Genomic DNA, 144,179 nt, shown 5'->3' with positions numbered 1-144,179 from the left:
AAACATTGATGAAATGGTTGCATACTTTTATGAATAAAATTGAATCATTTTTATTTTAATCATAAAAGAATAAATACTTGAAATTATACTAGTAATCAGATTTTTAAAATGCAAGAATAATTAACCTTTATTGCCGAAATTGTTGTTGTAATATGCAATGAAAACCACATTAACTTTTCACTTCACTTTATAAACAGTCGAGTGGAAGAGAGATAGATGCGGCCAAGCGACAATGAGCGTAACGGGACACAGCGTAACGGGACAATGTGCGTAACGGGACACTTTTTCTTGCGTGCAGCCGGCGTTCATCGATTTATTAGACGTCACGTCAAAAGGTTCCTTTTTTAGAAACCAGCTGCCAAGAAATAATTAGTTAAAACAAGAGATATTTTTTATTTCTGCAACACATGGTTATAATTATTTGTGCCTCTATAAATAAGTTTTTTTTTCGGGATAGTACTTAATATTTCTTACTTAAAACCATTGAAAAGATTACGAAAATATTAAATAATTGAACTTTATTTGGTTTTATCGTGTGCTACTGGGACAGAAAAAAGTTTAAATGCCCGGGTAAGAATCCGAACCCAATATTAATTCGAAACAATTTTGTAGTGATACAGTTGTTTTCATGGAAGTTTACAAATTTACAAATGTCCGTTATATTTATGTTACACTTAAAAAACTATTTACAGTATATCGTATTAAAATTCCTGAAATAGACCTTAAATATTATAAATGACGAGAAAATTTGAGAACTTTTTTTTGGGGTGGGGGGGGGGGGGGAGAGAGAAATCAACCTTTAGTGTGAGACGTAGCCACAAGGCGACGGGACTCCATGTTTAGAGTCGGCTCCGGTACACTTGGTGAATGAATCAGTGCTAAATTAGTTCTGAGTCGCGCCGGAGCGTTGGATTTGAACCCGTGACCCTCGTCACATGGACCCGAGGATCCTCGTTGATTCGAGGGTTCTTATTTCTGCAATCCGCGATTTCTTGCAGTTGTCGCTCTCTTATTCCACTCCCCATAACTAAACATCCAGAAATCTTGCGTGTTCGATGTCCAGGTTAGATTTAATGATAGGTATATATTCTTTAAACCTTTATCATTTGTTCATTGGTTGCTGCTGTCGTGAGAAGACATTTTAGTAGCGGCATCCAAAATTTGCAGACAGACTAGAAAGAATACATACGGTTATACATTCGATTAAAAATTTCTTTGGTTCATTGGTAGGGACCGGAAAAATTCGCGGATTCATTTCGTGATAGGTTGAAATTCAAACATGTGTATAATTCTGCTGGTTCTGCTATTGGCTCGCAGTTTAACTGGAGCTCTCTGGGCCAATGAGAGACTATCGACCAAAGAAGCGTCGAATAACATGCTACCCAGTGGAGACGCCTCACAATTTTGTACCCAATGAACACGCGTGTTTACTTGAGAAATGCAGAGGATAATGGAGGCTATCCTAGAGGTCATTGAATCCGCGAATTTTTCCGGTCCCTATTCATTGGATATTGTAGCAACCAATGACTTGTTATGTATAAGTTTGTGGAGTCCAACCTATAACCTGAATATAACATGAAATTGTCAAGTCTCTAAATTTTTGTCTTGAATGACTTGAATGTGATTAGTTCATTCAGTTGCGAATCGTTTGTAATGGTTTAGACTAATACAGAATGTTTCATTACTGTGGCCCAATTGCAGATGTCACAAAATCCTACAAGCGTTCGAAGTATACGTTTTTAAATTAATCGGCAAAATTTCTTGGTCTCGATGCATGCATGTCGTTTCGATCATCATGTAATAATTTCCAGGTATTGCTATAAAAAAAACGGAAAAAAAACGGAAGAAGGTAAAAGGTTTTTTCACTAAACTATGACTATAAATTGTACTTGCAAATTTTTCTCTTGTCTGAAATAATGACACAGAAACAATTCTCTTCGTCTTGGTTATCATACAAAACCAATTGCATAAATGGGACATATCAACTTTTTCCAATAACCCAACAAACCTTCTTCCTTACCGGTTTTAATTTCAACCATAATTTTCTTTCTTTTCTTTAAATCTCTCTTTAAATTTTATCTGTTGTACCGTTCTGCACAAGACAGTTTCCAGTCCAGCTTATCATTTTTATTTTATAAATTGTTGAGTGATATTTAGAGGTGTTTAAATAGTCAGCTTCGTTCTTATCGAAATGAATGTCGAATAATGAGCTGGAGGAAGTTGTTTAGGCGTTGCATAGTGATTAGAATGGGCATGCATTTATAGCGATAAGATTTCGAGACTAGCTGTGCGGCAAAACATTGTTGCATTGTCTGTGTTTCGTGGTTGGCTGAGTTTCACTCAATTACAGGGCTACAACACGCACACCAATTACAGCCATTCAGTGCGAAAGCAAACGCGTTATTTAATGGTCCGGCCAAATAGGGCAAAAGGCCAAATAGCCCGACTTGCAGACGGCCGCCAATCACAAAGCTGTAACTGCTCGCGCAGATCTACTATTTTGCAGTCTAATGAGTGATCAGATCTTTTCGCGAAAAATACATTCCTTCAGTAGGGACCGGAAAAATTCGGGGTTTCGATAGCCTTCAGGATAGACTACACATTCTCCTGTACACAGGAAAATAACGAAAGTTCATTGGCTACCGACTTGTAAGTCGTCTCAGCAGGTTTGTCTGTGATTCGATACTTCTTTGGTTAAGGGTTTATAATTGGTTGAGATTATTCAAGATGAACAGTAAGCCAATAGCCAAATCATCTAAAAGGCATATGTGTTTGAATTCTAGTCTATCGCCGAATTAATCTGCGAATTTTTCCTGTCTCTATCCTTCAGGGATTAGTCACCCAACATTCATCAGTTTCAAATATCGACTACTGCCGAGTTGTTCATATGAAATCTAATGTCTTACACGCAAGCTTTCCTGGGGTTTTTGAAGCCGCTCGAGCACCGTACTACGTTATCGCTATAAATAGGGGCATGCATTTTTCGCGAAAAAAATCTGACCTCCTATTAGACTGCAACACGATATACCCGTACCAGCGGTTTCTTCCCTGTGACTGGCAGGCCTCTATGAGAGACGTAGTTGCCTTGTTTGACCGAGCCACTCAGGACACGTTTTCTTCCGCACTGAATCACTGTGATTGGTGTAGTAAAAATCGACATGTACCTGAAAGAAACACACCCAGTCATGAAACACAGACGATGCTACAATGCTTTAACTTTAACTAACTTTCATCTCGTCTTGGAATCTTTTCGCGAATAATGCATGCCCCTAATTATCAGAGATGAAGAACGCCTACGCAACCAGAATTATATCAACCAGAAGTGAGTTATAATTACGTTGCAGCTATGGATGAACTCTTGAAGCACATTTTATTTCTTCTTCGAGGTCTTTTAAAATTAATGGAATTTTTTTTTCTTCTTGATCTACTTTCGGCTATATCTAGAGTGGCTTTTTCCTTAGGGGTTTTTTTAGTTAATCTCCACCCGGACGTTTATATTTAAGTGGTAAATCACTTTGTTTATGGTATACTGCCTTGGACGCGGTCGACATGCATTGGCATTGAGCGAGCGAGAGGAAGTTACCCGACGTGTATGTATAAATAACCGAGTTGTCGTTCCTGACCTGACTCATGGATAGTTTGGACCGTCTTGTGAGAATCGGATCATTCGCATTCACATCTTAAGTTTGTAGTTTGTTTTCTTTGTATGAATAATATCCAGGGACTGATATCTTCCGTGTTTCGCGGGTGGTTGTATTCCTGTCCAGGAACACGTCAACTGTGGCACACAAACCACACAATGTCGCGCGGAAGCCAATGTGACCTGATTGGCCTGGCCAAATAAGGCAATAAGGCAATGGCTTCTTTTGAGAACGGCCGCCTATTACATAGAAACAAAAAGTTCTGAACCTTTAAAAGAGATCACTTTGGAAACCAGTTGCCAAGAAATAGTTTTTAATACTACAAGGAAGATATTGTAACTGTTTACAACTCACGGTTATGGTTATTTTTGGATATATGAAATACGTTTTTCTAGATTATAGTAAGTATTTCTCTTACGACAATTGGCCAATAATTTTAATTGATGTTACATTTAAGTATAATTTATTTTAAACCATGGAAAATATAATTGAAATTTTAATAATTCACTTTTAATTTGTTTTTTGTACTTATTAAAATGCGCATTTAATACTGGAAAGTTATTCAGGAAACGGTTTACAAATAAATTTTAGCTATTGGAGATAATTGAGCAAAACAAAACATAAATGGCGGGGTAAGATCCGAACACAGTATTACTGCGAACACTATTTTATAGAGAAATAGTTGTTTTCATGTAAATGTACAAATTTACAAATATCAGTAATTTTATATTAATGTTCCTGTTCCATTATTTGCAGTGCACAATGAAAACATTGCTGGAGCGGGAATAAATTATTGCAGTCCAAAGAGCGTTCAGATTTCTCTGCGGAAAGTTCCCACATTTAATAACTAAAACTCCTTCAAAGTAAACATTGTTTTCTTATCAAAATAATATTAATTATAAACATGAAAATGAAAATCAGATTAATGATGTGTAGGGAAATGCATATTTCGCGAAAAGATTTAGAGACTAGCTGGGAGTAAAACATTGTAGCATCGTCTTGTGTTTCGTTATTGGTCGAGTTTCTGTCAGTTACATGTTTACTGTCAGAACACCAATCACAGCATCCTGAATGGCTCGGTCGAATAAGGCAATGGCTTCTCTTGCAGACGGGTTCCAATTACAAGGAAGGTGTGTGCATACCTTGTTGCAGTCTAATCGGCAAACAGATTTTTCGCGAAACACAAATACCCCAAATGATGTGTTACAGTCTACAGGATAATTTGACTGAATTGAGAATCGGTTTTATGGGGGCAAAAGACTGTGTATTTGTAAATGACTGTTAAATAAAATTAAATCAGTTAGTGTAAAAAAATATAAAATTTGAAATGCACCAGGGATAATTTTTTTTCCCCGACGTATATTAGCGTGTTGTTAATTGTGTGTTCGTAATTCTATTTAATTTAGTTCGAAAGCGTGCGTCGGTGGCAATTCCTTTTATTGCAGTAATAATCAAAGTTTTGCTGAATTCTTAAAATTAAAATTACGGAATTTAAGTTACATCAACAACTTCTTGAAATTAATTTTAAAGTACAGGTAAAATAAGAAACAATCACGTAAAGTTCCGTCATCATAAATTAATTTCTTTGGAGAACTTATCTGCAACTCGTCCACTGTTAAAATTATTCACTTTAAATGTACGATATACGCTGGTTACAAAATTATCCAGGGATCTTCGTAAATTTATAGTTAACTTTGTAGCTTTACGGGTACACTTACTTTGAAAATAAATTCACAAGAATAATCTTAGTAGAGAGGCAAAGCATTCAAAAACTGGTTAAGACTACTGCAACAAGAAAATTATTTCTCCATTGTGAGGGGTGTGTTCAACCTTTTTATAACAAACAAAAAACGTAACTCGGTAGTCGAAATACTGCGTTTCTACGAAGACCGATATATCTGAAATTGCGAAGAACTCTTAGTTCATTTCAGATGAATTCTGAGTTTAGATGTCCGTAACTTTACTGTAATTTATTACAGCGTAAGGGTGCGAAATTATTCTCATGTGATGCGAAAACTGGAAGCAGTTCATGTCTTCACCGGCAGAGAATAGCTGATCACGACATATTACAGCTTCTCGCTGTTTAAAGTGGGTAGTGTTTTGTTTGAAATTCATGAGAATTGACGGTAAGTTGCAGGACAGGATTCGCTGTAAGACATCGTTTGAATGGAGATTAAAATAGAATACAATGAAAAGTCTGCTGTATTTTTTCCCCCTTGAAATTACACAAGGCAGTCTGTCTGGCCTGTTCTGTTTCAGTTGGTAGGGCGTTTCCCTTCTTTGTTTCTTTCTCCATCGGCCCTTTCCTTCCTTGTCCTAAGTAGTGTTCGTCGTAATGCGTGGCGAATCATTACCCAATCGGGAATTCCTCACCTAGCAATTTAAATGTAAATGAGGGGAGCTGCCTTTTAATTGCGAGGGCTAGTAAATCTTGCAGCTCTCATTATTCTCTCCAGTTAAAACTCCCCGCCTGTGCTGTAATGGGTTCGAGGTGAGGGGAGATAAGACCCCGCCGACTTCCGCTTCCTGGGCGCGCCCTCGCGGCGGAGGAAGGAACCTGCGTGCGGATTGTGATCGGTCTCCTGGCCTGACATTGTTAATTAAATATCAGGATAAGCCTGTGTTCATCCCCCTGATTGGCTTAATAGTTAAAAAAATAGTGTAGTGTAGTATTCTTAAAAAAATATTTATATATTTTTTGCAGTTCCGATTCAGCTTGGATAATTAATTAATAACTGCGTATTAATTTGTCTGTAAATATAGGTTTAGTGTTTATTGCACTCACATTAGTATCGGTGATTTAATGCCGTAGAAAGAGAATTGTAGCTAATAATTCGACTCCAAAGAAGCACTTTTATAAATCAGACGAAATTGGCTGTCCAGAGGCGAATTATTTCAAGATTGTGAGATGACGTGATGTTTTGAACGTCTGGTTCAAATGTTTTTAACAGAATAGTATTTACAAAACTGACAGTGTTTAATAATGCAGTTTAAAATAAAGTGATTTTGCGTATATATAGATTTATTCTTATCTGCAAGAATTTGTCACATTTATATATAAGTTGAAAATAAAATTAATGCGAAATTTAAATGAATAATAAATATCGCATTTTAGTTATTCTCAAAATAATATTGTTATGAGATTACTAGAAAGTTAAAAAATAATATTAAATTTTCTTTGATTTTAAGCACTAAGTTTCAGTGATTTGTAAACAAAATGCAATTTATGGTAGTTGAGAACTGAGTCCCGTTTATTTCATTATAATTACATATGTTCATGACGGGCATAGGTTGTAATGTAGGCCTTTTCATGACAGTTGTGCAGCCCTTACAGTTCTGCAACTTTCTCTCGCTAGCCACACAGCACGGCGATCCTTGGGATTTACCAGGTGTATGGTGTAATCAGTCCATTCGTCTTGTGGATTACCTTGATTTGAGTACCTAATTTCTCTCTCGTTTTGTTGCATTTCTTCTCAACTTGTGGAAAGGAGTGTAAGAAATGGGAAACCAAAAGCTCATTGGTGAGCAGTGGACGAGGAGGTATCCGGGCGTACAAGATCCATCCGGCGCACCAAACGCGATTGGTGGAGGCGCCGGGTAAACCGGTAATGATCCCATGGACTTGACGAGGACTTTTATTAAAATATCATGCTTCTGTGACCGTCGGAGGTTAGTACCGTTCACGATAAATTCTCATGCATCTCGAGAACTGGAGTCGAAGCGTGAAAAAAAAAAAAAAATTGTTGGGTTTCGACTTTACATTTCATAAGAAAATACAATTTTTAAATTATATAAACTCAGAAGAAATGTTTATTTATGCTAAAAACTGATTTAAAAAAATCCCTGAATAAAATTTACATTTTTTCATGTTCCTTATGCTGGGCCACAGATAGTCGGCATGATAAAAAAAAAACTATCATCTGTGTTGTGTGTGCAATATTTTCCATTTTGACAGTTGTTTTTATGTCTGTAATAAATAATTTTAAATAATTAGGCTTTTATTTTTATAAACACCTGCTATTTACTTATTTTAAGCCATGATTTTTTCTTACTCTATACATTTCAAACTAAGTCCTTGAGATTTATTTCTAGTGTAAAATTCACCTGCATTGTCTCCAGGTTCAAATTGACGCACGAAACCTTCTTCCCTTGTATTTTTATACATGCCATGTTTATATGATTATTATTAGCATTAGCCATCATTTATGATTTTGTTGGTAAAAATTAATATATTGTGATCTGTAAATTAATTTTTTTTGTTGGTCAACAGCATAGAATATTAGATTATTCGTTCACTGTTGTGAGCTAGAAGTAAGCGCAATAACTATTGTCGGGTGTTCGTTGCCTCTTCCAGTCTCCTGCGAGCAAGCATCGTGAAATAACATCAGCAACGAAGAACGGTTGGAGCCATTGTTATTTTAGGCGATAAAAGTGTGCCACTGAGTTTCCTCATCCAGTTGTTTCATTTTATGCACTCGTTATCAAACATGTTCCAGGCTGATATCAGCACGAAGTGGAAATATTCATGTATAGTCCCTGCACTGTGAAAAACTCCGGAAAATGTAGCTTCAAAGGCTAGCATTAACAGTGGTCTAAAATCTAGTCGTGATCTAAAAACTTTTAAATTAAAAATTGCGTCTTTCTATTTCCATATACCTTTAGTAGATAATATTTTAGTTTATATTGTTCACAACATCCATGCATATGTGTAACATTTAAATTTATTGTTAAAGTTCCGAACTGTGTTTTTTATGTTCGATTATGATCAAACTGAGTCCGTGTTTAGTATATTTTTAACCAAGCAGTCCAGTTTTGATACTTAGTGGAGCCGAAGTAAAGAAAATGTAGTGAGCATTCCCTGTGGTTGTTGAAGTTTTTTTTTCTATGTGCTTCAGTGCACCAAATACCTATATTTGGCCGTCTTATGATTACAGATTTTCATTCCATATCACGTTCAATGATGACGGGCATGGGCTAGATCCCCGGGGGAGGGGGGGCCAGGGCCCCCTGGAATAAAATAGATCCTCTAATGGAGCCCGATAACGCTTGGAAAATCGTAACTGTGAAATATAAATTATAAAATGCTATGCCACAGCCCCCCCCCCCCCCTCCCCTCCGGGAATCCTACAGATTTTCGCCCTTGACAACGGGCCATGTTGTATTTTTCAACATTATTTCCAGAATTAGGGAAAACGGGGAAAACATAGAATTGTCAGGGATTTTATAATTTCTGGAAAAAATCAGGGAATATTCAGGGAAACAAATGTTATATCTGGCATTTAAAATCAAATGGTATGGCTAAGGTATATACTAAAACGGCAATCCACTTGCTTTGTCTTTTGTATCGTATTTGTGTTCTGCCTTTCATGTTGCAAGTTGGTGTGTCAAGTATTTTTGAGCAGATATATATTTTATGGTACTTGAGGCTTAGTTCCTCCTGTTATTTTGTCTTGGAGTACGATGTAAGGAAAACCACTAGGTGTATAATTTCCGGCCTGATGTTTAATGAGGGAGGGGAGAGAGGAGTACCTGACCTTGAATGAGGGAGGGGACAGAGGAGTACCTAGCTTTGAATGATGGGGAGAAGAGAGGAGTGCTGACAGTGAAAGGGAGGGGAGAGATGAGTGCCTGACTTTGAATGATGGGGAGAAGAGAGGAGTGCCTGACAGCGAAAGGGAGGGGAGAGAGGAGTGCCTGACATTGAAAGGGAGGGGATAGATGAGTGCCTGACTTTGAATGCGGGAAGAGAGAGGAGTGCCCGACGTTGATTGAGGGGGAGGGGAGAGAAATGCCTGATTTGGTGAAGGAGGGGAAGGGGTTGTATGGGAAAGAGGGCAGGCACGTCTCGCATTGGGCAAAGTTTCCCCAGTTCGTTCGTCGAAATAAAAATGCGCGGAACTTGCCAGAATTAGTATGTGTGTTGGGGGAGAGTTTTTTTATATATTTTTTTTAAAAGCGATCTGAGTCTGAAGTGTTCTGATTTGCGAATTGTAGGACGTGGAAGCGGAAGGATGTTCAAACACGGTGCGAGAGGCGAGTGCGCGGTGGAAGCATTGACGATGACGTTAGTCGTAATGGAAGTGCATTACAACTGGGTCGGGTTAATTGGATCAAGTGAAAAGTGGTGCCGTTCGTCGCGCTTGCCGTATTTAATTATTTGCGCGGGGGGGGGGGGGGATGGAGGAAATAGAAAGGGATGATAACAGGAAGGTGGAGCGGACAGTAGAGGTGGGGTGGAATTGGAACAGAATGTTTTTTTGTATGCATTCGCCCATTTAGTTCCCTCTTTTTTTATACTTCTGAGAGGAGATGAATGTTTGCCAGGTTTATTCTATCTATACATCCCAATTTAAAACTGGTGTCCGTGAAAAAGGACCCAGGTCGTGTGCGCTTGTTGATTTCTAAGTGCTTACATTTTATTTAACTAGCGCTGCAAAAAAAATAAAAGAAGTACTCAAACATGCTGAGAGAATTTTTTTTCTAGTTTAAATGAGACATGTTCCTCTTTTATGTGCTTGAAGTTGCTTGTTTTACGCTAGTTGTATGAATAACCATGTTAGGTTATATTTCAGTTCTAGAAATATCTGCGTGAAATTTCTACGGTTGACTATGGAGATGGCAATACGCTTAGGGAACAGTTTGTTTTCCTCACCTAAATATTTCTTTGTCAACTGATAAATATCGTTGTTTTGAATAAATATTTGATTGAAAGTCGAATTCAACAATGCGGTGTTTTTCGGGTGGTGTGTGCATTTTTTGTTTGTTTTTGTTTTAACAAAATGGATTTTATTGCACAAATTGTTTGTATATGCAACAAAATAGTCCGTGCAACAACTATATAACCTATTTGGTATACTCTGTTAGCATACAAAAATTTAAAGACTAATAATATTGTTTTTTGACAAAAAGGCGCACAGAAACAAATACTCCCGCTGAAAAGGATATGATTTGTTAGCCCTCGAGTTTGTAGAACTGTACAATGAACACACAATGTCACCTATTTCATTTTCTGGTTATTATTATTTTTGTTATTATTATTTTTATAACTATTCCTGTAAATTCACCACGATAGCTCTTTTACTTTTTGATTTGCCACAAAATGTGTCACCAGATGTTTACTGAGTGTTATAGTGGTAAAAAAAAGTCACGCATTCGTTTATAATTACTATTACTTGCGTGACTTATGGCAACTCGTAAAAATTGTTTAGCAAATATTCGGTGGCAAAAATTTGCAACGATACAACAAATGGAAAAGAGTTGTCGTTATAAATTCTAACCTTTTCTGTAGCTGGGGGGTGGGGTTATATATCACGTAATTGTAAATGACAAATTAGTTATTCGACCTTCATATTTCAAATCACCCTCCCTTTTGGAAACGACTCTCTTGTGACATCGCAAACTATTTTTTTAATTACAAACTTTACTGAAACATTACTAAAATTGCCTTTAGAACTTGCAAATACAAACACAGTAGTATAAATGCAGCGTTTACAGTTATTTTACTGAGTAGGTTTATTTCACGCTATTAATGAAATTATTTAAGAATTTGACGAGAGTTATCGTACCATTACAAATATTAAAAAATGGGCCATATTAATTTGTAAAATATAATACAAGATTAAAGGTGTAATAAGTTGTTTTTATGAGGCATCAGTTGTTTTCATACTTTCGCGAATGAAGTATATTTATGACTAATATTTTTATTTGACTATTACAAGCATCTAAAAAACGTAATTCTTTATTGAACTGAACTTTATTAATGAAGTTACGAGAATTTACTCATTTTCGTAGATGTTAAGAATTTATTTAAGGTACGATCTGATATCATAAACATAGTTTGTACTCTGTGGGATAACGGCAAGGCTTTGTTTAATTTTATATGCTGGCAAAAGATCAAATAATTATTTATAGGGAGATACAAATTATAGGTTTTAGAGTGTAATTTCAATTCAGATTCATAAAAATAGAAACCAAGAAAATAGGTTAAATTTCTAAATTTATTTAGTAACATGGGCAACTTTATTGTCTCGTTAGTAGATTCCATTAATACTCAGAACGTTCCACACATATAACTTTATGTATCTTCGAATTTCTGGATACTACAGTATGAATTGAGCAAATATTCGCGTATTAAATACTTTTATTTCTGTTACGTCCCTCGATCTGGTCTACTCTTTGCTCAGGTTAGCCCGGCTAAGACAAGGTAGAATTACAGGACTTACGTTGCAAAATAAAAAAAATAAAATTTTAAAAAAATAGGATTTAAAAATGGCCTCTCATAAAACTTGGCTGCTGGAGTTCCAATTTATAACGAATATAACATAATATTTAGGTATTCATTTACTATAATGATTATATTGATAAATCACGCACGGGCTTATGATTCGGTAAATCAAACTGTCTAGTACCTTCCAAAGGCCGATACAATTCCCTGGGGTCGGCGTTTACCATTCAGGCCCCAGAACTGAATCAGATTCTAAACTGCGCCGTAACCTTTGGAAGGCCGGACGCGTCAGTGCGCCTTCGAGGCAGTACTGAGACTCCAGTTCACTCTCCGCAAATCGACTCTCGAGGAGGCGTGTTCACTAACCCAAAGCTCTCCTGGTCCACCAACCAACACCCCTCGAATATCCTAAGCTCCCCGCCCCGCCCCGGCTCCCAACTTTCATCTTTGTAGGCAGAGTTTTATTGTGTACTATTTTTTAATTTTTGTATTTGTTACATTTATATACCGGCACATGACACAACAAGTATCATTATACACTAGAAAATATGTTTTACACGTACACACACTGCACGATTATACAGACATTCTATGAGTAAATTTACATTTAAGTTAGTATAATTACTCATCCAAACTGTGTGAAATTTCGAATATAGTGTATATGTGTATTTTAATGGCACATGGCTAAGTTACTTGTCAGTGCTACCTAAATACACCTTTTTTTTACAGCGTGCTTGCGTAATGCTTCTGTTTTGGGCAGAAACGACAATTTGCGACCTTGCCCGAGAAAGCTTGAAACTCGTTTTCTCGACGACTGGTTACGGGAAAGAGTATTTCGCCATTCCTTACCTACGGCGTGAAATATACGTAACCAGTTTCGCTTCCAGCTGACCGACTTGCAAACGTGTCTTTACTCCCGGCGTTCGCGTTCTTACAACATCTTTGGCAAACCACGTCGAGGTGTGAGTAGGGGCGTGAATGCCACGGACAATTCTGCGAACTGGGACGCGCAGGAACACCGATCTGTCGAAACTCCGCTCCCGGCATTGCTCGAAATGTGTGCACAGTAATAATATACAGTCTAAATACTGTACCATAGAACCAAACCAGCCTATGTTACATTTAGGAAACTTTACAGGATAGTTGAAGAAACTAATTGTGTTTTCCATCAACCTTCATGTTGGTATGACGGATAACATTCACAGCCCTATGTAGTCCCTACCCACATATGCTTTTCCAGATAGCAACATAGGCTTGAATCAAGCTTAATTCAAACTAACTAGTTTACTAATGACAAGCTTGCAGCCAGCCTACGACGACACGCTTGAAACAAGCATGCCATGACGAGTGTGTCAAGCTAACTAGTTTACGCGTGACAAACTTTCAGCAAGCCTGCCACGACAAGCTTGCCATGAAAAGCCTTGCAAGCTTGCGGCGATGGTTCATGGTACAAAGAAAAGGTTTGATGTGTCAAGCTTCAATGGCAAGCTTGATTCAAGTCATGGCAAGATTCCGCAAGCTTACATGTTATGTGGGTTCCTATTGGCTGATTACTTACTGTTGAACCTCCCCGTCTGTGGAGTAGGTCTATGTGGTCCGGTCACTACTGCTGGATGGTAGTTATTTACTGTCCCTCTGTCGTGGAGGGGAGTGTCGAGAGAATTGTAATCCATTCATCAAAAAAAATTCAGTCTAACTCGAGACCAAAAAAGAATCCAGTTTATTTCCGGGTGCGCATGGGCCGTAAGAAGGAACTAGATTCATTTCTTCTTAATGGATGAAATTTTCCAACAGCCACAGGTATACATAACATCGTAAACGTTTCTCTGGCTCAACTAAAGCTTTGGATTTATACTCTTAAAATTCTCGTTTAAGGGCTTTAGAAAATATTTTGAGTGAGTTGCGGTGTTATGATTCGATAGAAATAGCCATAACAACGGGATAGTTAATATGGTGATGGGAGCTCCTGAAAGCTGCGCACAAACCAGTTTGTCTGTTACAACACTGAACAGCTTTTTTTTGCCAATAAAGCTGCCAAAACCACGCGGTGCAGAGTACACATTTGGCGAATCGTTTTGGTTGTAAAGTATCGCACCACTTTGACTGCCAGAGTTTTAGTGCGGAAAGAGATTAATGGTTCGTGAGATTAGACAATTCTACGCAATATTTCTGTCAAATTATAGATTTACATAAAAATTCGTAACCCAGTATTGAAAATTATAACCAGGAAAAATGTTTTGCGTGAATTGTTGCGAAAAAGAGACACCACAAATGCCAATACGCTAGCTTTTAAACACAGTTATTTTGTATATTACAAAAATGTAATTTAAGAAAACGCAATGACGTAAAAGCATGCATGCATGCATATTTATTTTAGCACATAAATAATGAGTATGGGCGTGAAAAATCGTCCTTTTATAAAATAAATGTAATCAGATTAAAAGAATATGGCTTTTACGACTCAAAATATAAGTACATTATACCCATCTTCTTTTGTAGGAATTATTGCGAAAAAGTTTTAAGGCACCGAAAGTTTATCTACAACCTACATTTACAACATAAAGCAGTTCTTTCAGCTGTCGTACACATGAAATTTTACCCCAGTCTCATCAACCCGCCACCCCGACGATATACGGGCTCCAAAAGAACTTTTTTTTTTTAACTTTTCGAAAAAAGTTGAGTTTAGTATAACATATATATATATAACATTGGATATTGGTATGTATATATGTATGTATGACGTCAATAAACTCCGACACCGTTTGACCGATCACCATGAAAGTTGGCACATCGAAGTGTTTTTTCATGGAGGTTTTATGATTTAACCATTTTTTTTTTGTAACTCGCCGCTAGATGGCGGTGCAGAGCATCAACTTCTAAACCGTTCAACCGATCGCCATGAAAATTGGCATACATACATGTTTGAACACAGAGAATATTTTTGCGATATCCATTTTGTTATAACTATTCACTATATGGCGCTGCAGTGCAAAAAATTCTAAACCGTTCAACCGATCGTCATGGATAAACATAAAATCATAGGCCAGAGACATACAAACGGTAATTGTGTATCATTTCTATATGTCCACCACACTGTCATATAGCGCTATCACCCTGTGTTCAGCTCGTGCAACGCCGTTTACTGCAGGTATTAATAACTATTATTCTTTTTTTGTTGGCAAATGACACTTGTATCACACGAAATTAAACTATATTTGGACATTTTATCTGTCAGTAAAAATTAAATACTGGCAATTATTTGAAAATAAATAAAAAAAACATACACAGGCAGGACAACGTCTACCGGGTTCTGCTCGTATTCAATTAAAAGCCAAAATCAGAAAATATAAGAAATTAATTGGCTCTAAACTAGTTCGAAATTTTTAGCGAGAAAATTAATTTTAAAAAATACATGAAAATAGCGTTCAAACAATTAAAATACTTCTGTACATCTACAAAATATACCTATGTTTAAAAAACTAGTTGAAAATAAAATTATTGTAAATCTATAACTAAATTGTATTATTTTACAAACAATATCTTAGTTACGTCGGGTATTTAAAATTTGGGATTTCATTCTGCAACGTTGCTTAACAAATAAAATTTTCCAAACTCATTTTGTCACACGATTTCCTCTGGGAATATGAAACTTAATAAATATTTACTAAGTTATTATTAGCTTGTGAGTCGAAGCCACATCTTTGAAAATGTTGATGTGTTCGAAGTTTCGGTATGTCATGTTGCAGTCATCTTCAAGGGTTCTTGACCATTTGAAGCCTGGTTCACCGCCGTAAGAACTAATAGGGCATTTAATGCGACGGGAGACCAGAAACAGAGTTATATCAGATGTGCCACAATACAAGTACTATTAGAAATTTAAGAACATCAGTAGATTTAGGATAACAATGTTTTGATTTTAAATTAACGTTAGAAGAAATTACTTCTTGAATTTTATAAAATAAAATAATTGCAAAATCTGGACCAACTTTGACATTCTTAGCTCATCATCTACTACTACAATTCATTGTTATTTACTTTTTAATGGCTATCAATATTAATACTTATTTAACCAATTTTAAATAAAAATAAGTGATACACATATTTTTCGGAAGTGATATTTTCTATCACCGCTTTCTTTACATATTGCTATGTTAAAAATAGATCTCATTCTTTAAAAGGTTATGTAACTATAAGGATATATATATATATTATATATACACACACATACACACACATTTATACAGTGGCGAAAGATATTTAGGATTCCCAACGAGGAATTCCCGTTTCACTATTACGATTTTGCAAACGCAAACGTGTCCCCACAGCGAGGTCTCTAACGCACATGTGCATATAAACTCTAAATTAATTCAAATACCTATTTTAAAATATTAACTGTAGTAAAGATTTTCTAAAACTGTAAACTTTTTGCATAAATTATTATGTAATGTTACAACTACTAGATTTTCTAAAACTGTAAACTTTTTGCATAAATTATTATGTAATGTTACAACTACTAATGTTAATAATTAATTCAAACACAAATTTAGAAACAAAACAATATATTACATTTACTAATGTTCATAAACTTTTGGTGGGATCTGTTCTTCTGCCAAATTGTATCTAGTAAGATGTGTGTCAAGTGGGATAAGTTTGGCACATGGGCTAAGTTTAATCTAATTTGCATGGTTTGTTATGCAAAGCCATGTTTATTCACGAATTGGGGTATCGGGTAACTGCCATGTGTTTCGTGTCGAGTTATCACTTCTCTTCGACTTTACTTCGTGTCGACTATACCTCAAGCATCACTTCATCATTCTGCACACTACTAGATCTCATCTGCTATTTCTGCCATGCGATAAAAAAAACTTACATACATTGCACCATGTAGTTAGAAATTGTCAGGAGATGGCATGATGTGACGTTGTTGAAATCATTTTTTTTTACCTTGTCATCGCTATATTTCAACACCTTAAACATTGCGGAGATGGTGATTGAGCACGCTAGATAATGGTTCATAAGTACGAATTATAATTTACATCGTTAAAAACAGTCAATACCGTAAAAAAAACAGTCCTCTTAAACTGTTTCCACAATGAAAACACTACTTTTTATCAAATATTGTGGGCGTCTAACATACATGGTGCAGAACATGAGCTGATAAAAAAAAGGCATCAACCGGTTACCATTTGATCATGCATATGTGGCCAACCCCTGAATTTAAACATATCTCATTCACCGCATTGTAATTTTTTTTTGTAAATGGAGCATACATATTCATTGTACAATTACAGATATTTGTAAATTTTTACAATTACTTGCCTGTTCCCTGCCTAGCTTTCCAGTATTAACTGCGCAGATTAATAAGCACGGTAAAACAAAATAAAGTCAAATTGTTGAATATTTCATTATCTTTTCCAAGGTTTAAAATAATTATGCTTGAATGAAACATCAGTTAAGGTGAAAATTTTGTGTCAATTTTTGTAAGAAATAATCAATATAACTCGAAAAACGTATTACATTAATGCAAAAATAACCATAGCTATGTTATCTACAAAGTTACAATATCTTTCTAGTACTATTACAAACTATTTCTTGGCAATTGGTTTCCATTGGAAACTTTTGTAAAGGTACACAATTTGTGTATGTTGGTTTTTTTTACGCTTATTTACGATTTTGACGGATAGAGGTGTGAAAGATTGTAAAATGCAGTTGTATTCATTACCCTGCTTTGTAAATGCAGAATGTGACACGGTTAGGCAATACTCATAGAATGAAACACCAGCAGTACTTGCGCTAAATCAAATAAACAACACCAACATGGCGGATGGAGTCGAGCCTTAAAGATGATCTAATGCGTTTTCTATTTTTAGTGTTGATGCAGGATTTTTTGTACAAACACTGCTCTCGAATATTTCACAAAAAAAAAATGCTAACGCTTGCTGAACGAATTAAGTCTAGATCCTTCACGCCATATTGATTTTTTTACGTTATTACTCTTATTCAAGGGCTCATTCTGAAAGTCTGAACGTGATACCTCCTTGACGTTTCTTGTTGTCACCAATATTTTCAACAGATATTCAATAAGTTTAATAATATAACGCATGTGAAAATTCTCGCAGGTGATAAAAATTACGAAAACAAGAGTGAATTTTTACATCCAAACATTGGTTACAGAATAACTACTGCATGGGATGTATCGTGTTAGAATTCCAGAGGGAAAAAAAGCTGTTAAATCATGCTAGCGTAATCACGTTAAAATGAAAAATTCAAAATGGTGTGTAAGACCGAGTTTTAATAGCTACGTATTAGATTGGTTGTTAATATTAGAGAGTTAACCGTGTTGTTATAGCTTGAACACATTCTATTACGCAAACAGCTGTCACGTTCGTTAGTGCGGGCAAACGGAGCTCGCCGGAACTGGTTTACCTTCCGTTCTGAGAAAGGTTCGTCGCAACCATCGTGTGTGCGAGGTAAACAGACGCACGAATGCGTGATTGTGTTAATTTCATTAATTAAAATGAGTGGCGCTTCTTTGTCCGATGTGTAGGAGTGTAATTTTGGAACCATAAGCAATTTGAACGTTAAAAGATACTTTTATTTTAGAAGTGAAACTTTTTTCTTTCATAGCCGGTAGAGTAATGTAAGAATCACAGGGTTACGGACCTGAGTAGGTACGGAATTAACGTGTTTAACGAATGTCACGTATGTAACGAATATTGCTCAGTGGCGCGGGGTTTAAAAAAATAAGTTTTCATTTGAAACATCTTTACAGCCGGTTACAGATGACAGCAGCAGCATTCGGATTGTGACAACTCGTATAGACATTTCCGATAGGGATGTATATATAATCATGATAAGCACATTAATTAATCCTTAGATTCCGTTGAATACATTGGCAGACACTAATAAATAAAAAAATTGTTCAACTCATGCTTACGCGTGTTTGAAGTATCAGAGTACGCTAAACATTTCCCATCTATCTCAGATTTATAAAAAAGAAAACAGCTAGTACATTAATTTTATTAGTTAAACCTTACCTTGCGGTCTATAATATAATTGTTGATCTGGTGGTCGGTTTAAAAGCCAGCTTGCGCCCCATCTAGCGCCACGATCATGCGTGAGTGAGGCGAACTAGACTTTAAGAATTGACCTTGACCTAGAATTATGACCGTTACCTTGACCTCTGAACTAAGTAGCCATCTTGAAATTTGCCAACTTGAAATTGAATGTCCCACTCCCCGAACGTTGCTATTTTCGTTACAGCCGTCATATTAGATGTGTGTGACATAATCATAGTACTTTTTGTTGCGGTCTCCATCTTGAATTATGTATCGTTCAAGGTCAAGGTCATCCAAGATAGCCACTGTGACGTCGCAATTAAAGATCGCGGACGGTAGGCTATCCCCGCTCGTCACTCCTACTTTTGTCCCCGGAGCCCCTTCCTATACTACTAGTGTTATCCATTTTTTTTTTTCACGTTTACACTGAATTTTATTACCTAATTGAGTAAAGTAATTTATCAACCTGCGTCATGTAACAAACGACAAAAATTCATTATTATGCACTCATATTTCTCAAACAGGTTAATTATCTATTATTTCTGTTTCATTCAGCACCTCAAAATATGATGCGTATGCAGTAAGTAGATGCTTGTAATAAAAAAATACTTGGTTCACGATCTAAAATACTACCTTTACAGTGTAAATTCAATAACTATATTTTCAACTGAAAAATTACCTTGCGGCAGTAGTTTATTGTACATTTGTGTGAAAGTCTAATTAATATTTGTTTGTTTATGTGTATATGTATACATAATTATTGATGTCAATGTAATGACACGACGCTTTATATTGTGTTACAGGTAAGAAACGTCTCCAAAATGAGCAGATTCCGGCTTCTACTCAAGAAGTGTATGCCACTCCTGGTCAGTAAAATTTCAGGGAGCGCGTCGTTTGGCCTAAAATATTTGGCCTAAAACTGTTTCAGAACATTCACTTGGCCTAAACTTGTTTTACCTAAAGTCATTAGGCCTAAAATTATTTGGCCTAAAGACGTTTGGCCTAAACATATTTGGCCTAAAACCATTTGACATAAATTTGTTTGGCCTAAAGTCATTTGACCTAAAATAGTTTTACCTAAATTCGTTTGGCATAAAGTTATTTGGCCTAAAGTCATTTGACCTAAAATTGTTTGACATAAAGTCACTTGGCCAAAATAATTTTTGACACTTATTTGACCTAAAATTATTTGGCCTAAAGATGTTTGTCCTAAACGTATTTGGCCTAAAGTCATTTGACCTAAATGTATTTGGCCTAAAGTCATTTGACCTTAAATTATTTCTTCTAAAGTCGTTTGGCATAAATAATTTAGCATGAAGGTATTTGGCCTAAAACTGTTTTTAAAATAATTAACGCTGATCTTTTATCAGGTACTTCTAGCAAATAGTAGAATGTTTTAGTTACTGCCAGCTATGCTATATGTTGAGCTGTAGCGTTTATAGAGCAATAATTTACAACCCTTTATTTAGACATACAAAAATTTATAAAATGCACACAGAATTGCAGTTTACAAGATTATTATAGCTGTAAATTGCAAATTTGCTCACTAATATAAAACTTGTTTTGCGATTGTAAAAAAAACAATGTAAGTGATAGCATATTGGTAGAGATGATGGAAAATAGCATTTCTAAATCAGACTCATACCATTATGTTTTGAATTAAAGAATATATGTAAACTACTATAATTTATTATACTAAACAATAAATTAAACAAAAAGCAATTTATTTAACAAACAGTTGAGTCAGTTTTTGGAAGGCCATTTTTTTGCATAAATTCTTTGTTATTTTTAAGTACTATCCTACCCTTTGTTTATATAGATTATTATTGTTTTGATTACAAGACAACACAAATTAATGTGAAATTACTAGTGCGTGAATAAAATACATTTCCAATAAATCTAAGAAATTATTTTCGAGATGCTTTGGGTTAAATTATAGCTGGTAATGATTGCAGTTAATTATCATACTTTCATTTAGATGGGACTTTTACTACGCTTATCTGTTGTCTTTTATTCTTCCAATTATCGCTGTTACAGTGTGTGCACAACAGAACATTTGGATTACCGACATAAAGTAACAAGATATATTTTCTGTGCCCTACAGTTGATAATGGCAACATGCATTTTAACAACCGCTACTGATGAAACCTATGTGTCGCTTAGAAAGTAGCGCCAGTTTGTTCTCCATGTCACAACTGGATCCCATTTAGGTGTTAAATAATTTGTCGAGTTAAGCAAATAGTGCATGCACTCGGTATGACGAAAAATTGAAATACACAAAAAAATACTGGATGAGTGAAAGTTTTTTTTTACAAGTTGGTGCATCTCACTTAGAAAAAAGTTGGCTACAATTACTGACTTTGTATTGGAAAATGTTTTTGATATCTACAAAAAATTTTTTTGCAGCAAGTCATTTTTGTGTGGCAATCAAATTTTTCTGCTTTAAAGCCTGATTGGAGCATTTTATAGTTAATTAGCAGAACCCGGTAATATGGTTCTGCCAGTGTAAGATAGAAGTTGATGCGCTGCAGCGCCATCTAGTTGATACGCTACTAAATTTGACAGGATCACCCGCTGGACCGAACCCGAGATCGCCAGATGGTAGACCAAAGATAGTTTCCGTGTTGTTTATTGATGTTATGTTTACAATTGGTTTTATGTATTAAGTTAGGTACTGGATACTGATACTGATACTGTTAGTTCTTTATTAGGGAAATTTACCTATCACCTAAGTAAAATATAGTTAAACAAGTCTTACTCATGTTATTTATTTATTTATTCTGGTTCATTCAACTCGAACCACACAATTGTGATAAGGACAGTATGACAAGACACTCACATAAAACATGTGGTGCACATTATTGGACTTTTCCAGGGACGGGAAGTGACGTAATCCAAGATGGCGGTCGGAAGTGACGTAATCCAAGATGGCGGTCGGAAGTGACGTAATCCAAGATGGCCGCTGCGGATCCCCGGATCCCCAGCCCCCAGCCCCTGTCCCCATACCGGCTATATTCACCTACTATCATTTGACCTAAAATAATTTTCGGAAACTTATTTGACCTAAAATAATTTGGCCTAAAGACGTTTGGCCTAAACATATTTGGCCTAAAGTCATTTGACATAAATTTGTTTGGCCTAAAGTCATTTGACCTAAAATTATTTCGCCTAAAGTCGTTTGGCGCACGGTGGTTGTTACGCATTTCCGTTCTTATGACTTGCGTCGCATTCGCGAAAATACTCCTTACCAAATGCCGTGTACCGAGAGCTAAGATGTTATAAATAAAAGAAAAATAGATTTTTTTTTTAATAAGTACGACAATTACAGCTTGCACTTTACATTAATGAGTTGTGAGTCTAAAGTGCGAGGGTGTAGCATCAACGACGTATTTCCTAACTGCACCTCTGCGGTGCAGTAGCCGTCTGTATCTGAGAAACGATGTTGACCCAGGCCTCGACCTCAGGCCAGTGTCGGATCCAAGGGGGGGGGGGGGGGGCACCAGGGGCAAGTTCCCCCCCCCCAAAAAAAAACAGTTGTCTGCTACATTAATATTGCCGACAAAAATGATTGTTTCTGAAACCAATAAAATATTTTAATTAAGGAATTTCTTCTAGAATCATAAAATCTGGTGGTTGGATGTTATGTGTAGTGTGAGTAGATTAAATACAAATTCAGTAATTTTAAGACATATTTTTTCTCTGGCTATTCTGAAATCTCTGGAGTGCCCCCCTCCGAGGTGAACCTCTGGATCCGCCGCTGCCCTCGGGCCGTCCTGGCAGGCCTCGCTGTCGCCGCCGCGGGGACGGAGGCGAAGACCTAGAGGAGGCTCGTGCCGCGTGTGTATCGACTTGGGCACGCGCAGAGGGTCGCCGGTCGTTTACCTGGCGGCGCGGCGACCAGGCCCGGGGCTCCGAGCGTTGCCCCGAGGACCTGCTGACCACGCGCGCCTTCCCCGGCAGCTTGCTCTGCACGCACACACACGCGCCATTTTGACGTGACGACGTCTGATAATCGATGAACGCCAGCTGCACGCACGAAAAAGTGTCCCGTTACGCTCATTGTACGCTTGCGCCGCATCTATCTCTCTTCCACTCGATTGGAACAACCATCGATTTGACTTTTTCGAGGCACATTGAACTTGAAACACTCCCATTCGTTTCCTACTTTTCCTATCATCGTCCTATCCTTAACAGAATAACACACATTGGAAGAAGTTAAATAGCAAACATGTATAAAAGTTATAGTTAAAATAATCTCTTCGTTAAAGTAATAAACATATTTGAATTAATGAGTGCAAATAAAAGTAAATTTATCAATTAAATTGTAGATTTCATTTCACTCCTTTGTATCCATACAAAATAGTGATAATACAATAAAAATGATTCAATTTTATTCATAAAAGTATACAATCGTTTCATCAATGTTTTGTTATGACTTGTCACGTTAAACTATCGTCCGTAAACCGACTTTACAGACAACCAATTTTTTTTTAAATTTAGTCAAGATCTTATTTGGAAACAAGTTGACAAAAATCATGCCGATAGTTCATATCCATTTTTAATGACGAGACTTGTTCTCTTCCCCAGTAAAAAAAACTCGGCTAGTCCGACACCACAGATTACATTTGTGGGCCCAAACATCGGCGTTATGCAAATTCTTGTAAGTTCTAACTCATACGAGGGTCATACAGATATAAACATTAATTTTTTTTATACAGATAAATAATGAAAATAACAAATGAAATGCCATATTTTCCAACATAATTTCCTTCGACAGAGATACATTTTCTCCGTTGCATAGGAAGCTTTTTGATCCCTTGGTGAAAGCCAGTTGCGCGCGCACTGTTCGATCGCAGCGTCGTCTTCAAATTATTCCCCCTCCTGACGCCTCCTTCAGTGGACCTTCCGCGAGATCACGCACGGCCTGGATATTGTCTTCATTGACGCTGGTCGCCGGACGCCACGACCATCTGGAAACTTCCGGGACCAATCGAACACTTGGTGTTTTACTCATAGCAGCACTGCCGAACTGTGCTTGGAGTCCTTTCGCAATTTCACTCGATCTCACACCTTCGTTGGCGGGAAAACGAATAATAACGCGTTGCGCAACTGACGTTGGTCCTATCAAAGCGACACTGACATGACGGACGTGTGAGGGTCGTATGCTGCCTATCCCCTTCCTGTTCTCCCGCCATCGATTCCCCGCTCACGTCACTACTTGAGTCTAATGAACCAAGTCCCGGTTTATATTTGAACGACCCTCGTGTTATGAAGAAAGAGAGAGAGAGTGTGTGTTTAAGTGAGTTTGTATTTGTGTTTGTGAAAATTAAACTTGAAAACTAAGGGAACGAATACAAAATGTATATCATTGTTATAAAGCTATATTTTTTTCAAGTTGGAGATAGGCTATGTTTGTTTTATATAGCCTACATACATATGGTTCCATAAGTTATAGCAATATTTGCAACTGAAACCTGAGAAAAACGAACAAATTGACTTCATCGGTTATTAAACCCTTACAGTTATAACCATGTGGTGCACACTGACGTTCGAAATAAGCTATCTTACATCTTTATCTCTCTCAAAATTGAACATAATTTTCGGATCTTAGTCCAGTCTTTCAGTAATTATTTTGTCATAATAATGACACAATATTAGTTAGATAAACTTTAGTTTGGAGACCCGATAAGAAAATAATATTTGGAACTTCGCGTTACTTTATACATCACATTTTACAGTGATTTTTAAAAAAATCTTGCTGTTAAAATTTTTTTCTACCAGTTGGTAGCTGGTTACCACAGCCTACTAATAAAACAGTGTAAATGGAACAGTTTATTCATGAAGAATATATAAAATAAAATGAATTCTGTATCTGAAACAAGCAAATTTAGTATAGGTAAATATGTTGTCACAACAAAAAAAATTGTATTCCGCACACAAGTGGTTGAAATATAATTTACCTTTTACGTACTTTTTTTAAACTTTGTTTGTGTCAGCATGAAAACAGCATTGTATTTTTTTTATTGTCCACGACTTTCCGGCCGGCTGACGGGTTTTCAATTTTCTCCCGCTGGTCTCCAGGTGTTTGCGCGCCGGGATTAGGTAAACAAAACTACGCCGGCCCCTTCGGTTTTCTCGGCCCATCCGTCTGTGTCTCCCTCCTTCCATCCCTCCCTATCTCTCTCTCTATCTTCCTTCCTATCTCCGTCTCTCTTCGCCCGGGTCAACATCTCCCATCACAGGAGAGCTCGGACTGAAAGTGGGGGTTGGACTGGACCGAACTTTGCGCCCGTCCTGCTCGACCCATTAATCATTTAGTTGAATTAATGAAGATTATTCACAGTCGTGACACGAAAGAAAATCCATTATTTCCTCTATTGTCTGTATGGTTTACATGGACTCGTATTTTATGATTTTTATTTTATTTTACAATAGAAGTTCGACGAACTCGAACCACAACTATAACTCAACTTTATTTTATTGCATGTATCGTGCTGATTTTTTTCCCCGCCGATAAACCTGTAAATACGTCTGCTGTTTAAGGGGCCCCGCCTAGTCAGGGGTGTGTGAGTGTTGGTGAGTCGGGATGATAGGTGCGACGCTCGCTGGTGCTTCTAACGCGGTATCGCCTCTAAGCGCAGGTCTGTGGGCTTGAGCGCAGTCTCTTCGTCGTGCACAGAACAGCTATGAGATTTGAGAGGTGACCATTACATTATATGTCGAAGAAATGAATATCAAGGCGTAATGCAAGTCCCTTAAGTCAAAAATCTGTACCGGTTTTTTTTTCGTGCCATTTTCACTCTTCTAAAAATATCGTTTAAAAACTTAATCCGGAAACAGAATCCTCGATGAATTCTTAGATTTTTTTTTTCGCAAACAGACCGCACTCGGATACCTTAAGCAACTGTCGATTCGCGTTGTTTATTTTTGAAGCTCTGTACACCGCATGATAGCCCAGGCAGGCGGGGGCCTTAAGTAGCGTTTGTATAAAATAAGGTTCATGAAACAGATTGCGGACTTTCGCGGCAATTGTCAAATAAACTGGTTTTTCCGAGGTTCAGCCGCGTCGGTGTGTAAGATTTTATCGGCTTTGGTCTCTGCATTGCAGCTGGCGTCTTCAGGGTCCAGAAATGATCTCAGGTGGCTCGTGGCTTATCACTAAAAGCCTCTTACTATGGGGCAAAAAAACACGAGGTCAAGGATAGGAAGGAGTCTGTTTACCTTTTTCAGTTTTTTTTTAATTTGTGAATACGACTATGATGGCTATAACTATAAGTAATTACGTATCATTATAGTGCATGGAGCTCTCGCTTGCAAAAATATGTAATACATTTAAAAAAATTTAAAAAATATTTTAAAAGAGGTATTTTCCGCCCTGGTCGACTAGTGGCATCAATTTTATTATTTATTTTGTGAAGAGTGTTTACTTATAATTTTATTGTGGTGTTTCGATTAATTAATTTTCACCCATCGTGACTACAACCGAAGTATATGTGACCTGGCCGAATTAGATATATGGTGGCAGAAAGTGGAAAATCTTAAGAGTTGCAGTGATCATACATAGAATAAAGAAAACTATTTAACACCATTAGTTTATAACTGAATTTTAAAAGGTTTACAAACTTTATACCTAAATACTGAGTTACATTTAACGACTGGAAAGTATTTTTTATTAGACATTATGCTAACTAAATAAATTACTACTCTGAGAAAATTGACCAACCGAAAATTTAACAAACAATTCTGTAGTACTTTTTGGGGGTAGCATCAACAAAACATCTGGTGATTAGCTTCGGTGTGTTTTGTAACCGCAAGAAATCATATTTTGTTCCATCTGCAGAATACTGCGTTCAGAAAACAATCTCCATTTAACCTTTGGTTGCTGGGATCACTATAGTGTTCAATAATGATAACTTAATGGCTATTGAGAACACCATGTTACAGCGCAGCCAGAAAAATGTTGTTCTGTAGAGACAGTACCACGTTGTTACGTTGGTATTACCATCTATTTACGTTACCACGTAGTTACGTTCAGGGGCGCAACAACAGGGGGGGCAAGGGTATTTTGCCCCCCCCCCCCTCTGAAACCTTGAAGTGGGGGCAAACGGGGGCAAAGAAAGTGCTGAGTAATAAATTTTTAGATAATAAAACTGCTTAAATAGCACCATTTTCCACCTTGAAATACAAATTTTCCCGGGGGAGGACCCCCCCCCCCCACCCACCGCTTCAATAGGGCGGATCGATGATTCTTTATAAAAAGGTATATTGCCCCCCCTTTGGAAATTTAGTTGTTGCGCCCCTGTTTACGTTGGTATTACCATCTATTTACGTGTTATCAACCACTCATCCGATAACTATGCATTTATTTATTTTATATGTATTAACGGCCAAATTCAGTAATTTGATGTAATTATTTATCGTGCTGTGATGGTGAAAAAACCAAAGCTGAAAAGCTTATTTCTCAAAATAATCTTGTAAAGATAAATTTTTTACCAGTTTACCGTGCAGAAGTATTTCAAAATGAAACATTTAAATACAGTTTATCTTAAGTCTTAGTTTTTGTAAAACGTTTCCTTTGCCGGTGCTTGGCATTACGACAAAGATGTCTAATGCAGCTTTAACATTGTTTTTTATCGTGTTTTTAATCACGCATGCATTTGGGTCTGTCTCCTTGGCTACGCTCGCTTGACGAAAATTGGCTTGAAATTGAGTTGGTTTGGATGGGACGACATTGTTCCCTGGCATCTCCCTACTCACGTGTTTAGTTAGAATTGATCGTAGTGTGTTTGAGCGCAGTGTAAACCTTACGGGAGAAATTCCTTCGCCAGTCCGCAACAACTGGGTTGGGGTCCCTGGAAAACTGCTCAGCCAATCACGCTACACTACGGGGGCCGATACGCAAGTATTGATTTCGAACTTTTACGTTTTTGTTTGGCGTCTGAGTCGTTGTTTGGAAAAGAGGAAACACGTGGATTTGTGTAATTTACGCATTTATCGTAAATGATTTGCGTTTTTTCTAATGTAGAAGTCTTGCAAATTTTCTTAATATTTTTCAAGATGCAATTCCTATACAAGATGACGTTTGATGTGAACTTCCCGTTTATAAAGTTTTCTGGAAAGCAATATAAAAAAAAAGTGCTTCATCGGTTGAGTTCCGAGAGCATATTATATGGTAACCAATGCTTGTCTATAGCCTTTTCTTCACGCTCAGATAGCAGCACAGAGTCAATGGCGACCACTTTTGTAAGATTAATACTGCCCGGCTTGTTACTAATAGAAATTGTATTTGGTATGTCATCTCTAATTGTTATGAATTTTAACGTATACATTTGTGATTTTTCTAAGCGTACAAATAGTGTATATTGACAGTAGCCTATTATTACAGTTTAAGTATTTCTGCCAAAAAATATTAATATTCAATTCTAAAAATCAATTATTTCAAAGGAGAAACTATTTGTAGCAGTCACTATTAATGACAAGGAATTCCCTAAAATTTTTCAAAAAAGCACAATAATTTAATATGAAATCAATTATTATTTTTTTTACAAATACAATCAAACCAAGATGGCGTCTATCAATTACGACTCCTTAGAAATAATATTTTAATATCATATGGTGATCTTGATGAAATACAGCATTTTAAGTTTTACTTTAAAAAATATATTGTTTCAGATTCATTTAAAAAATTTTTTTATAATATTATATTACATTGTGTGTAAAACTTTTGTGCTCGATGGTGTACATCTGGCAACAGAGCACGCCGAAACGAGGACCGCGCTTAAAGGAGGCAGAAATCGTGCATTGGAAAGAAAAAGTAAATGCCACATTAAAATGCACACAGAAAACTAAGGATGAGACGCGGTCTATCAACTTCTAGCGTTCGTACCACGTATTTGAGAACATTCTGTATAATACGTATATTAAGCGAAGTGAAATGCAGGGTGACTACGTATTTTGTTTCCAGCCACGTGATGGCAGGCTGCACAGACGTGTGGTCGGCGCGCCGCGAGACGTGGTCGTGACGGAGCCGGGGGCATTGTTGTTTTGACTTTGGCCGTGACCGGATGCGGCGCCGGTTGGAGACTCTCGAGTGCTTGCAGATAAGAGGCGTGTCGCCCGGCTCTGAGGTTGCCGGCCCGAGGCACGGGCAGCCGTCCCGAGGGTGTCGCGAGACTCCGTGCTGGCTGATTACACATTTCCATGAAGATTCCAGGATAAGACTTCATTAAGTCAATTTGTACGCATGTGTAGGCTTTTAAGATATCATTTTTTTTCTTCTCGTACGTAATTCGAATGTTAACCTGTTGGCACAGAAAGCAATTCTTCATTTTCATGAGGTCGTCGTCAGTTACATTCCCCCTACCCACCTCCAAAAAGGCGATGCGTGAAGTCCAGTCTGCTCCGCCTCCTTCCTACACGTCCCTTCCCCTCCCCCGGGACCCGCGGTACTTGGTCTGCGGGATAGACGTCTCCCGGGGGACAGGGAAGCCTCCGCGCACTCTTTATTGGCTCTCCCCGGCGACTCGACGCCATAAAAGCGGTCGGCGCTGCTGAGTCAGCGACGCTCCTACGCACTCATCCCCCCCCCTCCCTTCCCTCAATACCATCCCCTTCGCCGGTTTTTATTATACGCTCGTCGGGCACCAGGCCTATAATTTTTTATGTTAATCAGGGGAGATATCTCTTTTTATTGTTTCCTCTCCCCTCACTCATCGTCCTACCAAGCGCAAGGCAGCTCCGGGCAATGGTGTCTATGGTGATGATGTCGTTTACGCTCGGCGCCGAGCGTCCGTGACCCTCAGGCGAAGGTCGTCGGAAGGGGGTTCGTGAGGCAGAGGGAGTCCGCCTTGCAGTGCGTAGAGGTCGAGCGGACAAGTCCGGTGGATCGTCCACGCCCGACCACTGGTGGTCAAACCAGCGACTTTCAGTTCCTCTGTAAGGCTTTTTTTGTGTGTGTGTTGGAAGCTAAGATCTGTCCCCGCCTAGTAGCTGAGATACACGGCTGAGCTGAAGAACAGGATTGCAACAAAAGTCGGCTCGTGTTTTGTTTTTTTAACGACTCAAGGTATATGCTGTGTCGTGGACCAAGAGACACTTAAAAGTAGCATTGACGGATACATAAGGTAGAGGAAACGTTGATACTCAGGGAATAAAAAGCACCAACCTCTTGTAACGTCCGTTAAGTTTTCACGCAATGCGGGAATCCAAGCTTAACCCCGTCGCTAATGAGAACTACTTCCCACCTCCTTTTCTCTTCTAGGTGCCGAAATATATATTGGTTATAATGAAGTATAACGCAAATTCCTAATTAGTGTGTTGTTAAAAATAACCTTCTCATGATGGCTAATTTACGATTCTTATTAGCGAGTTCCTTTCGAACTATTATATAACTGTCTATCATTAGCCTTTATACAGCTACGGTTTGTTTTGCTAATCAGTTGCTAACTATACCTACTCACCTAAACTTTGGAACAGACACCCAGTCCATGTATTATCGTGTGAACTTTGTGTTATGTTAGTATAGCTACATTACAAATACTATAAAATAATAAGGGCAAACGGTTACTTAAAGTTAGATACATTTTAAATTGGTATTTCCTAACCAACAATCACAATTGTTTTACAGTATTTTTAGTGTAGCTAATGTAACCTAACTCTTTTAAACTATTTTAATGTAGATAACCTAACCTAACCATCCGTCCATAATATTAAAATTATTTTAATTTTGCTAACCTAATTACCAATCTGAAGATATCACAAAGTTTTAGTATTTACATCAAACCTTAAAATAGTAAACTACTAATATTTTGGAATTTATAGTTTTAATTTTCAGAAATGCTGCTTTCCTTCAGAATGTCCAGTGTTTTAACCAATCAACATAAAACTTCTAGCGAAATACCTTATACATGTTAAAATTCAAATCCAAGATGTGTTAAATACAGATAAACAGAGTGAGAGCGATAAACGTTAGAGAAACAAAACTCAACACGCACGAACGCGGCCTCCGAGTAGACTGGCGCGAATCTTAGGTTTCCCGTATTTCGTGTGTTCATGACTTAGCTTGGACTTTTCTGTCTCGCCGAAATCCTTGGAAACAACTACCAGAGGAGTCAGGTTAGAAATACCAGCAGCTCAGATTCCAATCAAGTTTACGCGAGTGGCTTACGGCCAGTTGCACCACAAGAGTTCAGGCGTGATCTCAGCTCATTGCACCATTTAGCTGTGAGCGCTGAGCAAACATTAGGGACTTCGATGTGATCCGACTCTCGGGTCGGTTCATAGCAGTGATCTCGGCTCGACCCTGTGCAAGCAGACATGGGCTATTTTTCACGGACTTTATCCAAATCCTTGAAGCTACGACGCATGCGACCCTTATATTCCGCAGACGCAAAACTATTGGAAAAGCCAAGTCCCGTATGAATGTAATTATCTTTACTAGGACAGTTAGAGTGTACAGAAACTTATAAATTAATCACAATAGTGTGTTACACTACGTAAAGTACATATTAACACAAGTTTCTTTTTCCTTGAAAATAGAGAAATTGTGGTTGTCCAACTGTGTGATGTTTTTTTTTTTCAATTTATATTATTTGTAATATCACTCATGTATTCAGTTTATGGAATAAACCCGACCAATTTGTACTTCAATATGAGAAATGTTAACACTAAAACCCTTAAATTCAGTGTTGAACTAGCCTCAAACTGACTTAACGAATATGTGTAAAATAACTATTCTGTAACCATGCGTTACGCAGGGGGAGGGGGGGAAGTGGTGATACATAACCCCTCCCTCCTAAATCCTAAAAAAAATCTATCATTCCCATCATCAAAAGAAAAGAATTTGAAAGAAAACAAGTGAGCAAAGGATCTATTCCCCCCTCCTCCAAAATATTATACTCTGCGTACATTCCTGGTAACCAGTGCATTATTTATCAGCATGAATTCAGATATAACTAAGGGATGCGCAGTTTCTAGAATAACAATTCCCACAGTTTATTTCTCGGGGCAGGTTTGATTATGACGTAATGATTTTAGACTAATATCCGCTAGATTTAGAAAAGCGTATAGCCAGTTTTAAATTCGTGTGATTTCGTTAACGGCTTAGTAATCTTTTGTGCAAACAGAACCTGTTCCGTTTGTTCGAGAAACTAATTAAGAGCGTTATATAAGCAGCGACCAACGGTAATGCAGCAGCCCGCACGCGAGAGTTGTGATTTAAAGCTCCCTAATGTACCCTGCTTCACAACACGCTTCCAAAATTTAATAATGTCTGAAGGAATTTTAAAACTGAATGCAAGAAATAAACTGGGTCGCTATCATCTTAATTAAGATACGCTCTATGATTGAAGATTTCCGCCTTTGTTAGCCACAGATTTTTTTTTTTTTTCAACCCGCTTGCTGTTCCGTGACATTTTCTTTCTTTCACGCCAGTTACCAAGGGCTTCCTACCCTACCTTCCTACCTTCTTCTCGCCTTTTTTCTTCTCGCACAACCAACGCTTTTGCGAGATATATCTCCACTGGTTCGCTATTGATTTACTCCTGGGAGCTGTACTGCGCTGCCCGAACTTTATTGCAATCTTTATTTCTCGTCTGGAGTAATGTGCTGCTTCGCTCTAGCTTTTAATTTTTTTTTTTACCCCCCTTCTCTGTCTTTCATTTCCTTTCCTTCTACGTCGCTTCTTCGCATCGACTTCCAGGAACCGTCTTACACCCTGTTCGTCGTTGCAGTACGTTGAGTCAAGTCATATATTGCGAGGGAAAAATTGTTTTAGTAAACTAAACATTTAGTTTTGACAAAGAAAAAAATAACAATGTTGGCATGCTCTCTCAGCTTACAATATTGATCATATAATAATACTAATTAATGCGTTAATTTTCCTTAAGTTTTTGTAGTAGCAATGTAACGTCCCACTTTATCGTACATCGCCCTCCATCTGCATTAATAAAGGCGAGAGTTTGTATGTTTGTCTGTAGTTCGCGTAAAGCAGAGACGGCGAGGCATAGAGCCTTAAATTTGGTACGTAGATTCTCCATTGACGGTTGGGTGAGAAGGGGGGGGGGAGGCTGTCCATTTACACCTGTTCTTAAACTTTTCAAATATAATTTTTATGTGTAACATCTTAACTCTTGATATGCGGCATTTGGTAGGAGTAATTTCGTGAATGGAACGGAAATTTTTAATAACGGTGCTGCCATTTGTGGCGGATGGTACGAACAAACGTTCACAGAGTCAATGGGAAACTTTATAGTATTAACTGTTTAAAATGAATTGTTAGAAGATGGCCAGGTCAAAAGCCGGGGTTCAGTTTTTTTTTTTTTTTAAGTTTTGCGCAGATCAGAGCCTTGCGCTTAGGGGCGATACCGCGCTAGAAGCACCAGCGAGCGTCACACTTATCATCCCGCCGCACAGTGTGCAATATGACCAATCTAGAGGGACAAAACTATTTTTTTCGACTTTTTAATTATGGGTTGTGGTTATTGAAATGTTATAGTAGAGACTTCAGACCATTCAGTAATGTGCTTGGTTGACCATTTTAAAAATGCCGTGTGCCTTCTGGAGAGCTGATAAGACAGCTGTATCGGAGGAGTGCTCCCGGCCGGGGCAGTATTGGTGCGGAGTGCGCTCTTTCAAGAGCTGTTACAATTAGTTTTATGATCAGAGAAGACGTTCATAAAGGTATGTTCTTTAATTTGTATGAGTAACGCATACTTAATTGTGAATATTTATCCATACATTTATAATTTATTAACTGACGAAAAATAACAATAAAATGTAAAGTTCATAATTTTCAATTAGAGTTATAAAAAAATGTCCGCAATATACCCTCACGAAACTTCTGCAGTGCAATGCTCCATATTTATATTAAATGTTTTCGCTTTAATATTCTGCGCATATTTGCGCGATTGATAGTTTTTAATTTTTTTCAGAGGTACTGCGCATGTCACGTGGCGATCTCTTTAACATTTGGTTGCGTAGTGAGAAAACAAAAAGGCACGAAGAAGTATGTAAATACGTAGTGAGTTTCTTTGTCTTGGAAGAAGTGCCAGAAAACATTCAAACTATCTTTAAAAAAAATAGAGTGAGGTTGTTTTTAATAAAACTGAATAAACTTTAGGCGCAAAGCGTAAGGCATTATGATAGATTTGTTCAGCAAAACACACAGTGGCTTCGGGGGGAATTTAAACTAGGAAATGAACTGTTGGCAATGTTTTAGTCTGCTGTTACGCAACCCTGCAATACACCTGGGCCAAGCACATCGCCTGCAACTGATGCTAGACGCCCTAAGAAGCGTTTCAAAGATTGTAGCAGAAAGAGTAAAAGGAGGAAAGTTCAACATTTGCTGCAGTCCCAGACTCATGAAGAGATCTCATTTGCCACTGAAGTAAGTTTACGAGCTGCTGGGAAAAGAGATGCAGCAGATATTGTTAAAGAATTATCTACAGCATCGCCACAAAGAGCGACAAAACTAAAGAAAGCAAGAATGTCCGATAAAGAACCTATATTTTACAAAAATGAAGAGGCATTGGCTTTTTTTTCTTGACGCACAACTTACAACCTACCAATACAAGCTTCTGCAGTCTCAAGCCAAAGAAAGAAACTGTAATATATATCCACCATATTACATGTTACAGGAAGCCAAACAAATGTGTTACCCACTTAAAGAAGCTATTTTGATCACTAAACTGAGCGCAGAAATAAATATACAAGCCCTTCTTAACCACACCATTGAACGCATTTTACTAGTGCAAAATGAAGTAGTAAACCAGATGCTGTCTGAATCTGATATCAATGACATGTCGTTAATATGCAAGTGGGGTTGCGATGGAAGTTCAGGCCACTATATTTAAACAGAGGTCTGAGAAAAAAACAGGCGAGGTTCCCTATGACGAATATCTTTTCGTTATATCATTTGTTCCTCTGCAGCTCCACACAAATGAAGATCATAAACGAATTATTTGGCAGAATCCAAGACCTTTCTCTACTAGATATTGGGACCAATAAAATTGCTCTTTAAAAAGTAAACAGAAGCATTAATCCATGATGAAAGTAAGAACATCAACAAACAAATAAATTAACTGTCACCAACCAGAGTGACAATTTGTGGCAATGAAAGAGATGTTCGTCAAACAATGTTGATGACTATGGTTGATGGAAAAATTTGCAACGCTTTGTCCAATAATCGGTCATCACAAAAATGTTATATATGTGGAGCATCTCCTAAACAAATGAACAAATACGAAATATCACATAAAACAAATGTAGATCCATCAACATATGCATTTGGTCTGTCTACACTCCATGCCTGGATTCGGAGCTTCGAATGCTTGCTGCATATATCTTACAGGTTGGATATACAAAAGTGGCAGGTCCGAGGAACAAGTGATAGATCAAAGTATGAAGCGAGAAAAAAATGAAATAAAGAAAATAATTAGAGATGAGTTGGGGTCTAGTGGTTGACACGCTAATACCCGGTAGTGGAAACACAAATTATGGAAATACTGCCAGGAGATTCTTCAAAAATGCACGTGAAGTCGCATCTATAACTGGAAATAACGAAGCCCTTATTAATCACTTCCGTGTTATCCTGGAATCCATATCAAGTGGTTACAGTATTAATGTTGAGGCGTTTGAAAAAACTGTTGTTTGCATACTTAAATATTGTATGTAAAAACCTTTTTAACTTCAAAGGATGGCAGAAAAACACTTCTATAGTAATAAATTTAATTTTATAAAAACTTAAAAACTTTGTACATATATAAAAACATTAACTAAAGAATTTTCACTAACAAGTAAAGTCTGGTTAAAAAAAAAACATTGTACATTGTTTTGCAAAGTAAACTAATTTCAGTAATGTAACCCTGTATGGTCTTCTATAAATACTATAAATTTTGCTGCCAAAGTTGTCATAAATCATTAAGTTAACTAAAAAATCATTAAAACAGCAAATAAAAGCAAAAGGAAACATCATTGGCTTGAGTTTCGAATTTTGTCCCTCCAGAATGCTCATATTGCACACTGTGTGCCGCCTTAGCACACACAACTCTGGCTAGGCGGCCCACTTAGTAAAATATGCTATACATTTAACCTATTAATTATTGAAGAATGTCCATTCGAACATATATATATATAAAATTTCTTGATGAGGGTGATGATTATTTTCAGAGCTTCTGATGTAGAGTTGAAGAAGATTAAACTTTTATGTTTCCTTTGCAGTAGAATCAGGAATCCACGGAACACGACGTAGATGCAATGGCAGCTCGCCTGTAGGGCCTGATTGAAATTAGTTGTATGAACACCTTCCGGGAGGTACACTGCACACAAAAGTAGTACTACGAAAGAGAAGACAACACAAAATCATAATTTAAGTCGTTTAAATTTAATGTGGTAGAGTTCAATATAAAATGATTGATTGCACTTGCCAATGATGTAGGTTTGTAATACGTCGTCATGGCATGTCGACGGTGACGATAAAAACATAAAGTCTCAGACATTTTGGCGCGTTGCACAAACACCCATGACAAGGAGAATTTAAGCTGAAGGCGAGAAATAATACTGCATATTGGTTTGAAAGACAGTTTTATTTTTTACTTTTCCCGATTCATGCGACTTCACCGCGTAACACTAGTTTTGTGCCACTAGTTCACGATAAAGGTCGGCAGAGAAGATTCCGATGCGTACGGCCAATAATGGCGGCTCGGCGAGCTACGCTGGCCTCGTAGGTCAGCTGAAGGATGTGCAAGTTTGTTAGCGAAATCGCCGCTGGATTGCGCGCTCGGCTTTGCTTTGGCAACCACGATTCTGCAAAGATGCAGAAAAAAAACTTGGGCTCCCGGCGGAGGTGGTTAGAAAGGGTGGAAAAGGGGGGGGGGGGGGGGGTAACCGGTTTAAAAGTTCATAGCAGATGTGGCGCGAAAGTGGTACGAAATTGGTGCGATGCCGCGGTCTTTGGACACATGATGTGCTATATCCATAGAACTGATGAAACACTAACATGAGCTAGCGTTGGCTAGCGACGGAAGCTGGCTGCTGACAGAAAACATGGCTAAATTATTCAGGGGAAAAGTTTTGTAGGGACAATATGTAAAACTTAAAATTATTAATATTACCATTAATATTATAAATCCATAAAAGGAAATTCCATAAAAAACAAAGATAATAGATGTGCGATAAAATTCGCTAAAAGTGGCACAGCTCTCATAATGTATAAATTATGGTGTAGGTATTAAATTATCATTGCCTCAATTACATTATTTATACTGCAAAATCACATTGTCAGCTGGCGAAAAATCATAACTTAAAACCATATCATACCATTGGGGCTACATAAAAAATTTTATCTTTTCAAATAAAAGCTTGCAGTATTTCAGTTTCAAAATTTTAAGAGATTAAATACTTACATTAAAATATGCCACAGCAAATGTTTTTGTATAAAAAAGTTTGGGTAAAAGATTAATTACTTGTATTTGTCGTAAAGAAACCAACGCATTTTGTGTTATTTTTCGGATCCACCATTTGTTTTTTACGAGTTGTTATTATTTTCCCCAAAAGTACTTATCGCAGAAGTAATAGAATTCCGGTAGTTCATTATGTAGAGAAATGACAGTAATATAATTTTAACTTGCTAGAGGAAATAACTACCATGCACCACATATTATATAATTAGTTTAAAATAAATAATTTTTTATACTGTTCAGGTTAAGACGACAAATGGTGGAATTAGCCGATTTCTTATCTGCGCGTCTTACTGAGTCACATCGAGGATAACATTTTCTTATAGTAACAAAAAAAAATCTTGTCGACAAAAAAAGTGTGTCTAAAATCGGTTTTATTGCCATACTGTAATGAGTTGGTTGATTCAGGTCAATATTTTCTGATTCAGATGAACGTTTTATCTCATTTCGTTTAGTCAACAATGGATGTATGCTACCAAGAAATTCGCAAAAAACGTGAGCGAGTCTTTCAGTATACACCAGTTATGTGTAACATTTAACCTCGGTAACGAGCAAATTCATGTGTTTACATGTTGCAAATACACTTATAATACGAAACTCGAACACGAAATATAACGAGTATTCTTTTAAATAATCTTAGCGTGATAAATATACGCAAATAACGTTTTCAGCTACACGTCTGGACGCAAATCACATGTTGTTTCCGTACCCACCGCTAGAATTCGCTGCCGGAGCAGACAGAAATTTTAAACTATTGTATAATGAAACCGGATTTGTACCTGATTTTGGACCAGGAATCCTATTAAAATACTGCCCATATTGTTTAAATTCACTAAACAGTTAATACTATAAAGATTCCCTTTGTAAACTTTGGTTCGCATTCGCACCATCCGCCACAGATGGAAGCACCTTGGTTTTTACACATTTCCGTTACTTGACTTTCGGTGCATTGAGAAATCACTTTCACCAAATGCCGTATAACGAGACCTAAGATATTACACATAAAAATTTGTATTTAGTTTGCGTTTGCGTAGCGCTACACGGCCTATCTAGCCGGGTTGGGCCACTCAACGTTTAAAATTGAGCGACTTGTCCCTTGCCTCATTTCCCACTAGCTCCTTCCCCTGCGGCCCTCATTTTTAAGCTTCACTTTCTTCGCCAAATTCGTCGCCCGCACTCCCAAACCCCTCCCCTCTCGCACTCCTTACACTTCCGCGTTTCGCGTGATTACAACCTACCCGGTTATAATGTAACGCGGCAAGAGAGAGAGATATGGAGAGTAGGTCCAGTGTGAAATAGCCCTTTTAACTATTCCGACATTCAAGATATAAGCCCAGAACTTAATTGCATCTCTTTTTTTTTTGAGCTTGTAATTATTTACGACTTCACCCCTATATCACGCTTTTGAACACGGTAGGCTCATACTTGGACTCAGGAATGCACTCTATGGTAAGAAAATCATATTCCGTAAAACTTCAACCAGGGAGGTTCGAAAACTGTAAACACCTGGAGAGGCCACGACATGAGTGGACGTGACGCCAGTTGCATGGCGAACTAGAGTGACGGTGACTTCGTTCCTCCATAACATAACCAGCGGTGAGTTATTAAACATTGAAATTTAACACGTGAATATTGTGTGCTACAGCATTTTTTAGACACGTAACATTGACTTGCTGGTAATAAAGGGTCAGATTTCTCTAGTTAAAGGGCGCTTAACTTAAAAAAAAAACTGTATATAATTTAGATTTGTGATTACAAAACTATTAACTGCCTTTGGAAATGACACCTTCATATTGATGAAACTAAAATCAGTATGAAAAAATTATTTGATTGATTTTATACAATATTTTTCCGCGTCAGATATTATCACGACTGCATTCATAAGAGTGACGGGGCAGCGAAAATCGATCCTGATTGCACGCTTTCTACAAAAAATCTGTAGGGAAAAATTTCAGCCATTAATTTTGTGACGTTCTTTCTCATTCATAATTCTTTCAGTGCTTGTTTTCCGTCGTCAGAAGGCCTTTTCTCGTGCCAGCTCGAGGCAATTACCGTCCGCAGAGTTCGAGACTCGACTGTCGGAACTCTGCGCGTTAATCAAGTCCATTGATCAATCCGATCTCAGTCGGACTTTATCCCCTTTTTTTTTTCCTCTGCAAGTTCGGAGACAGTTTGAAAGCGTAATTGATGAAGAGCTGTCAGTAAAAACCTATTCATTTTAAATGTAATTGTTTGCTATCGCAAATAAATATCAGTCTTCCCCCTCCCTCCCCCCATCTTACTGCTGGGGCATATGACAATAAACACTAAAACTAAAAAAAAGAAATCAGGATGAATATTGTGTTTTTTCATACTAAAGCAGTTAACTTATTCCTCAATTACATTTTCACTGATGAATTAAGTTACTTTTAGCTTATCCTAACTCATTTTTCACTTTTCCATGATGAATAACTGCTAAATTGCATAATATTCAATTTAAAAACATCCTGGACTTTTGAAAACATTATAGGTTTTAAAATATATATATTTTACTGTATTGGCCATTATGAAGTGCCTGCTCTTAAATATCTCCAGGCCAATAAAAAGTGTTAATTTTCAATATGTATTTACATAATTTTGAATAACCTAGTTTAAAATGCACTCAAATAAGTAAGATATAAGTTTCTGTCTGTGTGTTTTTATAATTATAACATAGCCTATAGAATTTTATTTTCTGTTGGAAAATTAGGTAATATACGTGAACCAAAACTGTAGCTTAAACAATCTTTGTCTCTCTTTATTAAATAATTTAACTCAAAACTGGTTATGCTCTCGACGTAAACTTCCACAGATTTAGATAGTAATGTAAATAATAAAACTGTAGATATATTACTGTGATAACTTAAACTGTTATTCCAATATTCGATTTCCACGAAGTATTACCACGCAGTGTTATAACATGACTGTGTTTTATATTCATATACACTGTGTATGTAAATAAACTCATTATTTAAAAAAATAATATTTATATTGTTACAAACACTCTAGATATAAAAATATTATATTATTTAATAATTATAGCTTTGTAGCAACAAATTATTAATATAAATTATAATAATTACTTCTGTTTTGACAATATGGTATAAACTAACAAAGGTTATATTGATTTGTAATTTATAAATATATCCCATTGTAATAAGTTAAAAAAAATTGTTTTGTCAGTTTATAAATACCCTTTAACAAGTTGGTCTAGTAACTATTAATTGTAGTGATTATATCAAAACTAGCCGTGTGCTCGATGGGAAAGTATTTTATCCTCATTTTTGATTAATTACAAAAAATGCTGATACAAATTACTTTTATTATTTATAAACAGATGCCTAAACACCAATTTCCATACATATAACTTTAAAAATGACAAACTGCCATACCATTTTCAACCCCTACAGGGCATGAATTTTCAAAAATCATTTCTTATTGCTCACTTACGTTATATAAGGAACACCTGGGCAAAATTTCATGCTTCTAGGCCCACTGCTTTAAGCTGTGCGTTGTCCGACAGTCAGTCAGTTTTAGAGTTTTATTAAGTAGATAAGTTGTGTGGATTGCTCTGTCCATGCGAACAAAGTCACTGGCTAAGAAAATCATATTAACTGTGAATATTCACCCGAGAAAGTTACACCATTTTAAATAACAGTGAATTCAAAGATCTCTCGACGAGAGTGAAACTAAAACAATTTTTTTTTTCGTGTTAGTTTTAGATAACTTGATCGTCATAGAAACTACGCAGTATCATATTCGCAGTTAATTATGACTGCCGGCCTCCGCAGCGTAGTTGACAACCCTATGGTGCGTGGGCTCTGGGTTCGAATTCCGGGTAAGACATGGATGTAATTTGTGTTGTAAAACACGTATTAAAAAAAAATTCCCGACTTCCGAATCATGAGTTCTTCTGTAAAGTAGGTAAACATGCACGTGGATGGAACCAGGGCATTTCTCTGAAGACTTAACAAGTTTTAAAAGATTTTCTTAACATACCTATATTTTTTTTGTGTTTATATTTGAAGAAATAAATCCCAGTGCCTGTATATTTACAAATATGTATATATATGTATATATATATATGTGTGTGTGTGTGTGTGTGTGTGTGTGTGTGTGTGTGTGTGTAGGTACATTTAGGAAATACCGGGATAATTTGAACCTACCTGTATGTTCTTTGTAATATTAAATGACTTGTAAATAGCATTAGAATTATATAGCGAACGAATTGTTCTCTTTGTTCAGACGTCTAAAATACAATATATCTGTTAGCTTAGAAAATTAATTCAAATAATGTAGAAGGATCTTTTAAAAAAATTTGCCGTATAAAGTTTTATGGCATAAGCATTTCAGACTTTCAAGTACATAATTCACGCTACCTTGTATACCTACATGTAATATATGTTTTCAATCTATAAATTCGGTTTTAATATTTATAGACAAAAAGTAAGAATTTGGATTAGTTATTAACTTAACGATAAACCATTGAAACCACCACTTTACGTATCTTAGCGTTTTTATAAAGAAATTTACAAGAAAACAGGTTTTTGCTCATTCTTTTTAGTTTATACTTTAAATGACAACTATTCCTTGCAGCTTAACGGCCTTTGGTATGTTATTGACTTCAAATACTTTAACTAAAATAATGCGGAGCTTACTAACTATATTTTACATAATTTACATAAATAGTAAGAAAATATGTATTTTTTGTAGTTGGTTTTTAAATCACAACATTTCTGGGACCAACCCACAAGAAGAAATCAATGGGATTCAGAAACAAGGTAATGCGTGACGTAAATATCAAATCATGAGTTCAAAAGTGGAGATTTGGTTTTTGGTTCTGTAGTTCTTATTATTATGGTATTTTTACTGTGATGAAATCACGGGTTTAAAAATGTCTTCGTTGCACGAGGACTTAACACGCACACAAACTCACACACACATGACGCAGATCGATCGATGCAACCCATTTCAGTTTACTGTTCTCTTCCGATACGTCCTGGTTGTTTCCTCTTTTTTTTCCCCCATAGGTGCTTAGTGGAATTTATTTACTTCAGTACTTGACCTACTTTTCAGGGTAATTTCACTCTTTTGAAAATTAAAAGAACTATCGTATCCGTAACACGTACTTGTAGTTTCGAAATGAACTCATTGATTTTGAAGGATGTAACGCGATATGCTATGAATTAATTGGAGTTGGGTGAGGGGGGATTAAAAACATAATTGCTTCTGTATTGCTGTATATTTACGTTCCAGTTGCTCACGGTTAATTATTAACAGATCAATATTCTTGCTTGTTACATTAAAGTTTTCAGGAAGAGTGAGGAGCTGATGATCGTCCCGATGGTTGATTTTTAAAAGATGTTGGGGGTGGGGGGAAGGAGGAGGAATGACAAGGATAAGTTCCCCAGCGTGATCCTGCGAGGGTTTTCCACTGCATTCCGATTCTGGAGTGCATGGGCAAAAAAACGCAAAACCCGCCTCCTTGACTCCAAGGCGGAGAACATTTTGAACTAGCGAATAAATCTCCGACTGTTCCGACAAGCGAACCTGGAACCCTGGAAACCGCTACCAGACGTCCTGGCCAGCGGAAGAGCTGGTCGGAGACGGTTAAAGTTGCATTTCAGCGTAAACCAATGCTACCCGCAGGTCTTACGGTTACCGACCGCTGCAAGATCAATCTGTGAAGGGCGTTGTACTCGTGTAGCTAGACTTCACAAGTTTTTTTTATTATTCCCCGCGGTCTTCAGTGGGGTGGGTTCGGTGAGTAGTTGAGAGGGAGGGGATACAACTTGGAAACAGAAATTGTAAAGGGGGAGAGAGGTGGAGCGGTGAGTAGCTTTTGATAACACCTGCCAAGTTTCCAGGAGAAGCGAGGTCGATTAGAACGGGAGCGGCTAGGGGCGGACTTGGAGCCATCCAAGTAGCACCAGTAGCTTCCCACCTCCCCACCCCCACCAACATCTCTACCAACCTACACTCCCTGCATCTCAGAGCCAGTTCTATAGACGGAAATGATGAAATTTTGTCTGTTGTTTACACCAAGTCATCTCGATCGTATGTTACAGTCCAACACTAACATTAGGCTTATCTAAATTTCTCAACTTAATGATTATGTTTATTATTTTTTAAGTTAATCAATCCCTAAGCTGGTTTTAATTGTCATCCTCATAGTATGGTGTCCATGGCGTGACTTTGTCAGCTTATCAAGTTAGTAGTATGTTTTGGGGGCGCCTGGGACTGGGTCCTGGGCGTGGATTGAGGATTGTCGGTCCGCCATGTTGAATTCTGACATCACGGCGGCCATCTTGGATAAGCGTAACGGGACACAGTGTAACGGGACACAACGTAACGGGACAAGGAGATCACGGCGGCCATCTTGGATCCGCCATCTTGGATGACGTCATTGTGTTCTCGAACATTCCGGCATTGTGTTCCGCCATTTTGAATGATGATATCGCCGTTGCAATTTCCGTTACGGTTGCCATCTTTAAAATCTTATTTATTATCCGATTTTAACGAATTTTTTTTTTAAATTTATAAAAAATTAAAATAATAAAAATTTAATAAAAAATATCGAAAAAACAAACATTTACGACACGGAGCTCGGAGTCCTCGGTTCGAACCCGACGAGGTCAAAAAAATTAAAAATGGCGACAGGCTCCTTCCCTCACAGTGGACGCAGGCAGACTGACTCCCACCACTTTTTTTCAAAGCATATATATCGTCACCTAGTATGATGTCATGTCCACCATCTTGTCTTCGATGCTGGAAACCACCATCTTGATTTGGTCGGCGAGAGTGCGCTGACGCCATGTTAGTTTAGTTCTTATCCGCTAGAGTGCAGTAATCATTTATTATTATTGCTGTGACACCCGCCATCTTGAAATTTGGACGCCATCTTGAAAATCCGTAATTATTTAGCTAGAAATTCGGGAATAGTTCCAAAATTCATTAAATAAATCACTCATTAATTTACATATTGATTCGATCCGCTCCTTTCCTCGGTTCGATACCCGATCGATGCAATAATGTTTAATTTTATGTAAAAAATAATAATCTCAATAAACCATGTTCATCATTCTTAAAGAGACTCTAAAACCTCTACTACCATCATCCTATCAGACATCAAGACCACCATATTGGAAATGCGTAATTTTAATGCTAGAGATTCGGGAAAAAGTTCATTAAATAAATTTGTAATCTATATACTGATTGATTAGATCGACTAAAGGTCCTTGGTTCGATCCCTGGCCGATAAAAAAAACAACTTTAATATTTTAAAAAAAGTACCACTAAAGTGTTAGGTTTGAGAAAATAAAAACACCGCAATTTTTATTAAAACAACCTTTATTACATACATACTACACTACTACAAGTACAAAAAACATACACAGACAAATTACTAAAGTTTTGTGGATTTCTCGATTTCCGCATCAGCCACCCACGAATTAAAGCGAGGTGGAAAGCCCCACCACTTGACGTAGGACAGTCCATTTCTTCGTTTTATAATCTTCTCCACCAAGTACGTATCGGGATACAACGTAGGCTGAATCTCTTCGGCATAGAAGCCGCCATGGATAGGTTTGTGTTCCAAATCTTCGAGGAAGTAGGTACTAGGCTCTGATTCACGAACATGTGTCACACGGAAAAGTTCAGGACTCCAGTTCGCAGTGAAACCTTTCTCGAAGATACCTTTCTGCTTGGGATTCGCACAATGTCACCGACGTTAGCTTTACACTTTCGTGGATCTTTCTTCTTCGTGTTGGAAAACACTGTTTGAAGCAGGCGATTGTCCGTTACGTCCTTTGGCTTCATTTTCGTGGTAGAATGCACCGTGGAATTATACTCGCTTATTAGTTTCGGCAAGATGTCAAGCCACTTGTAATTTCCATTAGCCGTGAACTGCAGCCACATCTTGGAACGCAAAGTTCTGTTAAACCTTTGGACAACGGAGGCTTTGACGTTACTAAATGTAGAGTAGTGTTTGATGCCATACTTCTTCATCAAAGCCTTGAAGGTTGCATTGTAGAATTCTTTCCCGAGGTCCGTTTGCAGGTGCGACGGTACACGTCCATCACGCAAAATATTGTTCATGGCTTTGGCTACGTCAGTTGCAGTCTTTGATTTTACAGGTCTCGCCCAAGCGAACTTGCTATAAACATCGATGACTGTCAACATGTACTTGAAACCTTTATTCAATCGGGAATACGGTATCATCTCAACAAGGTCCGCCTGGAATAAATCATCAATTCCACGAACTATGAGTTTGCGACGAAGGTATTTTCGTCTAGCAGGAGCATGAAGTTCGCGAGCGATTCCGGTTCGACTCATTGTATGTAGCCGGCTTCCCTCAGTTCTTCAAGTATGGAGACTATTTCGTTGATGTGTGAATAGTTTCCTACACTAAGCGAAGCATGTAGAATTCTAAGGCGATCAACTAATTCATTGGGGTCGTTCCAATACACATAGTCAAATATCTGACCACTTTCTAGCTTTTTTAAACCTTCGCCATGTATTGTTAGTTCACTGAAGAGATTAGCGAGAATGTCGATTTTTTCATGATCTTCGTCTTTATATACACCACTATCTGGATCGTTATCGCGAAAATGTGCATTGGTTAGTTCTAGCAGTTTTTTGTACTCTTGTAAGTCTTTGTGAGAATATCCTTTAGGCTCCCTGCGAAACAGCAATTCGTACAGACCCGGAGTCCCGCGCGCTTTGAACTCTGCTACGCGCGCGATATTTCCTGCTGGTAGAAAGTCTATTTCTTTAGCACCGAGGAACCATTTATTATGTTTTCTGTACACTCCGTAGGTCGTGTCATTATTCCGGCTCGTAAACGATATCAGGTATGGTCGTACCATTGCATTAACTTGATGTCCCTTTTTCGGTATTTTTTTCTTGTGCATGGACTCTGTACTTGTTAAGTCCTCTTCTTCTCGATCTGGTTCATACTTTCTCTTCTTTACAGTCGGCATTTCATCTTCAACTTCTGTCTTCACAATGATAGCTGGTTCTTCCTTGTTTTTAAGTTCGTCGAGACGACTAGTGATTGGTTTAAATATCTCCTCATTTGCCATCTCACGTGCAAGTCTGGTTCGTCTAGCAAGTAGATATTTTTCACGAACAGACTGTATAGCTCGATGAAGGTCACTGGCCAGGTCCGACATTGTACTGGCTGAAAACTTATTGCAAGACCTACTTTTATACTTTTTTATTCGTTCGCAGAAACTTCTTTCTTGTGTTTGGCTAAATCTGAATTTGTTGACAAGTGAGATAGTAATGCTTTCAGACTACTTTGAAAAGTCCTCAGATCGTCACGTCTTTGTGCATTCGATACTTCGATCATGTCGCGAATGCGAGAATCCGAGGCTTCCACACGCTGGTCGATGGCAACGAGATACTCTAGTAATTCCTTTTTCACACTGTCTACTTTTTGAGCCAGTAGCGAAATGTATTTGCGGATATCGCCGTCATGAGACTTGAGAGCAGTACGTAAGTCTCGACTGCTACGACCGAATTTCGAAATGCTATGACTCATGTTTGGCAATAAACTGATCGAAACCTCGTCTGTACCTGCCCTTATATAGAGGCCAGTCTTTGACTATGACTAGGAATCCGTGTTCTTCTTTCCAACACAAGGAACACATGTCTTTGAATTCCTGGAATGTCATGTCGGTGTTTACGTGATCGTCGTAAGCGTGGCGTAAATTAAGTTCATCCATGCGAAACCAAACTATCACATTCGCGTTGTCTCGTAGGAGATGTTTTGGAATACGACTGTACGTCTGACACAGGTATACGCAGTCTACCTTGGCGTGTCTGCCCATGGAAAAGTACTCTTGTATTATGCCTTGTTTCTCGCACATTACATCGTCGAAAACAAACACGGAATTGGCTTTTGCTTCGCTTGGAGGTACAACATCGGTATCATCGCTAAACGGAAAATACTCCAGACCATCCACCGAGCGTAGAACAGTTGCTAGGCGCTTGTACTTTGGCTGTTGCAACGACTTGGAATACAAGTAAACGTTCTCGAACCGAAGACCGTTTGGCTCCTCCAGTAAACTCAGTTAAAACACACGTCTTGCCGCAGTTTGACGGACCCGCCATTATGCAACGTACGGCAGAAGGCAACAGTAAGCCATGTCGTGATTCACGCGCACTAAATACATCGTCTTGCGTAATGCGCACGGGAAAACACACGTCTTGCTTGACGACCTGCATTGTACTAAAGTAATTGAATAAAATCAATTACATTTATACTTTCTGGTCAGTTGTGCATAATGACTCAAAGAGATAAGAACAAAAAACACATCGGTGCAGGACTCGTGAACTCGCTGATAAACAACCTACCATTCGAGCTACACATTCCGGGCTACAGATTCTGCGGCCCCGGCACTAAACTAGCGAAAAGGTTAGCTCGCGATGACGTGGGCATTAACTCACTCGACGAATAGTGCATGCAGCACGATATCGCATATTCATTAAGCAAGGATCTGGAATCCAGGCACAGAGCATATCAGATATTGGCACAGGAAGCCGAAGATTTAAGCAAATCGTCGAACGCGGGACTTGGAGAGAAAATCGTGGCCTGGGGCGTATCTAAAATCATGAAGGCAAAGACGAAATTAGGACTGGGTGCTCGTCGAACCAGCTCCATCAAGTCAAAGACTAACTCACGCAAGACCAAGAAGCGCAAGACTGGTGCAGGCGTGCAAAAAGCCAAGCAAAAATTACAGACTCTCGACAAGAAGATTATAGGAGGATTTCTTCCTTTGCTTTTGCCTGCATTGGGTGCTCTCGGCGGCCTGATCGGTGCAACGAGCGGTATAGTGCGGGCAGTCAACACTTCGAAGAATGAACGCAAGCAGTTAAAAGAAGCACAGCGACACAATGCCAACATGGAAACCATTGCCATGGGTAAAAAAAAAAACGGCGCAGGACTCTATTTGCAACCTCACAAGACAGGTCGTGGCATGAAAAAGAAACGAATGAAAAAATCATAAGTTTTTTGCCGAAACGACCGCTCACCAATATAGATTTAATAAAGTACGCACGCAAACTGAAAATACCACATTTCCACGGCGTGTTTATGCGAGACACTTTGCCCAGCAAGCCAAAGACACGTGAGCGCGCCATAATTAATTTAGACACGTCGGCGGGTCGAGGCACGCACTGGGTGGCCTATGTTAAGTCTGGAAAAAAAGCTACTTACTAGGACAGTTTTGGAAATTTACGGCCTCCGCCTGAACTGCGACAGTACCTGGGCCGGTCCACTTGGTTGTTTTACAATTACGAAACGGAACAGAGGCCTAATCAAACAAACTGCGGACACTTGTGTCTTCGCTTTTTAACAAACAAAAATTAGCTGACAAATATAAATTGCTACTTAATGGTTGTGCAGTGATGATAATTTATTAGTCATGTCGATAACACTTACCCTGACAGGTCACGCATCTGAACTGCGGGCGGTTCATTTCCCGCCTCTGGATTTAGACGGAGAATGGTGTATCGGACTCGTAGACTTTCAAACGTATAATGCCATACCTAATATCGACGAGGAAAACTGAAAGATTTGCTTCCTGAAAAGCGATGGGTCCGCTCATGAAATACAGTTTCCTGTTGGCTCTTACGAAATTGACGACATTGCAAATTACATCAGGGATATGTTACCACAGGATGTAGACTTTCAACTGCGTGGAAATCCAAACACTCATAAAAGTATTCTAACATGCAGTGAAAATGTCGACTTTACGAAACCTGGGACCATAGATACGATGCTCGGATTCGAATCATAGGTGTATGATACAGGAAGAACGTACGAATCTACGCGCGCAGTAAACATTTTACCTGTGAATGTCATAAGAATAAACTGTAATTTGGCAAGTGGAACGTACCTCAACGGAAGACTAAGCAACATGCCGCACGAGTTTTCGCCGATGGTCCCGCCAGGATATAAACTGGTAGAAGTACCGCAAAGTATCATTTACGTTCCAGTCGTCGTGAAGTGCGCACACGAAGTCGTCGTCAGAATCGTTGACCAGCGAGGACGATTGGTGAATTTTCAAGACGAAGAAATTACATTACGTATGCACTTGAAGCGATGGGCATAAAATTCGTAACACCGAACAGTTATAAAAGAAATCGTATTGCCGTGAATAAGAACAGTTCTCTACCAGACATCGGTGCATTAACACCTGACAACATAAAGTATCTTCTCAGTATTGGACAAGTGCCGAATAAATATGGAAGATGAAATCCTGAACGTGGAAGATCCGGTCATTTTTGATGACAGCATTACGGAAATGGAATTGCACGAGTACCAGCCTTTCCTGCTCGGACCGTACGCACTACCATCGGAAGTACGCATTGCAGTACAGCACCAAGATATTTGTACTTTACCTTCGCAGTCATTTCTACGTATAAGAGGCACGCTTACAAAAGCGGATGGTACGCATCCGACAACGACATCAATATCCTGCAATGGTATTCTACACCTAATCGTGCGCATTCCTTATGTACTCAATGGCGTCGAGGTAGACCAGACGAGAGATGTAGGCATAACATCTGCTATGAAAAATTACCTTTCGCTCACTCCAAATGAACTGTCTGCTGCAAAGATGGCCGGTTGGGCTCTCGAGGATGAATATAAGCTTCCGGTTTATGCCGAAGGGAAGTTCGAAGTTTGTGTTCGCTGTCCATGCTTCTCGGATTCGCTGAGGACTACAAGCATATAATCATTAATTCGAAACAAGAGCTCGTACTGCTTCTAGCCAACACGCACATTAATGCAATTGTCGCCGCTGCAGAAAACCCTCAAGATGTCTCGCTAACACTACAGTCTATCGAGTGGATGCTGCCCCACATCCAAGTGAGCACCGTTGAACGAGTCAAGATGTTGAAGAACATAGAAAATGGCAAGAACTTCGATGTGCCATTCCGATCCTGGAGCCTGGAAACTTATCCTGGCTTGCCTCATAGTCAGCGTATCAATTGGATAGTAAAGTCCAGCTTCGCTACGGAAAAACCAAGATACATCATCGTCGGGCTTCAGACCGGAAGACAGCTCAATGCAGGAGTAAGTCGCTCCGTATTCGATAACTGTCAAATACGCAATGTAAAAATATTTTTAAACAGCGAAAGTTATCCGTACGTTGACATGAACATGGATTTTGAAAGTGGAAGATTTCTTCTAGCATATCAAATGTATGCCAAGTTTCAGCAAGCTTACTACGGGCGGATACAGTCACCGATACTGAGTCCCGACAGTTTCAAGAACAAGGCACCGTTAATGGTGTTTGACGTTTCCAAACAGGATGATCGTATAAATTCAAACATCATCGACTGTAGGATCGAGATAACGACTAGCGGAAATATTTCACCAAACACCTATGCTTTTTGTCTGATACTTCACGATCGTCTTGCTTCGTACAATTGTCGAGACAAACTTATGAAAATTCTGACATAAATACTGTTTCGTTTTCGATAATAATTTAGTTACGACCGAGCATTGCTAGCGACATGATGTACTGCAACCTGCAAGGTTTCCAGAGTCAAAATGGATTCGTGCTCAAGGAAATTAGCGTCACCTCTGGAGACAAGACTCGAACCCGCAGCTTCCGACCTCCGTATCCGTGGAAACTACTAGACGAAAAAAGTAAACGGTCGAATGAATGGCTATGTAAATATTATCACGGACTAGAGTGGGACGAAGGAAAAATTCCGTACCACCAAGTGAAAAACACACTTCAAGATTTACTAGTTCAAAACGAAATAATCTACGTTGCCGGACCTGAACAGAAGAAATGGCTGAGCAAGTTGTGTGACGACGGAGCAGCTGAAATCGTAGATATACAGACCGACTACGGCTGTCCTTCCCTGCGCAAGCTTAGTGCAATATACGACGTGCAGCCATGTGACAAGTTTGAACGTGCCTGTGCCTGTACAAACTCGCAGTTAATGCAGAAATGGCACACACAGTGTTATTAGGAGCCTGCATATATAAATGTCGTACCTACGTACGTGCCTTCAGTTGTCGTTCGACCTGCAAGAAGATGTTTACGTTTCATCCTGCTAATGTGTACGTGAGCGCAAGACCTAGCTTCAGCAGTGTTGAGTACAGCTACTGGGATTCCGGGTATCTACGTACATATACAGAAACCTGTTATGGAGGCGCTCAGCATTGGCGGTTTGCGCACTTTCCCGTGTCCTACGAACCGACTCAGCAGCTAGTAGATTTTTGCGAACCTGTAAACTGTGCCGTCTATCACATGAGACCACACACAATCCTTCCTGCTAGCATCGCTGAGGTAGTCGCCTCGTCTTCACGTGCAACACCAAACATAGACGTGTTGCAACCTGTTGCGACCTGTGATGCTTCTACGCAGACGTCCAAACGGTGTGCGTCTCGTCGTCGGAGTTCAGGCAGTAAAACTGTCCCAACTGGCACTGAGCCAAAGCCCAGGCGTAGACGTGGTCACAGACGTCATCGATCATGTCTTGTCGGAGTTGTCGACGTCGCAGAAGATGACCAGCTGGAAACCTGTGTTCCTGATACCGTGGCCTGCGAACCAGTTGGAACCGGAGTCGATGTTACAGTGTGTGCGGCATTAAAGACTTTGCGTTTTGAAAATGCTTGATTCCTTAACCTAATGTGTATTTGTGTATGTTTTATAAATAAATGTGTAAAACTTGAACTTGTGTGTGTTTTTATTTCTATAATTTTTGGGTACGTAATAAAAAAATCATTTTAAATACAGACATTATTTTGACTCATGTAGCATACCAGTAGACCGCGGGTATATAAGCGAGGTTCAGACGACTGGACCCGCAGTTCACCTCTGACCACGGTGCAGTACGGACGTGCTCTCTCCAGTAAGTTTCGTGAGATTAGTTATGTCGACCGGAATAGAAAGTTTACCGACAGCAGCGGGGACCTCGATGGCAGCAACGATGATGGTGTCGGAGATCCTGATACCGACTGCAGAGGAGACCACGGCGGCGGTGGAGATCCCGATACCTGCTGCAGAGGAGACAACGATACATGCTGTTCCATCATCAGCTGAAGTTTCACCATCTGCATTCCAGACTTCGATTAATGAAGAGCGTACAGCGCATCAATGCAAATATTGTGACGCATCTTTTACAAAACCTACGAATGCGTGCAGACATGAAAGAGGCAGTTGGCCGAATAATTTACTGAAACGAATACAATTTCGGTGCAATAAGTGCGGTAAACTAATTTCACGTCTCGACAGATTACATCGTCATTATAAAAATTGCTCCGAGAAAGCTAATTGCGAGTATAATGAACATGGTTATTGTTTTGACTCATGTGTTGAACAAGCTAATGAGAATATATAAGTGAGACCCTGGTGATATGGACTTCAATCTGTCTCTGGCTGCGGTGATGAACGGATCGGATAGTTAGACTTGATTAATAGACCAGTATCTAGCTATTCTTGAGAACTCGATGGTATCATTACCACTATCTACACCAACCTGGATCGAACGTCTACCATCATCAGTGCAGAGCACGATGACAACGATGTCTACAGCTACACCAGCTCTCTCAGCACAGCAGGAGATTTCGACGCGTGCAACATCTTCTGCAGAGCAGACCTCAGCGGCTTCAGAAGTTAACATGTCAGCAGTGTTACAATGGTTGTCAACAGTTCCAGTGGCATTGATGAAGGAAGGAGCATCCAGCGGTGTTCCATCACCCGACTGCACATACTGTGAGAAGATCAAAAACTTGAAATTACGGCATTATGTAATACACAATTGTAGTAATAACTCTGAACGCATTAAATATCAGTGCAACAGGTGTTTAAGCAAGTTTGTACAATATGGAAGATTAAAACGACACCTCAGGAATTGTGATAGACTGGCTGTACATTCATCGGAATCAAGCTGTATATTTTGTAACAAAACATTGGTAAATATTCAAAGTGCACAACGACACGAAATATATCACTGTCCTTTTAATGAAGTCGATAATTCGGCTTTGTGTGAAAATTGTGGTGCAGAAGTATGTCGACCTGATAAACTGAATAGACATTTAAAGTCATGTAAAGGACTTAGTCCGTATAGAAAGAAGACTGTTTCAATCGAGAAATCCACAAAACTTTAGTAATTTGTCTGTGTATGTTTTTGTACTTGTAGTAGTGTAGTATGTATGTAATAAAGGTTTTTTTAATAGAACTTGCGGTGTTTTTATTTTCTCAAACCTAACACTTTAGTGGTAGGTACTTTTTTAAAATATTAAAGTTGTTTTTTTTTATCGGCCAGAGATCGAACCAAGGACCTTAGTCGATCTAATCAATCAGAATATAGATTACAAATTTATTTAATAAATTTTTTCCCGAATCTCTAGCATTAAAATTACGCATTTCCAATATGGTGGTCTTGATGTCTGATAGGATGATGGTAGTACAGGTTTTAAAGTCTCTTTAAGAATGATGAACATGGTTTATTGAGATTATTATTTTTTACATAAAATTAAACATTATTGCATCGATCGGGTATCGAACCGAGGAAAGGAGCGGATCGAATCAATATGTAAATTAATGAGTGATTTATTTAATGAATTTTGGAACTTTTCCCGAATTTCTAGCTAAATAATTACGGATTTTCAAGATGGCGTCCAAATTTCAAGATGGCGGGTGTCACAGCAATAATAATAAATGATTACTGCACTCTAGCGGATAAGAACTAAACTAACATGGCGTCAGCGCACTCTCGCCGACGAAAACAAGATGGTGGTCTCCAGCATCAAAGACAAGATGGTGGACATGACGTCATACTAGGTGACGATATATATGCTTTGAAAAAAAGTTGTGGGAGTCAGTCTGCCTGCGTCCACTGTGAGGGAAGGAGCCTGTCGCCATTTTTTATTTTTTTTGACCTCGTCGGGTTCGAACCGAGGACTCCGAGCTCCGTGTCGTAAATGTTTGTTTTTTCGATATTTTTTATTAAATTTTTATTATTTTAATTTTTTATAAATTTAAAAAAAATTCGTTAAAATCGGATAATAAATAAAGATTTTAAAGATGGCGACCGTAACGGAAATTGCAACAGTGACGTCATCATTCAAAATGGCGGAACACAATGCCGGAATGTTCGAGAACACAATGACGTCATCCAAGATGGCGGATCCAAGATGGCCACCGTGATCTCCTTGTCCCGTTACGTTATGTCCCGTTACGTTGTGTCCTGTTGCACTATGTCCCGTTACGCTTATCCAAGATGGCCGCCGTGACGTCAGAATTCAACATGGCGGACCGACAATCCTCAATCCACGCCCAGGACCCAGTCCCAGGCGCCCCCAAAACATACTACTCAAGTTAAAATAAATTTTTACCTTCAATTACATTATGTTACAATTATGTGTTTGATGAACTAAATTGAAGTTTTTCTATAGTCGATTTGAATTTTAAGTTAAAATGTTTACAGTCGGTAACACTATCTCAATTCTTCTATTTTATTTGAAAAGCCTCTCGTGAAACCAACTCTTAGGGCGTAATATAATTACTCGAGTTTTGAAGACGGGTCTTGGGATAGTTACATTATTTTGTGTTTTGACACATTGAAAATATTGTTAAGTTTTAATACATCTTAAGTTAAATTAAAATCAATGTATTACGTGTGTGTGTGTATATATATATATAAATATATATATATATAACATATTAAATCCAAAGTTAAAGAAAAAATTCACATGGTTCGTTTTATTAAATTTAGTATCCAAATGTAAGTTGAGTTCGGCGTTTATGAGGAAAGGTGGTCTTTCAAAGGAATCTTGGTAAGATTTTTTTGGGACTGTCTATTTCCGTGGACACAGGAAAAATACATCGGCAGTTAAAATACTTTTTTATGAATATAAAAATTTTCTCCGTTTCATACCGAACGGCGATCGGCTTACTAAACATATGCTATCACTCGTTAGTATTTTTTTATTCGACCTAGGAAACCCTACCCAGTTTTTTTTTTTGTGGTAACAGCATAGTAATTTTTAATAAGCCACCAAATCTTTAAAAATATAGCACAAACGAAATAGTTTTGTGAAAACCACAAAAATGATTTATTTTCAATTAAAAATATATATTGGGTATATTTGAATATTTGCAATACAATGTTTGTAGTGGCCCCATTTTTATATTTTCTCAATTCTTGGTCTTAAGACGTCGTCTTACAGACTTCTATAACGGAAGTCGCCGTTAGTATATGGTTTGGTTAGCGAAGAGAGGTATGGAGATAGACCGCATGGCTCTCTTGGTAGATGAAGTTTTACTACGCCCACCCCTTCAAGGCATATGCGAAGCATGTTATCTCTGACCCAGGGGAGCGCTGAATCGCCCAGATACACGACCTTTGAGGATTATCATAATTTATTTACCACCCAGAAGGCGTCGCGCAAGTCGCGCACTGCGTCGGGAGAGCGGTGGATAGTTGTTCCCGCGGGCACCCTGGAGTTTCGTCGAAACTGCAGCATGCACTTAAAGTCTGTCCCGCGTAACTTGCCTCGAATCTTCGGGAGCAGTATCAGTTGTGCACATATCCTTCTGCCACTGCGTCTGAGTTCGTAGACAAAACGTCACGTGATGCTTTGCGAGTGGGAAGTTCGTAAATGAGTCCTACCAGTGTGGCTGTTTTCGAGAACTGTCAAATTTGAGGCAAGTTAACGTGGCGCAGCGCTATGTGCGAATCGCATCATTGGATCTTGTCACTTTCGAGCGCTCGTTCAAGCAATTCTGAAGTGGAATTTTAACAAGTTTGCAACTCTGTCGCATTGAAACTACAGTCAGTGTGACCTTTACAATTTTTTTTTTTAATCTTGATGGCAAAGAATTCTTACTCAGACTTGTTGCTGCAGAACCGTAACTGCCATCTTTTGCTGTATCAGGCCCTTATGAGCCTCGCTCAGAATACCTGCGTAATGAAGCAGGAGCAGCAGATATTACTCGCTGCCGCTGAACTATAATAACAACTATTGGGGACCCCGGGGGCCGAATGCCAGCCAGCACAAGGGCATCGAACCTCGGCGACCTAGGAGGAGTGCCAGGCGACAGACCGTCGCCCCTGATATCCTGTGTTGAAGTATTAAAGCTTATGTATTGATGATTGGTTGGTAAAAAAACAGTATGTGTATAGCTTAGTAGTTGTTAATTTGTTTGCAAAGGTGCGGGTATTTTAGATTTGGTTTAGTTAAATTTGTAAAGTTTTTTTTTAAATTTTTTTTACTAGTTTAAAGATTGGATTATATTTTGAAAAAAGGAGGATAAAAAAGGGGGGGGGGTTTGTGGGCCAAAGAGGTAACAAGATGCTCAGCCATAAGAAACACTCACTCGCCTAGACGTTTCGTGCATCAGCCACGCCGTTTGTAAACGTCTTGATGCTGTGGGTGTGTAGGGCTAACGTCCGTGCCCTACCAACCCCCCGTCCTCTTCATTTTCTCTTCCCTCGCCGACGGACGGACGGACGGACGTACGGACGGACTGACGGACGTACGGACGGACTGACGGACGCGCGCATCAAAACTTGGCGCCACCGGAGCGGTAGGCTAATGGCGCCCCGGCTTCCTCCATTAGGCCTGGAGGTCTTGCTCGCTGCAGTTTCCGGAGATTACCCGTCTCTTGATGTCGGCTGGACCCTAATGGATGGACTTCCTCTCTCTCTCTCTTGCTCGCGGATGTGTAGCCACCGCGCGATACCATCTCCCGCGCCTGTTGGGGTTTGGGTTGGGACCCCGTCTCAGCTTCCCCCCAGGACTGTCCACCCGCCACGGTCGAGGGTGAAGAGAGACTCTGGAGGGGTGCAGGAGGAAATGGGGGGTTATTTATTAAGCGAAAAGGGCCAGGCAAGACAATGGCAAAGTCTCCTTCGGAGGAAGCGCAGAGGAACCCGAGACTTTCACTGGAAATTACCACTTTGTTATGCCGAACATGCGGGAGGGGTTGGGGCGGGGGAACCTTTGTGCCCGCTCGCTGCTGGGAACTGGCGAGTAAATGTACCTGACATTAGGAGGAGGGAGGGGGGAGGAGAATATATCACTATGAGTTGTGGAGTAAATTACTGTGGTGTGTATGTACTAAAGATTAATTATTGGAAGAAGCAAGTTTCATAGCTCTTCCCCCCTATTCACTAACTATAATCAATGCGGAGTTAACAGCATACATTTTGGAAGTCCCACAGAAATGTTTCGGCAAATGTACAATGTTTTTCTTTTTTTAATTTAATTAACTTGTTTTCCAAAGAATTTCCTTGTTGAACACACACACATAGCTATACATATACATATACATATTCATATTTACACACATTGTGCAGCCAGAGAAATTCTAAGGCTGGCAGACTACAGTTTTAAGTCATTATCAAAAAAATTAAAATTTCTGTACCACAGTGATTTCACAGACTATGCATTACATGTTAAATATGCTATATTTTAAATAATTGAAAATTTTATGAGATAAAAGCTTTTGAATTCGATATGATTTCCTATCTGTTGATTTTTCAGACAAATCCTGTCAACCTTCAATCGACAACTTCGAACCAATCCTTTGTTTCACAGCACGCATACTTCGATCTGCGATGCTAATGGCGCATCGGAAACACGAGAGTCGGGGGAAAAAAAACCTATGCCGCTGGGATAGTTTCTTTTTTTTTTTCATCCTCCAGTTTGATATTCAGTTACTATACGGCTCGTTGGTCCGTCGGGCGCTGATTGGATAGTGGTCGTTCCTTTGTCCGCTCGCTTGTTCTGATTGGGACTTCATCGCGAACCGAGCCTTGCCCGCGTCATTCGACGCGCTGTGGTCGCGCTGCAGATCCTGGTTAATGAATAATGCATTATTTCAATGAAAAAAAAAAAGAAAAAAAGATTCGATCAAAATTGGAGATCTGTATTAGCGCTAATTAGTTTTTGTGTCCATGAAATACGTGAAAATTTGTTTAGAAATGTATTTCTTGTTCAGTGAAAGCCTTTGGTCGCTTCCCTGCCAGTTTCATTTTCGAGTTGATTGATTTTCTCTTGTTATGTTTTGCACTCTGCTTCCACTGAATTCTTAAATTGGGCATCATTTTTTTTTTTAACTTTTTTTCTGTGTGGATACAGTTGGCATGCTTCTTTGTTGTTGTTGTTGTTGTTGTTTACCTTGCACTACTGATATCTGATATTCCTCGTGTAATTTCCAATATGAACGGTATTATTTAGTAATAATTAATTAATTGTTAGTACTATACTCAAAACTATATTTAATTAAAATACTGATCTCCCATAAAAGTTTATCGAACTATTTGACTGCGGGTCTGCAGTGTGAACTTACAAACTGATAATAGTCTGACAAGCTAGTGGTAACTTCTCTTCAAGACATTCGTGTGCATAAAGACACCATTTCTTTCTCCATTTTCCTGTAGGTACTTTTCTTTTAAAGATTTTAGTAGTTAACCTTTTACTAATTAACCTTTTTCTATGCGTTTTAAGGAATCATTACGTATATTTCGTAAAACTTACAGTCTTAAATTATGAAAGCCGGTAGCAAATTTGTTACATTTTTGAGTTTTTTAAGATATCTGAGTGTGTACTTATTGCTCGTAAGTCATTATTATTATTATCATAATTATTATTATTATGGTTATAAAATGTTTGATACATATCTCGTTGCATCCAAATAATTATGATAGTCAGTAAAGTATTCACAATAATGATTAGAATAAAGTGTAAGTCACGTCTTAATTCACCCTTTAAACTCTCCGGTTTCACAGTAACCAATTGGTGCATCCTTTTGTTTAAATTATTTTCACGTGTTCGAGTTGTGTTTTATTCCGCTACTTTTGGTGGTACAAATAATCACAATCAGAATTCAAGTTTAGGATTCGTGCCCTCATTCCCCGTCGGTGGCAGCCATAATATGTTCTGGTGGAATTTTTGGCGGTGTTGTTCAAAACGGTGGATCCATTGGCTGCTAAAGTAGTCTTTATTTAATAATAACGTAACTGAAAATGGTAGAATATTGTGAATTTACTCGTATTGTGGCTTTTGTTTCAACTGTTATTTTTCTCTCGTGGTTAAAACACATTTACAAAATTTATTTACATTCAGGGTAATTAATGTTTTATCCAACGTAATAATTTAATCTTTAGGTACTCAGTGCATGTACGTTTCTTTCTTTATTTTTAGGTCGATTTCAAATAAATACTACCTACTGTAGCCGTTACCATGGTGCGACTTCCGGAAAATTTTTATATGGTATTTCGTTTCATGGACTATAACTCCAAAACCATCGTCAACTCAAAAGTTTATATATACACATATATCACAATTTTGTGGACACGATAACTGTCCCAATTTTTCTGAAATCACTTCCAATTTGATACATAAAATCTAGTAGTGGAAAATCTCGGTCGAGTTCGTTAATGGGCAATATCCGAGGTTAGAAATAGGTTAAGTTTTTTGAAAACAGAAAAATCGCTGTAACTCCCATAATATGAAAATTATCACGTATATTAACTCTTAAGAGAAATACAAACAAAAATTTGACTGAATAAGTTTTTGATACGACCAACTATAACTGCAAGGGGTTTAAAAAAACAAGGGTTGGCGGAAAAAAATTATCATAACTCTGTTCGTATGCATAACATCGAAATTGTAAAAATAATGTATTAATCTTAAAATTTTGTGTCTAAAACTATTGTCTCAAACAATTTTTGTTTAGACGAAATTTTGCGGCAGCGGTTAATAAAATAGTGGATAGAATTTAAAAAAAAAAATCTTAACTCCCTCAGTAGATACACTATCAAATCCGTTCAAATTGTTTGTAAATCTTATAATTTTTATCTACAACTTTTGTTTGATAATACAAACCATTGTTGAAGGGGGTGAGAAAATAAAGGAGTAGAATTTTAAAAAATTCATAATTTTGTACCGAGCTTCTGAAGCGGTGTGCCCCCATGGCTCAGCTTGCAAGGAACCAGCAGTCCCTTGTTGCAGGGAAGGCAGAGAGGCCAGCTCCGTGCACGTGTTTTACTGTAAAAACTTAAATTATTATCTCTAACTATCGTCAAAATAATTTTTTATACGACCAACTAATACTGCAAGAGGTAAAATAAACAAGGATTGAAGGATAAAAGAAATCATAACGCCCTTCGAAGGCACAACATCATATTTGTACAGAATTTGTATTAATATTATAATTTTTATCAAAATTTTTTGTTTGAAACAATTTTTGATTAGACGAACTATTGCTGCAAGGCGTTGAAAAAATTAGGGGTAGAATTTAAAAAAAAATCATTACTCCCTTTGTAGATACGCTATCAAATCCGTTCAAATTGTTCTAAATTGTATAATTTTTACTTAAAACTTTTCTCTGGAACAAATTTTGATGATGCAAACCATTACTGCAAGTGGTGGAAGTAACTAGGGTAGAAAAACAAAATCACATTACTTTTTTTAGTGCATTTACTTTTATTTCCATTAAAATTTATTGTAAAACGCCTAAACTTTATCCAAAACCTTTGGCTGGAAAAAGTTTTGATGAAACGAACTTTTACCTTAAAAATTTAGCTTGAAATCAAAAACAAATAAACGAATTTAGTATCAAACTAGTCGGAATTTATTAATAACTATTTTAATATTACCTAAAACCTTTGTCTAAACAAATTCATACGACCACGTATTAGTGCAAGGGATGAAAAATAGTGTTTGAAGATCAAAAATAATGGCATGACTACCTTACTAGGCAAAATATGAAATTCTTTAAGACATTCAATGCTGGCTGCATCAAATTTAAAAACTTTCAAAGTATTTTCGCTGCATGGAATATGAGAAATTGTTAAATCGATTTTTTTTTTAAATATTGACGAAAGTAGTATAGGAATGGCGGAACTAGATCTGGCTTCTGGCTGTGGTGCCGGTGCCGGTGTCCGCCATCTTGGATTGTGACGTCACGGCGGCCATCTTGGATGGATGTGACCTTGACCTTTGACCTTGACCTTGACCTCGACGGCCATTTTGGATCCGCCATCTTGGATCCGCCATTTTGGATTACGTCATTGTGTTCTAGAAAATTCCGGTGATGTGTTTTCCGCCATATTGGATGATGACGTCACCGTTGCAATTTCCGTTACGGCCGCCATCTTTAACTTTTTTATTTATTATCCGATTTCAACGAAATTTTTTTTAAAAATTATAAAAAAATTAATTTAATAAAATTTTAATAAAATATTTATAAAAAATATACTTTTACGACACGGAGTTTGGAGTCCTCGGTTCGAACCCGGTGAGTGCAAAAAAAATTAAAAATGGCGACAGGCTCCTTCCTCAATGGTGGGTGCTAGCAGACTGACCCCCACCACTTCTTACCAACGCATATACGAACTTACACTCCCCCCCCCCTTCCTAAAAAAATTATTTTTCTCGCACATGACGACCAACCCCTCCCCTTTTTTAATTTATTATTATTTTTTCATCGTAATAGTCACCCTCCTCCACCACTCCCTCCCTCACCTTAACGTCATTCCCACCCCTACCCTCCTCCTCACCCCTATTCTACCTTTTAAAGTATAAATACCGGCTTCAGGACCCGGGAGCCGTCAGTTTTGCCGTCGCTCCCAGCCTGAAGGAAAGACGATGTTTGCTTGTTGCGCCAGCGGAGCAAAGATCTTGACGGCCATCTTAGCATATGGTAAAGTGCGCACGCTTGCGGCACTGGATAAGGAGACGGAGTTACCCTATCTACCAAAGGAGTTTCTCCTGGTATACGCCCCTCAAGAGATAAGATACGTCTACAAGTTCCTGCCGGTGTACCTGCAGCTAGACCCAGACATCCAAGACTGTCTACCATGCACCGAGTGCGACAAGAATATGTCGTCCGTCCCCGACACACCGCACATGAAATCATGGTGCAAGATGCGACGAGATGCGCGGCGGCGGCAGCAGCAGCCTAGATCCTGAGTGCCAGGGGTCACAGCTGCGAGCATCCAGACGTCCCCGTCTCCGTCAAGGCCAGCCTCACAGCCTTGTAGTGTCAGCTCTCCGGCCTCACAGCGCCATCCTCGCAGAGCCAGCATCTTAGTCACGTCACTCCAGCCTCGGCGTATGCGTAACTGTGAGTAATGACAATATGACGCTCTTTCTTGTCAACGTCCAGTGTCTTACGTCCCAAAAGGGACCTGTAGTGAAGCAACTGTCCGTGACGTCCGTCATTGGCGGTGACGAAGTCAAGACTAACGAATACATCTTTAAACCGCCGTGTGACTGGACTAAGCTAGACAGATTCTCTCAACGCGAGAACCGACGTCTGACCTATGAAGTGAACGGACTCTCGTGGAATGAAGGTGATGTGGACTATGAACAACTTACATCCGTGCTACGTGATCTCGTCGAGCCGGAAGACGACGCTGTTTACGTCCGTGGTAATGAACAGAAACGTATTGTGAGTGATTTGTGCAGTGGCAATGTAATTGACCTACGTAAACAAGGCAACTGTCCTGGCTTCAACAAACTGTTAAAAATGTACGGAAACCAAATTGAAAAGTGTGATAAATTATATAATGGTTTCCACTGTGCACATTGTAATAGCCAGTTACTGAAACTGTGGCTCTATGAGCATCCTTATTACTACAGTGATGTTTGATTTTTTTTATTCCTTATTGCAATTGTAAATATTGTTTCCAATGTTATCGACTGATGAAATTATGTAAATAAAAAAAATGATTACCAATGTATTTGTTTTATTCTTTTCACCTTTATATCATTGTATCTCTTTTTTGTAAAGACTATTTATTATACTCTTTCGAAAAAAAAATTAAAATATAATAATCATTTTACATTATTTTCAGCAATGTAATTTAAAGCATACATTATATAAAAAAACAAGGGTATTAGTATTATAGAAATAAAACTCAAAGTTCAAAAATTTTACAGATATATTTTCGTTAACATATACAATTAAATATATATCCATATTTTATTTGACATGTGTGAGAGTGTAGAATCGCAGGGCTCTCTCTCTTCCCAGCAGACAATTCTCGCCCCGCCGTCTCTCTCTCCATCTCACCAGCTGTCTCTCTCCTCCTCACGCAGAATCTCTCTCCATCCCAGCAACTGCTCACCTGCTAAATACTTAAACAGAATATTAGTCATTTAAACAAAAAGCTTGCATCGCAGCTCTCTGCGTTCGGAACGGGCTTGAGACCGACACCGCTAAACAGGCTGGTCACGCACAAGCCCCTTGCCTCCATATGCAATATACGTCACATATGTAGTCAAGTACTTATGAACAACGTCTCTATTTATCCGTGGCCCATTACAACGATGCAAGCCTACCAGAAAGATCTACCATATTGACACAAAGCACGTGCTTAAACTAGCATATGTCACATACAAACGCTGAAATTGACCAGTAACAACGATGTAACAACGCCGAAATCTTGCATGCCAACGACTGTGGAACCCAGCGGCGTAACAGTCCAGCGTTGACACACAACGCCGAAATCTTGCATGCCATCGACTGTGGAACCCAGCGGCGTAACAGTCCAGCGTTGACACACAACGCCGAAATCTTGCATGCCATCGACTGTGGAACCCAGCGACGTAACAGTCCAGCGTTGACACACAACGTCGAAATCTTGCATGCCAACGACTGAGGAACCCAGCGGCGTAACAGTCCAGCGTTGACACACAACGCCGAAATCTTGCATGCCAACGACTGTGGAACCCAGCGACGTAACAGTCCAGCGTTGACCCCATCATTAGGACACCATCGATGTTAGGAGCCCATCGATACATAAAAAAAAACGCATTGGTGTAAAAAAAACGCATCAGTGTAAAACGCATTGGTGTAAAAAAAACGCATCAGTGTAAAACGCATTGGTGTAAAAAAACGTATTGCACCAAAATCAACATAGGTGCATGAAACCACCACTTCCATCCCATCCAACCAACCAAAAAATGTAGCACCACAAAACAACGAGGATGCAAAACACCACCACTTCCATCCCAACCAACCAACCAAGAGAGCGCAGCATCGCAAAACAACGAGGATGCAAAACACCACCACTTCCATCCCAACCAACCAACCAAAAAACGTAGCACCACAAATCAACGTAGGTGCAAAACACCACCACTTCCATCCCAACCAGCCAACCAAGAAAAACGTAGCACCACAAAAACATCGTAGGTGCAGATAAAACCACCACTGCCATCCCAACCAACCAATCAAAAACGTAGCATCACAAACAACGAGGATGCAAAACACCACCACTGCCATCCCAACCAACCAACCAAGAAAATGCTTGCACCACCACTGCCATCCCAACCAACCAACCAAAAACGTAGCACCACAAATCAACGTAGGTGCATAAAACCACCACTGCCATCCCAACCAACCAACCAAAAAACGTAGCATCACAAACAACGAGGATGCAAAACACCACCACTGCCATCCCAACCAACCAACCAAAAAACGTAGCATCACAAACAACGAGGATGCAAAACACCACCACTTCCAACCCAACCAACCAACCAAAAAACGTAGCATCACAAACAACGAGGATGCAAAACACCACCACTTCCATCCCAACCAGCCAACCAAGAAAAACGTAGCATCACAAACAACGAGGATGCAAAACACCACCACTGCCATCCCAACCAACCAACCAAAAACGTAGCACCACAAATCAACGTAGGTGCATAAAACCACCACTGCCATCCCAAACAACCAACCAAAAAACGAAGCACCACAAATCAACGTAGGTGCATAAAACCACCACTGCCATCCCAACCAACCAACCAAGAAAATGCAGCATCGCAAACAACGAGGATGCAAAACACCACCACTGCCATCCCAACCAACCAACCAAAAACGTAGCACCACAAATCAACGTAGGTGCATAAAACCACCACTGCCATCCCAACCAACCAACCAAAAAACGTAACATCACAAACAACGAGGATGCAAAACACCACCACTGCCATCCCAACCAACCAACCAAAAAACGTAGCATCACAAACAACGAGGATGCAAAACACCACCACTTCCAACCCAACCAACCAACCAAAAAACGTAGCATCACAAACAACGAGGATGCAAAACACCACCACTGCCATCCCAACCAACCAACCAAAAACGTAGCACCACAAATCAACGTAGGTGCATAAAACCACCACTGCCATCCCAACCAACCAACCAAAAAACGTAACATCACAAACAACGAGGATGCAAAACACCACCACTGCCATCCCAACCAACCAACCAAAAAACGTAGCATCACAAACAACGAGGATGCAAAACACCACCACTTCCAACCCAACCAACCAACCAAAAAACGTAGCATCACAAACAACGAGGATGCAAAACACCACCACTTCCATTCCAACCAGCCAACCAAGAAAAACGTAGCATCACAAACAACGAGGATGCAAAACACCACCACTTCCATCCCAACCAGCCAACCAAGAAAAACGTAGCATCACAAACAACGAGGATGCAAAACACCACCACTGCCATCCCAACCAACCAAGAGAGCGCAGCACCACAAAAACATCGTAGGTGCACAAAACCACCACTTCCATCCCAACCAACCAACCAAGAAAATGCAGCACCACAAACAACGAGGATGCAAAACACCACCACGGCCAACCCAACCAACCAACCAAGAAAATGCAGCACCACAAACAACGAGGATGCAAAACACCACCACTTCCATCCCAACCAACCAACCAAGAAAATGCAGCACCACAAAACAACGAGGATGCAAAACACCACCACGGCCAACCCAACCAACCAACCAAGAAAATGCAGCACCACAAACAACGTAGGTGCATAAAACCATCACTTCCATCCCAACCAACCAACCAAGAAAATGCAGCACCACAAAACAACGTAGGCGCATAAAACCACCACTTCCAACCCAACCAACCAACCAAATAAGCACCACGAAACAGTGTGTAGGTGCATGAACAAAACGAATCGCACCACGAAACAGTGTGGAGTGCAAGAAATCAAGGAAAAAATAGCACCAGAAGACCAAAAATCTAGGTGTAAAAAAAACAAACAAAAAAAGCACCACGAAAGAGTGTGGGTGCAACATAATTACAACGAGCGGACTCAGGAAACCAACGATGAAAAATCCATCGACGAAGGCTATGTACACCAAATCAACAGAGACATGGGTGGCTACCAAGTGGCAAACACCAGTCCTATACTCGTACATCACGGTACAGATTCCCGTCAGGGTCTTCTTCTCGGCTACCACAACAGCCTGGGACACCGTCAGAGAACACTGCGCGAAACGTACGAGCACAGACACCAGTTTCAACATTTCATGTTATATGTTCAGTTCCTTTTTTCGTGGAAGGAAAAAAATACCTTTTTGCATAAATACTGCGGTATGGATAAAATAACATTATCCATTGTACCCATACGGTAACGTATGAATCCCGTCATCGCATATTATGCGTTTATCATCGTACCATGAGAGTGATATTTTATTCGAGCATTCTGTGTATAATGTCATTTGGTGCGACCGTATGGATCGGACTTGCGCGCGCTTTGTTGTGTGTTCCTCCAGGACCTCGAGGAAATCTTCAAATAATATTTTATTTTTTACAACGCACTTTTGTATTCCTTTTGCTCTCTTTGTAATCGTTTCCCCATATCTGTATGTATATAGCTTTGCTCGGAGGCCGACAAACTCCTCCATCGTCACCCCATTGCACTCGTCCTTGAATTTGCCCACCACTTTTTTATTGGTGGGTGAGTAGCAGGGGTGATCAATGGGATACGCGCTCGTGTCAAACACGCTCATGAGCGCAGAGTCGTCGGCCAGGTCCTGGTAGAAATTGCGCGTCTTGATTTCGTAGATGAAACTGTCCGTATCCATGTACGCCAGCGAAATGTTGTCCTTATATCTTGTCTTCATCACATCATAGTGGAAATTATACATGAGCGTTTTGGACAAGTCCAGGACCGAGAACCCCGCATATATAGGGCGGTCAAGATATATTTTCTCATGTTGGAGTTTTATTAGCGATAGGTCTTCGTCCAAAATGGTTCGGTCCTGGAACGCTGGCTTGGCAATAACCTTTCGGAGCCTCGCCTCGCTGCATACGAGCTCCATACGCTGCCGCTTGAATTTATTTTCCATGAGCTTGCCAAAGCAGGAGTTATTTGCCAGCTTGAAGAATTCCTTCTCGAAATCATTTGTAGCATGTTGTCTCATAATCGTATTTTTTTTCAATATAGGACTTCATCCACGCACGCTGCTCAAATTGAAGTACTCTATGAATTTTCTTTATTTGCAGTCCGTGCTGGAGAGCTTGCTTCAGGTTTCTATAATGAATGATGTAATTTTCCTTATGCTCGAGAGTTGTCATTAATTTAGTTTGTCTCGAGCCGGGCGGGCACTGGTTGACGGGCAGGAAAGGCAGGTCCTTATGTTCCTCGTGGAGGGCGGACGGATACTCTACATCAACTTCTAGGATGTACCCCATCCGCCCCTCGTCAGGTATCGTCATCACGTCGATATCAGCGCCCACCCACCTGAATCTTCTGACTGGCAGCGGCAGCGACATGGCCCATCCGTAGAGGTTGTTGGCGTCCAGATAGAGTATGTGCTTCGACGACTGGCTGGGATCGTAGGTTTGGGGCAGGCAGATGTTGTTGGCCTTGCAGTGGCGCTTGACCACTTGTGCCACCCCACCCCTGATCCCAGCCTCGATGAACATATACATGTCATAGTCGGTTATAAGCTCTAGTCGTACTTGCGTCTGTTTCAACATGGCGTCGAACGTGAACCCTGGGGAGCTGACGTAGTGGCTGCAGTCAAGCCCGTACGTGTCGAGACAGAGCTGACGAAAGTTTTCAAACACGTCTGCAAGAAGCAGCACGTCCGTCTTTAAATATACGTCGCTGTACTCGCCCAGGGTCACACAGCCGAACTTGGTCCACACTGCCTGCGCATGATGATAATCCTCTTCACTGATATGGCTGTCATTTAACATATTGTAAAAATCTTCCTTTGCAGGCAGTTGTGGCTCGTCCAGTTTCTCCCAGCTGGAAACATAATCATAGGGGAATATACCCTTTCTCGTGACGAGGGACATTTCTTCTGGTGTGAAATATTTCGAAGTCTCTTTGAATTTGTCGGCTGGCAGGTACGACGCGAGGGACGCCAAACTTCGTGCCATGAACCTGAATGTGTCGATAAACTGTACGGAGAATTTGTTGCCCAGACTTTTCGAAAATGTTATCATTTTTTCCTGCGTGTGGGGGATTATGAATATTTCCTTATTGTCGTAGCCCAGTTTCTTGATGATAAACTTCTCGTCGTAGCTGAGGTTGTGGAAGTACACAACAAGCTTCTTGGGTCGCCTGCGCAGAAGATTACAGCTGTTGCAGGCGGCACCAAGGTACTTTCCACTGAAGTGGTCGTGGTCCTTAACTTTATAGTTATCAGCCGTAAATACTGTATTACAATAGCAGCACTGATGGGCTGCAGCGAATCTGGCATTCTCTTGAGCCGTCAGCGGCGTCATGGGCAGGCTGGTCTGGTATATTTCCTTCACCTGATTCCCAATATCGACTATGTCCTCCACGAATTTTGCTTCAGCATCGGGCCCCCTGTATAGCATCGGCTCTTGTGGCAGCGAGGCGGTGAGCGTGGCTGGGATCACGCTATTGTCGACCTTTACATATATGCAATAACTGTATGCTTCATGTTTTTGATATGCATAGGTGCCTGATTGCTGGGGGTCCGGCTGGCATGATGAGATGGGTACTAGCAGGGCTTCAAAATCCGCATAAACGACGATGGGCATCTTGGTCATGTGGTGGTAATTTTTGAATTCCATGACAGGTGGCTTGCCGTTCTTGTCAGCTTTAGGCATCTCGACGCGCACGGGAGCATGGGTGTTGCAGAACTTTCTGTGCGCGTCGAGACACTGCTGCCCTGACAGTCCTGATTCACGTGGCAAATCATGATAATAGGTGAAGCACCTCTTACACACATGAATTTTATGATCGTGGGCGGTGATCTGGGACCTGACGAGTCTTGAGAAATTTGTTATGTAACAAAAGTGCGAGTTGTTTTCTTCGTTCGACAGAAGCAGGAGGTCGAAATGATGTTGCTTTTCTTCCTTCCCCACACGCACTGGCGCGATCTTGTCGTTCTCGTCAATGCTGTAGACGTTGACGGAAACATCGAGATTGTTCCGTTCGAATACTTTGATTTGGTGGAGGGGGGAGGGAACTCCAATCCTGAAAAATCAAATTTTCCCTCCAGGTCGTGGTAGCGCTTGTCCACACGTTGAGGACTCACCCCCTCCACGTACCGCGCCAGTATGGCCCACTTGAAGCATTCGTTATCTTCCAGGTTCATGGGATTTATTACTGCTTTCCTGTTCTTGATGGCGGCAGGCAGATCAATGTAGGAGGAGACTCGCAGTGGTACTAACTTGTTGAAACGGAGCTGAATTTTCTTTACTGCAGACAGAGTCCACCCGGATCCCTTGCTGACATATTCGTCTTCCTCCCTACATATTTTCTCAATGCATTCTGTTACTGCCTCTTCAATGTCGCTCTCTTCGTAGATGGGTACATTCTTCGTCTTGAACGCCCTCTTGTCTACACCTTCATCGAAGGGAGCGGGCTTGGCATAATCGCATTCAAGCCATACATTGAACTTAACTGGGCCATTTTCACGTACTTCCTGGGAAATGCGATTGATCAAATTATTTTTCATTTCGCCCAGGTACGTGCAAATGTCTTTGGTCGCACCATTGTTGACTGCCACTAAGGTCTTTAGGTTGCGACGGAATGCACTCTCCGCCTCAACGAACCCGGAACCGCCTGCCTCCAAGTCAACCTGAGCCTGGTCAGGCGCTTGCGCCTCCAAGTCTCGCTGTGCCTGGTCGGGCACACTCGCCACGTATTGCGGACGAGTGCTGGGGCCGGGCTGTTGCAGGCCGGAGGTCACGTCTACGCACCGTCTCTTGGGAGCCAGACCCTTGCACGTCTTGATGTGCACAAACAGCGTATCTTTACGTGTGAATTCGCCCTGGCATGTAGTGCATGTAAATGATATGCGCTCAGGGTTGAATGAGCACTGGCTCTTTTCGTGGCGTCTGGCATCATGGCTATATTTGAATTGCTGCCCGCAGTGAATGCACCTCGAGCCTGTGCTGTGCTCGACGGTGCCCTCACACGTTCTCATATGGCGGGCCAAACTGTCCTTGCGGCTTATTGTCATACCGCAAGTATGGCACTGGTTGTTAACAGTGCGGCCAGGATTAGCTGCGCAGATGCGCTCATGCCGTCTGGCACTACGGCTAGCGGAAAACAATTTGCCACAGTACGCACACCCATTCCCTGATGACGGTGCACATACCTGTGCTGGCCCCGATGTCGAGGGCTGGACGGCTCCCGATGTCGAGGGCTGGAGGGCTCCCGATGCTGAGGGCTGGCCGGCTGCCACGGGAACACCAGACGCGGTCCTCTTCATGATGAAGTCTGTAACACGGGCGGTAAATTATAGCAACAAGAACATCATAATTATCACACACAAACAAATAAACGAGCATAAATACAACCACGAGCGCACACACACACACACACACACAATTTCAAGCATGAATGCACACACAAACAAATACACGTGCATAACTACAACCACACCTACACACAAACAAAATACACTTGCATAAAGACAATTACACGCACGTACAAACACACACGCACACACAAAACGTCAGAAACAAGCACACATACATGTATACAAGTCAAAGTTGAAATTTAAAAAACAATCAACTCACCAGAAGAACACAGGAACGACTCTGTGTGTACTGCACGCACGCACAACGAGGAGGGCTGGAACGCCGTACAGCACACAGGAACCTGTAACACAGAAAAGAGACCACCTGGCTTAGCACTCGAATTTTTTTTTTTCAAGACAGCGCAAAGACACTGACGTCAAAATTACTATGTTTTATGTACTGACCGGAAACGTGGCAGAACCGCACGGAACTCCAGAGGGCAGACAGGCGTTCTCCAAGCGGATCACACTGGGAAGTAGCTCGACGCAAGGAGAAGCACTGAATACCTGCAACACATACAATATTTTTTACGTAAATGTACTCCTTTTTTTTTATTTATGTGAAAATATATTTATGTATTTAGTTGCGATTAGAAATTCTGTATTTTATTAAGTATAAAAAAATTCTATTTTTTTTATGAAACAAATTTATTTTTTCTATTTGATTATGATAGCGAGTGCGCGTGCATCTGTTATTTTTTTTTTGGGCCAGGCGAGGGGGCAGGCAGGACGACTTGAGCGCTCCATGCGACGGTGCGCGGTAACTAGCCAGACGTAAGCCGCACGGCACGGCGGAAACATCGCTCCGCGCACCACGGGTGAAGGGGTGAAGCAGGGAGGGGGGAGGGCACGCTCTGCGCGCGCTGCCCCCGTCGGTAGGACACGGGTGTGCACGACATCCATCTTGTTTCAAGCTAAGACGTTCATGCATGAATAATAACTAACATGTATGCCAGGAGAACAAAAATATTATTTCAAGATGTAATATACTGCAACTGATGGCTCTAATAATTTCGACTAGAAGAAAAAATTGTAATAATCGCGACTGTAAAATATTAATACTGAACCTAACGCAGACGTAACATCTAAAACAGTTCCACTCGCACACATCATCTAAACAGTACCAATCATGGACGTAAAAAAAAATAAACACACTCAAAAGTTCTTAAAAATTTTTGGAAAACAGATGATTACTACTCCTCGTGCGTACGTCTTGCTTCTTTATTATTATTATTTCTACTCTCTCTCTGCCGGCCGGCTGGCCGGGGAGCCGGCGGGTGTCGCGTCAGCCGTGCGCGCGCTCGCTCGGGTGTTATCACCACGTCACGTACTAGCTGGCTCAGCAGCGGCCTTCACCCAGTGGCCAGCTGTTAGGCTTGCTGACTGAGTGAAGGACGTAGCGAAGGCGTACACACACGCGAAACCGTAATGTTAAAATAAAAAAAATTTCAAAGATGAAAACGTTCGGAAAAATTTTCAAAGTTGGAAACGTTCGGAAAAAATTCAAAGTTGAAACGTTCGGAAAAATTTCAAAGTTGAAAACGTTCGGAAAAAAATTTTCAAAGTTGAAATTTACGGAAAAAATTTACAAAGTTAAAATTTACGAAAAAATTTCAAAGTTAAATTTTACGTCAAAATTTTCAAAGTTAAAATTTACGGAGAAGTTGTACTTACCAAGCTGCTGGAGTTGAAGAGGCGGAAGGAGTCGCAACGAAGCTCAAACGGGAACATACGGTGACGGCGGCAAGACCAAAAGTGAAGCCCCCGACATCTCACACGACAATTTATAGGTAAATTCCCCCCTTGGACACAGACTCTAGCCAATCAGGCCCTGCGAAAACTGCAGCATGGTCAGGACGATTTTTTGTAATCAGGGGAAGGGTGGAGGGAAAAGTGGGCGGAGCGAATGTTGCGGGAATCGGGAGGGCGGCTGACAATCCCCGCCTAGGGCCGACGGCACGGTGGGGATATCCACTGGCCAATCAGATTCACTCAGCTCCTGGCGGCTGGAAGATTCACCACGATACTCGGTTTGCTCCAAAGGAAAAAATTTATTAAGTTATTGAAAATTTATATATTATGAAACTTTATAGATTAGGTTATTTTCATCACTTTCATATTTACATAACTGACTGTAATATATATTTTTTTAATTTTACGATTATCTTTTCAATATCAATTTATTATTTTTTTAAACGGAAGGGGAAATAAATAAAAAGTCATTACAATAGTTTTTAATTTTTTTTTATTACTTCAAAACATCTAGCAAGGCAGAGAGTACAGAACACAGGGCGGTACGAATGGTTTTTACAGAATCAAATTCGTAAAAGTCCGTAGCATTATCACTGTAGATCTGCGGCGTATCGACGCTCAATCCACGTTTCTTGATGCTGCGGCGACGGGTTGTCGGTTCGAGTCTGGGAGAGGGTCGACGACGAGTCCTAGTCTTGAGTTCAGGTCTGGACATGACGCTGCGCTTCGAAGCGACGAGTTTGGACAGGTCGCTGCGCTTCGAAACCTCGGGTTTGGACTGCTCACTGCAGCCCGGGGTGCCGGGGTCGATACCGCTACAGTCTTCTGGCGTGCAGTCGGATGCGTGTAGAGTTGTACCGAGAATTTCTTCCTTGGTGCATGGAAGAACGGATGTTGGTCTGAGGTTAAACACGACGCACTTTTCCGCTCCGCAACAGTTTATTTGTTGTTGTGATGGCTCATGACTGCGTGGTGAATGAGCCATTAGGAAATGCAAGACTCCACCGTAACATATTTCCGTATATGTGCGTAAATTTTCTTCTTCATCCAGGAAACTGTATTCAATACAGCTGTAGTCTGGTTTAGCACTCAGGTACTCGGTTTCCGGGTTAAACGTCGTCATCGTGTCCGAACGTCAACTGATTGATAGAGCATGGTTTTCGAGCTATTTATAGTAAAAAAATAAAATTCAGGTGTGCCAATATTTGACAAAAAAAATCGGGTTTGCCAATATTTAAAAAAAAAAAGTTATTCGCACTGCTGCGCGTGCCATTTCTGCATTAGCTGCGAGTTTGAACAGGCACAGACACGTTCAAACTTGTCGTTTGGATGCTTGGCTTCGTACATTGCACAGAGTTTGCGCAGGGAAGGACAGCCGTAGTCGGTCTGTATATCCACGATTTCAGCTGCTCCGTCGTCACACAGTCCTCGTAGCCATTTCTTCTGTTCGGGTCCGGCAACGTAGATTATTTCGTTTTGCAGTAGTAAATCTTGAAGTGTGTTTTTCACTTGGTGGTACGGAATTTTTCCTTCGTCCCACTCTAGTCCGTGATAGTATTTACATAACCATTCGTTCGACCGTTTACTTTTTTCGTCTAGTAGTTTCCACGGATACGGAGGTCGGAAGCTGCGGGTTCGAGTCCGGCCGTCGTGAGTGACGGCAATTTCCTTGAGCACGAATCCATTTTGGCTCTGGAAACCTTGCAGGTTGCAGTACATTCTGAAACCGACTGATGATGGGATGATACATGCAGACGTATTTATATCTAGTTCAATATTTTCACGAGACCTGAAAACGCGTCGTAATTAATTACTCTGTCGTGTAGGATTAGACAGTACGCCGTTGTGAGTGGCGGTACGTCATCTTTCGTGGAAATTTCCAATCGACAATCAATCATAGAACTGCGAATCGATTCGTCTTGTTTGCTCACGTCAAATACGATTAGCGGAGCTAATGTTTTATAGGTGTCTGGACTCAGAATCGGGTGCGATTCTCGTCCGTGGTACGAAGATTGGAACTGCGTGTACATGTGATACGGCAAGGAAATACCACCATTTTCAAAATCAATGTTCATGTCCACATACGGGTAACTTTCGCTGTTTAAAAATAATTTTACATTTTCCATAAAACAGTGGTCAAACACCGACCTGTCGGCTTTCAAGTTCATTTGTCTGTCTGTCTGCAAAGCTAATATTATATATCTAGGTTTTTCCGTACTGCTCGACGTCTTGACGACCCAGTGATTGCGTCTATTCTGGGTCAGTAAGGGGCACGTTACGAGATTCCAGCTCCTGAACGCAATTTCGACCGTCTTGTCCTTTTTCACGTAACTTAAAAGTCTGACTCTTTCTTTCGTGCTGACGGTTATGTGCGGAACAAACCACTCGGTGCTCGTGACGGTGACTGCGACCGGCTGGGGGTCGTTTCCTGGTGCTCCCACGACGGCATTCAGGTGCGTTGTCGCTAGAATTAACACGAGTTCTTGGCGGGCTTGAATCAATATTTTCTTGTAATCCTCCGCGAAGCCGAGAAGCATCGAAAGCGGTATGCTAACTTCGAATTTTCCAGATTCGAAGATGGGAATTTTGAAATCGGGTTCCATTCCAAACCCTGCGATTTTGGTCGCGCTCAGGTCGTTCGGTGTTAGAGACAGGTAATTTTTCATCGTGGCGGTAATGCCCAAGTCCCACGATTCATCGATCGCAATATTATTCAATTCGAAAATAACTCGTTCGAATAAATGTATTATTCCGTTTCGACCGAAATATGCAGTTGTGGGATGTGTTCCGTGCGCCTTTGTCAGCGTGCCTCTTATACGAATAAACGATTGGCAGGGTAGAGTATAAACGTCTTGTTTCTGTACCGGGATGCGTATTTCCCTACCGGGCATGTACGGCCCTTGGAGGTAGGGAGCGTAGCAGTGATATTCAAATTTATTTACATCGTCGCTAAACTGAGCTTTTTCTGACACGTTTAAATAATCTTCCATGCTTGTGAACTTTGTAGCCTAAACTGCGGAGATACTTAACGTTAAGAGGTGTTAACGCGCCGCGGCCTCGCAACAGACTGGTCCTGGGTTCGTGTCGCTTATTTGATTTATAGGTCTTGAAAATCAGTCCCATCGCTTCAAGTGCAGACGTAGTGTAATTTCTTCGTTTCTAAAATTTACTAGTTTATCGTTTTGATCGACAATGTCCACTACCACTTCGTGTACTGTTTTGGCGAGCACAGGGGCGTAAATGATACTTTGCGGTACTTCGACCAGTTTATATCCGGGCGAAACCGTCGGCGAAAACTCGTGTACCATGTTGTTTAGTTTTCCGTCGAGGTACGTTCCACTTGCCAAATTACAGTTTATGCGTATTACATTTGTCGACATGATATTTACAGGTCGCGTGGAGACGTGCAAGGTCTTGGCTGCGTATATTTTCGGTTCGAATCCGAGCATGGTACATATGGTGCCAGGTTTCGTAAAGTCGACATTTTCACTGCAGTAAAGTTCGCACTGTAGCGTGTTTGGATTATCTCGCAATTCGAATATTGTGTTTGGAGACAGGGCTTGCTTGATGTAATTTGTAATATCGCTCAACTCGTATGCACCGGTAGGTATGACAACTTCCCGAGCTGTTGTTCCATCACTTTTCAAGAAGCACATTTTGCAGTTTTCCTCGTCGATATTAGGTATGGCATTATAAGTTTGAAAATCTACGAGTCCGATACACCATTCCCCGACTAAATCCAGAGGCGGGTAGAATGTGGCTCGTAGCTGCGAGCTACGACCTGTCAATATGAGTGTTACGGACATGACTGATTGTTTTTCGCTACTGTTCATTTATTTTATACTTAGGAATCTCAAGCACAAGTGACCACAGTTTGTTTGATTAGGCCTCTGTTCCGTTTCGTAATTGTAAAACATCGTAGTGGTCCGACCCAGGTACCGCCTAAGTTCGGGCGGAGGGCGTAGATTACCGAAACTGTCGTAGTAAGTTGCTTTTTTTCCCGTCTTTACATAAGCCACCCAGTGCGTGCCGCGACCCGCCGACGTGTCTAAATTAATTATGGCGCACTCACGTGTCTTTGGCTTGCTGGGCAAAGTGTCTCGCATAAACACGCCACGGAAATTTGGTATTTTAAGTTTTCGAGCGTACTTTATTAAATCTACGTTGGTGAGCGGTCGTTTCGGTAGGGAACTTAGGATTTTCTCTTTACACGTTTCTTTTTCATGCCTCGGCCTGCCTTGTGAGGTCGTAGGTACAGTCCTGCGCCGTTTTTTTTTACCGATGGCAATGGCTTCCATGCTTGAATTATGTCTACGTGCTTCCTCCAACTGCTTTCGCTGGTTCTTGCTAGTGTTGACTGCTCTAGCGATATTTGCCGCGGCTGCTGCGATCCCGCCTAGTGCACCTATCGCAGGCACCAGCAGCGGTAAAAACCCGCCCTTTTTCTTATTGGATCTTTGTATCTTGCGCTTCTTGGTCTTGCGAGACCTGGTCCGGCGACGAGCACCCATTCCTAATTTCGTCTTTGCCTTCATGATTTTAGATACGCCCCACGCTGCGATTTTCTCTCCTAGTCCCGCGGCAGGCGATTTGCTTATTACCTCGGCTTCCTGTGCCAATATCTGATCTGCTCTGTGCCTAGATTCTAGATCCTTGCTTAATGAATATGCGATATCGTGCTGCTTGCACTTTTCGTCGAGAGAATTAATGCCCACGTCACCGCGAGCTAACCTTTTCGCTAGTTTCGTGCCGGGGCCGCAAAATCTGTAGCCGGGAATGTGTAGCTCGAATGGTAGGTTGTTTATCAGCGAGTTTACGAGTCCCGCGCCAATGTGTTGTTTGTTCCTGCCTCTTCGAGACATTACATGCAACTGACCTAAAATCAATATATACGATTGCTCTTATAGGATTTACGTCAGTACGATGGAGGTGGTCAAGCAAGATGTTTGTTTGCCAGTGTGCATTACGCAGGACGATGAAACTGTCGGTCGTGAATCACGACATGGTATATTATTACCGTCCACCGTACGTTGCATCATAGCGGGGCCGTCAAACTGCGGTAAAACATGCGTTTTACTGAGTTTACTGGAGGAGCCAAACGGTCTTCGGTTCGAGAACGTTTACTTGTATTCCAAGTCGTTGCAACAGCCAAAGTACCAGCGCTTGGCCGCTGTTCTACGCTCGGTGGATGGTCTGGAGTATTTTCCGTTTAGCGATAATACCGATGTGGTGTCTACCGACGAAGCAAAGCCTAATTCCGTGTTTGTGTTCGATGATGTGGCTTGTGAGAAACAAGGCGTAATACAAGAGTACTTTTCCATGGGCAGACACGCCAAGGTAGACTGCGTATACCTGTGTCAGACGTACGGTAGAATACCCAAACATTTGCTGCGAGATAATGCGAATGTCATAGTTTTGTTTCGCATGGACGAACTTAATTTACGCCACGCTTACGACGATCATGTAAACACCGACATGTCGTTTCAGGAATTTAAAGACATGTGTTCCTTGTGTTGGAAAGACGATCACGGATTTCTAGTCATCGTAAAGGACTGGCCTCTATATAAGGGCAGGTACAGACAGGGTTTCGATCAGTTTATCATCAAACATGAATCATAGCATTTCGAAATTTGGACGTAGCAGTCGAGCTCCGCGTACCGAACTATGCACCGTGAAACACGATGATGAAATACGTAAATACATTTCGCTACTCGGCCAAGAAATAAAACGAGCAAAAGACGAAATAATAGTGTACCTCGTAGCCATAGACCAGCGCGTGGAAGCTTCGGATTCTCGAATTCGCGACATGATCGAAGTTTCGAATGCACAAAGACGCGACGACCTAAAGTCGCTTCTGTCAAAACTTAATTCACGTCTGGTGTCTAAAGGTGCTTCGAGATAAACAGTATGGATGTTAACACCGATTTGGCTAAGCAACTGCACGATGTCATCGAGGCCATACGAACAAAGTACTTGCTCGCAAAGCAACACAGACTAAGCGACGAGGTTCGAAGAGAGGAAAAATTGAAGCCCTTGAGTGCGCGTCTGGATAGTTTCATAGCCAGGCGAGGGGTTGTCGAAAACGAGAAACCGACTAAAATCGAAATAAAAGAAGAGCCGTCAACTACGTCCGCGGGCAAACGAAAGCGAAGTCCACAATTAACAGATACTTCCATCGTTTCTACTAGCGAAGACGACGTTCATTCCGGTCGAATTCTTAGGAAGAAACCTCGAAACAAAAAAAGTTTCGAAGTCGGTCCTCTCGCCAGCGAGTACCTGGCCTCCTCTGTGCCACGAAACAACGACGCAACGTATGGCGTGCATAAACGAGGTAGTAAATGGGTCCTTGGTTCGAAGGAAGTACATTTCGTGTCCGGCGATAATATTGAATGTGGCAAAGAGGTGATAAAACTTACTCGTGGATTATGCGAACTTTTGTTTCGTAAAAAACCGCGGCGATATTCAGAGGTGGATTTGCGAAAATATAGAAGATTGCTAGATGCTTCCAACGCCGTTTACGCGAAAAATGACCCGTAAACAGGTCGATTCAAAGATTATGAACATGAGAAATATCCTTTGATAGCTAGTCTTTTCTTAGACATCGAAGGGGCCGGAATTTATAAACTCGACACTGGTAGAAAATTGGACTATGTATATTATGACGACCCCAATGAAATAGTTGATCGTCTTAGACTGCTGCAGGCATCTCAGAGCGTGGGAAATAATTCGCACAGCAACGAAATCACTTCCATACTTGAAGAATTACGGGAAGCGGGATATATTGAATAGTGATCATGTCAAAGTTTGCCATTGCGGGCGAGTTGCATAAACCCGCAAGACGTAATTATCCGCGACGAAAAATAAAAATCAAAGGATTAGACGACAATTGGCAGTCTGACCTGATCGAGATGATTGAGTATTCGCGTGTGAACAAGGGCTACAGGTACATTCTCATAGTCATAGACACTTATTCAAAGTTCCTGTGGGCTAGACCCTTAAAACGGAAAACAGCCGTGGAAGTTACGAATGCCATGGCGAATATTTTGAAACATAAACGAAGACCTTCGATACTGCAGACTGACGACGGGAAAGAATTCTACAATCCATCATTCAAGACATTGATGAAAAAGTTTGGCATTACGCATTATTCTACGTTTAGCGGTGTCAAAGCGTCAATGGCAGAACGAGTGATTCGTACGATGAAGAATAAACTGTATAGGAATTTTACAGCGAACGGTAATTATAAGTGGCTGAGTTTACTTCCTAAACTCGTGCGAGAATACAATTCTACTGTGCATTCTACAACGAAACTCAAGCCGAAGGACGTAAAGGACAATCGACTGCTTCGAACTGTGTACTCCAAGACGAATATACTAGATTCGCGAAAGAAGAAAGCGAATATCGGCGACGTTGTGCGGATTTCGAAAAATCGCGGAATTTTTCACAGACCTTACAAGGGGAATTGGACTGGTGAACTATTTAGTGTATGTAGAATAAAAAATACGTATCCGCGTACTTATTTTCTCGAGGATCTGAAAGGAAAACGTATAACAGGGGCGTTTTATGGAGAAGAGATTATGAAAACTAAATATCCAGATACTTTTCTCGTTGAAAAAGTGTTACGACGTAAGAAGGGTAAGGCCTTAATACGATGGTTGCATCATGGACCAGAGTTTGACTCGTGGATTGATGAAAAGGATATTTTAAAACAATGATTTTTTTTAAAAAATGAAAACTTGTGTGTGTAAAACATATTTTGTGTGTAAATAAATCTTTGTATGTAATAAAATGTATTTTTTTTTTAAATTTCTGTACGTGTATATATGCGTCATGCGGGGAGCGTGCGAGAAGCGCGGCTGCTCCGTTACGCGGTCGGCCGGACAGTGAGGCGACTTTTACCCCCTCCACAGCGCCTGTGGCATGTGGTGGGGGCCTAGCGTCCCCTGGCCGCGGCGGTGGAGGCGGGGTGGAGGTGGTGGGAATCTTACTTTGCAAAAATTTCCCTCCTCTCCCCTGGACCAGGAAGGTGCATCTTCCCCCTCCATGTGGCTCGCCGGAGCGTGGGACCCGGCGCTGGGGGCAGAGACCTAACGTCCTCTTCAAGGACACGTGTGCTGGTCGCCACGTGCTAACAATATATTACAAAATTATTTTATAAAGAATAACTTTTAATATTTATTCCAAGTATAAAGAATTTTATTTTTCTTTTACACGTATAAAGATGAAAAGTATTAATTTTTTTTACAAGTATAAAGATGTATAATTTTTTTTACAAGTATAAATATGTATAATTTTTTTTTCCAAGTATAAAGATGAATAATTTTTTTTTTCCAAGTATAGAGCTGAAAAGAATTAATTTTTTTCCAAGTATAACGATGTATAATTTTTTTTTAAGTATTTTTTTTTCAAGTATAGACATGAAGATATATTTTTTTTGTTTTTAAAAACAATGTGTGTATAGTGACTTGGGGGATGTATTATTACGATAAAACACAAACATTAAAAATTTTTTTTTCCATTTTATTTTCTCTGCGTTTCATACATACACATATATACATCGCTCACACATTAGTTTTTGCCCCAATTCCCCCTCCCCCCTACCAAGTACCTTCTTCGTGCCGTTTAGACGTAGATTTTTTTTTATATTCATTTGTTTAACAAGTTTTTTTTGTACATACTTTAACATCAAAAACATTATAAGAATTTTAAATTTAGTTTTGTAGATATACATTTTTTAAAAAAATATTTCTTGATTACAAAGTTTTTTTACAGAGATGCAAAAAACAAACTAATTGTAAGAACATGGCTATTTTTTCTTCGTTCACGTTTTGATTAAAAAGTTACAACATTAAAATAATAATATTTATAAAATATATGACGGTTGAATTTTGCATTGCCTATAAATATGCATTGCTGCGTTAAAGTTAGCGTCGCACAATAGTTTTGATCTGGCCACGGGACACAGTTCACGACAGCAAGGTGTCTCATACTTTGAACAATAACCTAAATCATCGTGGTACATGTACGTACAATGTTTTAGTCCAGCGCACTGTTCACTGTAGTGATATTTACGATTACCGATTTTCGATGTCTTTAGTTCATCAATCGAACACGGAAAATACGCTTGCGGATGGCATAGTTTGATTACACAATTTGGGTTCGTACAGTCATATGCAATTATAGGTTTCACGGTACCGAAGGGATCCTTGGAATCCCATTTAAGCCTAAAGTGCGTGTCGTCACGACAAGATTCAAAATACGTAATTTCAGTGGTGAACACGTCGGTAGTGGAACCGTAATAAAACACTTGATATTGAACACACTGCTGTCCTGATCGTACGAAAGAATAGTTTTCTTGGCTGCTGTCGAACAAGGCACACTTTTCAGTCTCGTGAGGGCGTGGGTCCGGACAGAGGTCCCAGCACCACGTGATGACATCTTCGTCATCGTCGTCGTCGTCGTCGTCGACGTGGTCGACGTGGTCGACAAAGTCTGGGTACCTGATAGAAGATGTCCTCTGAGCGAACCACGTTGACGATCTCCGGGGCAGCTGTCGCGTCACGACGGCTGAGACGTCCTCGTTTGGGACGTGCGGCTGCCACGGCCCCTCTGCGAAAGATGTCCAAAACGTGTCGGACGATGGCGACATCGATGGGCTTCGGCGATGGCCCTCGTCGACGCGGTCACCCGACGTCGACATGTTGTTACGAGGATGCCGCGACGATGGCGCCTCACTCTTCGATGCCGGAGTCTTGTGCGTCTTGCTGCTGCTGCTGCTGTAGCTCTATGGCCGCCTCCACCGTACACAGGATGCGGTGGTGTAGGTACAGGATGAATTCCTCGCATCCGGGAAATGCTTCGAGGGTACTTATGATGGTTGCAGTTAGTGACTGGCGAATTTGATCGAACGACATCCCTTCATAACCTGCGATTAGTTCACCGATGAAATCATGCATTTCAGCAAGCGAAACCATGATTATATTTATTACGTGAAAAAAAATAAACATCAGTCTCCGCGACACGAAGTAAGTACTCGGCGTCTCCGCGGCACGAAGTAAGTACTCGGTAGCGGAGGAGGAACTGAGGCAAAAACTGAAGGCTCCCGGGTCCTGCGGCCGGTATTTATACTTTAAAAGGTAGAATAGGGGTGAGGAGGAGGGTAGGGGTGGGAATGACGTTAAGGTGAGGGAGGGAGTGGTGGAGGAGGGTGACTATTACGATGAAAAAATAATAATAAATTAAAAAAGGGGAGGGGTTGGTCGTCATGTGCGAGAAAAATAATTTTTTTAGGAAGGGGGGGGGGGGGGAGTGTAAGTTCGTATATGCGTTGGTAAGAAGTGGTGGGGGTCAGTCTGCTAGCACCCACCATTGAGGAAGGAGCCTGTCGCCATTTTTATTTTTTTGCCCTCACCGGGTTCGAACCGAGGACTCCAAACTCCGTGTCGTAAAAGTATATTTTTTATAAATATTTTATTAAAATTTTATTAAATTAATTTTTTTATAATTTTTAAAAAAAATTTCGTTGAAATCGGATAATAAATAAAAAAGTTAAAGATGGCGGCCGTAACGGAAATTGCAACGGTGACGTCATCATCCAATATGGCGGAAAACACATCACCGGAATTTTCTAGAACACAATGACGTAATCCAAAATGGCGGATCCAAGATGGCGGATCCAAAATGGCCGTCGAGGTCAAGGTCAAGGTCAAAGGTCAAGGTCACATCCATCCAAGATGGCCGCCGTGACGTCACAATCCAAGATGGCGGACACCGGCACCGGCACCACAGCCAGAAGCCAGATCTAGTTCCGCCATTCCTATACTACTGACGAATATATATGATGTTAAGTCGGCTTCAATAGTTTTTTTAAATGTTCCTGGTGTTTATAGAAGTTTCCAAAATAATTCTAAAGAAATAGGTACTTCGAAATCTATCTATGCCTGTAGGCTGTGCCGAAAGAAATATTTTTTCTTTGTTCCGTTCCTCGATACGCTCAAAAATCTCTGCATCCCCCCCCCCCCTCCTTTACAGCCAAGAAATTCTCTTTTTATTTTTCCCACCCCTGTTGACCAAGCGTCGCTGCTACCAATACCTGATAGTGCCTTTGAAGAACTCGATAGGAGGGAGAATATATATATATATATATATATATATATATATATATATATATATATATATATATTCAGCCCGGATTTGGACTAGTCGTCGGCCATATTGGAGAGGATCGGTGGAATGAGGGGAGAGTGGAAGTGATTTCCGAAATAGCCCCGCGTCAGAAATAAATTTCCACGGCAGGGGGTGTGGGTAGCATCGCACTTTGCGGTAGTTACGCGAAAGAGGGAGTGAGTAGGTCGTATATATTCGCGTATCCTACTTCTCTCCCTCTCCCCTCCCCATCCTTACTTACCCCTGTTTTTTCCTCTACCCCTGTTTTTTCTCTTCCCCCCCCCCCCTTGGGAGGGAGGTGGTGCACCATACAAGCCGATAGGAGTATTGTCGGAACGGCAGATTACGTCCGAGCTTATAACAGCTCATCTGACTTGCATCACAGACGATATTTTGGGAACACCAATACTCTCGGAGCTATGAACTTTAGCCACGCATTCTAAATGACCAAAGCAGTGATGCAAAAATAAATATTGCAGGGTTGGAAATAGGCTAGTTGCTGTTCTCGCCCGAACTGATCGGCATATCCGACTACCTGTCCTGTTTTCGCGACGGAATGAATTTGTCACGGTACCTGTCGTCCAACATTAGAAGCTCTGACTTGATGTAAGCTTTTGGACATACGCCATTGCTTAGCACATGTATGTCTGTAGAAGAAAACTACAAAAAAAAACACAAATTAAGCAAAATATTCCTGTTGTCAGGATTTAACACCCTACAATATCCTGACAATCCTGACAACAGCAATTTTTTGCTTAATTTGTGTTTTTTTTCCTTCTACAGACATACGTGTGCTAAGCAATGGCGTATGTCCAAAAGCTTACATCAAGTCATGCACTCCCATTGCACAAATCTTTCAAAGATAATATTAGAAGCTCTCTCTAAATATAAAAGTTAAAAATTTATGTGAGTTGATTTGCGACAGACGGTGGCTCTGTACCGTAACGTAACGTAAATTGTCAATTATTCCCCCTCATTCTAAATTATTGTTTTCGGCCGCCACATTTAAATTAACGTTTTGGTTTAATTCTTTTTTGACGTGACAACGTCTAATAAATCAATGAACGCCGGCTGCACGCACGAAAAAGTGTCCCGTTACGCACATTGTTCCCTTACGCTGTGTCCCGTTACGCTCATTGTTCCGTTACGCTGTGTCCCGTTACGCTCATTGTTCCGTTCCGCTGTGTTCTGTTACGCTGTCGGCGAGTGCCGTAGTAATAGGTTATGTTACAATTGACTAAAAAATTATGGTGATTCATATAATTGATGATAGATATTTGATTACAGTTTATTTATATGAAAACTTGTTCATAATTATATTTAAACTTTATAGCTAAACGCCAGTTTTTAAAATTAATTACAAATCATCTACACGTAAACTGTTTCGTCGACTGTTTATAAAGTGAAGTGAAAAGTTAATGTGGTTTTCATTGCTTATTACAACAACAATTTCGGAAATAAAGGTTAATTATTCTTGCATTTTAAAAATCTGATTACTCGTACATATAGCCTAATTTAAAGTATTTATTCTTTTATTATTAAAACAAAATGATTCAATTTTACTCATAAAAGTATGCAATCATTTCATCAATGTTTTGTTATGACGTCACGTTAAACTATCGTCCGTAAACCGACTTTACAGACAAACAATCTTTTTTCATTGTTAATCATTGAGGGGTATAATGCATTTACGGCCTCTACCCTTATGTTCGCACTTAATGAATTTATTGTGATAATCATTGTACTCTTTTTTTGTATACGTTGATAATTTTTCTCAGGTGTATGGTAATATGGTACCTGTAAATGTTGTTTGATGTACGGCTATTTTTTTCAGACAGCCCCTATGAATACGTACCTGGATACTTTAATCCATATTAAATATTGATATTTTGTAAAAGGGCGGTTCTGGTTAAAATGGAATTTAGTCTGAGTAATCTCGGCTTTTGTGGACCTGTTGATCACTTTGGCTGTTATGTTTTTCTTGGTTTATATGTTTAAAGATAATTTATGTATCTGATATACGCACAAATATTTTGAGAGAAAAGAAAAGAAATTTCCATTGTATTACTATACAAATTTGTTGATGCTATTATTTATTTTAAAAACACTTAACGATTCTGTCTCTATTACAGCATAGAGGTTACTGCGTCAGTATAAATAGTTTAATTGGGTGCTTGACCGTTGAAATGGAGGTTGCTTGCTCTGATTCGAACCCGGCACCCTCCAGGATCACATTGCACCGTCGTATGGATGGAAGTATACTGCTAAAAGACTGCACGCCAGTTCAGTACAATCCGTGTCAAGGCGAGGAGGCATTTGGAGCACACGAAGTAGAGTCGCCCGTGACGCCTTAAGTGTTTCTTGACCTCGAACACGCAAAGAATACATCCAGCCGAACAGTGCCCTTAATATGTTGGTTATTGCTTCTTCGTGTGTCCGTCTATGTTATATCATTCATGCGGCCTGCTTCGAGACAGAACATTGCCCTACTCTCTTTGATTAGTCACATATTTTTTTATTGGTGTGTATAAATCTTAGCTCTCGGTATACGGCATTTGGCAGGAGTAATTTCGTGAAAATGGAACGGAAGTCGAAGAACGGAAATGTGTCACAAAGATGGCGGACCTACGTGTAGCAACACAAACCCGTATGCCACTTTCGTGAACATTAGGGAACATACCAAACGCATTGGTGTGCCAAATGAAACTTTATGATAGTGAAACTACCCTGAAATATATAAACTGAAATAGTCATTGTAAAACGTAATCACAATTTTTAACATAACTAAGGAAACTGGCATGCAATCATTAAAATACATATGTATTCTCATTATAAATTCCCAAGAGGCTTACGAGCACAGTGGTGGGTTCAGATATCGTCAATGAAAAAAAGATTTTTCGACATTTTAATAACATTATAGTATAATAATGTTTAATAGCCTCAGTAAGGATAAGGTTTGAATGTAGGAAGTATTCACAGACCTATTTCAGTCGTTTGAGTAAAAACAAATATAACTTAGGGTTATACTATGTGTTTTAACATGTTCCAGGTTAATATTTTAATAATGCCATGGAACTATAACTTTTAATTTGTGCGGAAACTGTATAGTATCAACTGTGTATTGATATATTTAACGAGCTCGGTGGTATTTTAATTAAATCCCTCGTCGAAAATAAGGTACAAAGCCGGGGTTTTATCGGAGCCGTTTCGAATAGAATAAAATTTTCTGTTGTTTCGTACTGATAATTGCTATCTGCGTTTGATGGTGGCTAGCAACGTTTACGATTCAGGCATCGAATTCTATCGGCAGGTGCAGAAAGTGTGGATGATTCGCATCCAGAAATTTTGGTATTTTAAAAGCGATTATTTTATTTATCAGTTTATTTATCATGTTTTGCATTATTTTAAAGAATTATACGTTAAATTTCGTGTCCGGATTTCTTATTAAAAGTTTATTTTCTACGTGAGCAACATAAGAACTCATGATTTGGCTCGTTACCGATGTTAGATATTTACACATCATTGGCGAGTACTTAGAGACACGGCTACACACACACACACACACACACACACACACACACACACACACACACCTACATACATACACACACACCTACATACACACACACACACACACACACACACATATATATATATATATATATATTGCTGGGATTTAATTTTTGTCGGCAGGTCATTAGAAATGGGAACACTCAACACAGCTAAACAGATTTGGGGAAGAAATTGGCAATGGCTTGTGAGAAGGTATTGTTCCAGTATTTGTCTGGAGTGATTTTGGGAAATCTTGAGAAACTGGACTCAAGATGGATTTGAATCCCGTTCTGTTTCGGAGTGCGAGTGCAGTCTCTTTTATCACTGTGCCTCTTTGCTCCGAATCCTTAAAGCTTTGTATGCCTACTTCTGTTCTCTCAGTGTTCTCGCAGACAGGGAAAATCTGTAAAACAGGGAACACTCAGAGAATTTAATAGGCATATTCAAAACTGAGATATGCAAATAATTCAACTCACGAGCCTGTACATTGCAGTAATGTATGGAACATCTTTCCTTGTCGTAATTTTTTGATAGTAAAATTAAACTAACGTATTTGAGAATTGTCTCAACTATCCTTATCTTTTTATTTTTTTTGTAACTGTGCTAAAATATTTTTTTTTGCTTTGGGTTAGTAAAATTATCTGCACCCTTGTCAGATTGAGAGAAAGTTCGTGTATTTAGTGAATAACATAATTATTTATTCGTGTTTCTGCCATGTTCATTAGAAGCAGCCCCCAATGGGATGCAGGAATTTTGAACACTCACCCTAGGTAAGGGGAGTTCCCATAAAGTGCGCCACTCTGCTTCCAGATTGACCAGTAATTCAACTTTACACAACTTACAGATCTAACTCACGGCCATTATAAGAAAAACCAAAAGAAACCTACTCTGAAACTGCTACTCCAAGCTGAGCAAACATAGGTAAATTTACAAAATGTTAATTACCAAACTGGATTAGTATTTTTTTAATGGTAGTTTGTTTCTTTATTGTTTTACAAACAGTCTTTACTTCAATAACAAACACATTTGTAGCTTAAAACCCATCCTTTATCGTAATTTATGAAACATAAAAACAACAACTAATTAATCAACTCTGTATTGATTTAATGATTTGAAGCACGATCAACTGTTGATAGTCAATCACCTGGTCACTATAAATAATGTATTGTTACAAAGTTTGATCAAATTATTGTGGTTTTATATTATAGATTGTTAGCATTGGTTGTGAAGCATTGGCGGAAGTAAAGACAGTGTAAACTGTGTATGACAAAAAAATGTTATGGTCGTTTGACATGTAATGTGTGGTCGAAACATGTTTCAATGCGTATTTTTAGTTCATTTATGTATGTTAACTTGCCATACTGATTAGTGAGAGATAAAAATGCTTAGTTGGACAGGGAAAATAAGGAAATGGTCCTTAGCAAGATATGGGAACCCTGAAACTTACCACTCGAATAAGACACACTTTTTCCGTGATCGCATTCACTGCTGATTCACTATTTCTACTCCCGTAATTATAAAAGTGTGTCCTAATTGAGTTGTTGGTCTAGATCGCATATTCAGGCATTTAAATCTTCATTAATCTTTATGCATTTTCCCGTGAAGGGTGGTTTTCCTAATTCTCGCAACATCTCTACCAACCACGCTATGTTCGACCTCGCAATTTTTTTTGTATTGCGGAGTTTTCCAGCGATTTTTCTTTCCTTGCGGCGGCTCTTTGTCAGTCTGCCGTGGAGTGTCCCACGTGAAAAGAGAGAGACAGCTCGATCGAATCTCGGAACACTCCAATACTCTAATGGGGCGCATGTTTCACAGCCGTCAGCTTCCCCTGCCCCCCGCCGACGCCCCTCGGGCTGTCATCGAACATAAATCCGCCAACCAGACCTTACCTACACTCTCTCGAGCATTCTGAATGGGCCGCAGGGATAACAGCGCGACACTCTTGGCCGAAGATTGATGTGCTCGGCGCCGCGGGAGGGGTTCATCGCAAACTGTCATCCCCGATATATATTTTTTTTCCTGAAGGAAACGAGCGATGCAAAAAAAAATTGCCCAGTCTACTCTCTTTAACTTAACTGTAAAAAAAAATTGAAACTTTCCTTGAATTAAACTGAAAATATTGATACATTTCTTATGCATTTTACTTTTTCCACAAGAACATTGAAGGAGAGACACCACACATTCACGTTGTGTGTGTATATATATATAGATCAGTGGATAGGTTAATAACAACCATTATATATTAAAGCAGGTTTCTGATAAAAAAATGCACGTGTTTATCTTTACTTCGCCCTTAGCATAAGTAAAAAAAAAAAGACTCGGTTATCCTCAGAGGTGCAGTTTCATGTAGTGCCAAGTTCGTACCTAGGTTAGAATTCCGGGTAAAACCTAGATTAGTTTGAGTTCAGTTTGTAAGCCGCCCTTTGATTAGCCTACTTGGGCCCAAATAAAAAAAAACACTGTTTTCTATGACACGCACTAGGAGATAGTGTGTTGTTTGGCGTGATTGGGCCCAGCAGAGTGATTGCTTGGGCAGTGCTGAACTAACATTACCAGTTTACACCCGCCACATGATGTAACTTTGTTCGATTAGCGCGGTTTGAAGTAACGACGCCAATAAATTACTGCATGATTTGAAGTAGCGCGGTCATAAATTCGAAGTAACGCTGTTTTCTTTGGTGTGAATTTTAGGTAAATTTCAAAGAAAAACAACCTATTGTAACCATTACCATGGTGCAAATTTTGGAAACTTTTTATATAGTTTTGCGCGTCATGGTCCATAGCCCCAAAACCATCGTCAACTCAAAAGTTTTTAATAATATATTTATACATCTATATATATATATATATCACTTTATTGTGGACACGAGGACTGTCGAAATTTTTCACAAATCACTTCCGAACTGATACATAAAATCTAGTAGTGGAAAATCGTTAATGGGCAATATCCGACCAAAGGAGTAGAAATGTGGAAGGTTTTTTGAAAAACAGAAAAATCTCTATAACTCTCATAATATGGAAAATATCACATCCTTTTGAACGTATAATAACTCGTAGGCGCAGGTATTTCGATCCGGCCACAACCAAGACGATCCGGTATCCATGATCGGTGGTAGGTACCTGGATTCTCGCCAACGGGTACGCTAGGAGACGTCGCAGGGAGGTGGGTTTCGGAAGGTTCACTACCGTTTCTCCAACCAGTAGCGCCATCGCTTCATGCGAGTGCTTCAGTGCTTCGAGGACATCTCTGATCCGGGGTGGGGGAAAAGTTCCAGACTGGAAAAATACGTGTATGGTACTGTTTCGAGGAGGCCAGGGGTAAAAGTGGCATTATGTTAGTTTTCCATTATAGTACTTCCCCCCCGTTCCAAGGAGGCCTGGAGAATAAGTATCATTATAGTAGTTTTCCAGTATGGTAATTCTTCCCATCCCTACTCCCCCCCTCCCACCTCGAGCCGGGACCCTGGGTAGAAAAATACTTATGGTGGATTAGACCTCACCAGCCAAGTTTTTTTCTATGTGTAGTTTTATAAAGGAATGTATTATATATGAGACGATAGAAACAATTTTGTACGTGTTGCCCAGCTGCGAAAAACCAGAAAATGAACTTGTAATGAGTGATCATGATTTAAGTAAGCAAAAATTTTAATTATGAATTTTTAACTTACTTTTTTTACAAATAACAGATAACGCACATCATAAACATATAAACAAAAGTTAAAGACCATATAAATAAATTCTTACGTAGTGGAATATACGAAGAAATTTTTCTACTTAAAAACGATGAATTGAAACTGCAGTAACTAAATGTAACGGGTGAAGCCTAGTATTGTACAGTCGTGTGAGGATAAAAACTTATTTTTGCTTCGAGTCAAGACAAGTGAAAGCGAGTCTTACGTCCTCATTAATCAACTGGAAAAACAAAAATTTTTTCTTTATTTCTTTCTATTCATAAAATTAATTTCGTGCATTTGTTTTGTTTTTTTCCTAGGCTATCATTATTTTACTAGTTTTTCTTTTGAGTTACTGATTTGTTTAGTAGCTTTCTTTTATGGCTTGTTTTATGTCCTTTATATTTAAATACAGTTTGATGTCTCAAAATAGATTAATTAACGCTGCTTTCTGAAGAGATAGAAATTTCATCAAGCTGTTTGCTCATGGAGTACGTACATTCAATTCCGGAAGGAAATAAACTTGATTTCAAATTCGCGTCAGCAAACGTTTTCGTTTATTTTTTTTTTACAAAAAAGCTAAAATTATTACATTTTCTAGCTGAAAAAGGTTTTAATTTTAATAGCATAACTGACATGACACAGACGCCTATAGTAGCGTTTTATGAGTTTATGTTGAATAATTATGACTTGATGTAAGTTTTTGAACATACGCCATTGCTAAGAACTTTTTCTGTTGAAGAAAAACTAATAATTAAAATAAATAAATAAAAATACCCAAAAAAGACAAAAAACACACAAAATTAAGCAAACAATTGCTGTTGTCAACAAGGATATGAACACCACAAAATATTCCGAAACAGGAATATGGTCAACAAACAAAGAAAACCAAAGAAAAATGTACTAAGAGAACGAAAAAAAAAAACCACAAATGATGACGACACAAAATTCAATATTGCACAAATCTTTTAAAGATAACTTGAATAATTATAATTTTTTTTTTTGCTATGTATGTTGATATCGTTCATTGACGTACGTAGCATTTTGAATGGTTAAGATCTTTGATTTTGGTTAGTTCTCTGTTACTTCGTCGTTGGAACAGAACTATTGAAATATTTCTTTGAACTGAAGTGGACAAGTGCGAATCCATTCTGCTGTGCCCTTAGATATTTGTAGTTTTTTTTTATTCCTCTACTTTTTATTCTTTTCAAATATTTGTCCCAGATGGTTATGTAAAGTTTTTTACAGTGGTCGTTTTTAATTCTCGGTTATTTCGGGGTGCATAAATAATAATCTGCCCTTACTGTGGAGTATTCTGGCAAATAAGTGTTTTGCTGGTATTTGCTGTGAGGTGGTGCGCCGAATTCCAAAGTGGAAATTCTCGAAACCAGACTTCAACGTGAAATCAGGTCGGCGAAAAATCGCTTCGCTTCCTTCGAACTGCAATCGATTTATTTCTCTCCTCCCCCCTCCTACTTTTTTTTTAGATGTCATGATCTTGTAAGACGTGATCCTGCTGACTGCCTCAACTCGTCGACACAGGATCCGATTGCAGAGGTCATGATTAACCGCTGACGCATTTGTCACGTCATTCTCTTCTTTATCCGATTTCCTCGTCCCTCATCCTTTTGTGGTTTCTTATCCCATTCCCCACACGGGGTGGGAAACCCTGGACACAGAAGTGTGAACAACAGTGATAAGGGTACCGAATCAATCATGATCGCGCTTTCTTTTAGTTTTCTTTCTTCTATTAAGATAAATGAGGTCCGATTTTTCTCCGCTGGCTGCCACCTATTCCCCCACCCCTTTGCTTCAACATCCCGTCTTTTTTCCCCCCGTCCTCTCTCGTGGAAGTTTGCGCAGGGTGAATTCGGCCTGCCGCGCGGAAAACAAAGGGTCGGGAACCAAGTTAAAGCTCGCCCTGAACTTTTACCGGCAACTAAGCTGCAAAACTGGGATTTATGCCCGGTCTATTTCACTGTCGCGCTGGAATGCTATAATGCGCCCCCGGTATTACTTCATATTTCTCTTCACTTGATGTTTATGGAGGGGCGTACTTTTAACTTAGTCGGGGAGCTGGTGTAGATAAAGCGCGAGAAATATACTTTTTCTCCGCCCGTTAAGTTCCTTTACCCCCCCCCCCCCCGCGCAATTTTTTGCTGTTTTACGGTGGGCGCATATTTCAACATTACGTCACGTGTAGTCTCTATATTTCCTGCTAACCGCGGGCAGTGCGATTTTTGGATAAGATCGATCCGTATGTATTATGTGTAGGTTTCACACAGACTGGAGTTTCTTTCGCCTTAATAATTTTCGTTTGTTCTGTCGCGAGTGTTATTTTGTCGACAACATCTGAGAGAGGTTTTTTTTTTCAGTGATAGTTTGGTCGAAATAAATAAGAAATACCGGATGACGTTGCAAGAGATATTTTACTGAGACAGGTTGACTATTTTCTACTTCTCTAATGGGTTAGAGGGTAGTTATCGTCTCCCAATATGTCACAAGCAAAAAAAAAAAACCTCTTAAATTCTTTTTTTTTCTCACAGACTTTTATTTTGGGTAAACATCTTATCTATCGGTATACGGCATTTTGGTAGGAGTAATTTCTTGAATGGAACGGAAGTCGAATGACCGGAAGTGTGCAACCACAGTGCTGAATTCGTCAAGATGGCGGACCCACTTGTAGCAATAAGAAGCCGTATATAGTCCAGGGTTGAAAAAAAAAACAGTTTTAAAAAACCAAACAACTTGGTTTTTTTTTTGGTTGAATCCAGGTTTTTTTTGTCTAAACAACTTTTTTTTTTTAGTATTACATAAGTTATTTTGGTTCTCAGCGTTAACAAATGAAAGCCATACAACATCCCGCTTTCTGCCACTCATGTTGAACCAGAAAAGTTATAACATCAAAGAACTCAAGTCCGGCAAATCGGCACATCTGTCTGGAACTTAACCACAGAAAGGGTATTTCTACATTGGAGGAGGATTCTCCATAGAATGGGTGATCCCCAAAGAATGTGGATTTACAGTACATTCAGGGATTTCCCCCACAAAAAAAAAAAAAAAAAAAAAGATTTTTTTAATAATAAATTTTTTAACGTATGAATGAATTTTTGATTAATTTTAACAAGATGGGCAGTATTTTAATCAAACTGCTAGTGTTTAATATTTTTTAAAGTCTTTTTCTCTTTTATCGGATCAGTTTCTCTTAGTTTAAATTTTCCATCTGTTTAGTGTTTCTATATGAACATGATGGTGGCAAGCAAATGTTATGATTTAGGTAGTGAAGTCTAGAGGTGGATGCAGAAAGTACGAGTGTGATTCGCGTGCAGAATTTTGGTACATACTTGGAAGGCGAATATTTTATTTATCAGTAAATGTATCACGCTTGGCATACTTTTAAAGAATTATACGTTAAATTTAGTGTCCTAGCTTTATATTATAAGTTTATATGCAACACGGACAACATGAGAACACACGAATTTGCTGGTTACCGAGGATAGATATTTACACATCACTGGCGAGTACTGGAAGACTCGTTCACAATTTTTTTTATTCTTTTAAAATGGTTATTCAGAAAATAAACAAACAGTAAAGCTAGTTATATCGGTTAAATATCTCTCGAAAAATAGTTTAACTTCTTACATTTGAAAAAGTCTAAACAGTTTAAAAATCTTATAGTATTATATCAAAAGCGAGTGACTTGCTTAGAGAAGGCAGAGCGAGATATCCCCACATTTAGTCCTGCAGACTTCGCACAAATAAACTTGCAAGGCACAAGATTAATTAATATTAGTCATCTGCAATCTCATTCTTTTTGAGACAGAACAGTTTATTACCCTGATTCATTATAACTACGCGCGATATACATTTAGCGGATGTAACTTTACTTGAGAGTTTCATGATAAAATCTGATTTTTTTAAATATAACTGGTTTAGCAAATATTAATATTTATAAACTTTGCTAACTCCATCCAAATTAATTATGTCAAAAATATTTCACTGATAGTTGTCATTGAAGTATAAAAATTGAAAAAAGGTGTCTCTAAGAAAAATATCTGTAGGTACTATAGTTTCTTTTATCCATAAAGATTGAACTTGCGTTATACTTTTTTGGCTCGTAACTTAGAATTTACTATTCATCTATATATAACTAATATTATTATAATAATAACTTGTATAACTAATACACTTAAATGACTAATTTATAACATCTTATGTTTGCGAACTGATATCTAGGTATAAAATTGTTTTTAAATTTACTGTATACATACGTCAGTTTGTTGTGGTAATAATTTTAAAGAAAAAAAATAGTTTCTTTGCATTCAGTCTTTTACTTAAAAATATCGTCTTTTATTTGTAGATTTGAATTTTAAAACTAATAATTTTTAGTGTTGCAGTTACACACTGAAAAAAGGTTTGTAAGTAACATACCCTACATTATTGTAGAGATTACACAAGTCTTAAATGAAAAGGAACAAATTGTGTACCTACAGTAGGAATGAGTACATTTAGCGCACTGAATTGGTATCAGGGTTCTATAACCTATCTAAAAAATGCTGACATTGTAAACAATACAGTTTAGGTTTGTGATTTATTTTGCAAGTCAATTTTATACTGTCCGTATGATTGCGTAATGTATGCTAAGCTAGTTCTGTTCAAATTTATAGTGTTCAGTGCCTTATGCAACTGTAAGCGTCAAACACTTTCACTGATAAAGTGCCCATTGACGTGGGTAAAGTGAAACTTCCAGCCGATAAACTTATCAAGTGACCCACTTAGTAGCCTACTTATGCTTTCTCGCTCAGACGGCATTGATCAAATTGCTTGTCACAAAGTTGGTTGTGTATATATATGCACACATCATAAATGGTAGACAGATTTTTTCCTCTATAGTTACTTCTCTGCAGTAATATTCCTTAAATCATCGTATGGGTAAATTACCAAGTTTCTTATAGTCTACGATATCTTAAAAAAAAAATTAGGAACAATTATCGATAACTTGTTATTTTGATAACATTCAATAAAAGCACAGATACAGGACACATGACTTTTCGGTGGTTTAATATGTACACGAAAATTAATGTTCAATGTTAACTTCAATTTTTTAATTCACATGTTGGATCTTTTCTACGTTTTTGTGTGTGTGTATATATATATATATATATATATATATATATATATATATATATATATACACACAGTACACCTGCATAACAGTCATATTTACTAGTGGTGTTCACTAATATTTTTGAGAACGGGTAGTGATACATTCTTCATGTAGGCAATGACATAACAAGTATTTAAGTTTTGCATTTTAACCTGATTTTATTATTATTATTTCATTTCTTCAGTGTGGTATCTTAATGAGATTCTTAAAACGTTGTTGAGCGTAAATTGATAGGCGTAACATACCAAGATGAATTCACGTCAATAACTGTAATACCCTACGATATTACATGACAACTGCGCGAAATGTATAAGCTATGGTAGTGTTTTATAAAACAGGTTTTTTTAGATGATGGGTCAAATTCTAATTTTATCGAATCAGAATCTAGGTGTCAAATGTCAAAAATAAAATAATGTACAGTAAATGAAAACTATTAATGTTGAAACATTCAACCCTTTAATTTTTTTCACAAATTATTTTTTCAGAATCAATAAATATTGTAATTTTATTTATACCTATAGTTACATGTTAAACGTACAATGTCCTGGGTAATTGTAACAGGATAAGCTAAAAGGAAAAAAAAATAACGTAGTAAACTTCAGATGTTATCAGTGTTTAATTTTATAATTTACTTTATTTCCTTTAGTATTTACCTTCGAATCATTTTCTTCGAATATAAAATTCCTCGAATACTAAGAATTTGATGGTATTTGAGGAATTGATGATTTGATTGGCCCATTCCTAGTTTTTTTATTAAATAATAACAGTACCGTCTCCTTCCACCCCATTTAACCATGGTTTTGTTACCGTGTGTTTCGTGATAATGTCAATACTAAAACTATTGAAAGGGAAATTAAAAACTTAAATAAGTAAGTATTAATTCGACATACACTGCAAATTCACAGACGTTATATATATATATGATCTTATTCATAATGAAATTATATATATATATATATTATAGTGTCAGATATAAGGTGATTGTTTTTAATTAATAATGAAAATTCATATGCCTGATATTTTCTTAAATGTTCAGAATATTAAGAGTATGGTCACGCGCCAATGCTCTTGGGGATTTTTAAAACCTAAACTGTTTACTTCTCCGTATATTAATTGGGTGTATCGTTTGGAAATCATTGTTACCCGTCTTTTACAGTTGGTTATATCGCTCTTAGCAATACGGTGCGCACTCGTTGTCAAAACAGCGCCCTATGCGATCTACCCGAATGCTTCGTGGTTGTGCGTGACGAATGTAATGCAAGAATACCCCACCCCCAAATAATTACGCATTTAGGGACAACGGGTGATTAGAATGACAATAATGAAGAGAAGGAGAAGGGTGATGAAAATGATGATGTTTAAGATGAGGATCATGCAGATTAGAGAATTAGGGATTTGGTGGTGTTGAGTGGAATGGTAATGCTTATAATGAGGATGATGAGGCTAGTGAAAAGGATAATGGTGTAAATATGCCATATTCACAGCACTATGAAACTAAATAATTTTTATTTTGTCTTTGGACTCGAATGAACACTATGAGAAAAGATTATTTTATTTTATGTGCTTTGTTTTTAAAAAGAAGTGCAATATCTTTGCTGACTTGTAACGAAAAGAAGTTTTAAAATGAAAAATGGAAGTTTCGGATTGTTAATAGTGAGTTCTGAATAAAATGTTTTGCTGTATGAAATAATTAAAGAATTGTATGCCAAGAAATAGTTTCATCAGGTATGTGGGTACAAATAGGAATAAATTTCAACTAGATACTATCCCAGTGGTAGAGGAATAAAGAACTTATGACTCTAACTGAGAGATAAATTAGCCGGCAAAAACTTTTAAATTTGATATTTTAAGAACTTTTGATACGTGTTGTGCGCCCAACTATTTAAGGCAACGCTAGATACGAATATTTAAATATTGCTTTAAATTAACTTCTGCAGTGATCATTTTTTTTATTTACAAATCTGACACTCTAGGTTACACTGGCAATATTTATATTTAAAATAAAATATCAATTATACTATGAGGGTTAGTTTCCCCGTAATGGTTAGGATAATTTTGAGATTATGTTGATGTAGGTGAGTATGATGCGGTTGATACGGGTAATATGGATGATGATAGTGGCGGGAGTTACCTGGATTATGAGAATCCTGCGATTGAAAAGGACAATGATGAACACGATGATAAAATTGATGATGAGGATGTTCGAGTTGATAGGGATGGATGAGAATGCTGAGGGTAGTTGTAGATTTGTTGATAAGTTAGATAAGGATTCAGAGCGTTGTAATGGGCACTACGACGAGTAAGTGTTGATCAGGCAAGAGGCCCTTTTTCGCGGGTCCCGTCGACGCGCGGGCGACTGGGGTCGCTACCACAACGCTGAAATACCATAACGCCGAATGTCAGAACTGACCACAACGCCGACAGCTAGAAAACTGCTGTGTACCACAACGCCGAAATAACAACTGAATGAATTTGTGTGTGTTTCTTAAATGTACCTTAACGCCGATATACCTCAATCAAACCTAACCTTACCTAACCTAACCGAACCTAACCTAGCGTAATATAACCTAACCTAACTTAGCCTAGCCTAGCCTAGCCGAACCTAACCTAGTTTAACCTAACCTAGTCTAACATAACCTAGTCTAACTTAACCTAGTCTAACCTAACCTAACCTTTGTGGCAGTCCTGCAATGACATTTTTCGGCGTTAGTGTATTTCGGCGTTGTGGTACACAGCAGTTTTCTAGCTGTCGGCGTTGTGGTCAATTTGGCATTTCGGCGTTGTGGTGAGTCCCCGTGTATCGGCCCAGGCAGGGAGGCCACGAGGTGGTCTGGCGTTCCGCCGCGCGGAGCAACGACCGAGCCGGGGATCGACCCCGGGACCTGGCGGCGAGCACCAAAGCCAGCGGGCGCGCCTCGAGCGCCGCCCCGACCCGGGCCTCGACGCGGTGTTCGAACGCCGAACAAATGCAATTTCGACGCAGCGACATCAAAGCGGCCCGACCCCCCCCCCCCCCCTCCCCGAGCCAGTAAATTGTTGGTGAGCACGGCATAGTTATCGAATATAACTTGCAGCCCAAACCTTGCTTCGCGAATGCAGGAAAATTCGGTTATGTCGATGCACGCTAACTCTGAATATTTGAGCTGCCTCGCCCGTATAAGCATAGTTCGTAAATTTTGACTGCCGTTAACATGTTCTCGTGATAGCGTCATAGAACTGCATATTATTTTTTTTTACAATACAAGTCCTGATTTTTTAAAAAAAAAAAAAGAGTGTCATTGTTTAATGATTGTTATAGTAATCAGGAAATGTATCCTGATATACGACCTTTGCTTTGCTGGGCACCGAGTTTGAACCAGTTAGATCGCTGCGGAATGTAATCTTTGGTAGTACCCGTTACCACAAGACTTTGTACTTATCATTTTCTTCTTACTTGACAGTATTTTCTCACTCATTTTCTAGTCTTTACCTCAGAATTCCTGCAGGTTTTTTAGATGCTTTATGACAGAAAATTTGTGGTAGTAGCCAAAAAAATTGTTTTTTTTTTTTTTTGAAAGAAATATGAAAAAAATCTGATAATGAACTGTAGGTGACTGCAAAATTGTATTTTTGTTTTCACAACATTTGTACTACGGAGAATGTCCAATATTTCTTTTTGGTGGCCTAAACACTGCTCTATCGACCGTGGTGGTGGTATAAACGCTGAATTTGTATGTCGGTACCTTCTACGAGCAAGATGAAATAACCAATGGTTATTACGTACTTTTTTCTTCCGCTTTACATTAACTTTGTTCCTAGTTTCTGAGTAAATTGTTATTTACAATTGACGGATTGTATTTTAGTTTGGTTGCTACTTAACTCCGTATTTATCTAATCGTCATGAAAAAAATTAATGTAATAGATATTATCAACATGTAGTGATAAGAAAAAATGAAATAATTTAAATTTGACGTTTTATTAAAATTTTAAACTAATAAATAATGCAAACGAAATGTTTATTGAAACTTTAAACGTAGGCAATATGATATTCCCTGTTGCTGTCGCTGTTGTTGCTCGTGTCACCGTGCGTTGTGTTTGTGAATGCAGATCAGTTGCTATTCTCAAAGTAATCTCTTTTAAGAGATGTAAAGTGACTATTTATTCAACAGAGTATATGACATACCTCTGTTACAAAAGTCATTGAAATTATTTCAAGTATAACTATGTGATTAAATAACAAACAGACATGAAAATATTCGAAAATTAGAAGGATGTTTTAGTCCAGGATATCCGTTAACTTACTAATCACTCGATTAGCTTCAGTGACAAAATGATTATTCCCCGAATAATACATATTTAAGCTATTACAGTAATTCCAAATATTTCCTTTTTTGACGTGACAACGTCTAATAAATCGATGAACGCCGGCTGCACGCACGAAAAAGTGTCCCACTACGGATGTCCCACTACGGACTTTGAATATATATCTACTATATAAAAATAAGTCGGGTTTTCCTTCCTGACGCTATAACTCCAGAACGCACGAACCGATTTCCACGGTTTTGTAGTCGTTGGAAAGGTCTCGGGCTCCGTGAGGTTTATAGCAAAGAAAATTCAGGAAAAATTCAGGACAAACCAACATTTTAAGTAGATGGCGCCGGTGCGTGATACATTGTTTGACAGCTACTCATTGTTCTCTGCTCAGTTAATTTCATGTGACAAACCGGTATTGTGTTTACTGTGAAATTGTGAAAAAAAAGTATAAAAAAAATATAACGTATATTGTGCAAATTTTTATTCAATTTCAACAGCAGGCATTTGTCTTTAAGGTCGTAAGTTGAACTGTGTAAATTATGTGGATCGTGCATTTGAGGTTAAATTCACCACTCTGTCCATAGCCCAAAATGCCTAGAGGACGACGTGCCAACATCGGCCGCCGCACAAGACATGCAAGCCAGCAACAAGTGTATTCACAGAACTATTCGATCAAGATGTGACATAGCTTTGGCGTTAGCATCATCTGGAATTGCGGCGACTCTTCTAGATGGCGGTCGTACTGCACATTCTGCGCTTACGTTGCCACTCAATTTTAACACAATTGATACTCCAACATGCAATATTTCCCGATCCAGTGCAATGGGAAAATTGTTGATGCAATGCAAGCTCATTGTTTGGGATGAGTGCACAATGACACATAAGAAATCACTTGAAGCACTTAACTTCACACTGAAGGATCTTCGGCGAAATAACAACATCTTTGGCGGCTTGATGATATTGTTGGCAGGCGATTTCAGGCAGACGTTGCCAGTAATTCCCCGTGGAACGCCTGCAGATGAATTGAATGCTTGCCTGAAGGCATCACCTTTATGGAATAACGTAAAAACATTATCGCTAACCACTAATATGACAGTTCAACTTCAAAATGATCAAAGTGCTGCACAATTTTCCAAACAATTGTTAGATGTTGGAAATGGAAAAGTCCCAGTTGATGCGACATCTGGATTAATTACTCTTACCAACGACTTTTGCCGATTTGTAGACTCTCAATTAGCTCTTATTGAAAATGTTTTCCCAAACATTAGTGAGAATTATCAGAATTATGCTTGGTTAAGTCAACGAGCAATTCTTGCCGCAAAGAATAATGATGTACACGCACTGAATTTCACCATTCAATCAAAAATTTCTGGCGATTTGGTGACATACAAATCCGTTGATTCCATAACAAATCCCGATGATGTAGTAAATTATCCAACGGAGTTTTTGAACTCTCTGGAGTTACCAGGATTTCCACCACATAACTTGCTACTCAACGTTGGTACAGTTATTATGATATTGCGTAATTTGAATCCACCGCGACTTTGCAACGGTACTCGACTTTCGGTAAAAAGACTTATGCCGAATTTGATTGAGGCGACCATTATTAACGGAAAGTACGCAGGTGAAAATGTATGTATTCCTCGAATACCAATGATTCCGACTGATCTTCCGTTTGACTTCAAACGATTGCAATTTCCAGTTCGCCTTGCGTTCGCAATGACAATTAACAAGTCGCAAGGCCAATCGCTTAGTGTTTGCGGAATAAATTTAGAAAATCATTGTTTTTCACATGGGCAGTTATACGTTGCGTGTTCACGAGTTGGGAAACCATCCGCTTTGTTTGTGTTAACGTCAGACCAAAAAACAAAAAATGTGGTTTACCAAAGAGCACTTCAATGAAACGGATAATTTGCGGACACGTATAACGCTTCGATTCAGTATTTACTTTGGATTCACTTTCATTTACTTAGAGAAGTTCAACTACATAACACTTCATTTTTGTTATCAAAATGAATTCATTACTGTTGTGAAATGAAATAAAAATTTTCCTTTTCAAATATAAAACAAAAAAAAATTTTTCTTCATCTTTTAATCACCAAACGAAATGTTACATAAAACGAAGCTATCTGGTGGCGAAACGGAGTTCGCCGGGTTTGCTAGTACTGTATAGAAGTCGCCAGCCCAGGTTAAAATTTCTAATACGGTTTTGAGGTAGTTGGTTAATTCACCGCCGCAATCGCCACCATCTCTAGGGCATCGACTTGTGGTGGTCCCTAGCGGACAAGTGTCGAACTCTTCAAACACCCCTTCCCCCTCATGTTGAACGACATTGAGCTGCAGTGAATGATAGATGGGGGGTGCGGGGAATGACAGCGGGCGACAGGGCTGCGCTCTAACGTGTAAATAATAACTAAGACGATACAGGGCGTTACGGCAGCGCACTGCAGCGGTGAAGTTCCCAAGCTGCTCTCATACGCTTCTAAAAAACGTACAGTAAATCCTATCCACTCGCGACTTCTATACAGTATATATATTCAAAGCTACGGATGTGTCCTATTTGCTCATTGTACGCATGCGTGGCATCTCTCTTCATGCTCATTGTAGGGCCTACGCATGCGTGACATCTCTCTTCCACTCGATTGGAACGACTATCGATTTGACTTTTCAATCATATTTTCGTCGTTTGAATTATTAATATTATGTGATTTAACGATCGTCCACCGATTTTCAGCACAATCGGTACAGTTGTTAAAAAGTAATATTGAATATTCAAATACATTTTGAACCAACAATGGTGTTTTACAGTTACACATAATAATTCAAATTACAACCGGGATCTTTTGCACAATGTTTTAAAAAATATTGTAACACATTATAAACAAGTTTGGTGTATTTGGGATGCGTATTTGTTATAAAATCGAGTTATAAAAACGAAATAATATTATTCCCCTACCGTGAACAAAATTTTTATAAATGTATATATGACATCTGAAACTATTAATTATTGAATATGGCCTCGTGGCTGAGCGATTAGTGGCGCTAACTTCTAATTGTAAGGTTGTCGGTTCGAAACCCGGCAGGTGCGAAATTGTTTTTGTACTTGTAAAAATAAATACGGCGCACATAACATTTCAAAAGTAATAAATATATTTGGATAATGAATGCAAATAAAAGTAAATTTATTAATTAAATTGTACATTTCATTTCACTCCTTTGTATCCATACAAAACAGTGGCGTAGCCAGGATTTGTGTATGGGGGGTGTTAAGAAGCATGCGCCCCCCCCCCCCCCCCCCGCATTAAAGTGGGCGGTCCGGGGGTCCTCCCCCGGGAAAATTTGGATTTTAACGTGTAAAATAGTGTTATTTTAGCAGTTTTCGGTACTTTAATTTAAATATTGTAATGGTAAAATTTTTATTAATTTTAATATGAAATTTTTTTGAGTGATGAATAAGAAATTAATTAAACATTTGAACCCCTAACCCCCCCCCCCCCCTGGCTACGCCCCTGATACAAAATAGTGATAATTCAATAAAAATGATTCAATTTTATTCATAAAAGTATGCAGAGGTAGATTTTATCATAAAAAAGATAGAAAAATTTAACAAAAAAAATTCTTCCTCAAAGAATATAATAATTTTAATGCCTAAATGGTTTGGTTGCAAAAACCTATTACGGCTCAGTCTCAGGCCGAAATTTTTTTTTACTTTTCTTCGTGATTAATCATTTCATCAATGTTTTGTTATGACGTTGTCACGTTAAACTATCGTCCGTAAACCGGTTTTACAGACAACCAATTTTTTTTTATATGCGGTAGGACTGAACGTGAGTCAACTACAGTTTTTGAGTAGATATAGGTATTATCTGTCTAGTCATTTTGTCTAAATACATATAATGAAAATCACGCTATTTTAGCATATTATCATATTAAAAGCCAATGTTTTGAGCAAAGTATATATCCTCAATATTTGACTTTGAAGCATAAACAACAAGAGCATAGCTCCAAAGTTTCGTAAGTTTTCTATGGCGGGGTTTGATAAAGACGATATTTGTTTATTTTTTGTTAATAAATCACACCTTATATCCTTTTCATTACTTAACCGAAATAATCCCTGTTCACTCCCATGGGCGGGAGTGGACCTGACCCTGCGGGGAAGGTGATTGTCCCTTGAGGTGTCGGAGCTGTTGCCGGCTCTAGTATCCGAGACATGATCCAATAGGTTCACGGAATGGGTGCAAGGATGCGAATATATAGCCTCTCCGCACCTAGTGGCAATCCTCTGCCTCCACGTGGGCACCGCTGCTGGGGGCGAATCGTGGTGACCATGTTGGGATGGGTAGCCTCAACCTCTGGTCATAGCATCGCCTTAACTGAAGAGGACAATGCCGGGCGTAACCCTGCCGCAGTGTATCCTCAATTGCATGTATGGGACCAGAAATTGTGGATTGGCTGAATCTGCGGGTAACAACAGATGCGATTGAAACCTTTCTGGGGGGTTTGACTGCCGAGCCCCGGCGTCTCGGCCCGAAAGAGCCCCATAGTGAATGGATCAGGCCTATGGTAATGGAAGGACCATAAAAGGCGCCCCTGTGTTCGGGTGCACCCGGGCTTAAAAAAGAGCTGTAAACCGCTCGACTAGGTGTGATACATTCCCCTAGTTCAGTGGTCGGGGGAGGTACCGAGGTAACCCCGAGGCCCTCCAGCATACACACGGTTGGTCTGTCATTACTAGCCAGGGCTTCCTGCGATCGCCGCCGGATGAGTTCAGGCACTTCCGGGACTTAATCGGCTGTAAATCTGTCGGGCCGTGCTACGGCATGTCGGAGGGTAATCCGAGGAGACAAGGACATCCTGTGGAGTAACTCTGAAGAGTGGCAGTCGGTTAGCAGCTGGGGAACAGTCTGCCGAATCAACGCCAAGTTGGTAGTAGTACGGGAAGAATCCATGAAAGATTGAACTGTGTCCCGCTGAGGTTTCCTACAAGGCCCTGGATTCTGATTGGGTAGGACTCGTACTTGGTAGTGGTGCTTTGATCGCTTGGAGCAGGCACCAAGGGTTCCCTAGCCTGATGCGGAATCGACGTGGTGAGCGACGACACAGCTCCGGTACCAGCTAACAGAGGTTGGATAGGCCTCCACCGGACCACGGGTTCACGGGGGGTTTTGAGGGGTCCCAGTGTGATGTGGAAGATTGGGGAAGGCGCCAGCAGTGCTGATAAAGTCTTAGGGCACAGGACATATCCCACTGTCTGGTTGGCTGAGAGTGGTAGAGGGGCTGAGGCGGTGACTATGCTGGGTTGGTGGCCCCAGCCGCTGGTCGGTGCCGAAGCTCTAATACCCTCCCAATCTACAACAGGGAGCGATCCCTAACAATTCTGTATGTTAAAAGCTCTGGAAGATACTCCCAACCCTTCAAGGGCGCATATTGGGAGAGGAACGTTGAGAAATGCCGGCCGCAAGGTCGGAATATATCTGTTCACCCCCATGAGTTGATTCAGTTAAAACGATTTCTCTGGTCCACTTTTCATGTAACTCGGTTCTGAAATAAAGACGCGAATGAGTAACGAACATTCAAACATCCAACCATCCCAACTTTCACATCGGTAGTGCCTCTTTACCCTATGTTCTTTTAATTATGTGCATTTTAAAATTTATTTTATCCATTTTGAAGCTATTTTTAACATACGTAGGTACATATCGCATTTTGACCGTGAGACGAAACAAAACGGACTTTCGACCGTTATCAAAATATTCGTAGCTTGGGAAGGAGAAAACTTCTGTCGTAAACGTGCTGTTAATTTTCATGGGCCATTGTTTTGTCGTTTGTCCATCCAACTGGCATCGAATTGGCCGAGCGAAATACCACCCACAGTTGCAAGCACATAAGCTGTAGCTGGTGACTTTTACCATCGCATGAAAACAGCGTCCTTTCACCCGTTCGGTGCCGTTTTATTTCCCTGTGGAACTGCGCCAGCAACAAAACGTCGCGCTACACTATTAAAAAAATTTCACATTGAATTTACGAAGAATGCTGATTACAAATTATCCAAGGATCTTCGTCAATTTAACTATTTAACTTTGAAAGAATTACGGTACTGAGGTAACGTATTTTAAAAATTAATCAACAATAATAATATTATATTTTATTAACAAAATATTCAAAATATTGTCTAATATACTTGAAATTCTTATTTTCTTTTGGAAGTAAAACGTCCTTGGGGGTGATGGGAGTAAAATTTCAAGGCCGAATATTTAAAAACGTTTTCGTGTAATATTGTTCTCTCTCTCTCTCTCCCTCTCTCTCTCTCTCTCTCTCTCTCTCTCTCTCTCTCTCTGCCGTCCGTTTTACTCGGAGCACTATTCGTTTATTTCGGGTTAATTCTTCTTTTAAAAGTCTGTGCTTTCGAACTGAGTAAGCGATATTCGCAACCGGCGCAGCGGTTATCGGAACACGTTATTAATGCGCTCGTGCGTGCTCGTTAACGGAACGAGGCTTCGCTGCGGAGAAAAACCTGGCGCTGTTCTTGCCCGCGGGGGGAGCAGGGCCGTCCTTGATTATGCCGCTCGTTGAATATGCATGCTCTCAAACCTCTCGCTATGCGAGCTACGCAGTAATTATTCGTGTTCGGGCGCTAAGCGAAAACGTTTCGCCGCGAGTTTATTTGCTCCGGGAATGAATTCTCGTCGGTTGAATCAGCAACACAGCATCGCGGGCGTGTATCCCAGGAATTTCATTACCGGCGAAGAAAACGAGGCGACTCAGAGGTCCAAAAAGCTATTTTGGTTTTCGCGGCAGAAGTTTTCTGCAAGAGGTATAACCTGTGTCCGTCGACTCGTGTATTTTTTTTTTCTGGAACATGTTTTTGTTAGTGCAGAGAAACAGAAACGGTGCTTAAGCAGTTAGTTCCAGATGTCGGTTGTGGAAATATCTCTGAATTCAAGAGAACACGTTAAAAAAATAATGGGAAATTTCAAATCTTGAAACTGAAAAAAAAAAATATTTTATGGTGTCTTTTTTATATATAAATTAAATTTTGATAATCATATGCGAATATATATTTTTTTGCTATGTAAACCGAGAAGCGATCACTCATAGCGTATAGAATACTTTAGCAATACAAATTTATACTTAAGATGAATGAATTGGAACTGAAGTTTCGACGACATTAGAGTCATCGGGGATGATGAAATGAGAATGGAGCATTGAAGAAATTGTGTGTGTGTGTGTGTGTGTGTGTGTGTGTGTGTGTGTGGGAGGGAGAATTGTTAGTATTCCCTCCCCTTCCCCAGCTCCAAAAAAAAAACTTCACCGGCCCACGGCAGTCCGCAAATTTTCTCATTTGCGAGAACTCTGTGCGTGTTTCCACTGGAAATCTAACCCGTGTGATCTGATCACTCAACCACCGCGGCCCCTCTTTACACTTAGGGAAATTTAGAATGGGCGATTATTGATTATTATGTTAGTAATAATTAATGGCCTACAAATTTAAACTTTTTTGTGATAACATCAATGTAGAAGCTATTTTGTGCTAATGTTTTGTGTGCTGAGTCATATTATGTTTATGAAAATCCTTCAGAACGTGTCATTTTGTTGTTATGGATCTTAACTCATCGTAAGAGCTTACAAATCTTCTACTATATTTATGCAAAATGTTTTTTACGCGACTCGTTTTTGTTTTACCTTGCATCTAAATTGCAGCAATGAAAAAAATAAAAATAAATGAACTCAATAGTTAGGCTTATATATATAAAACTGAGTGTAGGTGTGATCGCATCGCAAAACCCAGAAGTAATGACCCATCTAGGCTGGTACCTCTCCGTAATAATTCGTGTATCCTCACGGAAGTGATTCCCTACTCATCACTGACTGCTCATAGGTCTTCGGGGAAGACGTGTGGGCGACAATTAAGGAAGTGAATCTTTTAAGACATCCGGTATCCAAATATTCTTAGGTTTTCAGAATACTGTTTCGAGGCTGTTTAGAGACTAGGCCAACCAGTCAGCCCGGTGCGCCAGCCTACGGGATTCCTAAGGAATCCTTCTCCCTCCCCCCCCCCCCTCTCCAAACAGTCCAGGAACAGACTAATTCTCAACACCAATCTGTTTACGGATCCTTTCTTCACAGATTCGTTTTTCTTCCCGACAGAGTGTTTCTCGGTACTGTGTAACAAACTGCTTCGCTTTGGAAAATTGAAAATAAGAGTATTCAACTGTTTTGAAAGTGCTCTTCTTCACTTGGTCCTCTAAAGGATAAGCTTTACCATATTCTTAGTCCAACCACAAGTTTTATTTCAAAGATCCGTGCGTTGCTACTTTATCAGTAAGCAGATTGTTTTTGCTCTGCTTGACAATGTTAAGAAAATTACATTTAAATTATTATAAGTCTTTCAGCATTCTACGAAATGCATATTTAGCCAATTTTACCTGTAATGCACCAAGCCCCAGTCTGTTGCTGCGCATCTGCTTACGTGCTTGTACGTATAAAAGTCATAGGCAGCGCGCGTGTGAATAGGGAACAAAAGCGCGGGTCTGCGTGAACATCATTTGCCGGTCCTGTGTGCGAGGGGTTTATAAGCCGGCCGGGGAAAGGGGGAGGGGTGGGATGGACGAGGTCGTACCCTCGCCACGGTTTCCTGGTTTCATTAACTCGCTGTTCCACCCCCCCCCCCCCCCTCATGCCTTTTCCTGCCCCAGCCATACTGCCGAACCCGATAGCGGTCGCTGATCCTGCTTTGCCCGGCCGCGCGGCGAAACGTTTTGGTCGACGGGTTTTTAATTATTGTCTTTATCGTGCCGTAACTAAGTGCCCCTCTCAAACACACACACCCCCTCCTTTGCTCCCCCTCCTCGGATGCGCCAGGCTGCAGAACTGCAGAGATGGTTTCGTCGTGTTTTGAGTGTTCCTCTAGATACACATGGCAGTCGTTTTATTTTATTTTTTTCATTAAACGTGGCTTTTCACGCAAGCGAAGCATACTTGAAGGTCAGGAGGAGCACGCCGTGAGCTTCTGCCGGACAGGATGACCTCAAAGCCCGACCTTCTGGCTCGCACTGAGCACATCTTCACTTCCTTCGCGACCTGCAGTACGCAGGTCTTTCACTCGTGCGCATTTAGCTCTTCATAACTGTCTGTTAGGTTAACCATTACGTCATAATGATCGTATCGTTTCATATTTCATAGTTGCAGCTTACATTCGCCTGTGTGAACCTTTGAAAACGTTTTAAAATACTCCTTTTTTTCGAATTAAAAAATAGTACAAAAAATAAATATATATCGTAGAATTTTAGGCCAGAGACAACATCTACTTCAATGTTTCTGGTTTGAGGTCCGTATAGTATGGTCCGTGGAATAGATGCTGTGCTCGATGTTTCGGCATGTCTAGTTGCAGCCAGGTTCCATGAAGAATGCTGCAACAAGGCTTACAGAATCTCCGGGAAATCCATGGGAAATCCAAGAAGTAGTTACGATAAGTTTATCACAAAAAAAGGTTCATATAACGTTGATGGTATGCATTTTATCGTTCTCTGAGAAATTGGGGCCCGGATATTTAAATAATACTTTTTTTTTTGTTTTGAATTTTGTGTTGCCTGCAATGAGTTTTGTATAAAAATTTATTTTCGTTCAGGACGTATTTTAATTTTCTAGTCCTGAACTATGGAATACGTTTTGCATTAAAATCAAACAAAAAAAGCTGAGAGAGTTTATTTAACTTTTAAATGAACCTAGAGAACAGGTATTCCTACTTACACTTCTTGTACGCGTGTAATTTATATAGGATAGTCTGAATTTTACCAACAAACTTCAGCTACATGTTCTTCACAAAAAATAAATTTAAAAAATTCTTATGACTTATGGTCTAAAGTTCTTCCAAAGGCTGGCTGGTATACGTCTTTGAAGATAGAGCTGAACAATATTTTTAATGTACCTAAATAAGAGTATGCGTATTATGCTTATTTGAATAATGTTCTACAACCACCACGAATTTTGTGGCTGTCGCAAAATTATTTCTTTGAAATAATTAGGGGTAATAAATACGTCACAAGAGTAAAGGACCTTATAATGTACATTAAAAATGTGGTTCAATTCCAATAAAAAAGGGTATACTAGCCTTGAGAATCACTTTAGACCATAAGTCGCAATATGTTTTCAACTAATTATGCCGAGATGAACCTGCAGTCGAAGCTTGTCGGCCGAGTTCAGACTCACCCAGTATAGCTGCTCTTTGAACCGGACAGAAGACTTGATTGCTGTTCCAGCCGGTGGAACTCGATACGGTTGACAGCGAGTCTCTTGAACGACTGCCAAGAAACAAATAACGTTTCTCTAAGTCGGACTATTCAAAATGGCAAGGCGCCATTTCAATACACTGCGGGGGGTGGGGCTGGTTAGGTTTATGTGGCCAGCTGTTAAAAATTACAGTAAATTTACGGACTTTCCAAAGAGGAATTCACTTCAAATAAACGAAGAGTTAACTAGGTCTTGTTTAAATTTACAATTACCTTTTTTTTTTTTTCATTATAAACAGGTTAAACACACACGTGATAGAAATAAAAATGTTTTTTTTTTTTTTTTACAGTAGTCGTTAACATGTTGTTGAAGTTTTTCCGTTATACCAAGATTATTCTTGTGGGTTCATACTCTAGGTAAATTGATCGCCAATAAGTCAAAGTCAGTGAATCTGTCAAAACAATAGGTTAAACTGTCACTAACAAGTCAATAAAATGGGTGGGGATGTTTAGCTCATTGTTTATGAAAAACACCGATGAACCAAGTATTTTTTTTTTTAAGTTCAAAAAAATTGGCCTCGCGTTAAAAAGAATATGAGTTATAATCCCCCCTTATTTCGTTTGTCTTTTTTTTATCTTTCCAGGTAAATATTGAGATGGTTCCTTACTATACAGCTTGTCAATAACCCGTGGTTTTTTTTATTCCCGGGCTTTTTCAATAAAACCAGGCGTTTTAACAGTAATTACCTAGGTTTCTTCTTCAAAGAAATTAATTTTGTTGGGATTTCAGAAAATGATTTTTTTTAAAAATAAACTTGTTAATATTAAGAATATGAAAAACCGTTTGCTTGGTTGTTTACACTCTTAGTTTTTTTTATTTTAAGAAATATAATTTATTACTTGTATGAATTTCTAGGGGGTTAGTTATAATAAGATGAAATCGGCCTTTATTTTTGTACTTTTGTGTGCATCTATAATACGCATACTTACTTTGTATTTTTTATGTTAAATTATAAATCATGTTAATTTTGGTAATAGAATTTGTATTTGTATTAATTTTGGAAAACTCCAAGTGGGTCATAGACTGGATTTTTCAACTAGGTTTTATTAAAAAAAGAGTACCCAACCCAAAACCCGTGGGTCGGGTACATGGCTGCCAACCCCATTACTATAGGCTGATGTTTTACCAAGTTTCCTTAAACTGCAGTGTTGATTTTATCCTTATATAAGGGTCTTGCTATCGACGAGACGTTCAGCATTAATAAAAAAAACTGTTTTTATATTCCATAAGAATGTGGAATACGTACTTTTAATTTACTGTGTTGTACTGCAGATTTATAAGTGCACAGGTTATGCAGTAAGCGAAAATATAGTCTCACACGTGTAGACTACGTCTTACGAGGGCAGCATGTACTACTATGACCTAGATAAATATTTAACTTCAATCCACTGTGTATATTTCCGCCTTAAGTCACTTCGCGAAGCTCGGAAATATTTTCAAGGGATATGTTTATAAGACATTTAAGCTGAGTCTCATTCCATGTTGTATTATTTAATTTTCTTGTCCTCACTATTATTTGAGGGCTATACTTTGAAAATTAACACTATAGCTCTTTTGAATTTTGTGATTAAGCTCAATTTTTTTCTCAATAGATATTTACTAAATAGTAAAAAAGGCTGTAAATCATAATTAAGTACACTTATTTGAGTTTATACAGCTCGATAAAAAGTTTATTAAATATCTGGTAGGATAATTTGTGATCCAACAATAAATGCAAGAAAATATACAGGTTAACAACTTAATTAATAGTAATGACAAAAAATAAAATAACCAATTTAGCGTTTATAACAGCTAACAATTTCCATGTCATGGATAACAAACTTAAACCCACAACTGCAGATGTGAAGTTTGCTGACTAAAAAAATCAGGCGGCAAAATGTTTACATAAGATATCATTTTTCTTCTACTATAACGTACACGAAGAAAAAAAAAGGAAATGTTCATTTGTCAACATGTTAAATACTATAATTAGATAGGACTACTAAAAAGAAAATTTTTTTTGTAGCGTTATAGTAACAAATATATACCGATTGTGGCGTCAAAACGATCAAATTTAGACTCGTGTTCAGGGGGACTCGGGGTCGAATTCCGCGCGCCATTCATCCTAATTGCTGTTCTCCATCATTTGTTGGTAAAAAAGGGGTGGGGTGTAATGTGGAACATCAGCCAGCTGAGAGCCAGAGTTGTAGCATTAGGCCACCAAGGCGTCCCCCGCTTGCAGGAATCCAGGAAGCAATAGCCGAGGGGCGAGAGGTCGGCGGACCGTGTCGCACGCGCGCGCCCGGCCCACCGAGGTCCTCGCCGCACGGGAAGCCTTCATCTCACAGGCGAGAGAGCCACGCCCGAAGTTCCCCCAAGTTCATGCTCGCTTTTTTTCCCGTTCTATCTCATTGTATAAACCGGTGTGGCATTAAATTTTGCTGTCGGTTAGGAAGGGCTAGCTACATTATAAATACTTTAAAACATTGTGGATGGTTTGGTTATATTAGGTAAGTATAGCTACATTAAAAAATACTGTAAAATCATTTTATGGTTGCTTAGCAAATAACTTTTTAATATGTAGCTATCCAGGGCTAGGAAACCGTTTACATGATTTCACAGTATCTTTAATGTAGCTATCCTAACCAAATGAACCGTCCACAATGTTTTAAAGTATTTATAATGTAGCTAACCTAACCTTTTACAATGAACAAAAAAAAAACGAAGATGCACGATCGGGCATTTGGCTCTCTCGTCTGTGAAAAGAAGGCTTCCCCTCGCCGCACGCCCGCGTATTTTCCCTCCAAGACACGGCGCGAACGCTATTTATACGACGTGTTGGTTGGCGAGTCTCCAGCCGCCACCGTCGTCCCACAGATCGCCGCTCCATGCAAGTGTTGGCCCGCCATGTGGGAGGGCGGTGCACAGAAAATCGATAGATTGGACTAAAATCTTAATATATATTAATCCAGTGACCCGATGTTCGTTTCCAGTGAACTCTCCACGAAGTCAACCGATTTCGATGAAAATTGGCATTTATGTGTAATTTTTTTTCCAACGAGAGATAGGATAGTTTTTATTTCGATTAATGGTCTTAATAATTTATAATTAATAATAAACTGATTATCAATGTTGATTGGTGTTTAAGCCCGGGAAACAGTGGGTACTTCGTCTCCATGACAACGTTGCGTACTCAAGAGTCGGGAAACCATCGGTGCTATTAGTTTTTTCTTCGGTACATTACAAAGCATTGTATTAAGTTTTTCTCATTTTATTTCATTTATTATAACTGTAAATAAGAGATTTGGTCTCATTTCCCCCCCATTAATACAACCGTGCGAAGGCGGGTCGGGCAGCTAGTGGCTATATAAATATAAATATGACACCTTGTATTTACTGTGGAGGTATGTCGAACTACTACAGCGCTGCTTATAGATATTGTGCATCGATAGGTTCCATTTACCTATCTATCTGTATTAATAATAATTGGAGTTTCCTGGGGAATTTGGGGGGGGGGGGGGGGTGGAAGTGTTTTGCACCACATTTTCCCGGTAATCTCCATGGCAACATCTATCGCATTGTTGTTAATTATTTATTAGTCTCCTGGCAACGAATATTGCATTGTTGACGTTATATTCGGTTTCGAATTTTTGCCATCATACTAACAAAGTATTTTTTTTATATATATTTGTTTAGAATGTGAAGGCTTTTGAAAGTTATTGAAACCAAGATGGTTTATATTTCTTCGCGTTATTTTAGTTCTAACGATTTGTTTTGTTTCAAAAGTTAAGTTTCTAAAAGCGATTTTTTTTTTAATCGTTTGAGGTGCGGCAGTAGCGTACCCACGAGGAGGTGCACGTATAATCAGCAGTGTTCTGCCTGTAGACTGCCGCAGCGAAGCATTGCTGCATCAGCTAGATAATATTAATAGGAACTAACAAATAATTCAGCTCGCTTTACGCTTTTGGGAACTTGAGTCGTTTAACCTGGTCATAATCTCGTATACGAGCCGCGTTAGACCCCGGGCGCAATATTGCTCGGACAAGTAAAAAATTGCTTTGGCCTGTTTACAGGTACCTACCTCAAATAGGCGGAAGGAAATACATAAACGAAATGATATTAATCCGGTAACACTCTGCAAACGTTATATTAGACCGACGTTTCAGCTTCCCGACATGGTCAAGCCCTGAATTTTCCGCGTGTGGGAAACGAGGTGGAAGTCACCTTGGGCCTGTGTGTGTGTGTTGGTGGGGGGGGGGGGAGTTGTCGCTGTAGTATAAAAAGAGGGCTCCGAGGACAGGATTCAGGCTGTGGTGATGGCCGCCATATTGGATTGTGACGTCACGACGACCATTTTGGATTATATTGACGGTTGATCTTATATCCGGCCGCCATTTTCCACCAGCTTTGTTTATGAATTTACCTCCGCCATATTAAAACACGATATTACTATCAAAAAAAAACATTTTTAATTAAAATCTTAATAAATATTTAATAAATAATAAACATACATCATGGACCTTGGAGCCATCGGTTCGAACCCGACTAAAGTTATAGGAAACAAGATGGTGGAATCTAATGTGGTGAAAAGTTCTAGAAAACGTGGTGGCAGGGGTCAAAGGCATTGAATGTCGGGGTCAAGGTTTAAGTTCAAGGTTGTCGAGGCCGCAGCAAGGAGTGGCGTGAATAAGCGTCGCTTTTCTGGGTGTTTTGGTCATCAGGTTGGCCCAGGATGACGCGATACTTCACAGATGCTCTCATCCTTTCGAGAAGGATGTCACGGGTATATAAGCGACGGCGCCGGCCTCTGCGGGAGTTCCGAGAGTTCGGATAGTTATGAGAGTGGAGGAGTGTGTCTCCCCCTCGGGGAGTGATACTGGCGATACCCGTGCTATCAGTGGCCCTTGCTGAGCGAACCGGACCTATCGGGAGGCGATACCTGCGAGTGAAGGCCTGGCGAGCCAGTCGGGTGCGACGAGCGATAGTTGGGACTGCACTGCGGCGCGGTGTGGGTGAGTGTGCGAAGGAAGCGGACAGAGGCGGACAGAAGTGTGAGCCACTGTCGAGCCAAGCCCCAGCGGAAAGTGTTAATGTGTCAGTGTAAGACTAATAGTTACGGACAGAAATCTTGAGTGGAGTAATTAAATTTATAGTGTAGACATTAGTAATAAATAAAACTGTACTAATTAATTGGGTTATCACTTACGAACCCAGTAGTTCTCGCCACGTAAATCGTATCAATATTTTTTTTTTGTTGATGTGTGACCTCAGCCAATGAGAATTATATTTCCGACACCTAATAATATAATTAGAAAGATGTTTCACTTCTGTCGCGCGTGGACTTCACGCACACTATATGTATTTTTTTATTCGTACAACGATTTACCTTCGCGCTGCCTCGTTCCATGACTCAGGTTATTGAGCAAACTAGCCTGTAACCAATTGGTTTAGGAGATCGCAATTCACGTTGCCGCGTCCCGGCATGAAAGCGTTACGTGAAATCACCTCCAGCTGTCAGTCACGTGACACGACAGCTCGCGTGCAGCGCTGCTCGCTCGGAACGGCGGTGGGAGCCCGTGGCGAGGTTGAATGACGCAATATGTTGCGTGACGCCACTCCCTCCCCTTCTTTATCCTCGCTGTTATATATTTTCACCTCAGATTCATGAAGAACTATAATTTTAATTATCCTGGGAATAAAATTATACTGATTCAATTTATTCATTTGTATCCATGGGTAGGTATACTAAATAAATTTTCAAAAAAATTATTACACAAGAATCATCTTAGAATATTCAAATAAAACTTATAAAATCATTAGTAAAACACTCTTCCTTCTACTTGCTTGGTTAACTTGTTTATAATGGAACACAACTAGGAAGTTGTAGTTCCTGCGAAAATCTAATTATATGGAACTGTGGAAAAACCTTCCGTTTATTTGTCATCCCTTATTCGTTGGAAAGTACTGATATTCACTATAATTTATAATTGTGTGCCCGTGTTTAAGAAAAGACTTCAGCATAAATTATATTATTTTAACTGTATACTTGCATTGACAAACAAAAAAAAACGTCCTTTTCATCTCTGATGTTACACATTTTGCGTCTAATTTAAAGGGCCGTAGGCCTAATTAACTTTCTCAAAGAGTCCTGTAGGAGAAAAGTAAGCATCAATTAAATATAATACGCCACGGCCGTTGTTGATTCTACCTCAATGAAAAAGCTCTCTTTAAACGCCCATCGTAACAGATCTATGTTCCGGAAGTATCGCTTAATAACTGTAGGTAGGATCTCCCCAACAATAAAGGCGAAGATGCGCTCGACGGTAGCACGGAGGTTGACCTTTTAGCAACCCCCACCTCACCCCTACTTTTTCCGTTACAAAGTCACATAGGCTTCCCACCAACTCTTAATAGATTGTCAGAAATAACCGATTTCACTCTTGTTTTAGGGCCGGATAACATTTTTTTTCAAACTAATCCGAGAGTCAGACTCACTTTAATTAATTTTACAGGTTTAAAATATGTAAATTTTTGTGCCCGATATGATCTGTACAGTTTTCAATAATAACAGTATGCTGCATGTATGAAATTACTAAAACTGCGCTTCTAAAAATAGTATTTACAAAAAAAACTTTAAAAGAGCTACCATGTATTATATAGGTAACATAAAAGTAATTTTGTTTCTCAAATTATCTGTGAGAATATTGTGGTCCGCGAAGAGTGTCTGGTGGAAGCTTGTTAAACATCTGGAAACAAATGCGGCTATTTGTTGAAAGATTGTTTAAGCGGGTCGTGAGACGCCGCGGGCCGCCAGTTGGCCACCGCTGGATGGCTAATGAACTGATTATAAACCCATCCGTGCCCGAAGTGGATCCAGCACTGGACAAGCAGGATGTTAGGGAGGGAGGGAGTAAGGTGATGAAGTAGCACCCTGTACTCCACTCGAACCGAGACTTGCTCCACTAAACTGCACTACACCTCAATTGCATCCCTCATTTGTTTTTTATTTTAGAATTTATCTTTCCAAAATAATATGTCATGTTATTAAAAACACAATGGTCTTTTTGAGATAAGAGCTTTCTTGTGACTACCTTATAAGTAGGGTTAGCAATGTTATTCGTAAAGGCCGTTAGTATTTAAAGACCGTTTATGCTCTTGATCTCTCGTTCCTCCCCCCCCCCCCCCCCCCCCCCCCCGCTTCTACGTGCTGTGCTCTACCCTTCGTGAGTGAAACTTGGAAGCTGTCCTTCGTGTGGGTTCTATTGGCTTTTCCACCGCCCTTACTCCATTTCCTCCCCACTTCTCACCCTCCCCCGTTATCTTTTAAGGCTCCGCCTGAAAGGACGGCGCTTTTAAATCACCCGCCAGCAGCCAAGTTCCACCGAGCCCTTGAAAGTCTCTCCCGCCCCACTGAGCCTCCCTCCATCGTCTCAACGGCTTTGGAGGGGGGAGCCTCTTTTAAAGTTGCGAAGCCGAGCTTTCGTTATCCCCTGCAGACATTGATTCAGTCTGCACATCTTGTCTAGAGACCTTTTCTTTCCCTTTAGGGGAGGGAACCCCCCCCCCCCCCCTTTTTGAGCCTTTCAGCCTTTCCCTTAACACAAACCTACTCCCTTCCTCCCTCTCTCTCGTCGCTAATGTAAGTACACTCGGTAATCGCATTACGGACCGCTCCCGAGGTTTGCACGCTCGATTTGCAATCGCATAAAGCCTTCTGCAGTCGGCTTTAATTGGGCGCCAGTCACCGCCGCCGGCACTTCGGGGAGAAGCCCGCCGGTGGCGCGGCGTCGTGGCCGAGTCCGCAAGCTGGCGCAGTCCTTCGCCTGCAGGGGCGAGGAGCCAAGGGGTACAAAAGACAATGAAAAAAAATTACGAGCGGGTCCATAAGTACTCGCTAGTGAAGTGTAACATCCGACCTCATTGACAAGCAAAATCTTGTGTTTTGTTCAAAATATACTTATAACACAAAAATCAGACACGAATCACACGTACTACACGCCCAAGCCAACTGTGGTCCCGTGGAGGGGAGTGACGGGAGCGCTAGTGTCGCAGTGAGAGAGGGGTGGGGAATGAGGAGGGGTTGGCAGTAGGGGAATACCGTTAGCTGTGGAAGCAAGGAGTATACACATGTGTTCATAAGTGTACGCAACATGTAAGCAAGATGAAACGATGGCCATGAAGCGCAGTCGTGCAGTAAGAAATGTTGTGATAAGGTGAATGTACAGTCGTATGAAACAGCGAAACACAGTGTCTACGAAGATGTCACAGTGTGTACCAAAGTGTGTCACAGCATCACATCGTACCGTTTGTGTTATAATAATTATTTCACTCAGCACCATATTTAACATACATGACGGTATACATTTGCCTATAATCAAAGAAAATATTGTTTGTGTGGTTAATTAATGAAAAAAATGCAAGAAACATTTCAACACAGTTTCGTGCATAGTGCACGTAACAAACGCCCACTCAGCCATTTAGTTCTTCAATTCCTGATATGTTACCATTGGAATATGTGCTGCTGTTGTCCGAAAAGTCCCAATCACTGTCTGAGCTGGACTCGCCAAAGTTAACAACAATTTTCTCAATTTCGTGCTCCATTAGACAGTCACCTGTCCAGTACTCTGCTTCTGTATGTTTTACATGTAAAATAGCATTTTGCCATTCTTCTTTGGTGACGCTATTGATTGCTTCTGTTGTGATGTTTTCAGTGGTACGTGATGATTGAGCGACATTTTTTTCAGCAACACGTGATTTCACAATGTTCCATACATACTCAATAGCATTAAGCTCACAGTGGTATGGTGGTAATCTTATTATTTCATGCCCATGTTCTTCTAACATCTCATCTATGTGAAACCTGGGAGGTGGACGTCGACCACGAACGAGCTGGAGGAGTTCACATTTTGTCATATCATTGTCATGCGGAATGTTGTTGTTCTGTAACCATTGGATGATATCTTGTTTTCTTGTACCGGTTGTTGGTGGCTTATTTAACTGAACGGAATGATAAGGGGCATTATCCATTACAACCAACGAATTAGCAGGCAGATTTGGAATAAGCTTGTCTTGCACCCATCTGGAAAAGTTTGCGAAGTTCATCTCGTCGTGATAATCGCCACTTTTACCTTTGGACTTGAAAATGAGATATGCACCTGGAATGAAACCTAGATCGCAACCTGCATGTACGATTATCCAACGTTGACCAGCGCTGTCATTCTTCAAAACACCGGGTGTTTCGTTGTCTTGCCAACACTTGCTTACTGTGTACGTCGGGTGAATCCAGGTTTCGTCAATGTACACAACTGTTTTTTTTTCTTTTCACCCGCCTGCTCATTTGCTTTCATTCGACGTAAATATTTGCCCCTACAAGCAACAATGTCCTTACGTTCCATTAATATTTTCCTTCTATTCTTGCATTTTTTGAACCGGAAACCCAATTTATGCAGGATTTTTCTCAAAGTTTCTTTTCGTCCAGGGAAATTTATTTCTTCTTGTAACACTGTAAGAAGCTTATTAAGGCTCGGTCTCAGTCATGAGAAATTGTCCTTGCGGCACTCTGGCCGTTGAGGGGTGGAAAGATGAGCAGAATTCACAACACAATGCCTTACCCCCTCTCTAGACCAGCGAGGGAGGTAGGTTTTCCTTCGCCCCTTGGTTACCCTTCACCCCTCGTCAACGCATGGAACCGGTATTTACGGACGTCTGCCATGGCTGGCCAATCCCCTCCTAGCACATGATGCACGTGACCTTTTCTGCATGGTTAATAAATATAGTTTAAAAAACTAAAGAAACATGCTTTTAAAGATTATCAAACTAAAAAGTAAAAAATAATTTTAAAATTAAATTTATGACAATAGTATATAAGCAATACTAGTATAAATGAGAAAAAAGCTTGAGGCGCTTTGTGCCATATTTTTTGAATATTAAGCGCCCCATGCTTTTTTCTCATTTATACTAGTATTGCTTATATACTATTGTCATAAATTTAATTTTAAAATTATTTTTTACTTTTTAGTTTGATAATCTTTAAAAGCATGTTTCTTTAGTTTTTTAAACTATATTTATTTTTAACTTTTTAGTTTGATATTCTTTAAAAGCATGTTTTTTAGTTTTTTAAACTATATTTATTTTTAACTTTTTAGTTTGATATTCTTTAAAAGCATGTTTTTTTAGTTTTTTAAACTATATTTATGTATAATTATCATAGGGAAATGAGTTACTGACACTACCTATTACCATCTGAGATAACTATTTGGAGTTGCAACGTCACAAAGAAATGGTAAAGTCTCTACGAATCATTTGCAGTTAGATGTATGGATATAATATTAGAATTTACCGGGGGAAAAAAAAAAGCATTTTTTTTTTTTCGGCGTGGCCTGGAGTAGAACCCACGATCGTTGAATCCGAAAGCTGACGTCACAGAAGTCGCGCGCCTTAGACCGCTCGGCTAACGAACGTAATGAAATGGGTGGGACATTTTACAGTGATAAGTCACTCACTCTTAGTCGAAAGAGTTACAGACGGACAGACAAACATACAGGTGAAGCTAATATAAAGCATGTAAAAACCCGCATGTTTAGAGCGTATAGGGCTTGCCCTGAGACGCACTTAGAGTCTTCCCTACCTAGACCCCTCCCTTACACACTTAGTTTAACTTAGGTTAGGAAAAAAAAACGGTATTTACGGACTGCACCCTCCCCCTCTTCCTACCTGTAGGTTGTTATCTCACAGGCTACCGGGAGGGAAAATCCTTTCGTCTGGCCAAGGCTCAGTAGCCTCGCATTTCAGACGTGTGATTTGTCACGGCTACTATTGGTAACCCACCACGGCAGTCAGAAGGTGTCGTCTGCGTGTCATTCTGTTCTGTTTTGATATATTTTGTATAGACCTAGTAACACATGATTTTTCCCTGGTTTTATAACTGGTTTGTTTTTATATCTCAGCGCTATGGATAAGTATATCAGTATAAATAGTTTTCCAATAACATATTGGGAAAAAATAATAAAAAATTAAAAAAAGATAGAAATTTATCTTATTTTCAGTAATTATGGTGTTTATAAGATCATGTTTGGCTGGCTAGCCTTGCGTTGCATTCCTACTCCAGACATTACAATCTGTAAGTGCGAGGTTTACTTTTACCAATGCCAAACAGCAAATCGACACATAAACACATTGCATTTCTTGACAACACTGTAACGTTGTCATGTAATTTTCATAACACGTCAAATTCGGCCATTAAAAATACTTAAAGGAAACTACGCAGGCAAGATTTAAATATGCGCTTTTTGACTATTTTCACAATTTTGTTTTCTTTTCATATACTAAATAGAATAAAATCTAAAGGATCATCCATAGATAATAAATGTTTAAATTTTATTTGAAAAAGAAACTTAATCCCACACCGTTTACTTCCTGAGATACGCGCATATGCATACAAGCTGAGTCTCACTAAAAAAAAACTACGTCCCAAGTCCTCTTGAATAGATGTATAGGAACGTTTTCAGTTTTCTGTATAATTAGTTTTAAGACGCAGTAATTTACAATAAAAGAATGTAAACATCAACGCAAGTTAGTCTCCAAATGAAAAAAATTGTCCGATTACATGTAAAATGTCAAAGAACCATATTCTAAACTTATCCGCTTAAATGTCATGCTGTAAACAAGGGAGCGTGAAAATGTTCTGCATTTCATGGAGTAAAGCGGGAGTACAAATTCGATTATATATATAAAGAAATAAAATCGTACAGATTTGGTACTTACTACACCAGAAAGTGAACTATAGTTGTTTCTGTAAGATCTCTTCCCCCGGCAGTAACAGCTACAACTGTGAGTAATGGATTGCCATCATGTTCTTTGTGACCACGTTTCTTGGCCTCTTCAATTTCTTCTTTCACAGCTGTTTTCATTTCAGCTTGCGCAGCCTTCGCCCAATGTTCCTCCAAATTGTCATATTTTTAAAATGTGTTAGGTGACATTCATGGGATATCCATGTTAGTCATAATTTATTCTAGCTGAGACTGTCCTCCGCCAGTACTTATTGATGCTGACACAGCAGCAGTGTTTACATCCATGGATTTAGAGCTCCGTTTTATATTCGTCCAAACGGTGGATTTCAAATCGCCCAATTGGCATTTGAGTACTCTTACCGAATTCAGGCCTTCTCTTTTCTCAGAAATGGGAATCATATTTTTCAATGAACAATGAAAGGGAATGTGATCATCTAAGGTTTTTAACAGTTGGAAAAGGAAACCGATATCAACAATACTTCTACCTTTAAAGGAATATGCACATTTCTGTGTACTCGTATCAACATCATTGATGTTTCTGGAAAAAAACAAAGGATATACGGACAATGATAAATGCGTACTGCGAAGTGCAATAGAAAACAGTTTTTTTATATGGTTGCTATTAAATACCTAAAAAAAAAATTATAAACAGTACGCTGGTACAATTTGTTTGTAAATAGTTATATGCAAATAGTTTCCCCTCGTCAATACTAACACAACGCAGTTTATAACTGTCGGCGAGTACGTTTAGTTTCAGGGACATACAGTCAGGTAGGGACAATTTTCAAATGTAGATTTCAAAAGACCTAATCTTACCGTGAACAGCCTACACGGTAAAACAATACATACAGTAAAAAATGTTTTATACTTTTTTAAAAAAAATTCGAAACTAGCTGGCAAGAATTTTATGGTGACAATACACATTATTTACAATATACATTTTACAAGTAATTTGTGTGTGGTCTACCAGCATCATATATCTTGTCGAATTGTCGAGTGAAAATAATTCTTTTAAATGTTTGGCTATAATTTATTTTTAAAATCGCAAAATTCTGTATGTGTAATTTTATACATTTTTGAAGTAGCTAATACCGCCAAAGATAAGTGTAAATTATCTAATTTAAGTAATTACCTTAGTTTGCATTATTGCACTTCTGTTAAAATAATAATAATAGTTTAAGAAATTAAAAAACATGCTTTGATAGAAAAACAGACTAAAGAGTAAAAATAAATAGTTTAAAAAACTACCAATACACGCTTTAATAGAAAACCAAACTAAAATAAAGAGTATAACATAATTTTTAATAAATTTAAATTAAGAATAGTGTGACTATCAAAAACCATTATTTAATTTTAAAAATGCGTGGGGTGCTTTTTAAGATATTTCCATAATGACTCTACTTTTACCAATATCTGTCAATAAAATATTACAACAATTGACATCAAGCACCCCACGTTTTTTTACAATAATTTATTTTTGTTTATCATACTATTCTTAATTTAAATTTATTGAAAATTATTTTCTACTTTTTGGTTTGGTTTTCTATTAATGCGTGTTTTTTATTTATATTTTTAATTTTTAGTTTGGTTTTCTATCAAAGCGTGTTTTTTAGTTTTTAAATTATTATTTAATGTTTACTTTTTAGTTTGGTTTTCTATTAAAGCGTGTTTTTTTTTAGTTTTCAAACTATTATTTATTTTTACATTTTAGATAAATTTATCATTAATGTGTGGTTTTTAATTTTAAACAATAATTTATTAAGCTCCCTCTGGAAACTTTATTTCATACGAGTACATGGTGCAAGACACTACCGTGTCTCCGGGTATAAAAAATCGCTAATCCTGAAGATCCTGATCAGGATAATGGGTCAAACTGGTACTTTGTATAGAATGAAACTCGGTGGTGCTTTGTCGTCTCGAGCTAAACAGGGCCCGCTCCCGCGCCGACGAAGTTAAAACAATAAAACTAATACCTGGAACGCGGGAAAGACATAATCCACCCTGCCGACCACTTTGTGCATCTTCGTGTATTGTCGGAAGCAAAAAAAAAAAAAAAAAAAGGAGGGTCGCAGGTAAGTTGTGGCTTTGAATATATATACTGTATAGATGTCGCGAGTGGATAGGATTTACTCTACGTTTTTCAGAAGCGTATGATGAGCAACTTGGGAACTTCACCGCTGCAGTGCGCTGCCGTAACGCCCTGTATCGTCTTAGTTGTTATTTACACGTTAGAGCGCAGCCCTGTCGCCCGCTGTCATTCCCCGCACCCCCCATCTATCATTCACTGCAGCTCAAGGTCGTTCAACGGGAGGGGGAAGGGGTGTTTGAAGAGTTCGACACTTGTCCGCTAGGGACCACCACAAGCCGATGCCCTAGAGATGGTGGCGATTGCGGCGGTGAATTAACCAACTACCTCAAAACCGTATTAGAAATTTTAACCTGGGCTGGCGACTTCTATACAGTATATATATTCAAAGGTTGTGGCCACAGCGGGTGGTACCACACCCCCTAAACCTCCCTCGCGAAAGTCCAAGCTCTCTCGCTCTGCCGGAGCGCGGAGGGGAAGGATATTGCCGGTGGTGGGGGAACAGATCTCGGGGTCGCGCGTTCTTGAGGCAAACGCCGGAACTAAATATATATATTTGAAATACTGTTTATAAGCAAACCATCTATCGAATGTACACAAATGTGTATATATTCAATATCGTCGTAATATTTCCAATAGCTGTATTGTAAAATAAAACCATTTTTTGATGATTAAAAAATGAACAAATATAACATTTTTTAAAAATTATTAAAAACAGTTAAGCCGCTAACTTTTACTATGCAGCCAATGTCAACAATGTCTACTTGCTGTAGATAATTAATTTGATGCTGTAAGATGTTTCTAATCTGTGCTAAGAGTGCAGCAAAATGAACACTTTTTCCCATTGTATATCTGCTATGAGACCGAGCCTTAAGTGTTGGGACCTCTTCTTTCACCGTATAAAACTGTTGTACGGTGCGCCGTATTACCCCAAGGTCAAACTCATCATAACTTGTTACTACTTGCTTTTCTATTCTTTCCTGGTGTGCGCAAAATTCCCCCATTGATAGCGGCTTATTTTCTTTCTTTTCTAATTTTGCATATTTTCCCTTTCGATTTCCCTGTCGCTGCGGCCGCACGCTTTGTTGCATTACATAATGGATGGGTAAGTTTGCCTGATGCCTTCTCCTGATCACAAAATGCAATCACATTACTAATCACTTCCCTGCACTGACTATGTAAAGTTTTGTGTTTTGTTGTACTGCCCGATGCCATTTGTCAATGCACTTTATATTAGTCACGCACGCTTCGAAACTTTGCTCCGCTTTCAAAGGATCCGTGAAATACTTGAACAGCGATACTCCCGTATCCGCGCACTGTGTCGTGACTTATGGTAGCAACTCTACTTGCCATCCAACCCGCGACATGACGCGCTTGACCTTTGAGGCGTACTAGGGAAAGGGAGGGGACATTGTGGGGGAAGGGTTGACGGCGGAGGGAGGGGTCCGTCCGACCTTGGCTAGTTCACATTTTTCCCGGGACCACAGTTGGCTTGGGCGTGTAGTAGTTTCCGCACTCGCCGCTGAATTCGCTGCCGCGCCGTAACATCTAATTCGACTATTGAATCATTTTATTAGCAGTGAAAAAGAATTTGATAAATACTAAACCTCGACTTTGGACCTAAAATTCGACAAAGAATTTTATTAAAATACTGCCCATGTAGTTGAAATCCATTAAACAGTTGATACTATAAAGTTACCCTTTGTATTTGTGAACTTTTTTTCGCGCCATTTGCCACAGATGGCAGCCAGGGTTACACATTAGCGTTCCATGCGACTTATCTCCCATTCACGAAATTACTCCCACCAAATGCTATATAACGAAAGCTGTTACAAATCAAAAATCTGGGATCTTTGGGTACAAATATGTCATGGTGTATACTGAGGAACTAATTCAGCATTTAGAGGGAGTGATTTCAGAAAACGATAAATAAATAATTAAATTAATAAACTAAATCAGGATGTGTGTTTTGGGCTTCGAATACGATCTCTTTAAAAGGCGAGCCCATTCTCTTGCCACTGTGTGACCCCGCTCAGTTGTTATCTGAAAGACGTAACAGTTAAATAATTAGAGTAAGTAAACGTAACCACTGTGCCGCCGAGCGCCGACTGCAGGCCACTGCCCCCTGCGTTCTTGCAGAGGCTTGTAAGTGATAAGTAAATGAGTGGGTGGTAAGTGGTCAGAGCGGTACCGAGACAGGGCTGGCCGAACGACAGGAGTACCGAACCGTCGAATGTAAATGCCTGGACGCTGAACCTGTGACATTTCCCTCTAGATCAGAATTAATTTTGCCTGGGTTTTTGAGGTTATGTCTCTTTATGGGCGTTGAGGGTGAAATTTCAGTGTGCACCAGAAATGCAATAAAATATGCGCGCATTACACAACGTAAATTCAACAGATTGAAAGTCCAGTGCGCTTGCATGCAGCAACTGCTAAAGCCACAAGCTGAAGTCGATCCACGTGTGGCAACATGCGCCCGTATATAGCAACTTTCGCGAACATTGTGCGATGTACTAAGCGTATTGGTGTGCCAAAGGAAACTTTATGGTTGTGAAACTTTCCTGGAATGCATTTTGTTGGTTCTCTAAAGCATTATAGGTGTTTAAAGTATTTTTCAAACTAAAAGTTGCTGTACATTAAAAAACAATAAACTTGAAACATTTTAAACCAATATCATAACACTAATTATATCGTCTATAATCTTTTAACTGCATAAATCAGTCTGTAAATACTTCATACGAACGAGCCTTACCTTTTTGATCTGATTCAACATTTAATATTTTAGAGTAAAAATTTCATCATGAAATCCTTTTATTTTCCATTGCGTCGAATATACGTAGGCTCACAACTTGTATTTGACAGTTTGATGTACGATGCGCTATCTCTACATTTCACTGTTAACTAAGGGTTGTAATGCCAGGATTCTAACGTATTTATAAGTTGTCATGATTTCTTTTAATGCTTAAAAATTATTACATAATGTATCATAGGAGAGTTGTCTATTATAATTTTATTTTTTAATATCTGTATGCGTTGTAATTTATGCAATGATGACGAAGTAATATATATGGATGAATCGTGTAAGCCCGCTATTTTTTAAGTTTTCTGAGTCCTCCGCACAGTTGGCAGCACCGTGGTGACACATTTCCGTTCCAATCGACTTCCGTTCTATTCACGAAATAGGGTATTTGACAGGTTTTAGGTAAATGTCTAAAATTGTTCATTATGACATAATACCTAAGCAATTTGACTAATTCTTTATGAAGTTATCTATTTTCTATGAAAATCACCATCAAAGTTTAAATGAATAAAAAAGCCGCCAAAACTGTGAGACGCCATGTTTGCAGGTCACCTGATGTCATGACGTCACATGCTTGTAAACAAACTGTCAGCTTTCACGTCGCAATGCGGCTAGTGAGAACTTTGATATTCTTACTGTTATGTGAAATGGCTTACAAATGGTGCGTAGTGCCACAATGCACTAACACGTCCGTTAAAACACCGGAGATAATATTTGTGAGCATTCCGAAGAACGTACAAAAGTGGTTAATGCTCGCTCGCAGAGACCCGAAAGATATAGCAGCAAGTACTAATGCTTTCATGTGTTCCGTATCACGTATCCAGGTTTATCCCTTAAGCTGGAATCAATGCCCCGACGGGTCCGACACGACAGGCCCGACAAACTGTCGTGCAGCATCTCAGCACGACAGATTTAAAAGCGTAGGGTCACAATACCACGACAAAAATAACCCGACGATTTTCAATTTGGCCTTCGGAAAATCATGCCAAGCTAAATACTTCAATTAAAATGCATTATAGAATGCGCTAAAAACAAAGTAGGCTCTTTTATTTATTATTGACAGTTGAAGTGCAAAAAAATATTTAGTCGTCTGCGATACGAAGTAAGGTTAAGTTGATTCGTAAACAAAGATAAGTTTATTATAGTTACAAGGAAACAAGATAAATATATGTCAGTGAGGGACAGAAAAATACTCCTGATGTTAGCTGTGCGAAGAATTAAAAAGAATCGAAATGTTAAAATATGGATTCTAAAATGACGTCTTTAACCATAAACACGATGATATCTGTTTATGTTTATACAAACAGACTAAGGCAGGCTACAAATTTTTCAATTCACCCACACGTAAAACCAAAATTTCACTTTTCAGCAAAAAGATTTACCAAGTAGGTAAATATTTTTGAAATATAGTTCTGTACTGTTTCCTTTCCGTTGCCGTTTTCTTTTCTGTCGGGCAGCCCGACACGACGAAATTAGAAATAGAATCTATTCCTTGCGGGCCGTCGGGGTGCGTATTTTGTCGGGCTGACGTGACGTCACTGCGAGCTTGTATTTCATTGGCTATTGAACTTGTCGGGCCTGTCGTGTCGGGGCCGTCGGGGCATTGTGATTCCAGCATTACTCCTAATGGCATGATCATATAATTATTGATCCTGTGGTAAATGATGCTTGCTGTTTAAATTTAGTACGTGGAAATATACTGCATAAAACAAAAACTTGTGATCTACCAATGAATTATGATCTTGATTTGAATAAAAAGTGAAATATATCGTGCATTCAACTTACGACCATTAGTAATTATTTTACCACAAATTTTGATTATATCCAGGATCTTTCGACGAACTAAAACAGAAAAATTATGTACCACAGTAACAAAAATGTACAGGGTCATGCCATCCATAGCAAGAGACCAATTTGGATACGCGATACGGAACTCTTAACTATTAAAGTAATGTTGACATAACTGTGGTTCACAAAACGATAATTTGGTGAATAATTTTATATCTATATACATTGAAATACATACTTCATTTCATTTTTATTCGCTTTAAATTAGTTATAACGGGAGCCCTACTTTGTTATTGAATGGTCAATCCAATCAATCTGTCAACATTATATAAAATGTTTACAATGATAAAATGTTTTTAGGCTTTTCTAATTTACTTAATTATTTAAAAGTATATTTTAATCATTTATAATAACACTTACAACGCTACTTTCACGTACTTTAATTCTGCAGCATAAAAATCGGGATTGTTTTTAAAAAAATAGTCCGACCATTATTGCGTCTATTCTCGGGAGGTTTCCACTGTCAGCTTTAATGAAGTTGGTCTCCATCATATTTTTTCTAATTATTACAATAATTTCTTACTTTTATTCAGCATTAGATAAGAATACTAGTTGATATGACGGAAAAAAACCTTGAAGAAAACACCTATGCACCGTACAAAACTTCGACTGGCATTTACTGTTTACAAGCAGGTGACGTCACGCCAGATTCAGCCAATCCCGTGCGTTTTCAATCACGTGGTCAAACATGAGAATTTAATTATTTTATTAATGATTTCTTATAATAATCATATATTTCTGAATAATGCGTTGGCTAAATTGGTTTTGAAAAATGTTTACTGTAAAGTTAACCACATTTAAATCAATATTTTAACTATAATCAAATACCCTATTATTCCTATCAAATGCCATACACTGAGAACTGAGATGTTTACACATAAAAAAATTATGTTTATTGCCACTTAAAATCATTTTCAAATTATGTACTTGAGTGTAAATTTTAAAAGATTCGTTACTAAATAATGATGAACCTTGTTCGCTAGCCTATCGTACAGGGCATGCTGAAACATTAAAATAGATTATTCATACATTTAATTTACCAGTGCAACAGACTTGATTGACAGTTCCAAGCACCCGAAAAATTTATACTCCTAGTTTGTATTATCTTTGGATTACACCTGTACTTTTAACCCATGGAGTCAGGAATTGTCAGGCGACGACATACTGTGACGTAGTTGAAGTCAATTTTTTTTGTCACACCATTGCCATATTGTTTCGCCCAAAACATTGCGGAAATGGTGCTTGAAAACATGCGATGATGGTTATTAGGAATGAATTAGAATCTTCGTTATTAAAAACGGTCACTTACATAAAAATAAAATAATTTTAACTGTCTCCACAATGTAAACATTACACTTTAGCCAATTTTTTGGGCGTCTAACCAATATAGCGCAACAATATGCTGAAAGAAAAAAAACTCTTGCACACATAGGTTATCATGTAATCATACAGACGCGGCCATCCTCTGATTTAACCAAATGTTTATCTTTCGGAATTGCTGTGGTTACATGCTATTTTGCAACTAAAGAGGTGAACACTACAGTTATAATATTTTTTATTTTATTTTTAATATAGGTAATTTAAATATTTTGATCTAATTCTCTGTAACGCGCGCTGATTGGATATGGACCTCGAAGGCGCGATATTTGAGTGTATGTAAATTTGATGGACAAGGAGGTGGAGATTGTAAAATTCGGCTACCACATAGACATAGCGTCGTTATCAGAGGCGCTAAAGAGCATTTTTTAGTTAGCTATACTAATTTGTCTAGCGTTAAGAATTTATATGAGTCTCAGGTTACTAGTTAATAATAATTTTGTATCCGGCAACACGTTGAAACGGTATTTATTTGCAATTTAAATTCAGTGACAAGCTATGAAATTGTGAATTCCTACACCATATTGTATTTTTATGGCCAGTCTTGAACTTATCGAATTGATGCTACCTAAGTTTCAGCTACTTAAATTATTGCTGGTGATTTTAAAAGTACCATTTTATGATTGCCGAAAAATCGAGGAAAGCTTACAGTGCACGTGTACGAGAGACACACTCGAACAGTTACAAGTTTCTACGAAGTTTGCCGATCGCTCGTGGAAAAGCGCCATACTGCAAGGATTTACGTATCTTGCGGTCGTGGAATATTTTAAATAACGCTAACCTAACTTCACCAACCTTTCATTTTGTTACGATAATCTGTCCTAACCTAAAGATCTATTTATTCAATAAACTGCCCGAACATAACCTATACGTTTACTTCGGTAAACATCGGAACTGTTCGTATTGTGGTTGTGGCTTTCATTCCTGCGAACTGTAGGCTTCCCCGTGGTGTGGTTGGTTGGAATTACGAGGAGGGGAAGGAGGGGGGAAGTGTTTTGCAGGCCACGCACGCCCGGCCTCGGCCAGAGAGAGTGAGAATGGGAAAAGGAAATGGCGGAGGGGTGTGGGGCGCCCCTTGGGTTTCGCAAACCCCAAGGAGGAAAGTGATCCACGGTCGATGGCTCTAGAGGGAAGCTTTTCGGTGCATGCCCGAGCTCATCTCGGTGTAAGTTTCGCCAGTTCCGGCCCTTGGAAGGGATCGGGAGAGGGCAAGAGGGGAGTTGAAGGTTGTCGGTGTTGATGATTGTCCGGAGGACACGGCAAGTTCCTGCGGAAGGATACACGCCAGGTATTTTCTCTCTCTTTTATCCCTCCCTTTCCAGAGACGAGCTTCTCCTCCACTTCTTGTCTGGTCCGGTAGAAAACTCGGCGTCGCAACCGTAATGAGCCTGGAGGCTGACGAGTTGAAGGATTTGTTGCGAGTTTTCATGGGAGGGGGGGGGGGGGGGCTTTTTTATTTTATTTTTTGTTTCCCCCGCTCCTTCGCGCTCCCACTCCACTTATCCTTATCGTCCTGGCGAGGCAGAGCGTCGCCGGGGACGCTGTTCCGCGTCGGCGATAAGGTTGCGTTTTATCTCGAGGACACGCGTGACGGGGGAGTTCCCGTCAGGGCTGGTGTCGCAGCGCGGCGCGTGACGCGGGTGCTGAAGCTTCTTCTTCGCTCGCGAAGACGTGGTCGGTCTGTTCCCAGGCTGCAGTCCGGCCCCGGATAACCTATCCCCGGGGGGTAAGGCCCGTTCTACCATGGCCCGAAAACCGAGACGGATTTCATGTAACAGAGTTTCTAAGCTCGGCCATGCTGAGCTCTTCCGTTTACGTCGCTCCGTGCCACCAATAGAAGCCGAGTACTTGGCCGAGTGGTAGCTGTGTTTGTTTATGTACTAAATACGTTATAAATTGTTTCACGTACAAGAATATCTAGTGTTCTATTATTATTTTGTCTTTTTTTATTATTTATGTAAATATTGCCCGTGATATGAGTTTGAACCATAATAGATTTTTTTTTCTAATTAAATTAATATTTCGTTACCTTGAAATGAAATCTCATTGTCCGCCATTTGTTACGTTTCCGTGCATTGTGGAGGCAGCAGACGCGATAGGGAAATGCTCCATGAGATTCGTCTCTGTTTACGCGATCTGTCTCCCTTTACGTGTCATTGTAGAACGGATCTTTAGAGAAAACAGGAGGGTCTTGCTCCTTTTCCAGCACATTGCTTCGCCTATCAGGAGTTAAGCAACTGTAACAAATATTGATATATCGGTTTTTCAATGATATCGATGACAAATAAAATATTGGCTTTATAACATCGATAAATCATGTTATCGAAATATCGACACATTTGCCCTTGATTAGATTATTATTAAATTAATATTTAATAGGCATATTCAACATTTAGTCCTTAATATGTCAGATCTTGTAGGCCTATAATGAAATAACCTAAAACAAGTTTAGCTCTTACTAGTAAAATATCTTTTTTGCTTGAAAATATTTACGAAATGATAATAGTTCAATGAAAGTTAAAATATGAACTAGGCCAATTTTCAAATATGTATGTATATATATTTCTTAACGATGTTTTTGTTACTGAGTCAATATCAATATCGTTGCCTAATTAATAGGAAGTATTTGTACTATTATATATATACATATATACATATTCAAGTGTGGTAAAAAGTGTGAAAAATATCAACATGTTATTGGTGTTTAATATTATCGGGACATATTACGACTATTAACAAATAACTTTATTAAATATCGATACCAAATCATCGATGATTTGAACGGAAATTTCGATATTTCTATACATCAATATTTCTTTGCCATCCTCACGTTCGGTTTATTCCCCTCTGTACTATCGAAAAATACTCTTCAAGCCGTTTTGTCGCACAGTGTGTGTGAACGGCCAAACACTGCGATAGGGGTGGGAAGCGAAGATGCAGCAGTTTGACGTAATTTTAGGTAATCGTTCTTTCGCGGTCATATTCGTGATTGACCAATTAAATTTACAATCATGACTGGGATTGTTTTGTTGGGTCACCAAAATATTTTCTAGGTTGTAGGCTTTCGTGGCCAGGTACACATTTTTTAAAAACTTTTTTAAATTCATACAGGTACACATTTTTTAAAAACTTTTTTTAATTCATAGTTGTACAGTGTCCACCGAGATATAAAAAACTACATACAACAGTTATATTTAAAAATAATCATTGGGAAATGTATTTACTGTATTTACTTGAAGATTTAAATTTAAATACTCTGTAGTTATACCAATTCTCTTCTATATTAATAAAATAATGTGAGTTTGTCTGTCTGTAGTTCGTGTAGGGTGGAGACGGTGAGACGTAGAGTAGGGTGTCCCAAACAAAAACGAAAGTTTAAAAATGTTAACTCTCCCCCCACCAAAAGAGTTTCCTTTTAGTAAAATATGAACTCTTGCAAAATTTTAGCTCATTGCATAATGTTTAGAGATCCCTCAACGATGTTATTTCCATGCCAGAACTGTTATGTTAATGATTACGAAGCTAGTTATGATAGATTATAACATTCAAAGAAAGTTTCATATTTTTTTTAAACAAAATATAAAAAAATTGTAATGAATTTACATCTCACAGTTAAAATAGATTTTTGATAATACTCTACTTACTCATCCTGTATAATTCTACAGTCAATCAAACTGAAACTTATTCGGGGAAGTCCCTCTGTCGATGAAAAAAGGCGAATTTCCTTTCCAATGAGAGAAGGAGATTTCCGATTTCAACGATAGAAGGTGATTCCTAAAATCTGCTTTTGTGTTTTCAATCATCATTTTTAAGCAGAGTTGTTAACTTGCTGTACATCTGCTTCTGCACTTAAAAGTGTTTCAAATATATCCATGACCAAACACAATAACGGTGCACATCATCCATCGGGTAGGGATGTAATGAAAAACTTTGTTTATCACCACTTGTCACAAAAGCTAACAATTGGAGAAAATGCACAACAAATATTGGGAGACGTCATGACCACCTATACGACCAAAACCACTTCATCAAGCAGATAAAATATTTGTATCATAAACATACGAATTTAATGAAAAAACCGAAAAATAAGTAATGCTGGCGACGACGGTAACCAAAAACCATACAATGAAATCTGGTGAAGTTTTTTTATATCAGTCATGGCAATTATAATGTACTGCATGTTGTTGAGAAGCATAAAAAAAAAGTTGAAAATGCTGAACCGCCAAGAGCTTCATAAAATGTCAAAAAATATGTGACCTAATATGCAATGTACTAATGACTTGCGTATTGTACTTGCCTGTAATGGTAGTTATTTAATAAAAAAAATTGTGTACTTTTAATTTTTTTGTACTCTTGCGTACACCAGTTAGCCAAGGACATACATAGTCTCACAATCATTTGACAAGGTATGTATGCCGAATGTATGTAAAATCTTAGTATTAGCTTACTTAAGCCACGCCTTTTAAGACCGTTGAGGGACCCCTAAATACTATGCAAATGAGCTAACAATTTGCAGGAGTTCATATTTTATTTTAAAGAAACTATTTAGAGCCGTGAAATTTGTTACGTGGATTCTCCAGGGGAAGGGGTTCCGTCTGCACTTCCAAGCAATTTTTTTTTTTCGAAACAGTTTTATTTATTTTTTTTAGTTTTAATATTGTTTTAGCGATGTTGGCCACATTTTCCCCATAATCTCAATGGAAATAACTATCGCATTGTTTATGATTCTTACTTCGTCTCCTGGCAACGACTATTGTATTGTTGATGCTTTATTCTCTTTCTGATCTTAATACAGTCTGTCTGCATTCATCTTTCCCGCAATATTGACACAGTATTAGTTAAATAAATGTAAATTTGAAGACTCCTAAAACTGTTAAATCTAAGATTGCATCTTTGGATATATATTGATTCCGGCTTTGTTAGTACTAACGATTTTTTTTCCATGAGTTTATTTTCAAAATTTCATCCAATTTTTTTGTATTCTTGTTCGAAGAGTGGCAGTGGCGAGCCCACAAGGAGGGGCATGTATAACGATCAGTGCGAGAGTGTTCGGCCTGTTAGGACTGTTGGAGATATGCAGGGGTGCATCAGCTATTATCATTAATATTTTAGTTTTTAGAATTCAAAGTTTCTTTTTCTCTCACTGCCCTTTCCCCCCCTTTTTACAATACCACTTCACTATAAATGTAAACCAATGTCACATTATTTTGCAAGAATTATGATGGGTCGGTGCGTCTGCTTTTTCTGAGACGCGGGTTTCTTCAAAGCCGAGATGAAAAGTTATGTTTTTGTTTCCTTCCTCGGTTCCACGTGCGGATTGATCTCGTCAGGGAACGGTGGAGGAGGAGGGGGGGGGGGGGTGGCTTGGGATGCGAGCAGGTGCTCCCGACATCTGCAGATATTTATTCGCGTTACTTTCACGGTGTTGGGCGCGCTGCAGAAGTTGCAGGGGCCAGGACAATGGTTTACATACGCGGGTGAGTTAATGCGAGGAAAATGAGTTGGAAAAGGGGGGGGGGGGGGGAGTAGGGAGAGAATAAGCAAGAAAGATATCTGCTACATTTATATTTAGTCTGTGTGAATGCGCGTGGGTTTGTTTCAAAAATGTTTTTTTGGTTAATTCCGTGTAATATAACTTACCTCAAATTGGACCATTATCAGTGTTAGCCATTTACAAACTATCTTTAAAAGATTTGTGCAATGGGAGTGCATGACTTGATGTAAGTTTTTGGACATACGCCATTGCTAAGAACTTTTTCTGTTGAAGAAAAACTAATAAATAAAATAAATAAATAAAAATACTCAAAAAAAGACAAAAAACACACAAAACTAAGCAAACAATTGCCGTTGTCAACAAGGATATGAGCACCACAAAACATTCCGAAACAGGAATATGGTCAGCAAACAAAGAAAAACAAAGAAAAATGTACTAAGAGAACGAAAAAATCCCCACAAATGATGACAACACAAAAATATTGAAACCCAAAATAATTCAGCACAACAGTTGAAGCGAGACAAAAAACATGACAAAACGAAAAGACAAACAAATACAATAGTTTTACCTAAACAGAAACAAGCGACGTTTCGGGAACTGCTATCTGCTCCCGTCCTCAGGCAGAGACGCACATGGTACGGAAACACAGGTGCGACTGAGAAGGGGCTGGAAAATGAGGGTATTTATCAGAGAAAGGGCTACATCTTGCTCAGCCAATGACAGACGAGCTGTCTCCCCATTGGCTGTGCACCATGTAGTTAAAGCGGATTGGTTATGGTGGGTTGAGTATTGGCTATTGTTTTGTGCTGCAGGGATGTTTCTCTCTTTATCAAAGGGATCCACATATTTTTTAATTCAATGCTCTGCTGGCTGAAAATATTTTTATTGCTAATAATGAAGGCTGATTCTTTGATTTTCCTTTATATTTTATCGGATTCCTGTATGAGTGGTGTGGAGTCTTCCCAGAGAATTTTGTGGCTATTTTCCCATGTATGTTCAGCAAGTCTGGATTTTAGGGTTTCACCCTTCTTGCAGTTGTTTTTGTGTTCTTTGATTCGGGTGGATAGAGCTCTGCCAGTTTCACCTATGTACATGTGGCCACATTCACAGGGGATTTGATACACACAGTTGTGAGTTTGTAATTTTTCTGTGGCTGGTTTCACCTTGGTAACAATACTTTTAATAGTAGATTTAGAACGGAATGCTGTTTGAAGTCCATATTTATTTCCTAGGCGTCTTATTTTTTCTGAAAGCCCTTGAACATATGGAATAACTAGGGTTCCTGCAGGTTTCTCAGTTTCTGTGGATTTGAGTGTTTTGTTGGATTTCAAATGCTGTTTGATGGTGTTGACAGGGTAACCATTGGCTATGAGTTCTTTTTTTATATGATTGTGTTCAACCGCAATAGATTTCTCATCAGAACAAATAATCTCAGCTCGGTTGGTTAGTGTGTGAATTATGCCAGTTTTTGTTGTTTTGGGATGGTTGGATGCAAAATTAAGGTATTGGCCTGTGTGCGTAGGTTTCCTGTATACTTTTGTTTCCAGGCTGTTGTTTTTTCTGCTGACTAGTACATCCAGGAAAGGAATGCTACCTTTGGTTTCTTTTTCATATGTGAATTTTATTGATGGCCTCAGAGAGTTGAGGTGGTTCACAAATTCCTCCAAAGTTTCAGGTCCATGTTGCCAGACAGTGAAGGTATCATCCACATAACGGAGCCAGATTTTAGGAGGGCTATTACTTTTGCTAAGTGCTTCTTGCTCAAAGTTTTCCATAAATATATTGGCCATAAATGGTGAAAGAGAAGAGCCCATTGCCATGCCATCGGTCTGTTTGTAGAAAATATCCTTGAACTGGAAATATGTTGTGGTGACACAGAGGGTAATCATTTCCATGATGGATGGGATTGGTATTATAGTTCTGTCCTTTAGGGTTGGATCAGCTTCCAATTTGGCCTTGACAATGCTGAGTGTTTCGGCTACTGGCACATTAGTGAAGAGGCTTTGGACATCAAAACTCACCAGGGTATCGTTGTTTTCTATTTTCAGTGTTTTGACTATAGAAATAAAATGATTAGAATCTTTGACAAATGTATCTGTCTGTCCTGCTAGTGGCTCAACAATTTTCAGGAGATATTTTGATAGTTTCTGGCATGGGGAATTACAACAACTGATGATCGGGCGCAGAGGCATGTCGGTTTTATGAATCTTTGGAAGACCGTAAATGTGGGGTGCTTTACTGCTGTGTGGTGTCAGTTCTGATCTAGTTTTTTCTGGGATATGATTCTGATGTTTTTTTAGAGTTTGGTACACTTTTCTTTCAATGCTGGCTGTGGGGTCTTTTACCAGTTTTGTATATTGATCTGTGGTGATCAAATCAGTAATTTTTTGCTCATAGTCTGGTTTGTCAAGTATGACTGTAGCACGATCCTTATCAGCTGGGAGGATTACAATGACGTGGTCGGATTTCAGAGTTTTGATGGCCTTGAGTTCATCAGGCGGCAGATTCGGTTTAGGTGGACCAGCTGAAGTGATTGCTGTACGTACATTCCAACGAAATTCATCTTGTTTGGCGGCAGGAAGTTTGTATATTGCACTCTCAACAGATGAAACTATGTCAAGTGCAGGAATGTGACGTGGAGCAATGCTGAAATTGAGGCCTTTTTGTAAAACATTTTCCTCGCTATTGGACAGCTTTCTTGAAGATGCATTAACGACAGTGTTGATGTTCTGTGTTGTGGGATGTGTTTTTGTATTCATCATACTCGTCAGTTTGGCTAATTTATCTTTTTGCTTCTCTTTGCACTGTAGAGACCTCTTTTGGACAAGATTCGTGATGGACTGATAGATGCGATTGAAATCTTTAGTATTGAGGGTAGACTGAATTTCAAGCTGTAGTGCCGAAATTTATTTGTTTGTCTTTTCGTTTTGTCATGTTTTTTGTCTCGCTTCAACTGTTGTGCTGAATTATTTTGGGTTTCAATATTTTTGTGTTGTCATCATTTGTGGGGATTTTTTCGTTCTCTTAGTACATTTTTCTTTGTTTTTCTTTGTTTGCTGACCATATTCCTGTTTCGGAATGTTTTGTGGTGCTCATATCCTTGTTGACAACGGCAATTGTTTGCTTAGTTTTGTGTGTTTTTTGTCTTTTTTTGAGTATTTTTATTTATTTATTTTATTTATTAGTTTTTCTTCAACAGAAAAAGTTCTTAGCAATGGCGTATGTCCAAAACCTTACATCAAGTCATTTACAAACTGTCGGTTGCAAGCAACATGTGATGTTTTTTACGAGCACTGACCATCACATCAAATTGTCTTTTTATGTGTCAATTTGCAGGCAACATGCGTGACATAGGCTAAATTCTGGCAACCTTTGCATTCATTTTTTAATTTCTAGTTATATTGTCGATAAAGCTTACAAAAAAATTGTAGCAGTAAAATGAAAACTTTTGTAACTGAATGCAAAAACTGTTTGTTATTACTTTTGATTTAAATGTACGGTAACTATTTTTTTCCCTTTGTTTCCCACCCGTATTTTTTCACGTGTCGTAAAGTTTATAAAATAGAAGCCAAAAATATAATTCCAACATCAATGAAGAATTTAGTAATGCGTGTCAGATATGTGTTAATCGTGTGGATTTGATAGAGAACACCTAATTACTTAGATTTGAATTTTAATGAGAAAATAATTATCTTTTTAAAATAATTTATTTCATATTTACGAGATTTATTCATTGTTTACCTAGAAATCTATAAGATACTTAATAATGCCCGGCATGCGTTGCAATGCCTCAATCAATTTTTTTTTGTAATTTTTTAAATTTATCTCTCTAATTCTCTATCCCTCTATGTATATCTCTATAACTCTCTCTATCTTTCTATTTATATCTCTATCTCTCTATATATCTTTCTACATATATATCTCTATATATCTTTCTAGCGGACCCGACAGACATTGTCCTGCCCAAATGTACTTTTTGTGAGATATGGATATGGCGGTAAGTATTTCTACGCTGGACATTTTGTATCTTCTCATTATACATACCCCTCCTCTTGAGCACGCCACTGCCGTTACCAAAAACCTTTCCCATGGTTACGCAGAAGGCAACAACAATGCAAAAGCCAGTTGCCATGGAGGCTAATTATCAACAATGCTTTGTTTTTTTGCTTTTAAAGCGAGTTTTTTTAGTTTTTTCTTAACTCAGAATCGAGATAAAATATCCAATTGTGAATCTAAACCATCCTCGAATCTCCGTGAACTCACACAAGAAATTTCATCAAAATCGGTCCAGCCGTCTAGGAGGAGTTCAGTGACATACACACGCACACAAGAAATATATATATAAAGATAGATGCCCTGGCAGTAGTCGAGAAGAGCTAGATTAACATATTAGATTCCTCCAGGAAACAGCAGTCTGCAACATTTGTAATAAATTTTGATCACTTCAATAAAGTGTGAATAAGAGATCAAATAACTTACAAGGCAGGTGGACTCTACCGCATTCATTCGCTATTATTTGCATGTTATCTGATTTTGAAAGCTTGTTTAAGGTATGTTTTTTTAAAAAGTTTTTCAATTTTTTCACTGAGGCTTTGAAATACAGGCTTCATCACGTCACGTTTATTGCCGACATTACTTCATTGACGCTATGCCATGCGTGATGAGTCTGAATTTGGCCGACAAAGTTTCATCAGGAAAATAGTACCTTGAAAACATTCAAAAGTACGACTTTGGACTAAAGTGCTTCTCGAGCCTGTCACACCACTTTTGATTACAATAATAATAGAGGAAGTATTTTTAACTAGCTGATGTACCCGGCGTTTCCAGGGCTAAACACATGGAGCTTTATTGTCTGCGAGTTAAAGAAAACTGGATAGCGCTATATTACAGTGTGTTGGACATAGAGAAATGTCACACAATTATTACTGTTTGTATGTTTATGATCTATGATTTTTTTCTTTACCCATGGCGATCGGTTATTTATTATTTATTATTAATTATAAATTAAGACCATTAATCGAAAAAAAACTATCCTATCTCTCAAGTTGGAAAAAATTACATATAAATGCCAATTTTCATCGAAATCGGTTGACTTGATGAAGAGTTCACTGGAAACAAACATCAGGACATTGGATTTATATATATTATTAAGATGTTACTCCGAGAGTCTAGATAAAGATTAAATGAAAATTTTTAAACCACCACAAAAATGTTTTGGTGATGTGAAATGATTTCTTTCAAATGATTTGGGGCAAAAACATTATTTCCCATAAATCGTGTGAATTTTTTCAAGTTTTTTTCTCGTGATGAACCTGCAGCTGTAGTTAGTAGGTCGGATTCTGTCTCAATTGTATTTGACCATTAAGATAGACGTTTAATTGTTCTTAACTGAGTTCTGACTGAATATTACTTTATAATGTGTTGGTTTTGGTTCCAAAAATTGTGTATAAGAATATTAATTTAATTTTAGTTGTTAAATTATTTCAACGACATAATAGGTTGTGTCAGTCTTTCGCCCGACGATGATTTTCGTGAAACAGCAACTGCAAAATGAATTTTATTTTAAGGTACCTACGTGATACTGCACAGTATAGTTAAAACAAAGCCATGGTTTTGAGTTGCATGGTTACGCAAAATAAAGCCGAAATTACAATAGTCCGTCGCTTTCTTTTGACATCCGTCCGTCAAACATTGTCCCAAATCAGTTTTTTTTTATCTCGGATATTCATCTTTGTGTTGTTTGCTATTTGTATCGCGCGTTAGCAAATCCTCTGAAAAATTCTGAGTCTTGATTAAATTGCTTGGACTTGAATTATGACAGCTGCAATGTAATTATGCGAAATGTGAACACCGAACAGTTTGAACGAACTGAAACTGAACTCCGCAAGCCTGTATTATGATGACTGACTGGCGCGAAACTACCACACATATTCCATCCGCCCGCCAAAAGCACGGGTTTGCTGTCAAACGTTTGATGGACGGATGGGAGGGAATTTGTCAGGCAATATGATTGGCTCCAGGTCACGTGAATGATGGACGAATGGACGTAGGTGACGGGGTGTTGTAATTATGGCGTAAGGCTTGATCTCACACACAGTGCTAGTTTTTTTTTTTTTTTTTTCATTTTCTCTTGTTTACTTTAGTTTCTGTACATCTAGCACGATACCTTTCTTGCATTGGTTGTTCTGTCACAAATACTTCAACAGATATTTACTGAGTGCAATGCACCTGATGGGTGTAAAAATTGCGCAAGTGATTATGATTACGAACACTTTCGTGCCTTTTCACGCATGTTGCATTGCACACACAGTGAATATCTGTTGAAAATATTCCTGTACCTCGGAGGCATAAGACATTATGTCCACTTTTGGGAAAAATGCTCTTTTAGCTATTAAATTGACCACCGTTTGACTTTCTTTCTATTGGACTACACTATATTATCTCAAAAATTTACATATTTTAGGTACAAACTAGTTGAATAAATAAACGAGACGATATTTAAATTCTTTTCAAACTGCTCTCATGAATTTTTTTTTTTTTGTGACATAGTGTCTTACGCCTTCGAGGTACAGAATTGAGAAGAGAGAAAGTAACCAGTGTAAAAGAGAGGCTAGGGAACCACGGATGGTGTAGGAGTTGCAGCACGAAGCAACCCTCACAGTGTGTGCGCACTCTCCTAGCAGCCGTGCACATACAAGCTTGTATCCAATACACTAAGATACAAACACTGGACAGCTCCAGAGTATATTTGTGTGAAATCCAGGCGTTGTTGTCAGGTAGTATAGCCCGTCCCACTCTTAGATTGCAGTACACGGCTTATGGCGCGCGCTATTTCCAAATCTCTAACACATTACGAATTTCAGGAGATCAGTGTCTTTGTAATTTGGATCGAACAAGAAGCATTTTAAGAAATCATATCGTAATTTATAATATTTTATACTATTACACATATAAATTTGTAATAATGCCACTTTTATGTAAATTTCAAATAAAAACTACCTATTGTAGACGAAAATTTCTTATAGTTTTATTTTCTGTTCTAAAAATCCCATATATATATATATAATTATGTATATTTATCACATTTTCATGGGCCCGATAAATGCCGTATTTTTGGACAAGTCATGTCCAAAATGATAAATAAAATACGGTAATGGAAATTCTCGGTCGAGTAATTTATGGGAAAAATCCGAACAATTGGTTCGAAATGGGGAAGATTTTTTGAAAAACAGAAATATCGCAACAACTCCCATAGTATGAATAATATCGAATCCGTTTTAACGTATGATAACTCGGATTACCTAATGCCGAAAAATGTTTTCTAAATACATTTTTGATACGACCAGCCATAACTGCATGGGTTCGAAAAAAATTTTCACCGGACAAAAAACGTAACTGCCTTAGTAGACACCTTATCAAATCTGTTTAAATGGTTTGTAATAATATCATAATTATTTTCCAAAACTTTGTCTAAAACAATGTTTGATAAGATGCTTGGTGATGAGAAGGATAGAAAAATAATTCAAAATTTTGTACCATGATCGCTATTGTATTCCTTCGTATTTATTTCATACATTTTACATATTATGTTCAAGAATCGATTATTATATTTTTTGTTGACTAAGGAAGCCATGTATTTGAAATTGCTTGTAGGACAGAACCCCACTTATCTAAACACACGACCCTGTTTCCTCTTACGACGGCAGCGCGCGCTCTTGTACTGATAAGACACATCTTTAACAGCTATTTCCACGGAAACTGTAGAAGCAATTGAGATGGGGCTGCTTTTAAAAACTAATTCAGTTCATTGTGAACATTTTTCTCGCTTTCGTCCCCCATCTATCTTTAATAGAAAAAATTTTTTCCGCGGGTCAACTTTTTGATGTGTCAGTTTGTGAGAAAATGCATTTCAATATATTAAAAAA

Source organism: Bacillus rossius (assembly GCF_032445375.1).
Source record: "Bacillus rossius redtenbacheri isolate Brsri chromosome 9 unlocalized genomic scaffold, Brsri_v3 Brsri_v3_scf9_1, whole genome shotgun sequence".
NCBI classification, from domain to species: Eukaryota; Metazoa; Arthropoda; class Insecta; order Phasmatodea; family Bacillidae; genus Bacillus; species Bacillus rossius.
The sequence above is the reverse complement of the archived record's forward strand: the minus strand, read 5'-3'. Positions refer to the sequence as shown.